This window comes from Oreochromis niloticus, linkage group LG16, assembly GCF_001858045.2.
Source record: "Oreochromis niloticus isolate F11D_XX linkage group LG16, O_niloticus_UMD_NMBU, whole genome shotgun sequence".
In the NCBI taxonomy this organism is placed as follows: Eukaryota; Metazoa; Chordata; class Actinopteri; order Cichliformes; family Cichlidae; genus Oreochromis; species Oreochromis niloticus.
Window position 1 is genome coordinate 17684036 of NC_031987.2, and position 112970 is coordinate 17797005.

The 112970-nt window shown below is 37.7% G+C and overlaps 2 protein-coding genes and 1 long non-coding RNA gene across 4 annotated transcripts; 2 read left to right on the forward strand and 1 right to left on the reverse strand.

Annotated features, from left to right (window-relative positions):
• Positions 1 to 3757: 3757 nt before the first annotated feature.
• On the forward strand, positions 3758 to 8259 carry dct (dopachrome tautomerase). The gene is made up of 8 exons (XM_003447284.4): positions 3758 to 4254; positions 4564 to 4863; positions 5243 to 5343; positions 5690 to 5856; positions 5991 to 6170; positions 6266 to 6401; positions 6501 to 6702; positions 7234 to 8259. Exons 1-8 carry the CDS (start codon positions 3969 to 3971, stop codon positions 7407 to 7409), a joined length of 1548 nt encoding a protein of 515 aa, XP_003447332.1. The 5' UTR covers positions 3758 to 3968; the 3' UTR covers positions 7410 to 8259.
• Positions 7984 to 87510, reverse strand: LOC102079339 (glypican-6). 2 transcript variants are annotated; one of them, XM_019353385.2, is made up of 10 exons: positions 87000 to 87510; positions 68777 to 68935; positions 56774 to 57165; positions 52180 to 52345; positions 36004 to 36134; positions 35197 to 35340; positions 34180 to 34209; positions 12359 to 12495; positions 11157 to 11332; positions 7984 to 10337 (listed from the first exon to the last, which is right to left on the reverse strand). In XM_019353385.2, the coding sequence occupies exons 1-10, from the start codon at positions 87148 to 87150 to the stop codon at positions 10129 to 10131; spliced, it is 1695 nt and encodes a 564-aa protein (XP_019208930.1). In that variant the 5' UTR covers positions 87151 to 87510; the 3' UTR covers positions 7984 to 10128. The 2 variants fall into 2 exon arrangements, with proteins under 2 accessions (XP_019208930.1, XP_019208931.1); XM_019353386.2 differs by lacking the exon at positions 34180 to 34209 and having other exon boundaries at positions 87000 to 87509.
• Positions 87511 to 94319: 6809 nt separating this feature from the next.
• On the forward strand, positions 94320 to 98295 carry LOC112844118 (uncharacterized). The gene is made up of 3 exons (XR_003216717.1): positions 94320 to 94435; positions 95833 to 95951; positions 98156 to 98295. It is a non-coding gene; the product is annotated as an uncharacterized LOC112844118 (long non-coding RNA).
• Positions 98296 to 112970: the final 14675 nt, after the last annotated feature.

Below are 112970 nucleotides of genomic sequence, written 5' to 3' on the forward strand. Positions count from 1 at the left end.
AATATATACTGTGACTTCAGGCTTTTAAAGCCATATGTCAACACAATTTTAAATGAATGTTTGAGGGTTTGTGGATCACCCACTGACAGGGTCCACCGAGACCAAGTTAAGTGGATGCTCACCAGCTTTGACAGAAAGGAGGATTTTGTTTAGGTCACTCTGCTTTTCCATTTTTTAAAAAGACAAAGAATCTACAAACAATCTCCAAATACAAATATTTGTAGCTGATCTTGTTACCAGAAATTAAGCAGGGTCATGCTTTTAAAACTAATTGCACAAGCTGATGAATGACCTTATTTTAGATCCAAAATATGACCTGCACAGACCTACTCGCTCAGCGTCTCCCTTATTCGTGCTGTATGTTGCCCAGTGAAGTAATTATTCTAAAACATTGTCTTTATTGTGACTCTCTTTAGCAAACATCTGTTTTCCTTTATCTGACTTTCTGTGCTTCCCACTCAATCAGCTGACCCAGGTTGTTCATGCTTACAGATAAACCAAACACATTTTGCTACAGCCTCTTCGAGCTATTCATTTCATTGGTGTCAAACTTCAAAACCGTTTCTTTCTCTGTTGCTGTCTGATCGCTGCAAACCAAATCCACATCTCCACCTCTTTCCCTGAATTGTTATCAGAAGCAGGATGCTTCAACTATGACTCATGAGAAGTCCTGCACCACACCAAATCCATCTGCAGCTATCGCTCTACATCCCTTTACCAACACCCCACCACCACCACCACCACCACCACCAGGGGATGTAAAGTCCTTCTAGAGCTCCGCTCCTTAACATTTATCTATATACTCCATTATATGGATGATGCCATGTTAGGATTTGCTTGCAAACGACTCCTCCCATAAGTTTTCCTAATTTGCACACTATGTTTAACAAATTAATTAAATACATTTAATTTACTTACTTTTTAAGGATGTTTTATTTTAGTCTTTTCTAACTAAAAGTGATTTGTTTGTGTTCATCTCTGTTTCCCCCACCTCTATAATTTTGTTTGCTTAACCATTATAACATGTTTTTCTTGTTAGTGTTTGATTGATCGTATCTTGTCTGTGATGTGATTTACATTTCTTTATTGGTTTGCGTGAGATATCATGCCATTCAGTGGCAACAGATCTCATTTAGTACACATGACAAGCCATGACTGTGATGAACCACAATCAAACGGCCTGTGAGTCTGCATCTGCACAAGTAGGTACACTTATTTACTGAAACTGACGTGAAATAATTAAAACAGAGAAATTCCAGGGAGTTCTGCTCCTTAATCCTTTTGAGTGCAGTGAACCTCACATGGCCTGTTGCATAAAGAAAGCAGTGGTCACACATGACTTTTCTCATGGAGCCGTGATTACATTTGCTTTATAAATCTTGTGTTTATTTTTACTTTACCTCTGTTAAGCTATTTTCAATTCAGTTTTCAGTTCATTTCTATTCATAGAGCACTGAATCATAACAACAGCTAAAGTTGTTAAGTTAAATATACTTTGACTTGGATACTTACTGACTTTTCTTTATGAATGTCATCCCATTATGAAAAGGGGGGAATTGTTTGACTGAGCTGCACTTAAAACAGGTTTTCTTTGTGTTCAAATTATGGCTATTTGAAATATTGTGATTTATGTTGGTAAATGTCCATTTTTTGTGTTGGTTAATGGGTTTTGAGCACAGTCTATTATATTATAATGAAAAATGCTAATGAAATAAAGCATAGTTCCACATGTTATTTTTTTGCATGTGTCACAATCATGGGCTACCACTGGTACAGACCGTGGGCCTAACAATAAAAAGCCCTGTGTTATAGCACACAGTTTTTATTAATTTCATTTACATTTTCTATTAATGATGTCTCATTTTTAACTTTCTTTGTCTTATGTTTGAGTTTTGCTATCAGTAAAGAAAGTCTTCCCCAGTAGGGGAAAACTGACTATTCATGACATTAATTAGTACATGTACATAGGCTCTCATCAGCCACATGGAAGGCCACTGCTGGAAGTAATAATATGGGTCTGTTAAATGTAAAGATTAGTGGTTTCACTCAGAAAGTAGTTCTAGTTGTTCTGCCTCTGAAAACAGGCTGGGTAAAACACATTTATTTCTTAAGGGCAGTGAGAAACAAACTGTATCAAAACTCAAACCCACAAAGAGAAAGAACTCATACTTTTCAGTCACAAGTAAAACAGCGTGTGTGGTTAATGACAAATTGAATCTGTTAGTTTATTAGTTTACTATTATTTGTTTTTCATTTGTATCCCAGATGACAGTGCGACCCATTCTTAAAACTCCAGAAATTTTGTTGCACAATGACAATAAGGGGCCATTCTATTCTATTTCATTCAGCACTGATTGCTAATTTTACAATTTGTCACATGGAAACCTAAACAGCATCATCAACACCACTTGTTAAAAGTGTTTAGGACACAGTAGAGCTATTCAGCAATTATCAGAATGACTTGTTCTGTCTTCAGAGTATAAACACTTTCAAGGAACTCTTGAAAGGAAACTTTGACCCCTACAGTTATGATCATATCTTCATCAGATTGCCATCCCTTCTGACACAGTACACATCATGTAACTTTAAAAAACAAACATTTTGCCGCGGATTACATAGAGATATGGTGATGATGGTGTGATGGTCTGGGGCTGCTTTAGTGCTTCAGGACTTGGAAGACTTGATCGAGTCTTGAAGTTTGCTCTCTATCAGAATATAATGAAGGAGAATGCTTGACCATGCAAGCCCCCCCCCCAAAATGACTGCTTTGGAGTGGCCTAGTCAAAGTCTGGACTTGAATCAGAATGAGATGTTTTGGCATGACCTTAAACAGGCCGCTCATACCCAAATAGCTTCCAGTGTGACTCAATTAAAACAATTTGGCAAAAAGGAGTGGGACAAAAGTCCCCCAGAGTGATGTGAAATATGCATTGCCAGTTATCACAAATACTTGATTGCATTTGTTACTACTAAGGGTGGCACAACCAGGTATTAAGTTTAGGCAGCAATTAATGTCCCTGCATTTTGATTGTAGGGTTTTCTGCCGTCTGTATTTAAAATATCATAGTTCTTCTGCCACTGGTTATGTGACTGATATCAAATATGCACAAATTTGCAACTCTGCAAAAGGATAAGTGGAAGTGAATGGATGGATGAATGGACAGATATCAAATATTTTCCAGTAGTTTCATACTGACATGTGCCATTATGCTCTTTATCTGTTAGGAATCACACAGACAGTGACACTGTATGGATAGTGTGTGAAAGATAAAAGAGGTCTTTGAAACAACATCGTAATACTTCTACAGCTGTTCTTCCCACAAATCACATGGATAACAAAAGACGTCAGCTGAGACCTGTGGTGAAAATGTGGAGAGCAAAAAGCTCAAAACCAACCTGTGCTAACAAGCTCCAAAACTTTCAGAAAACGTCTGGCAGGATTAAAGTGATTAGTCTCTTATTTAGATTTACTAGGCATGCAGTCGGGGAACTGATTTGAAAACTATTTTGATTTTATTTGGATAGCTGAGTATGACTCAACCACAGCTAACAAATAAAAATCACAATGGAGTCCTTTGGCACAAAGTCTCTATACATTGTCTTAATAGTTCCTTCAGGCAGTTCCTTGGTTAATTCATCCGGATCTTAGTGTGGCTCAGAGCTCTGCTGTCAGGTGATCATCACAAGACCAGTGGTTTAATCCTCCTCTACAAAAGCAAGAACAGAAATCAGAGGCTTTCTTAATGTGCATCGAGGCAACTGGAACACAACATGATTTGGCTGCAGGAGTTGTTTCTGTAGATATTAAACCTATCACTGAATCTAATTCAAAGATACACAGCAAGGAACCGTAGCAGAGTGAGATTCCACACTCTTCTGGGGTAACTAATTGAGCGTATTACAGCTGAGATTTGATCTACAAGCTGATTTGTCACTGCTGACTGAAAGAAACATACAGGTGATATATCATGATTGCTCTGGGTCTTGGTCTTCTTTGTTTACTCTTTGGCCCTCACCTGTCAGAGGCTCAGTTTCCTCGAGTGTGCTGCACAGTGGAGGGGATTTTGTCTAAGCAGTGCTGCCCTGCTCTGGGCTCAGACCCTGCCAATGTGTGTGGCTCACTGTCGGGAAGAGGAAGCTGCACTGCTGTTCGAGTCGACACCAAACCCTGGGGAGGACCGTACAGACTAAGGAATGTTGATGACAGAGAGAGGTGGCCGACCAAATTCTTCAATCAGACTTGCAGATGTACTGGTGGGTGCTGACCAGCTTATTTACATAAATAAGAAAAGTTAAATCCGTAAACGATTAAAGTAGACTTAGATTTAACTAGGTAAAGGGTTGTGTTGAACCTCGTCTGTCGTCTGCTTTTTAGTTAATAAGGCCTTCTGTTGAGATTCTTAGCAGTAGTAACTGTTTTTATCTTTTGCATTTAAAATGCATTTTTAGGTTTTATTATTTTGTTGTACAGTGTTTTGTGACTACATGTCTGTGAAAAGCACTTTATAAATAAACTTTACTTACTTGCACGATTTGACAATTAATTTGCTCTTTATGTTGCAGGTAATTTTGCAGGTTATGATTGCGGCCAGTGCAAGTTTGGCTGGACCGGACCAAACTGTGACCAGAGGAAAGCTCCCATCGTGCGGAAGAATATCCACTCCTTGACCCCTGAAGAGCTCCAAGAGTTCCTGGACACTCTGGAACTGGCCAAGAGCAGCATCCACCCAGACTACATCATCGCCACCCAGCACTGGCTCGGACTGCTCGGACCAAATGGAACCGAGCCACAGATTGCCAACATCTCCGTTTATGACTTCTTTGTCTGGCAGCATTACTACTCTGTTAGAGACACTCTTCTTGGTAAACCATCATGGTCATATTTACACAAAACCACTACAACCATTAAATGTGTGGGTTTTATTCTTCAGGAATATAATGACAATAGAAATATGTATTAGAACTGATCAAATAAGTCAAATACTATGCAGATTCTCCTTTTTTTAATGAAATTTTAATGAAGCTTGACAAATTCCAAATATAGACCTTTTTTACTGTAACTACAAACATTCTGTAACATATAAACTGATAAGAGGAATGCTTTTATTTAACTTTTTGTTTTATGTTGTCATATATTTGTTATAAAGTACATATATTTAGGCATTAGATATAGTGTTTATTAAGCTCAGAACTGTTTTGTGATACTAAAAAGGAGCTAATGAAACAATTCATTTTCCTCCAGGTCCAGGTCGTCCCTTCAAAGCCATTGATTTCTCACACAAAGGGCCAGCATTCATTACTTGGCACAGGTATCACCTCCTGAGTTTGGAAAGAGAACTCCAGGTATCTCATCAGATTTTTAAATTGCGTGCACAATTCTTGTTTAAATTCACTGATGATAATGCTCCGATTAATGCATGTTATATTCAATAAGTTTACTGATGACTAACATTTTGGTGAAAAATTGACAGACAAATCATTCTTACAATATTTCCCAAAGACGTTTTAAACTTCTCATGCATTAAAAAAAAGACATACTTAAAAAATAAAAACAATGGTATACCTAAAAATTATATATATAAAATATAAACGAGAGAGAGTTGGCCTTATAAAACATCCCTAAAGAGCCATGTTGCTGATTTAGCAATACTTTTTCATACAAACACGAGTGTTTCTTTTTCTTCTGCAGAGACTTACTGGCAATGAGAATTTTGCAATCCCATATTGGAACTTTGCCACAGGGCAGAGTGAGTGTGATGTGTGCACTGACACTCTGCTGGGAGGCAGAAACCCAGACAACCCCTTCCTCATCAGTAACCAGTCCAGGTTCTCCAGATGGGGGGTGGTGTGTAACAGGTCAGCAGAAAATACTGATTGGAGGGAAATAATTGTCAGTAATTGTATTAAAAATGTGTAACCAATTAACGAATGTTCATGGTATGTGTTGGTGAAACATTTAAATTCTTTACATGTATCTAATTTATTTCCAGTCTCGACGACTACAATCGTCTCGTGACCCTTTGTAATGGCACCAGTGAAGGTTTCATACAGAGAGGGATGATCCGGCAAGGCAACAGGACTCTGCCTACAATGACTGACGTCAGAAGCTGTCTTGGAATTCGGGACTTTGACAGCCCTCCCTATTTCACCAACTCCTCCTTTAGCTTTAGGTAAAAGTGGAGTGTTCAGCATTGTTAATGATGTTAAATTTATACCACCTCTTTCACAGAAGAAATAAATTAATGCTGTTGTTTGTACCTCACAGAAATGCTCTTGAAGGGTACGACAAACCAGATGGAGAACTGGACGAAACCGTTGACAACCTTCACAATCTTGTCCACTCACTGCTCAATGGAACCAGCTCGTTGGCTCACTCTGCAGCCAATGACCCCATCTTTCTGGTGAGAACCTAATTCAGTGGTTTCCTCTGATAAAAAATCTCTGACACACTTTGTTTTCATTTAAAAAATGAAATGAAATTTGTTATTTGTACTTCGCAGGTGCTCCATGCTTTCACTGATGCCATTTTTGATGAATGGATGAGAAGGTTTGTTCCATCCAACGCCACTTTCCCAGATGAGATGGCCCCCATTGGACACAACAGAGACTACAACATGGTTCCCTTCTTCCCTTCCATTACTAATGAGGAAGTGTATGTTCCATCTGAGCAGCTGGGATATTCTTATGCCATTTCCCTGGATGGTGAGCAAATAGTGAAAGAAGAACTTTGATCGGTGGGATAGGTGGACATTTTTGGAAAATTGATGTAATTTCTTACTGGTGTTTGAGAAAAGATTGATTGTACTCAAGTGTGTACAGTGTGCATGAAGCAAAGAGTTAGCCTGGGTTTGCATGAAGAGTAAAGAAGAGTAGAGAATTTTCTAAATCAGACAACCAACATGATCTGCACAAGACCAAAGTCTGAAAATGACAGATTATGGTTTTAATAGAGAGTTTTTGCGGCAAAATATTTCAATTATATATACCCCACAGACACGTGTGGCATTTCAGTGAGCACTAATAAAACAGGGCAACATTGCATGTTTCAAAACAAATATCAACTCACTGCTGACCACTTTCGAATCACTGGCGCTGGCTCATCGACCTAAAAAAAACCCTTTTTTGTTATGTTGGAACAAATGTCTTCTTATTTACAGATTTCATTCATATTCAATTATCCTGCTACTGCAAAGGTTTCAGCAAACATCTCCATCTCCTGTTTCATCTATACAGATGCAGATGGAGGACCGGCTGTTTTTGTGCTGGGCTCCACTCTGGGAGGAATCTTCATCGGTCTCCTGGTGCTTCTCCTTATCTTTGTGCTCTACCTGCGTCAGCGGAGAAACAGAGGCTTTGAACCTCTGATAAAAGCTGATTTCACAAATAGAAAGTACACAGAAGAAGCCTAGATTTCACCTGTTGTTCTGAAATGCGCTTGAGTGCTCAAACATACCTCATAGTAATGGAGTACCCTGTCTGCAGTCACGACTGTGAAGAAGAGCAGAATAATAATCTTGTCTTTGAATAGCATGTTGTTTTAGCTGTTACATCTAATTTCATGTTAGCAAATGATTCACACGATTGTTTTACCAAGTACCTCGCATTCTTAAATCAGTCTTTAATTAAATGCATTTCTACTTTAACCAGTTTTAGCCTGATTTACCATCTCAATCATCAATATATATAAAACATATATGATTACAAATTGTTTTTGGGTTTTTTTAAAATAAGAATTTATTCTCAAGAACAGCAATAAAACAAAAATGCAATCATCTTAATTGCACCAGAAAACAGTAAGGCATATTTGCTCAACTAGTTCTTCACACCTCAGTTTGAAATTATTTTAAAACCCCATAGAAACTTTTCCTCATTAGTTTTCAAATCATACAGCAATGCATTAATTTTGAAAAACAAACAAAGAAATAACAACATAAAAAACCCAAACTGAGCATTTTTTTGAGTCATAATTTCTCTGACCATACATCCATTTTCAATATTTTATTGCAAAAATATTAAAAGTTCAGTGATACAAAACAATAAAAAGGGCATCTTATGAGATCAAAATTTATAATAATGGATCATTTTAAATGAAACTTTGACATATTTCCTCTATATTTCTTGAAATAAATGTGGGTTAAAAAAAAGTGACTCGTATGAAATCAAGAAAAAGCTCAACAAATATTCAGTGATATGCTGCAAAGGACTTAATACAGGCTAATTCCTTGGAAATGTAAGCTTAGCAGGCCTGTTGGTTATGAACCTGTCGGGCTCTCAGAGAACAGTGGACGTACATACAGGCTGATTTTGTCCGCCCCCCTCAGCACGGCCAGGCCTCTCACATTCTCCGTAAGTACGCTCTAGTGAGGAGCTTCACTGAAGCATTCAGCTCTGTCCAGTCTCCACAGATTCTCATTTCACAGGTGACTGTGGTCGGCTTCAAGCCTGTCTGTGCTGCAGACACAACCATTCAAGCTTTCCAGATAAATTTAGAGACCCTTTCTTTACATTTCCAGTAACCACTATGTGCTGTTGCTGCTTCTTCTCCTAATATTTCCATAACCTTTTACAACTGTGCTAATATACATCTATATATATATATATATATATATATATATATAATTTTCTTTCTTTTTTAAAAATTTGTAATTTCAACTTGTTAATACTGTCACACAGTATTTTAGTTTTGCTGCTACAGCGTTCATTTACACACAGAATATGCTTTGGTTACTGAACCTTAAAAATAGAGGAAAAACAACATTTACAGTATTAATGAATCATCTCAAAACACTGTAAATATTTCTAGAGTATTTTTTGAAAATGCTAAAAGCCCCAATTACTGTAAATTAACATCGAGGTTACAGCAGCACAAGAACTGATAGTAATCGTCTTCGAGTGCAAAATGGTAAACGTCCATTTACACAGTTAAAGAACATAATCCTGCTTCTCAGTGACTTCACATGACCTCCTCTGTGCTGTGAGAAGAACACTTGTGTGCAGCACTTAAACACCTCTTTTACATTTGTATTTGATTAGCTTTAGGCACTATTCCTTTACTGAGTGGTTTGCATTTTTACATTTTAGTGGTTGCATGAGACCCATTGTGCCACCCTTAACTTACTAATTATATTATCAATCACAATATTTGACACGGTATAAATATATTTTATACCAGGACATGCACACCACAACGCTGCAGAGGCAGCATCTACCTTGACAGCATAACCCATATATTAGCGGCACCTTCTCTAAATGTGAGTAACTGCTCCATAATAAATCTGTCCAGGCTATCTACTCTTGAAGCCTAAGGATCCAGTTTGATATGAGAATATTTTTGCACATAATGAATTTGCTGCAAGGCAAATTAGTATATAAAATGTCAATCTTAACCCTAACAGTGACTTTAAGGACAAGGCAGCTGCTGAAAGGTTTTTAAGAGAATAGCTAAAAGCTGTGCAGATGCATAACCAACCCATGACATAGTTAACTACAATCTTGCCATATGACACAGTTAAAGTGATTGTGAAACACAATTTAGAAGCTGCATTTGATCTAAAAATAAACATGACAGCATTATGTTTTGATAAATACTTTTGCTTCTCATCAGAAATGAATAATTGGCACGTAAGTTCATGACAATGGAATAAGGTGTCAGTTAAAACCACATGTTCCATTCAGATCAAATCAAAGGATCCTTTGCTTTAAAAAAAATAATATGTGTATAAAATGACCACATTCTCAACATTTTTTCCAACCCACAATAAACTATTTTTTTTGCAATAAAAAAAAAATCAAAACAATCAAAGTGCGTGTTATATTTTTCCACATTAAGACCTACAATAATACCTTTATTAAAATCTCAGAAGCAGAGTTAGTAGGGGCGGCATCGCTGTTAGATGGTGAAGTGATGCCAAAACATATCAAGTCTAAGGATGGCACTGCACAATCTTTGGGAAAGTGGGAACTCATGATGCTTGACTGCTCTCTTTTTCAGAGCAGACTCCTCTTGCCTTGAAGCTGGCAGTCTGAATGCTGTCTGCTCCAATCTGCCTGAATACAAAAACTGCAAAAAAAGGGAAAAAAAAGGAAAAAAACCCCCCTGCTGTCCATGTTTAGCCTGTTCCTCTAGCATTATCTCCACTGTCGCTGAAGTGCCAAGGCTGAAAGGGCCAGCACGGTTGGCAGTGCTACAGACGGTGCACAGAGCGGGGCAGAGTTATCCACAGGCCCGCTCCGGTCGGCTCTCACCACGGGGATTTCAGTCGCAGCCGTACCGTCCATGTATGTGGGGCAGACCTCTGTGCAGCCGCTGCCACTGCCTGAGCCACTGCCTTCATCGCCTGCAATACCGTAACACAAGCCAGAATGAGCACAGCGCTGCAATAGCAGTGTAACATTGCTCAAACTCTCCAGCAGACACTGTGGAACTTTCTCATGTATAAATTAAAGGGTTTAAATATCACATGATTATCGCCCACCTGGTGGGAAATATGTCATTCTCTGTTTTCCTTTAGTCTCTTAAATTGTCTTCATTTTATGGTCAGCACGTTGTATCATAAACTCAGTGTTGTTCAAATATGCTAATAAATACACACTACACATATGCCCAACAGTACATAATAAACAGACACTGCCTGGTTAACACAGTCAAGCATTTAGCTTCAAATATATTTCTCATCAACTTATGAGAGATTTAAAACAATTCTTAAATTAGACTCAATGCTAAACTTTTATTCATTAAGTAGACATTAAGTAAAAATGTTTAAAAAAAATGTGTCTGCCTATTTCTACTGCCCCCAAGTGGCTAAAATGAACTTAGCAGTGTGTATTTACTTGTGATTCTTTACTTTTTGTTTATCAGTATAATTGTGTCATTTGTACAGTTAAACAGAACGTGATTTTGCACACTCAGTGTGACATCTCAAAATTTCATAAACCTGGCAGAAGATAAGGATTTTTTGTTGTTGTTTCTGTTTATTATTATTATTATTATTATTATTATTATTATTTTTATTATTCTACACTTTTTGTTATTTGCACCTTTAGTTCTGCTTGCAGTTTTACCGACGCTGATCACCTTTGCTTCAAGGTTAGGCAGACAGCTTATTAGTAGTGAGTTGTTCTATTTGTGTGTATGACAGAAATGGCAAATGGCTTACTTGAGTCTTGAAAGTAGATATCATTGCCATTGTAGGCATTTTTCAGCTTGTTAGTCATCACCCTCAGAGCCATGATCTGCTGACGGATGAGGGTGTCTGGACGTGTGATGTCAACACCCACTTCAGGGTTATTCACCTGGTTGGTAAGGCCATCCTTTTGGACCTCAGGAAAGTACCTTGATGGAAAAAGAAAAGAAAAAAAAAAACAGCTTTCATTGATACTGTTTTTTGCTAAACAAAGAAAACATTTACTTTGTTTAGCTGTTATAGACTGCTTTCTCTGAAATCTCATCAGAAGCATTCACTCAACAAAAACAGAGACAGGCTAAACATGGTCGAATTCCATAAATGTTTTGAGTCATGGGTCCAGCACAGCACTTGGGAATTGCTCTTTGAGGTAACAACAATGTTGGAAAAATGAACATTTGACCCAGTCGTGTAGGGTAATGTTCTGACATTCTTTTGACATATTTCTCTCGGGAAAACGTGTCAGCTGAATGCACTCCTGTTCGTGAATAAGCGGCAGGTCGTCATGTGATGGCATTCCACAGATCATCTGACACAGCAGCATTTGTTCTCCATAAGTCCAGATCATTCTGGAAAATATACACGTCTGAAATTTCGCTAAGGTGAAAGAGGCAACATTTCACTTCTTTAATTGATATTGTTGTTTCTACCACAGAAAATAGCACTGAATATCAATTAAAACGTTTAAAGAAGTTTAAAATATTCAAAATCATATAGTTGATATAATGATTAAAAGCAATAATCGATTTCTCAGTTAGATCAGTAACGGCCGGGGGATCTGGAGCCCTAATGCAAATGTTAGCTTTTTAAAATGAAACCAAAATAACAGATGGAGCTAGATGCTGGTTGAACATTTATAAACAAAAGAAGAAGAAAAAGAAGAAAAACACAATATCACAAATATGCCACCAAATTCAAAAAGCATGGAAGCAAATTATATTTTACACGAGATGAATTAAAACCACATAGAAAAGGTTTTTTTATAATGTTTAAGACAACAGCTTACTTTTAGTTCAAATCAAAACGCATGCTAAGCTCTTGCAGAGCAGGTGAAAGCACATAATCTGATTTTCAATTCTAGGCTTAGACTTCTTAATATGAAGCAGGTTGAACAGACTTTGGACTTCTAACCTTTTGTGTTAGCTGGCATTAGCTTCGGGCTCTGTTGCCCTTACCTGCCCTTGGTGTGTCCGTTCCAGCACTCCTCTTCGCTGGCATTTCCAGCGGTCACTCTGTCTTCTACACACATCGCCTCAGGCAGGTTCGACCAAAATTTCTTAAAGTCCTTTAGTTTCTCTTTTATGTCAACCACCTACACAAAGACAGGGGTCATTGTGAGATAGGAAAAAAGCCTCCTGTATAAGTACATGAAGTCTAATTTCCAATCAAGGATCATACATATCATAAATACAGTTTCAGGGATTATTGATGTTTTTATATGCTTACAATGTAACATTAATACAGAAAAATCAGTTTCACTTCAGTTCCTCACATCACAGCCCCAAATATCAAACAAAATACGTGTCCAGCAGTACCTACAAGAATAGATGGTCAGAAATATTTACTGAATTACATTTTATTGCACATTAATATGGAGTTTATTAACAGCTATAAGCTATTTATTACATTTCAAAACGGTCTTTTTGTATCTAAAAACTCTGCACAGTTAATGTAATAAAAAATAGCAGCTAAAGAGAAAATGTCTGTGAAAGCACTCAAGTAATTACACAAATTGAAGTGAATAAGACGTTATGTCTCCTAATATATGTATGACATATGAAAAAGGCAATGTGTTGTTTTTCTAAAAAGTACATGACCGTTCTCTCAAATGCTCCTATTTCTTATTTCTATAGCAACAAATCATAACAACAATTGCCTCAAGGTGGTTTATATTGTAAGGTAAAGCTCCTAAAATATTACCATTACTGACAGTGATGATTAGTCATTAAAAAGCCAAATCACACAGTGTTACTAACGACAGTATGTGCTTCTAAAATCATTTGAGAGAAAATACAAACACCAAACTAAACTAAGACATTTCTGACACACAGTGGATGAGAAATGGCAGGTTGAAATTTTGCATTTGAGTGAAATGAATAAAGCTTACTGTTACTCTGGATGCATCTCGTGTGAAAAAGGTAGAGAAGCATTTCACTTTTGCTCACTAACACACCTTAACAAGCTGATTATAAACCTCAGGAAGACATCTTTGCTCTTGAACTCGTACCAAACGATTTGGGTTTAATTTTTCCTTCTCTGTTGACTATCAAATGTTTGCATCATGGAAAGTAAGACTATGCAGGCTTGCAGCAATCATTTCAAACTGAATGCCAGACATAAATGCTCCTTTGCATCCCAGCCATGTGACAAAGTCAGATATCGTTTCCTGACTTGAGCCTGTTGAACTCCAATCTTTCATCAAACACGCAGAATTTGACATATTTCACTGAAGCTGAGGGAAAGCCTGATAGCAGCAGGTTGGCCCCATTATCTTTTTCCGTCTGACTTGCTGTTGGCTTACGTGAAATTGTAGTGAACCTGAGCAGAACATGAAAGGTGCTGTACTGACTGTGTGACGCTGCTGTAGGCCTTGACACTGCTTTTGATGTGTTAATCCTGTCACACTGATGCCAAAGCACTTGAGCAGCTCTGATACTGCCCAGAGGGTCGAGGCTACACTCAATACAAGAGATTGACTGGCAATGTTTGACTAAACCTCATACATTAAGTTAAGTCTAACAAGTGAGATTCACAGTTTTCCTCAGGATCTGCTGGCAAAAACCAGAACCTGTGGAAAAAGTGGGAACTGAACTAGGAATGACACATTTTTGATATGAAAATATTCGATTAATACCTCTATCAAGTATTGCGTGGCCATTATTTCATGTGGATGCAAGTGAAAAGGTGTTGCAAGCAGCAGCTAATTTATTATCCTATTTGAAACAGAATTTTAAAAATCTGCAAGCTTCATGAACTGAAAAAACCCCCTAAAAAGTCTGTGTTAAGTTTGCAAAAAGGGAAAGGTTTTGCAAACTTAAAACAATTAGAAACAAGCCTCTGAGAAACGTCTGCCTCTCGTCTCACTGCACGTTGCCTATGAACAAATACTACCACTCCAACAAATAACCCTCGAATGCAACCAACCGCAAAGGCCACTAGATGGCACTATGTCTTTGAGATCTGGTGAGATGAAAGTGAGTAGACGAAAAATCCAGGGAGGAAATGAAAGTGACAAAATAACCTTGCAAATTGAAACTAATTATGTTTGCTAATGAAGCTTCTTTAACATCAAAGTTCAGCTCCATGTGGCCAAACATAGATGGGAGACATGACATCCAAACAGATGTCAGCAGAAAGCCTAATGGAAGACAAAATTACACAGACAAAAAAAGCACACACGCAGACACATACACACAATAGACGTCTACGGTGTAGAAGAAACGCATGTCCCCATGGTATGTGAGGAAGCAGAGCGGAGATGTGTGATTCTTTTTATAATCTGCTACCTATTACTGACAGCACTGACATTCTCATTAAAATCACAATGAAGATCACAGACACAGCACCTCCCCGGCGCCTCACATCAGGATATTACATAGCATTTGTTTTCAGTGACATCCTAACAAATGACTATTATCATGCTATGTGATAGCTGCTCCAATTCCTAATGACACTAAAGGTGGCATTAGTGTGAGATATCTACAATCTATAATAAGGGCTGATGAGGGAGTTGATAGAAGCATTTACTCAATAGAAGTGCAAGCCGTATTCATTTTTAGATTATTATTCAGTCCCAGGACTTCAATAACTTCTAAATTTAAGGACCATATAAAAACACCGAAAACACAAGGACCTTAAGATATTAGAAGTGCCGCTAAAAAGACTTATCTTCAAACGCCGCTAACTGTACAGATGTTTTCCACTGAATGATCTCTTCTGAATAATTTCTAAATGGTTTAAATATGACAGAAACGTAGCTTTTGATTTTCATTAAAAAACATGTTTTAAATAATTATTTAAATAAACAGAGCTAAATGAGCCATTTGAAAACCCATTAAACCATCTTCTCCTGCAATGATATATTTGCTATGTATTCTATAATATAGAATATACAGTGTATATACTGTCTGCACTGAAATAAAAAGTACTATATATAGATATATAGGCATATATTTCCTATTCTTTATATGCACTATAAAGGTCTTAGAGGCTAATCCTGCAGGGATGTATGTTTCATGCATCATATCATCTATATTATATATTACTTACAGGTACAGTGCTGTATCTTTATTCACTAATCTGCCAGTGATACAGTGTGCAAATGCGTGTCTTTAAATGTTTCTTTAAGAACTGTAACAGTTTATTAATTCTAATATTGAATTAAGATAAATCCTTTAAATTTGGGGAAACAAAAGTGAACTATACAGCAGTGTTATTATGAATCTAGCAAAGCTTATTATTATATACAGGTAACAGCTGACATGGCAGCTTATATATTTGGAATATATAAATACGTTGTGTATAATACATTTAATGCATATTGCATGCATGAACGGCACAAAACCAAACAGGTGTTACTTGGTCCCTCACTCTCTCAATACTTCCCAACTTCCCAGCTGTGCATGTGGCATTTATCCTCTCCCCCGCTGGTTACTCAGGAGATGTAAACGCATGTAGTTTAACTTTTAAAAGAGGCTTATGAATTTCTTACAGCAACTGGGCCCTGGGAAGTTACAAATGTTTCCCAAGCAGGAGTTTATTTGCTGAGCACAATTTAAAGTGGCTGATTAATCCACGTTTGGTGCACGAACGGGTACTTGCGACTGCAGGATGCAGTATATATACATCCACAATAAATGGGCCCTGTTTATTGCTCTTAAGATACATGTTGCCCAGTGCAATTGTATGGTGAGGTAATATGTCTTAATTAAAATAAAAACAAACAAACAAAAAATACAATGGAGCTACATTGCACAAATGAATAAGCTAAATCAGGATTTGGCTTCAAGATCACTATTCATAACCTTTTTGTAGGTTAGGATCTTTTTATGAATTTGATGACAATAATAAAGTAAAGAGCATCACCAGGTTTATCTTTTAAACATTTTTTCCTTAGTTTAAACAAAAAAAAATATATAATTATATTTACCTTGAAGCTTAATCATGTATGCAGCACCACTGCAGCACCACTGTCAACTCTCCACTTTCCTCCTCAGACATATTTTTTTCTTCTTTTACCCCGTTGCCCTGTTTCCTGTCATGAACCATATATTTCTTCACTGCGCTGTTCTCTCTCTCTGCCTACTCGCTGTGACTCTGCAAGGTCCCCACTCTTTTTGGTCTTTTTCTGTCTTGCTTTAGTTCTAAATGTAAGTGAAAGTTTCATGGCTAGCTGACCCGTGATCTTACAACAGAGCTCCCATTCAAAGGAGATTTGTGGGTAAAGCCTCTGGTGTCTTCCGACTTTGATATACAGAATAAGCCCAGTCTTCTCTATCCTTTCTGTATTGAATCATTTTATCCAAGCTTTCATTTTAATTATTTTGAATTTTAACGAGCACTGTGTGTGTGTGTGTGTGTGTGTGTGTGTGTGTGTGTGCAATGCAGTTAGATCATGCATTTATTTAATTTTCCAGTTCTTTTTGTCTCTTTATGGCTCTTATTTCCACAAGAAAAGGTAAACAGAGATTTAGTTTAACAGCACCAAACCACAGAAAATAAATTCAGCAACAGCAATGGAAAGTAGCTTGTAATCTATTACAGCTCACACAGCTTAGCGTGCTATGATCCAAACATAACCTCACCTTTAAACTCGCCTTTTTCACCTCAAATGAAATCTGCCCAAACAGCCCGGATATGCGATACAGTGTTTACTCGCTGTAAAAAGCTGTTGGCAAGCTCACGTGGACAAACATGAGGAAATGTTTACAGAGAGTAATTATTTCCAAAAATCAGCCATATGAGCATATGAGATTCCGGCGTTAACGGGCTTAAAGTCTTTGTGTTTGCACACACTTAAAGTGTTTCTTACAATATTTATCACCCATGCTGTTTTTCTGTGCACACAGCTGAGTGTGCAGACAGGCAGATCATAAGTTCTCGTGGTTCTCTAACAGTGTGGCAGCTGTGTGCCATCTTTCAGCTCAGAACAGAAATGTGAGTGAACTATACTTTGACCAGTGGTTTTCAGACGCCCTTGCCTATTCTCAGATCAAAAGCTGACGTGTCGCTGGCTTTGAAGTTACAGTCACACTCCTAGTGACGGCACAATGTCAGGGCCCTAAGCTCTTATCTGGCCGTGGAATGATGTCTGGACGTGCCATGTGCCTTTCGGTAAAAAAGAAATATGCGGCCAGACTACATAACTTTTGCTCTCAGCACACACACTGCACTTGCAGTGCTCCCCAAGCTGACCTGTGCAGAGTGTGTCCCCTGGCTTTTCAGTCAGCTGGTACATCTCCTTTCCTCTCTCTCTCTCTGTAACAAGGACCTATCTTGCTTAATTAACAACCAGTCCTTTTTATAAGCACATATCTGGGGTTGTCGTCACTGTTTGACACGGCGCGTATCCATCTGCTGCAAGTCTGTACTAAATTAGTGCGCGTTCAATCTAATCATAGACTCGACAGCAGGTCTTCCCACTAAACCACAAGGGGCAGACAACTCCTCGATCAACTTATTTTCCCTGGCAACTGCTCCTCCTGTCTGCGTTAAAATAGTTTTTCATTTGATACGAATGCAGTATTCTTCCTGCATCTCAATTACAGAGGTCAGGGAGTCGGTTCTGCTCATACCAAGTCCTTGGCCATGCCACAAGTCTCTTTCCCTGACCAGTGACCAATTTGAGGACGGACCAAATAGTTTCTCACAAGGAGGAAGGCCACAGTAAGAATAACTTTGCGTGTTCATCACAACTGTGATCAAGTTAGATTTTTTACCCAGTCACACTGAGGAGCTAATGCAGTCTCTTGCGGTGAGGCTGTTGACAAATCAACCGTCATGGTGTCAAGTCACAGGGGACTGAATCCCTGTGGGTATAAGTCCCTAGACATGACTATTAAATCTGGTGTCCAACATGTCATAAAATCCTCCTCATCAGTTCAAGTCAACTCATAAACAGCAGATTCTCTCAACCAAGGCTTGCCATCTGGCTTTAACGTACTGTTAGCATATTATTGAAATGATTCAGTAGAAATAACAGTGGTTAGCCTAAAGCACATCAAGCAAATGACCTCTGCGATGATATTTCGAGTAGCAGTTGTCTCCACATCGTCGTGTCTGCTTTGTCCTTGTCTGGAAACATTTGCCTCAAAGGTGACTGGCAGTGTTGCTTGGAGCAGGTAACTACCAGACTGCATATAGATGTGGGCTGTTTTCATCCAATCAATATCCATCAACAGAGGGCAAAAGCAAACAATGTTTCCCCTTTGTGACTTCACAATAGATGAGACCAGAAAGACATCACTCTGCTGTTTATCTTGCAGTGCTAACACGAATGAAAATGGTACACCAAAGCAAATCATGGTTAGAAAACATCACAACCACTTACAAGCTATGTGGCTTGATATGACATTGGAGTGATGTCATATCATCACCGCACCCCCCAGACTGCTGGGCTACATGCCACATGCTCATGATAAATCAAGTTTTTTAGGATCATTCTGTGGGCTGCAGCACTTTCTTTAACTTCCTCCTCGTTTAACTTGATTACAACTGATTATGTCTGGTAGAAATCTGCTGCAGCAGGATTCCAAAACATGATTTGACATGGACAGCCCAAGAAAGCCTCAACCAGAGCAGCCCGTCTCCTGGTGACAGCGCTGTCACGCCGTTACTATGCCGCTTCCTCAGAGCGAATACACGAACCAAAGTAAAACTGTATTGTTGCACAAATCTGGCTATTATTTTGCATTCGTTTCGATTTTGCAGCCTGGCATTCACACAATAGTGTAAATGCTGTGTGATCCATTTTAATTATATACCTGACAGAAATTGTGGGGAAGATATGGGGCAATAAACAAAGCTAATGAATATTTATCACTTATTACTGCGGCCGAAACACTGATTTTAAAACGCCTGCCTTAATTCAATACTGTACATTGCACTGATGCGATCGCATAAGTGCGTCAAACCAGATTTGCTACCACGCTGTCTTACTATGTTGTAAAATTAAGTTTTGAAAGTTGAACTGAATTTATGCGCTCGCTTCTGCAGCACCCTGGAGGCATAACTTTATTTTCAACATTATACATACTTCATAAGAGTTGTAGAGGAAACAATTCATCATGCCTTTAATTTATTGTGACAGTGAATCTCTGTGTACCTTGAAAAAAAAACTGTCTCCAAAAATAAAAGTGTAAGATGCATAATTACAAACCAACATCTTTAGTCTTTTAAGGCTAAATTTATCAGATTTGATCACTTTGTAAAGTGGATTATATTAAATTGTGAATAGCAACAGAAAAAAAGGATGTCTTACAAAATGATGCTGGTATCCTTTGTGATTTTAGGGGCATTTGAAGTAAGACTTCATTAGTCATAAGTCAATAAACAGGTGGTGTTAAAGCCCAACCTTATCTAGGTTTGTTTATACTGGATTCTGCACATAAAGCACACACACACAAAGATCAAGTATTTCCCTTATAAATGACTTTATTGATGTAGCTCATGTTGTACTTACATCCTGTCACTGAACGGGACTGTCATGGCCCATTTTAAGTCTTTTTGCCTCAAACCATTTGCTCAGTCCCATGGTAACTACACAGTTAGGCAATATGGTTTATCATAGTGAGCAAAATGTATCACACAAAGATCCCGTGGTGAGGAAAAAAATGACAGAATATTGATGAAGCGGCGTTGAGTTTGTGCATGTGATTCGCCCAAGGCTACCGCAGGCGAACTTTGAAAAAGGCAGATGATTAAAGGGAAGCTATGCTCTATGGAAAACAGAGCAATCATTGGCAAGCCTGCTTTCCCCTGCTACCCCTGTTCCCCAGAGATGCAAGCAGCGTACAGTGTAATGGGGCCAGTGCGCCTCATTAATGAATTGACACATATGAAATGTAGCAGAGCCTTTATGGCACCAGCATTAGTCGATGAGGGGGAAAAAATGGACAATGTATGGAAGGAATTAAATAAAATCAGTGTTTGTGGAAAAAATACTGTTTTGGCATTATAGCGGCTGGCTGACCTTTGGTTTTAACTTAAAAAAGGGATGAACTGTAAAACAGAGTTATTGGGGCAATTTGATTATCAGCATGATAACATCCAAAAAGTATAAACCCCCCCCCCCACATGATTTTAGCTCAGTTATTATGCGCTCATTTTTATTATACTATGCATTTTCCAATATCTGCGGCTTTTACTGACTTCCCTTCCTGTGCCTCTCTTCGTTTAATAAACCATGTTTATGGTTTCGTAAATTTCATTTGCAGCTACAAAAAAAAAAATTCCACAGCAGCTGCAGTCACTGCAACATTCAGCAGAAACTCACGACATATCTATCATTGCAACTATCTTATACCCATCTGGTAGCATGAAGTATGTGATCTTTGTAAGCTAGACCACAAATGTAATGGAATTTGTACATCTCCACGCCAGAGGGTGGGTCATGTTTGGATCTTTGCCATATATAGGCCGATTTGAGACTGCAGGAAAATGGAGCATAATGTGACCTTTTAACTTGTATATACAGCATATACTTGTGGACAAGCTGTGCTTTTGCATCTGGCCAAGATCCCTAAAACAATTATCCAACTGGATTGCAGATGTAAGGGATTACATGGATCCTTTATATGCTGCTTTTGTGTATTTTCTCAGAAAACCATAATAAGGATATGTGGGATATTAAAAGCATAGTGAGATAAAACGGTCACAAAATTGACTTCATAGAAAGTCAAGCAGTTAATAATGGATTTCTGAGACCTGCAAATTATCAGGAGAATCACTTTGGATCGGTTTGGCATTTTGGATTGCAAAAATCTCAGAGGTGGTGAAAAACAAGGTTTGGAGAACTTATTGTGCCAGTATTAATTTCCTCTCTGTATCCAAGTTCAAAAATGAAGACTAATATGACAAAACAGGATCACGGTATATCATTTAAAGCTTAGTAAAATGATAAATTATTAAGTGGTCTAAATGTCTTTTTATTGATATTTATATTTTGCCTTTACTCTTAAAAGATGGATGCATCTGGGCCATCGTGGCATGACCAGCAAGCCAAACAGAGTCAGGTCCCACATTTATCAAAATGAATGACTGCACAAGAGGACAGCATGCTGTTTTAAGACGCTCAAAAGGCAAATAAAAAAAATACAATTTTGACTGGAGATTTTCTTGTCACATAAAATGTTCTCATACAACACCGCGGCACTCTGTGGCTTTGGTCAGAATAGCCAACGCAGTATCTTAATACCGTAATACCTATAATCCAGGACAGAGTATTTTTATCTCGCTAGCTGTAATTGCTGCTTTTTGTAAACTGTTTTCTCTAAATGTCCTTTTGATATTTTTTTTTAAGTATTGCATGGTAAAAAGAGGACAAACTGGACTAGCACTGATCATGTTTGCATAGTTTCTGTATAGATTTTCTTTGCTCTTCTCATTTTGTATTCTCATTTATATAGATATAAATGCCTAAAGACTTACTGCCCAAGGTTAATCTTTTCTGAACTGAGTTTGTATTTTTTGAGTTTGTTTATCAAATTATTTATTATTTATGTTTTCTCTTAAGCCGGCTCCTGAAAAACAATCTAAATGATACTTTTCTGAACTTTGATAAGCCCCGTACTCACATTATGATACACATCACAGTTTGTCCTCTTGGAAATTTAATTTGAACCACCTCAGGCTTTGGAGAAAGTAAAACAAAATAAAATATCTATACCTCTTGTCCTACACCCACAGGCACTTACGTATGCAATAAGATTGTTATGAAATTGTCTTGAAGAATAAATCCCTCTGGTGAAACGGCTTCTTCATCTTATATTTTTAGCTTAAAAGTTTTGTTCAACCCAGCTTACAGTGAGACACAGCATTGTTATTCTATCCACCCTGTTGACAACATTACTAGTGCTGCCTTGTGAATGACAACAGTAACAAATGGATGATAAGTATTCTATGGTTGTTGCACCTTTTGCCCTCATACAGCATGTGCAATGTCTCTTTTATCGCTATAGGATCAAGGTCATAAAGCATTGGATTACTGTCAGCTGCAGTTGCCTGATAGCCTGATTGAGATGTGTCACTATGGGAAATGTCTCTGTATGCTCATCTTACATATAATTTAGTCATAGGAAGTGATGGTGATGTGCTCAAAGCAGCCTCTACTTCCTACACATTTACATAAACAACTTCCTTTTTTTCTCAAAAGCTGTATTGTTTGCCCCATGCAATCAGAACCACACTCTCACTCACAACAGTGTCAGATTTTTGCTATTACGAGCAACAAACTTGTTGCTTGTTGTTAAACTTGTGATTTGTGGTTACTGGTCATCTGAAATGTGTCATCTTGACCTAAAATGTGGCATCGAGAGTGTACTATGGATGAGGAAAAACTCATTTACAACGTACCACAACCCACACAGACTGGCTTAAAAAAAACCCTTCATATAGATCCAAAAGCACTAAATGCTCTTTTCAAGGAATAAATATGTCCACAGTGGTGCCGCAAGCCAGATATCAGCAATGTGTCATTCCTCTCGGCTCTGCCTTCCCACGCAAATTTATATTGTCAGCCTAAGAATCAACCGAGTGACTGAGGGCAAACTAAGTGCTTCATCTTTAAATCAATGAAAGCGCCACAAGCTTCTTCATTATTTTTTTTCAACGTTCACAACTCCTGACAAACAAATTCACGTAATTGACAAAGAATATAAATAACGTAAACTCATCCCAGAGCTCTACTAGATGTCACTGCTTTCCCCCCCATGACATTAGCATTAAGATAATGCAGCCGAGTCTCTGAGTTGAAATCTGTTTACTTTTGTAGCCCCCTCTTTCTTTCAGAACTGCCTTCTTTGTGATATTGGTAACAACGCTCAGGTAGGCTTTGGCGTTGAAACTATGCTCAGTCGGTAGTAAGAGGCACCAAGAAAATATACCCCACATCATTCCAGCACCACCGGCCACAACCATTGAAGGCAGGATGGATCCATGCTTTCATGTTTTTTATGCCAAATTCTGACCCTACCATGTAAATGCTGCAAGAGAAGTTGAGACTCATCAGACCACGAAACATTTTCTTAATCTTCTACTCTACAATTTTGGCGAGTCCACGCAGCCTCAGTTTGTCAGCAATCCTTTGAGCAACAGCAGAAGACCACATGGCGTGGTCTGCTGTAACCCATCTGCTTCATGCTTTGATGTATTGTGCATTCAGATTTGAGTGGCTGTTGCCTTCTTCTCAAAGCAGTTTGGTTATTCTCCCCTAACTTCTAGCATCAACAAACCATTTCCACCCAGAGAACTGCTGCTCACTGGATGTTTTCTCCGTTTTGGACAAATCTCTCTGTAAACTCTAGAGGTGGGAAAATCCCAGTAGATCCGCAGTTTCTGAACAACTCAGACCAATACCACTCAATGTCAGTTTAAAATTCAGCAAGTCATCTTGTCCATGTCTCTAAACATAATGTGCTGAGCCGATGCCATGTGATTGCCTGATTAAACATTTGGTCTAAGAAGCAGTTAAACAAATGTACCTAATAAAGTGACCAGTGAGTTCAAAAACATATTGTTCTCCTTCTTCTACAGAAATGTTTTTTTTCTGGGAAAAGGGAGGAGCTTTCATTGAAAAATCACAGGATCTCATAGCAGATCCACCCAAGTTAGTCAGGTTTGGTCGGATCTGCTTTGCTTTTTTCTCCTTTGACAACATGCAAAACTAATACCAAGCTTAAAAATTTACTTTTTAGGACTGTGGTTTTACCATATAAGTAAAAAAAAAGTTTCTTAAAGCACATGCACAACATACAGTGCAACGCACATCTACCAGTGGCTCTAAAGGTTTCTGCCCATCGTAAATTTTAGAATATGTCCACGCTGTGCAACTCCACATGTTTACATATTTGTAAGCTAACCAGAGTCCCATGCTTCTAAATGAAAGTTACATCCTCTTTTAGCTTACCAACTGTAAACACAGCTGTTTCATGAAGAAAGAGTCGACTTGACATGTTGTCTGCTTTGGTTCTTTTTGGTTTGCCCTTTTGTTTTCTAAACAAACAGCCACCACCGCACAGCAACTGTCAACTGTACAGGTAGTTAGTTGGAAAAAGGAACTCGTGAACGTTTTAAGGTGGTCTTCCAAAACAGCCATCAAGAAGTCACTAATGAAGCACATTTTCACATAATGAGTGTTACAGTTTGTTAGACCAAATCTGTGTCAGGCGGTGCCGATGTGGTGACTTGGATTTACAAGCTATAGTTTTCATTTGGTGGGCTTTAATTTAAGCACTCAAACATTCATGCACGAGTGCCACCCCTCGCCTAGAAAATCGTTGCGTTTATGGTCAAACAGTGTCCTGGAGTATCATGCCACATATGCACTGCCAGACTATTTATTTTTGTGTGGTCTCGGCGAAAGTATCAGTTATGCTAGAATCTGTGGAATCTACATAATTGCATGGCTTTGGTAAGAGTCAGTAAATAAAACAACTCAGAGAAAGGAGCTGTGGATAGGCCCACTTTACTTCCATTAGGCTGTATCCAAAACAAGAATGTTTCAGTGGCTTGTCATATCCCTGGATGGCAGAAATATAATGCTAGGGTCAAGATTTTTTTAAAAGGAGTGGTTATGTTTTTTTACTTCCCTGACAAGTGACTTCACAAACCACACATGCATGTTACTCAGTGTTTTCCGCTGAACATGGTAAGGAATGCGAAGAACAAAGGTAATGCACATGAATACACGGTTTTGCTTTCCAAGTTATTCATGTGCTAACTGTGTAAATGATCATTTGTCTACATATGAAAGCAAAAAAAGCTAAATCATCATTTCCACTTCACATAAAAGAGATTTAGTATGCAAGTTGGCAGTTCAGACAAATCATCAGATTCTAGCTGAACAGCTGCCTTTTGAATTTTTTATTCAGTCATTCACATTCTTCATATGCTCCTAATTCGAATCATGCAGGGATACAGCACGTGCATTTTGCTAAATGCACGAAGAAGAGCCCAGACAGATCACTTGTCACACAGCCAACAAACAGAGACAATCACACTGTCACACCTAATAGCTATTTATTGACCTGTATGCTTTAGTGGGAGGAAATTTAAACATCTAAAGTAAACAAAATCACAAGTGCAAAACCTGCTTGCTTCTAGACAGCCATCGATCCACCGTGCTACCATCTTTTCTTTTTGGGAGACCTAACCAAGAATTTAGAAGAATTTTTAACTTGATGTCCTCCCACCTACTGTAAAGCACAGGGGACAAAAAAGAAACAAAGTAACGCTGGAGTGAGGGCAGCGTGTTGCTTACTGTCACTTCACTGGAATGTTTGACCTTCACTGTGCAGAACGATTATTTGTCATAGTTCCCTCCTCTCTTTCAGGTTTACACATGGAGGACAGGCGGGACCCGGACCTAGACCTCTTAGTGAACCATGGCATTTCTATGTTTATGGGTGCTCACCTTAAATTTAAGGTGTTAAATTTAGGTTTATTAAGACATGTATGCATGAACCGCACATGATTTTAAAAACATAGTTATTCTGAAAGGCAATCAGCATTATACAACTTTCCCAGATAAAAACTTTAAAGCCTTTCACGGACAAGAGTCATTTTATCACATCAAAGTAGCCCTTGTTGTCCTATCACTTAACACTGATCAGATAGATTGGTGTCAGTGGGTGCGTTAATCCAGAAATAACAAGAAATCCTAGTGTATAAATGCTAAACTACAACCCCAATTCCAAAAAAGTTGGGACGCTGTGTAAAACATTAATACAATGCAATGATTTGCATGTCTCATAAACACATATTTATTTCAGTATAGGCCATAGAAAAATATATCATAAACATTAAGGACTGCACTAAGACAATTCACCATTAAAAACCTGCAATTTTGAATTTGATGGTAAATGTCTAAAAGACGTTGGTACAGGGCCAATGTGGGCCACTGTGTATCATCCCCTCTTGTTTTAACAACAGTCTGTAAACATTTGGGAACTGAGGAGACAAGTGTTTGGACTTCTGGGATAGGAATGTGTCCCACTCTTGTCTAATATAGGATTCTAGCTGCTCAACAGTTCTGGGTTGTGTTTGCCATGTTTTCCCCATTTCATGGTCCACCAAATGCTTTTAAACTGGTCAAAGATCTGGACTGCAGGCAGACCAGTTCATCGCTCAGACTTTTGTAATAGATGCAGTATACAGTATGTAGTTTAGTCTTAGTTTATCTTGCTGAAATATGCAGGGTCTTCCCTAGAAAACTATATAAGAGTATATGCTGCTGTAAAACCTGTTTAAATCTTTCAGCACTGCGAATGTGGATGGCACAGTGAACGGAGTTCACAGACAGTGATTACTGGAAGTGTTCCGGAGCCCATGCTGAGATTTCCACAATAGAATTACTCCCGGTTTTAATGCAGTGCTGCCTGAGGGCCCAAAGGTCATGGCCATGATATTGATTTTCAGCCTTCCCTTTTGAACACAGAGATTTCTCCCAATTCTCTGAATCTTTTCATGATATTACACATTGTAGACGACAGAATAAGATTGTTTACTGTCATTATGCAGTCAAATAACAAAAGTCTGTGTGGTAATTAGCTTAAAACCAGACAGAATTAAAAAGACGCAGGCACAATGAACAAATATACACAATAGGGAAACAATTATAAGGTAGTGTTGTAGTTACGTGTTACAAAGTGCAGTTGTCCAGCACATGTATCGGCCTTTTAAAGCGTGAGGTGTGTATGTGTGTCTGTATGCGAGGTAGGGTGGGGTGATAGAGTTCAGAGCTCCGGGAAAGTAGCTGTCCCTCAGTCTGATGGTTCTTGTTTTTATGGTCCTATACCTTCTTCCAAAAGGCAGACAGTTTATTACTTGGGTGGGTGGAGTCTGCAGCAATGCAGCTGGCCTTCTTTTGGACACGGTCAGCATACACTGAGTCCATGTCCGTGAGAGAATTTCCCACAATCCCCTGTGCTGTTCTCACTGCCCAAGCCAAGTGCTTTCTGTCTTGTTTCGTGCAGCTGCCATACTATACTGACATACTGAGACAGAGGATGCTTTCTGCTGTGGTTCTGTAGAAGTTTGCAGCAGGCTCAAGGGGAGCCCATCTCATTTATGGCTCCTGGGGAAAATGAGCCTTTGCTGGGTCTTCTTTACCAGGTGACATGTATTCAAGCTGTGATGTGAATGCCCACGAACATAAGGTTGTTTACCTATTCTACCTCCTCCCTGTGTACAAGGAGGGGAGCATGTTATGTGTTGTCGACCCCTTGTAGTCACCCCACAATGAGCCCCCTGGTCATGCTGGTGTTCAGGACCAGGTTGTTTGGACCTCCTCTCCGTAATGAGCCTCATCATTATCTGATATGAGACCCAGTACAATGGTGTCGTCTGCAAACTTCACAAAGTTATTTGTAGAGTGGGTGGCAGTGTAGTCAATAGTGTCAAGAGGTCTGGGCTGAGTGCACAACTCTGCTGTGCACCTGTAATCAGGGCCAGTGTGGATGATGTACTGTCCCCTATTCTCACTACCTGAGGCTTGTTGGTGGGAAAGTCCTTGATCCAAGAGCACAGTGAATAGTTACCAGGCTGCGAAGCTTCAGTGCTAGTTTATCTGTGATTACTGTATTAAATACAGAGCTGAAGTCAACAAATAGCATCATAAACATCTGTTTATATGCTGCAGGTGAGACAGAGCTCCCCGTATAGGTGGACCAAAGACTGCCCAGAACAGTAGTTTAGGATGATCCTCTCAAAGCACATTATAATTACCGGGAGTCAGTCTCAACAATTTTATTTTACTGAACATTATTCTGAATTTGTTTGACAGTGTTTTTTTTGCAGATTGGTAAACTGCTTCTCTGAGATGCTCTTTTTATAACAAATCATATTAGTGACCTCCTCCAGCTGTTTTGTTTTCCTACCTTTTGCTACCTCCATCCCAGTTTTGTTAGATATGTTGCTGCCATCACTTCAAACACATGAGTTAGCAGCTTTCATGAAATAGCAAAATGCATTTTTAAATGTGGCATGTTTTCTATAATCTATTGTGAATATAATATGGGCTTGTGAGATTTCCAAATCATTGCAATCTGTTTTCACACTTTTTACATTTCACCAAACTTTTGGGGAATTTAGTTTTTAGATTTCAACTAATCACAGTGAAACCATTATACAACTTATGCTGGAGTTCTGACAAGTATATTTTCGCAGAACCAGAAGCTCACAGCTTGCGGTGTTGCTGCCCACGTGGTATGTTCCCTAACCACTCGGTCATCGGGTCACCTGCCACAGTTGATTGTTGACTTTGGCTTTCAAAAACATTTGCTCTATGCAGCGGTGGAAAAAGAGGAAAGAAAAAGAGGAGCTATAATTTATTTACAATTATAGCTTTTCCATTTGTCGTGTGCACTCATCAAGCTATTTTGTTTGTGTGCAGGGAAAAAACAAAAAAGTAATTGCTGATTTTGAATATTAAGGAATGTTGAAGAAACAAACATCTTGGTGGAGGCATGATTTTACAAGTGCCATTTGTAATGCAAAAAAGGGAGCGCTCAAGTTCAGAACAGGGTATTTTGTTCCCCCCTTTTTTCTGTCTATTGTTACTCTGCGATTTACTTTCCGTTTGTAAGATTCTTGTGGCAAAATGACCTTGTCTTATGTGAAATGAACCAACTCAAACAAATCTGAGAGTTGTGGTAAATAAACAGAGTAAATTATGTTTGTGTTTTTAAAATTCAACAAATTCCAGGATGGGGAGGAGGGGGAAGACTTCTTTTGCTAAATTATTTTCATTTATTAATAATCAGTCATTATGTGCATGGATTACATTTAATTTAATATATAAATATAATCTCTAATATTTCCAAAACATCTTCTGAAAGCTATGCAAAAAGAGGGTCCAGTACTATGTGCACAAACTCATGGATCAAAGGCTTTATTTTATTTTTTATTGTTCCCTACTGGCTCTTTCTACAGTCTAGCCTTGTTTGTGCTCTGCACTCATTGTTGTGCTATATTGCCATACATATAAATTGTGAACTGTGCATTACACAAGGGGACAAAAAAAGGACCTATAAAACTACACTAAATTGAACTGCACAAAAACTTGTTACAAATGTCAAATTAAAAGCTCCGCTTCTTATCTTTAATGCACCTCTGAGCCTGACAGTGTGTTGCGCCTTTATCCCCTCTTTTGACTTTAAAATCTCCATTTCTCTCAGAGCTTTGAGGGTGTGTGCTCTGACAGAATGTCAGGCAATTAAACAGTCATGGCTCATTGAGCTGGAGGTGGGCCTGCTCCTCCAGGCTCCTCTATAGGCAACAGAAGAAATGAACACAGGCACTCCCTGCCATCCCTTCCTCATTCTTTGACTCGCAAACTTAGCAGTGAATCTAAACAAGAAGTTCTTATCAAAGGACACTTTAAACTGCTGTCAACTTTCACTGGGCTGAGCAGTGTCACTGTCATGGGTAATTATCTCGTGCCAGAATGTAAACGAGAACAGTGTGTGGGACAACAAAGATGTGTTCTCGCAGGGTACCCAGTCATGTCCCTGCTGCGAGATGAACACACAAACGCAGCCACAGTAATGATGGCAGGAGACAGCTGCTAGCTGTACCTTTACACCACTAAGCACTAAGGTAAAAACAAGGCAGCAGTTTCTGTTTATATATACAGTACATACTGTAAAAATCTTGGAGTAAGACCAAAGTGCTTTACAACTCTACCGAGCTACAAAAGGCTGCTATCGTTTGACGTTTGTGCTTTTGTATTCCTTTTCTTTTCTTTTTTGCTTTGATGTGAAGAGAATTGTGACCAAACTTTCAGTGAGGAAAAGTTGTACTGTGATACAAATGTATTTTGGTACAGCACTGCAGCATTACAGCATCCAGTGTAGGGTAAGAGATTATTTCATAAACACTACTGGACAGTTGATTTTAACACAGCCATTTGCACTAGAACCTACTCAACTCGATGTGGTTTTTAGTGTTTTCCATTAGGTAGCAGTGCCTGGTACAAGGTACTTTTTTAGTACCTGATTGGCCAGTCATCACTCGATGAGTCATGAGAGCGACTCCTTCACAAAAATCAGACCTTTTTCTTTTCTGAAACCTGGCAACGAGGGATGGCTGCACAAAAACCAACACTGCGGTCCCCGAGAGTGACAAAAAGCCATAGCTGAACAGCAAGTTTACCGACGCCTCGACGTCCGTCATTGTTTTGTTGTATTTGTGTCACATAAAAATGACGTCACACGATTTTCTACTGTGTTGCTATAATGACCCATGATTCTCAATTGTAATGGAAAACGATAACACCGAGTAGAGTACAGTCGAGTTGAGTAAAATTGAGTCGGTATTAGTGGAAAAGAGGCTATAAAGAAGTCCTGGTAACTTAAGTTCAATGGATTGTGTTTAACTTTTTGTACTATGTTTTCAGTCAAGTTTTCATAATGAACTATTTACATATATAAATCTATTATACCTAACCTCAGCAGTGAAATGTATTTAACAAACCAGGAATACTGTAACACATACCTACAGGCTGTTTTCTCAACTGCAGAACTTTGACAGAAATACATCAGACTTCTCAGGAGGTAGAAATGTACAAATAAACAAAAACTTTGTCACAGATCCACTCATGCATTTTACGACAATTTGTTTCACATGGTCTCGCTTGCCGACATTAGATTGCTGGCTGGATGCTAACAACCAGTTTTACACAGTTAGAGGTTTGACAGCTGGAGGTAAAATGCAGGACTTCACAGTAGATGAATGAGACATCTAAAACACATTCACTCATCCAAGGTAGACCACTGTAAACTGAGTCGGGAATCAAAAGTGTATTGTGTCAATATTGTGTCATTGTCCAAAAGTATTTGGACAATGAAACAATATTTATAGTTTTGTTTATGCACACCTCCTCAGTAGATTTCAAATCCACCAATCAAGATGTCATTTAAGAGCAGACTTTCATCTTTACTACATAGGCTTTAATAAAATGACTGTTACCATTTTATACATCTCCAATTTTTAAATGCTCAAAAGTAATTGAACAAAAACAATGTTAAAGATAAGGACTGTTAGTGATACTTGAATGAAGGTCTAGAGCTCATGGACATCACAAAACACTTTCATTCCTTGAGATGCAAGGACTTTACTGCTTTTACCTTCTGTTTCTGAAAGCTGACGTTCTGGACTTCAATCAGCTCCTGATATTTAATATACAGCCAGGTAATTTTTTTTTATAACTAATAGATTTTTTTAAATTGTACTGTAAATAGATGAACTGCATTAACACACTTTGATTGTGTATGTGAATTTGCTTCCACTTGTTATTTGTCCAGCATTTCTCTTGCTTCATGTTTTCCAAATTGTCTGTCAACTTTTTTCCAAAACCAAACAGATTCACAAGACTAAAGATGGGAAAGATCACAACAGCATCAATAGGCTTCTGAGCATAAGGGTATACGGGTACAAAAGAGAGCCATTCTACTAACAACAGCAGGTGCAGTGGCTTTTTGTGCAACGCTGCATTGAAAAACTGAAGCAAGACTTCACACAAGGATCTTTCCACAGAATGTTTTAGTTTAAAATGGAACTATGTATAAATAGCTCCTCACTTCATGTCTGTGCATTTTAAGGTTTTTGCATTCTATTTTGTGACATGAAATGACACATGAAAAAACTGAAAGTTTGGATGTCACTCCTGCTGTGTAAAGACACACAAAAGGAAAAAAAAATTGCAGTGATAATTCCTAAAATGACATTTTAGGAATCTCATATTTTATGAGATCAGACTGCACAGCTGACTGCTCAATACATATGTCTGGTGTCCAAGAACAAAACAATGCCCCAGGAAGAACAGAAAACTGCAAGATGAAATAAGCCTGATGAATAATGGCATCACATTCTAGGTTGGGCAGATTAAAATACATTTCTTTGGATCAGTTTGGATCCTGGATGTTTAAAACCAGATCAGGACTACTACAGTGATGACAAAACACGGAAAAAGGAGTATACTGATATGGTGTTCTTGAGTATATACCAAATGAAGACATAATTCTCAGTCTCAAGAAGCATCACATTCCAGACATAACTCAAAATTCATCATCTATTTTAAAATGGAAACCAGACCAACACAAGTTAAAATGAATGATCTTGAATTACTTGGGTTATAGCCCACGCCTTTATAGACGGATTTTTAGTGTTTTTAGTGAAAACATTGTCTGTCTGGTCAGTATCAAGCATGAGGCAGACAAAGTCTCCTTAAACAACTGACTGAAGCAGAGACAGCTATTCCCTATTGGGAATTAGTGGAGATCTAAAATAAAGCTAAAAGGACAGGATATGCCCATCAAATTGGTTGAATTATGCAAATGTTGCTCGATATATGCTGGAAGTGTTTGTTAACAAATTCACAATAATATTGAAAATGTCAGAGTTAATTTGAGGGCTTGTTTTGGTTCCCCTCAAGTTGCCACGAAAAATCTGACCCGCATTTTATCACACAGTATGAGTCAATATAGCTCAGTAGGCATATTGCATATTATGCACATTTGAATCGGAGGATACCAACAGCAAACATATGGTAAATTGACTGGTTCATTTATATTTGTATATACATAACTTAATATAACACTTTATACAACATATCTTTTTCACCCATTCATACAAACGCTATTTTCTACATTTATGTGCTTTCTATCTAACAGTCATACACATTCATACTCCAGTGAGCGCATTGAGAGTTCAGTTTGCAGACTGGAGCAGCGAGAGATCGAACCACCAAGTTCCTGATTAGTAGATGAGCTACTCTAACTCCTGAGGTAGCGCCCCCACCTCCCCCAGCCACACATATCTGTGGGAAGTATAGTTTTGACTTTGAACTGAAACAATGGACATGAGTTGGACCAAACTAAAAGATAAGTCAAGAATCTTTCTTTATTTTTCATAAGCCAAACAACACATGGTACAGCCTATTATAGATTTGCAGCATTTTGTGGCCAGATCAGCATGGATTCTTCAGGCATGTTGATAATGGAATTTTCTGTTCATGTAAACTGGTTTAGTAATAGTATGTCAAAAAATAAGCCCTTGCCACTGAGCTCCATTTTGCGAGAAGCTCTAAGGAGGCTTATTGCCTAGTTATTCGGGAGCAGTCTGGTGCCCCCGTATCACTGTACCATTATAGCTGCTGCTGCTCGTAACACTCCCCCACCAAGTCTTCACAGCTCTCCCTTCTGTCAGCTGTGACGGAGCAGGTCATTTGCTGACTGGTTGGGATCCTTGTGGAGTTGACTCTATTAGCTACAGCAATGAGAGTTTTGGACTAGGATGTGTCTCGAATAGATGTGGCGGTTGATGAACGTTTATGTTGGATCTCGGAGAGGCATCTTGACTAGCTGAGGACACCGTGGCATGTGCTCAACAATCCCTGCGGTGTTAGCCACTCAACTGTAAAACGCTGTGCTTAACAGCTGACACTTCTGATGCCACGATATACCACATTATCAAGCTTCGAAGAGTTTTGCATTAGAGCACCTTATAAATCACAGGAAACATTTTAATGAGAGTATTTGACATTGAATCCCTTGTGAGATGAAAATGAGAGTATGACACTTAGCACACCAAGTGCTGCATACCACTGGGATTTACAAGTCCCAATGCTTGCTTGCTAGAAATCTCTAATGCTTTGAATACAGTCCTGTGCATCCCCATCCACACAATATAAAAAAACCATAATTTTTCCTTGCAGTTAATGCATAAACAGTGCTAGATAACGGTCCCAGCAAAAACATAAGTATAAAATGTTGAACCTTACACTGTGTTGCATCGCATTCCAAACAATCCTCTGGTTTGCAGCATAAAGGCAGGGAAACAGAAAGTCTTAATTAATTCAGCGTAGGTGGGAGAAATCACTGACGGACATATAAAGCTTAAAAGCCAACTGCTGTATATAAGACATCAAAAATGCATCGAGAATGAATTAGATAAAGTGCAAAAAACATAATTAGGACTGAATAAAACAAATAGCTCATTTGTTGTTGGGGGATTTCAAGAGCCAGATGGCAAAAAAAGGCTGCTTTTCAAATTATGTACCCATTAACTAAATAACCTATTATTAACCTCACACAGAGAACTAAGACATTCGATTTGGCAGGTTTTAAAAACTATGAGAAATGAGGCTGCCATTCACCAAAACAGACTGAATAATTTTCCCCTTTTCAAGGTTAAATATTACAAGCATAGCAGATACATTTTGAAAAGATTCAATGCGAAAAAGGCCAGGTATAAGAGAGGAAGGGTAAAAGGAAGTGATGCTGCAGGAGTAATACACAAGCAGAGCTGTCTCTCAGCCAAATTGGACTGCCACCCCCATGTTAACCTTTACCCCGATGCAGCATTTTAGGTCTCAAGGTTCTTTGAGATGGAAATTCATGTATCAAGACCCTATTGAACAAACATACAGATTATCTGACAGAAAATAAAGGTGCGCCTTCAAGAAGGAATTGATATGGTCAGCCTCACAAAAATCTATCCATCTCCCTTCTTCCCCTTCTCTGTTTGCCAAGTGCACGGGGATGAGAAGGGCAGTGAATGCAGTACATCACACCTTCCCATGCCGTCTTTGGGTAAAGCTGTTGATTCGTTAACAAACACAAATCGATAGAAAGGTCTGAATGGAGGACAAGTACAAAGAATTAATTTCCGGCTCCAGGGGCTTACCATGGCAAATCACCAGCTTTAATCAACAGTGTCAAGTCAAAAAGATAAATGATGTTTACACTGAAGCAGTGTCTTGTCTGAAAACAGAAAGCATTGGCTTTTGTCTCCTTACCAGTCTGTCTAGGCTTGTGCCAGCTGCAGTGGTAGGCCGCTCCTCTGGGCTGTAGGGCCTGAAGCGGGCGTTGAACACATCCGAAACACCACGAGCAGACCTAGTGATTCCTGCGGGTTTTGGCTGACCACAGCCTTGAAAGACCTGCAATTACAAGAACATGGGTACCCAACTGTCAACAGTTTAAATTACTTGGGATGCAGAAAATAGGTAAAATACACTGTTTGGATAAGGTCTTGTGAATGATTCACCCCTGACTACCGGTGTGACAGTGCTTTACGTCAAGTTGAGGTAACCATGTTGATAGGTGATCCGACTAGGAGCTGTGACCAGTGCTATTTAAGTTTGAGTTAAATTTTTACGGGCTTCTGGTAAAACACCACATATACTTAAGCCATAAACAAAACGGCATCTGCTGCATGGGAAAGGCAACTGAGCATTTAGTTTTGAATGGGAACTGGCATCTAATTCAGTGTAGGCAGAAAAATATTCTTCACAACCACCTAGACTTTTTTCTTCTTCCCCTTTCTGTCTACAATTTTGTGGGCAAAGAAAAATGCAGTAAAACACAGGAAACACATTAACTACTGTTAGTTGAACTAAGATTATCTGACCAACTTGAAACATATAATTCAAATACAAGACCTAAATTTGGACATAATTAGAACGTGTTGTAATCCACACCTTAGTCACAGCCCAGTATGACTTCCAGCAAAGCTTTTGCCTCATTTTGTGACGAAGTTGGACTTCAACAGCCTGTCTGAAGTGTTACTTTTGTTCTTAGAGAAATGTACCTAATTGACATACCCTGTAGGAGACCTGGGCACTGTTATCTTGCATATTCATGATGGCCTCTGAAATCTTGACATCAATAGGCTCCATGACAGACTCAATGTTGAAAGGTCCCTCTAGCCTCTGCGCCACCAGCAGCATGGCATCTGTTATATAAAAAAAAAAAGGTGTGGTGTTGGAGGAAGAAGAGCAAAGGTGCAAACACACAGTTGGTAAAGCGCTCACAGACAAAAATAACTGTCAGTATAGCAACTATTTAAAAAAATGACTGCACTGCAAGGTCCATCTCAGATTACATAGGCCTGTTTACATACTTGGTGAAAGTAGCAGTCCAATAATAGTAAAGAACACACTGCAAGAAAAATACTGTATGATTGACACAATGCCAAAAATTCACTGTGAAAACAGAAACCACAATCATCAAGAACAAAGAAAAGTCTCCACTCATGTCCCTGAATTCATTTACATTGCGGTGCTGCTCAATTCAGTGGTGTGCAATTGCAATGGGTCTTTATTTAGGTACCAGCTATAACCGCTCGCATTTTGTTTATGTGGGTTTGTGTTTTCCAAACGCAGTGCATAGTTTTATCTAACTGGTAAATTAAAAAAAAGGTTTTTGAATATTTTTCTCTTTATTTTGAAGCTGCTTTCAGTTGATGGTGTTTTGGGCTCTTTTGGTTTTCACAGAAGGTGAAAAACAACAGAAAAAGTAATAAAATGGTACTAATTGTACTAATGGTGCAATGTTATGCCTACCTCTAATTAATACTGAAACAATTAATTGACTGGAAAAAATATGTCAACCTCCGTAGGAATTGTTAATTCATTATTTATGAAAACACACACACACTGCCGTTCAGGTTTAAAAGTGCAGATGTGTTTCCTCTCTTTGGCTTACATCTCTGCAAATGAGCAAATAAACAAACATGACAGTATTTGCTATATTGTCGTGGAGCTTTTTCCAAAAAGGACACAAACAGTTTACAATTTGCAAACTACTGCATCCTCTTTTCTGATTGCTGCACAGTATTGTCATTTACCACCTTCCCATCTCAGTCTGCAAGCACACTTACGAAGCATGAATGCTTCTTGAGGCAAATTCAATTTTTATGTAGATCAACTCAATCAAGTCTACAAAATGCTGTTAGGCTCCATGTAGTGAATAGTGCTGATGAGTAATTGATTTAATAGAACTTTTGAAAGCCAAGCACTTATTTACATTCGCTGTGAAAAAGGTCAATGGCTCATTAATATTGTGTGGACACAAGCCAGAGGCCCTTGTTGAACATGATACACTTAACATATCCTCTGCACTTGTTTTCATCATTTTTAATGAACATATTTGCAAGCTTTTCAAAAGGATGTTGCATTCACATGATCTAATATGTACAACTCTGTATGGTTCACATTGCACAGTACCTCAGACTAATTAGGCAAACTGCTGTTGCCCTTTAAAGGCTCACTGAGTAAACTGAAACACTGCTAATGTTGATTTATATTGATGTGCTAGAGTCTGTATGCTGGCACCTCTGAGTTTGACTGCCGTGCCACAGGTAACTGGACATCACCAAACCACTCATTCATAACTAAAGGCCCATTTCTGCAGACAGTACAGAACATGCGTCTCCATCCACAAACCAGCCTTCTGGTTTGTGGATAAGTACTCCACAATTACTTTGTACCTAAATATAATAATCCTGTCATTTGGAGACTTCAGAAACAATGATGTCTCACTGTACATGCTCCACGACTCCCTTAACAGTTTATTTTATCTGTATCAAAATTCCAAAAGTAGCTTGTTGGTTTTTGAAGAATAAATTATGTATTTCTTTTGGCTTGCTACTCCAACCGCCCCACCCATCATAGGAAAATAAAATAATGTAGTCCCAAACTGTGAAGGAATAGATAACATTCCATGGGGAACAGACCAGAAATGGCGACTAAAAAGAAAACATTAACAAAAATAATTGACCTTACATAAAAAGCCAGCTGCAGACATGACAAAACATACTGTAGTGCAAATACTGTACATACCCCCCCCCCCGACACACAAAACAAACAAATGAAAAAAAGAAAATCTAAATTACACTTTAGTGCTTTGATAGCAGACCTGTCCAGCTTTTCATTCTTCTGGGACCTAAGATCACTAATGGCAGGGGAAAAAAGCTGAGAAACATTAGCTCAGCTCTGCTTCCATTTCCTTTCCAATTATGTCAAAGTCAGAGCCTTTGAAGAGCTCCTCTGTTTGTTTACTCTGTGAATTGCAAATGGCCTGTGATTCTTGCTGAGATCTTAATATACAGATTACATCAGTGCCAAATGGTTTTCTACAGCAGCACTTCAAGTGTACAACTGTGTAACCATATGGTCCAAGTGTAAAAAAACACCTGCAATGGCCAAAGAAAAATATTATTGCTGTTTGTCTAATAGCAGCTATGGCAATCATTTTTAGTAAATTATTTTTTAACAGTGTACTTCAGTTTAATTTGACTGCTTTCTTTTTGTGTCCTTATATTCCTTTAAAAAAAGAAAAAAAAATCTGAATTTAGCATTTCCATATTGTTTGTTATTTAATCTGATTATAATGTAAATTCATTCAACTGCCCCAGGTATGTCTGCACACAAAAACAAACACAGGTAAGTATATCTAAATTCGAGCTTAAAAGCTCTCAGTTGCAAATACTGAAAATTTAGGTCAGCAGCGCCAACTGGGAGCAACTTGTATTTCATCGCAGGAGAAAAGAAGAGTGCCTCCAGGATCAAAAACGATGGCAATCTTTCCCAGCAGTGGTGACTTATCTGCAACTTATCAGATGGGCTCAACAAACAGAGAGCTAGCCCGGGAACTTTGTCTTTATACACAGCTGAGGGAAAGCAGAGAGTGTCACGGGGGGAGGCAGGGAAAGAAGAAAGCCGGAGAATAAGATGTGGTTCTGGGTTGAGTGAGGCTAGGGCTATAGCTGTGTCCTATAGAGAGATGGGCTCCTGCGCTACATGTGAAAAACTCTGCCTACATGGAGAATTAATGACTCTCATTTATGAGGAGTGCAGGAAGTCCAGTCCACTGTGGCACAGCTGCCACTCTGAGCCAAATTTTCCCTGCATCACTTTTGCGCCACTGAGATAGGCTACTGGCCAGCCAGAGGAAATCTTGTTATCAACACGACACAGCCATGCAAATAGACACATCTTGTCCTATTCTGAGCTGGGGTTTTTACAGCTGTGACTTACTGGATAGAGACACAAAAATCTAAAAGACACCATGCCTCGAAACCACAGCATGAGCCAATTATTTTTTCTTCAAATTGGAGGTTAATATTTCGGTTTGTGATATGAAACATGCTTATTTGCCCCGCCTTACTCTTGCCTCTGCCTCTTTATCGAGATTGATGTCCACTTAAATTCAGGCTATGTCAGCCAGCGGCAACCTCCAGCAGACAAGGACAAATAAGGAAAGTGAACAAGCCCATCTATGGCTCTTTGCCTGTGAAGAGTTCCACAGGATGAAAAATGGCTCTAGTGTAATTTGGATTCTGTAAAGCATACCTCATCTGTGGTTCAGTCAACCAACTAATAGTGCTATGAAACGGTATAAAAATGGAAAGGAAGAAAAAAAAAAAGGCATATTGTCCCTTGGACACATAGTTGTGATCAAGAAAAGGAGTCCTTGAACATAGACATATGTGCACAGTCCAGGGTTTAATAGCCATAAAGAAAAAATAATATCAGGTATTATTATTTATTTTATTTGTTTGTTTTTTTACATCAAATGTTAAAAAGGTCTTCAACAGGCTACTTAAAAAAAACAAAAACTGACCCCTCTTTTCCCAAAAGAATAGTGTACCTTACCAACTTTTAGACGTTTTGGTTCATTAATCACTTGATAAATGACTATAAATACACACAAGGCTTTATTTAGAAAAGGTAGGGCCTAAATCTTAACCCTAAATAAAAAAAATCTTTTACTAGAGATCATCAGTTAATTAACACATGTAAACTCTTTTCAGCATGCTGAGACATGAACCAGTTCCAGTTCCTGTAGACTGGACAGGATGAATGCTAATGATTTTTTAAATATTCCTTTAAAAGATTAATTTACTTTTCCATTACCACAAATTTCAAGGTTATGGTTCAGATGGAATATCTCTGTTGTCGAAATTTGCTATTCAAGGTACAAAGGATCAGCCTTGTGACTTTGGATGAATATTTCCTCCGCTGCTAACATGAGGCAAAAAACCCCAATCTTGTACACATCTAGTGCAAGATTAGATAAGACAGTCAAGAGACTTTTTCCTTAGCATCCTTAGGAGATTGACAACTGTATGCACACAATTTGGAGTAAAATGTAGAGGATGTAAAATTTCGATGCAGGAGGCAGGCAGGATTCACGGAAAGGAAGCCTTTTAATGAGGCTGGTTGCAAAAAGTACACACAAAACAAAACAATATCCAAAAAAGGCGACACAAAATTGAAACCAGAATTACAGGCACTGAGAGAGAGACCAAAGGTAACGCAGCACTTGGGTAAACAAGAATCGGAAGCAGGAGGGTAACGAGACACAGCTGAAGACAATCAAGACAATGACACAAGTGGGGAGATGTAAGCGGGAAACAGTTACTAAAGAGGGAAACAGACACATGCATGAACTTGACATACTGAGACTGATACACGAGGAACAAAAAGCAAATGTTCTTGTACCCTTCTACTTGATTTTGTACAGTTTTTTACTCCTCAAAGGATTTAGTTTAATGATTTATTGGTGTTTTTTTGCACTATAACTAAAAAAATGTGAAATTCTTTATCTTAGCCTTAACCTTTAGCTGCACTTTGTTTATTTGGTGATTACTAAAATTTGTTTGTTAAATGCTACAGAAAAGCAGTTAGCAGGCAACACAGAGAACAGCCTTCTAATCCGCAGCATTTTTGCCATGTCATTGTGACATATGTTAGCATTTCAGTGTTAGCCCCAGTGGTGTTTTTAACTAAACGCTAACAGAGAGCCACTCAAATAGCTCAGTCTTGTACAAACCAAAGCCCTAATCATTTAGCATAATTCATGTTCAGTGATGATGGCAGCAATCGAAAACAGTAGGCAAGACTTAAAATGCAAAAGCCAAGAGCAACATTGACACTGTACTGCATGGCTAATCAAACCGAGAGGCACAATCCGATAACGAGCTATTCACAATCAGATTGTGTTACTAATGGGGCTGGAGATATCGTGAAATTTTTGTGCATGGTTTGCTGACTGGACTGTTTCTAGTATTTTGCCCACAATTATGTCAAAGCCAGCCTCTCCTGTTCTCACTTTGTAGCCTCATGTTGCAGGGTGCATCACAATGCTCAGATGTGATCTGGACAGGCCATGCAGCTCTGAGCAAAGACAATAATAGACCTTGCTGGTTATAAACACACTGGAGAGTATAATTTCTCTCTCTTAACAAAATTCCTGTCTTTCTCCAGGTTTCTAATTGCACAGGTGGGAAGAGAATATGTAATTAGATCCACTCAACCACATCTTCATGTAACTGTGAGTGATTAGACAAGCAAATAACTTTAAAACAGAATGTAAATTAATGTCCCTACAGATGCCAGTGCACACAAACCTCCAAATGTTCACCCGGTGCTGCCTTGAGAAAAGCACAGTATGTTCTACATTATTTGACTTCTGTAGACAAATGACACACAAGGGTAGTACAGGCTGTCAGTACTCGGTCAGAAGAAAGTCCTGTGTAAGGAAGTTATGTAATATAGTCTCTTCAGCTCTTAGTTTTAAAGGTTTTCTCACAGCTAGGTTTCTACATTTTACACACACACAGACACTAAAATTCACAAATGTTATTTTAGATTGATATTAAAGATAATTGCAATTTCTGGTAAGCGAAAATAAAAATCTATCTTTAGCAACTTTAAACAGGAAAGCAAAGCTATTTCTGTATTACTGACATTTAATCTGGAAACATGCAATTTTAGAGAAAAGGGTCATAAAGGTTTATTTGTTGAACTTTTTCAAGGCAACTGCTCCATAATTAATTATGTTTAATTTTTTAATCACCTTTTACATTGATAAGTCGGCAGCGGTACTCAAATAAGCCATTTTAAGTACTTTAACTCTCGGTTACATTGTTATTTCTGAAATGAAAACCTTTAACACTATTTGTTTTTAATAGCAAAAAGCAGAAATCAATAAGTTTGCTTTTTAGTAAATCTCTGCGCTAACCCTGCAATCTGTATAATCAAGAACTTATTCGATGACCTCCAAGAAAAAAGGAGACAGAAAACTACCTTTTATCCGATGTGTGCCTAATAACACATCTGACTGTGCAATCAGTGCTATTGGTGATTGAAAATCAGAATGTGAAACTCAGCCACAGGTATTTATATTTAGCTGACATTTCAGATCCCGGAGAGCTGAAGTTTAATTGAATATGTAGAGATCTCATATATAACAGGCTATCACTGTCTTCACTTTTCACAAGGCCCAATTTGTAAAAAAATAAAATTATTATCAGTGCGTCAGATGAGTGGCATGCTCTGGTGCTGTTTTTCCTTCGTCCTGTGTGGTCTTAATTTCCATCCCTGAACAGCAGTGATATAGAACTGCTGTGCCTGAAAGCCATTTACCTACACCTGTGGAGTTAAATGGATGTATAATGGCTGTCTGCTCTGTCTAATCGTTGTGGCTTGTTTTAGCACCCTTCGGCAAAAGGTTAATAAAAGCCCAAAGCTATATGATTTTTTTTTTTTCCATTTGAAAAATGCAGAATACTTAAATCTGCAACGATTATTATCACACAGAAATATTTTCAACTAAAAAGCAAAAATAACCTGATCATTTATTTAAATGCTTTTAATCACATGTTCTGTAAAGTTCCAGGAAAAGTGTAGCTGTTTGCTTTGTTTCCAGTCTTTGAGTTGATAAGCAGTTATGATTTAACAATACATTAAAACATTCGTTTTTCTTTACATATACTTTTGCATGGATGGAACCGTTCAAGTGTGGCATAAGTGGAAATACTTTTCCTCAAGTAAAGACTCCTAGTATTAAGATATTATTTCTTGGGAGATTGCAGTCACAGGTTATTTCTTGGCTGTCATGACCATTCACAGAGTTCCATTTGCAATAGTGCATCCACACATAGACAATTTTCATTACTCGAGATGAGTTTTGGCTTTTTCAGTGCAGCTCCTCTTTTACTCGCCCACTCAAACGCTCAGTTTTCTCTTCCTTTGTCACATGAGATGAAGAGTTGCTTCAATCTATTTTTAAAAAAGTAACGTCATTAAATTAAATTCCAATGAGTAACAGAAATATCGAATCACTAAAGGTGACCATGTCTAAAATGCTTTCAATGGGCAAATTCTAGGGCGAGGTCACCAAACCGGGTCGGATTTGTGTTTGACCCATTCGGTTTGGCTGCCAACTTGCATCACCCAGTTGGCCTAAAACGGAATAGCTTAATTCTAGTGAAATGGAAGCGTGTGATTTCTATCAGTGTTTCGAATTTCTGCTGGTTAGACCATAAAATTCAAATCCCTTCAGCGTCCTTGTATGTAGAAACTTTTTGTGCGGCCTGAGTTTCAGCCATGGGCTGTCCACACTCGGTGTGGACATTTTTTTCCCCCCTTTTTCTGTCAATATTTTATTTATGAGGATTTTTTTTTTAAACAAGAAGAAAGGGTTTGTTGCTGTCTTGAATTTCAATAAACAGATTGTAGCTGGATACAGTTACCAAGTGAAACAAATCACCTAATTAAAAAGAAATGAGCAGATAGAATCGATGCAGATCACTTCCAATGTGGAGACATTTCTCTCTCAGGAGGGAAAGTGAGCGAGCAACAGAAGCCAGTAAACATTGAGGCAACTAGATTAGGGAAAGAAAAAAAACAGAACACAAAACAAAAACCTGGCACTGATAACCAGTTCACTTTGGACTGACTTTAGTCCAGTGGCAAGTCTCTGTAAGTATTTCAATATGCGGGAGACAAGGTTCCATCACAGGTATAATACAATATGACAATGGCACATATTGCATGATCTAAATCACAGAGCACAATATTTATCTCCAGGGCGTGCGATTGTGTGACTGATATTTAAAACATCTGAGAAGTAGGAGACATCAATTTGTGCAGACAGCCTGATTAAAAAAATAGTTAAAAACAGCCTTATTCAAAGCATTATTCAACAAAAAGAATATCTGAAGAGTTAAAAAATGCACAAAGACAAATAAACACCGTCAAAGCAATGCTAAATAGACAATCTATGTAAAAAGCAGTATGATCTATGCATCCTAAATGCATCCAGATTGTATTCAGTGCAGTTTTTGATTGCGGTGAACAGCCTGACAGCTGTTCCTCAGTCGCTCCACGCTTCAGCTAATTCGTGTAATTAAAATCTAATCCTACCTTTAATCTCATCAAATTGCTCGCAGACCGCTTTTGAAAAAGGCGTGTTTATTATGATAAATGGTGTATAGAAAGCAACTATAAATTATTTGACAAAATAAACAGTTTTTTCATTACATTTATCATAACAATAAGGTTTTGTGTGGATACAGTAGCTGGCATCTTTCTTTCCATATTGGATGCAGTGAGCAAATCTTGTCTGTAGGAGTGGAATTGTGAGAAATCAGCAAGGATTTGTTCTCCAGTGGGAACAAACGGATTAGACACTGGCTACTCAGCAGCAGAGTCCATTTAATCTACTGAATGATTTATTCAGATTTGATTTATTCAGTGTAACATTAAAGAAGAAATAGATATCGCAGCATGGCATTAAAAACTATATTTATTAAAACCATACCTATCCATTTAGTTCCTACATGAAAAATGTTATGTTGCATTTACTGTACAAGCATGGCTGATTGATTCATATGAATGCTATTGTTCATGTTCTGTCAAGTGAAGTTCTAAGAACAGCATCTTTCCAAGTTAATGTGAAATGACAACATGATACCAACATATTTAAATCTGATATTAGCCTTTGGAGCTTGTGATAAGCTCTTGCCTCTAAATTAAGTCTCCTGGTCAGATTTTAGTTACTTGTCTAATTAATCTCTTGCTTAGGGGCAAACACAGCAAGCAGACATTCAATGCTATTTGTTTAAAGGAGTGAAAACTTCCAAGATCTCCTCACTGGCATGCATCCGCATTTTTCTGTCTCATGAACAGAAATATGAAGGAAAAATATGATTTCGGAGGGCAATTTTTCCTGTCACTTTTTTTTATACTCTAGCCTTAACAGCAAATAATTATTTTAAAACAGAACATCAAAGCAAACATCCAAAAGTGAGGAAGTTGAACCAGTTATTTTTTCTCTCTCCTGTGAAAGTGCAGTACAAAGGTAGCACTTTCTAAACATCTCACATTTCCAAGGAGCAGTGCAGCTGCTCTTCGTACACACATCTGTTTTAGTTTGCTTCTGGCGATGCCATAACAGTCACTCTCAGCCTCACACTCATATTGTAGATAAATGGAAGTAAGGCTGTGAACTGGCCTTTTTTTCCCTCTCTCTCTCTCTCAACTTCTGTCACGAGTTTGAATTTATTTAATCAGAGGGTGTTATTTCCTGCAGTGTTGTGAAGAAAATTGTCACTATCAAGGGCACAGCCTCCAGGTGTAAAGGATTTCTCACTCTTTGGTTGGATTAGTTCTCACCGCCCCAGTATCTTGAACATAAAGCTGGTCTGAATAGATGCCACAAGAATCAAGATGAATATCGCAGCTTGAAGTCCGCAACAGTATGTGATAGCAAAAGGTGATCTGAGTTCATTCAAACCAAAGCTTCTTATTTCTAACTAATAGCATAGTTGTCATCTACATGGGATTACATATTACATTAATTTGTCTGCGTGTGTAGAACATGAAATAACCTTCCTGACAATTTAACACCGAGAGACGAGTCAATACCGTTTTTTGTGGTTAGACTTCAAGCTAATTGAAAATCTTTCATCCCATAATGAGCATGAAATGTCAGAGCCAAAAGATATAGAACTGGCATTTAATCTGCACCAGGGAACAATAACCCAATTGACAAGTGCTCTAATAAAGACAGAATGAACATTGCTACAAAATTAATGGCAGAAATGTAAAATTGTGAAATTTAAGTGGAGCCATGTTAGAAATTAATTCCTTTTAGTGAAGTAAATGTAGACATTCTATTGGATTTAGGATTGCAACAGACTTGTTTGTTTTAAGAAAGCAGTCTTACTGGCAACTAACAATAGATAACATTTATGCTGTAATGTATTAGTAAAATTCGATAAACCAGACAGTGAAAATGCAACACAAACATTGGTTTTTTTTAAATTTATTATTTTTACCATTCTCCCTGTTTTTGGCTGATAAGAAATTCAGGTAAAATGAAACAGTGTCTATATTATCAGTGAGGGTGGGTATATTTATTTGTGAAATCTCTCTGTTACACTCCAAGGTTTCATTTTGGCAACTTCCATGACCCTGAACAGGATGCATGGTTTTGAAAATACCTTGATTGAGATTAACAAGAGATTGACAGCTAGGATAAATAATATATGTGGCATTCTGAAATTGTGATGCTGTTACAGCTTGTGATGGCGCACTGTTCTGTTGACTATAAAACGTGACAGATGTTTCTTACCAAACAATTTCACACGTTACTAAGCTTCAATGGCTGCAGCAACAACAGGAGCAAAGGTACCAATAGGCAACCTGCAGTGTTTAATTTTTGATCATTCAATATTGGATCCTCAGTCAAAAATCACACAAGCTGTAGATAAAAGTTATTTTTGTTGCTTGAAAATTGTGAACATTCCTCAGTAAAGTACTATTTAAGATGCAAGTCATGACTCCTAAACAATATTTTAATTTAGTTTGAACCTCAAAATAATCAGTTTTGTTATTCTGATTAAGTAAAAGCAACGAGTTTGAAATTATAAATTATTTTTCTATTAGTTGATAAACAGAATAGCCATTCCAGCAGTGCTTTCAATAACATAAATAAACTTACCGTATTTTTCAGACCATAAGGTGCACCGGATTATAAGGCACACTGTTGATTTTTGAGAAAATTAAAGGATTTTAAGTGCGATTTATGGTCCAAAATATACGGTAGTAACTTACATATAAACAGTACCCCATGTAATTTATTCTTATACATTCATCGGACACTTATTCAGGTGAACCTTGCTTGTACTGTGTCGGACCCCCTTTTGCAAAACTGCCTTAATTGTTTCAACATGGTTCCAAAAACCTTCTTTGGAGAATTTCATCCACATTTACATGATAGCATCACTCAGTTGCTCCAGATTTATAAGCTATATATCCATGATGCACATCTCCCATTCAGCTCTATTAGACTAAGATCTGGCATCTATCGAGGTCAGTGATTTTATTGTAGTGTTCAAGAAAGATGATTTTGATTAAGATGATTTTGTGTTTTTGACATTATCCAAATTTTTCGACCAAAATCATTGATTTCAATATTTTTCCAATCTCCTATTGTCTAACTTCGGTGAACCAATACAAATCGTAGTCTCAATTTCTAGCTGTAACCCATCAGCTTCAAATTTCACCCTGTTATGGAATAAGAGATAGCATTTTGCATACTTTGGGTCTAACACGTGCTCAGCCATGTAATTGGTTGATCAGATATTTGCATTTGACTGAAGAGCTGTACCCAATATCTTAGCTGGTGAATCCATGTTCATAGCATAACTGTTATATGTACACTATATTTGTAATTTATTTATACATTTATATTTTTATTTCACATAGATGCTATGATATAGCTGATTTTAATAAAGATAAATGTTTTAGTGAATATTGTATGTACACAAGCCAAGAGTGACAACACACACACAATAGTCATGACAAAAGATTAACAATTCAGTGCTTAAATTGTGATAATTAAGATACAATCAAGATATGACCAAGTATGAAATCAAGGCATATGTGTTGAATGTTTATAACTAATGTAGTTTTCAGTTCGACTGTTATGAATTCAGTTCAGTAAAGGGAAAACACTCTGGGGGCCAAATCCAGTCTGTGAAAGTAGGAAGGCTGAGGCATTTTCTCTGAGGCATTTGCCTTTTTACCAAAGGCGATAACAAGTTTCAGCATCTCCCACACCCCTGTGAAAGGTCACGGGCTTGTTTTTGTAACAAATCAAAAGTGTGGAAGATGCCCAGTCTAGAATCTTCTGCTGACAGATAGTGTAAGCTTTAAAAGATTTAAAAAATACACTAATAATTAAGTCAAAGTTGATCTAAAAAGGCTGGCAAAAGTAATGATGTTAAAAAAATCACATTACATACCCATAGGTGCAAGTGTGGATGTGATTTTATGTGGATTTGAAAGTGTTTGGATTGTTTGGTATTTGTAAAACCCACATTGGTGGACACTGCAAGGTGCAAAAAAGTCAATAAATCCAAATTTATTTATTTTTTGCACATGAATGACTGATGCCACCAATGTGCAGTTCAACAGAACATTTTTTTTCATGTGCACTGAGAGGTCCCTGATATGATTGCATCATATCAGGGACCTCTCAGTCAGAGAAATGCTTTTGTTTATACCCATGAGTGTTATGAGTGTTGCACTTATGAGTGTTGCTTCCTTGAATTACAGCTATTCTTAAACAGTTCATGCGATACTTTTGTAAAATCCATTGATTTAAAGGTTAAAGTCTGCACTTCAATCACCTCTTAAATGCTTGATTTTGAATCTACTGTGGTAATGTACAAAGATTTACAAAATAATCCTAATAATCATTGTGGAATCCTTTTGTAGATTAAGCAATTTTTCAACAACATTTAAATTACTGCTAAATTAAACTATCAATACAGTCATCTTCAATATCTACTGCTTAATATACTTTCTTGAATAAAACGACTTTCTGTAACGTAGCACTAAAGGACTTACTGTGAATCAGCACTGAAGCTTTTACTCGTGCAGCTTTCAGTCTGTTTGAGCTGCTCATTGCTTTGATATGCTGCTCCATACAGTCCCAGCAGATCTCACAAAGACTGGCAAACTTTGTGTAGATAAATCAAGGTCACAACTTAGACCAGATGGTTGTGCACTACAATGTCAGTACAATACTTCTAAGTGTCAAGATCCGAGGAGCTGCTCACAAGAACTGAAGTGAACCGGAAAAAAACAAAAACTTTTACAAGAATGACCTAAATCTTAGGGCTCAAAATCTGTGAATGGATTTATTTATTAGTGCAAAAGAAAAAAAAATATTCTCATGTTTTTTACTAAATATATTGTTCATATATCAATTCATCAATCAGCCCTATCATAAGAGGATTTGATTATTTTCATTTTTTTAAAGCAAGACAATTACCCAAACGTAAAATAAAGAGATATTTTGAGTAAAAGCAGAATGAATATTATTAGTTTTAAATATTAATCTAAGGAAATAGATAGATGTCATGTATAGCATGCACCAAGATGTAAACAGAAGACTTAATAGCTTGTACTAAAAAAAAAGGCAATACAAACTTCTTAGCAGAAACCATTAATCCATCTCCTGCTCACCACAGCCTTGTCACATTTTCGCCATCATACTGGAGCTTTTGTTCAGGCCAATGGGCTGAGCCTATCTAGCTGACAGCAGGAACCATCATGCTGGGCATTCTATCAAATACCAAAATAAATATATAAATATTATATTTCTATTTGTATTCGTTGACTCTGAGTTGAACAATTTTCTATGGAACATAACTTCACAAAACTTGGCACTTCCTGCGGAGCATGTCTGCCCCATTACAAGTCACCATTTAGCCCAGCAGGAGAGCAGAATCCCATGAATAAAATCTTTTCACACAGGAATCATGATAGAAGAATGACAAATAGAGCACTTTCTTATCCAAAGGCCCAGCGAGTGTCAATGAAAGTGATGTTGTCAAAATATGATAATGACACAGCACCAGCTGCAGCCTCTCTTAAAATAGAAAGTCCAATTCTGCAGTGCAACACAAGGATTTGTATATCCCCGCATACTGATGCAGTCGGCATTTTGACCTAAGCTGTCTTTCAATATTTTATTTATTAATTAATAATATTTGAATGAAATTATGGTGCTACCTACATCAAGAGTTTAATGCTGTGAAAGCACAGTAAAAACACCAAAACGGAAACATGTAATGTCTAATTTCATTTCAATAACTTTAACTGTGTGCAACTCTAATTCACACACAGTACTGTGCAAAAAGTTTTGAGCCATACCTCGTTTCTCTGCACTGAGCCAGACTTTGTCATTTCAAATAGTTCTACAGGCCTTCTAAACGTCTTTCAGAGTTTATCTAAAGACGCTGGTATTTTCAGTCCAGCGTGTCCACAGCTATCTGTAAAACATGGTGGAGGCTCTATGATGGTTTGGAGCTGCATTGTATCCAGCTGTGTTTAATTCCATCTAAACTGATGGAATTATTAATGCAAGAAATGCACTTTCAGATTAACCTGGCATGTAATACCATCTGGAAAGTGTCTGTTTAGCTTTATTTTTTAGCATGACAATGATAAACGCATTGCCAATGGACTAAAATCACACCTGGATAGAAAAAACACACAAGGTCAGTCTATGACGTTCAGACATAGACTGACCTCCCCAGAGCCCTGACCTGAACATTACTGAAGCAGTGTGGGATCATCTTGACAGATAATGGAAAGAAAACGCAGCCAACATCCAAAGAAATGGTAAATGGCCTGTATTTGTATAGCGCTTTACTAGTCCCGCCTAGGGACCCCAAAGCGCTTTACACATCCAGTCATCCACCCATTCACACACACATTCACACACTGGTGGAGGCAAGCTACAGTTGTAGCCACAGCTGCCCTGGGGCAGGCTGACAGAAGCGAGGCTGCCAAGAAGAGCTTTGAATGTCCTTCAAGAAGCCTCAAGAACTATTTCTGTAGACTACTTAAAGAAATTACAAGAAAGGTTGCCTCAGAGAGTTCAGACTGTGTTGAAGAATGAAGGTGGTGATACAAAGCGTTGACTTTCAAGCTATTTAAAATTGTACAAACTTAAATTTATGCGTCATATACTGTATTTTTCTGGATGTTTGCATGTTTCAATATACAGCTGCACCTATTTTCCATTTTCCTAGTTATGAAAAGAAATGATGACTGATTCAAGACTTGTGCAGTAGTGTGGGTTCAAACATTTTAGTGCTATGAATTTTGTTATATTTAAATATTCAGTGTTGGAAGTGCTCCTTAAAATGGGTCTATTATGCTTATTGCCATATTAATCCGTAGACTCTTGTGGGAAAAAAGTGTTTTGAGCACCCCTCCCTATGCCCACACTTCCTTAAAACTAACTTTCTTCTAATTGGCTGCTCCCTGAAATCAGAAGGTTTGAACAGCAGGTGGGCGGGGTTACTCTGCAGAGTAACCCTGCCATTAGTGAGATCCAGTAGCCAAAAGAGCCAAAAAACCTATGTGCAAGCAGTCTAAGCTTTTGGCTTACACTACATACATTGGCCTATACTATACACTATATATTACTTGCATATATGCTGACCTCATTATGTGAAACTTTGGCCATGTTTAATATAAGCATCCACTACCAGGCCAATTCAGATAATTCCAATTATTCCGGCCTTTTCCTCTTGCTTCCTGAACACATAGGTGTCACCGTGCCTAAAGCATCTTTGCTTTAAGATTAAGGTGTGAGCAAAACAAAGCAATATTTGTAATATTAAAATTTAATCCAGTTACTCTCTGTAATTTAAAAGGTTTACAGCTTTTGCCTACGTCACCCAAAACAACACCCCAGTGTGCAGCTTTCAGCTTACTCTTTAAACTGCTTTCAAAGCACAGTTACAGTTTGCTGGTCTACACCAGGGAGCTTAAAAGATTATTCAACTCATACTATTATCTGTCCAGCTTTAAAGCAATTCGTGTCACTTTTTGGTATGCAATTAAAATATAACCCTGTGTATAGCAGCAAAAAGGAATAGCTAAAAGTGATGGTGTAAGTGAAAATTTCAATCTGCTTTACTGTAAGTGCTCATATGATGTAACATGCTTTCTCTGCTTTTCTCCCACATCCATTAGTTCAATTCAGTCATATTATAAAACCATACGCCTAGACATGAATTTATAGCAACACATCTAATTGGTATGTTACTTTGGAAATAATAGAACAGCAGAGCCGAGGTTAAAATAAAAATGGCTGGGGAAGTGGTTGAAAAGACTCACCGATGTACTGGTTCCACTCTGGGTCCAAATCAGCTTGATTGGCCAGGCAGCCCTTCATGACATTCAGGCAGTAATTCTTACAAGGCTTTACTCCTGGCATACTCTGACAAAAGGGGCAATACAGCATCTTTGTCACTGCTCGAATACATGCTGGAGTGCTGCTAACCTGCAAGGACACAGAATGTGAGAGTGGTCATTAGTATCTAGTAGCACCTACAAAATATGTGGTAATTATAAATCTATTTTATTGAAGTAACTGTGCCAGTTAAAGGATTTTAAGCAATTTATAACAAGAAAACTGTCCAATAGAGAACTTTTGCAAAGTTTTACCATGATACTATTGTCCTATTGTCAAAAAAAGTTTCAGTTATTAATCAGCAAAGGCCCTAGAGAGAGACCGTTTTTGCTGACTGAAGACTTTTAAAGAATGTTCTTATGCAATCAGTCACTGCCGATGAACACTTCACATAGGATAATTTGGCTTGCATTTAAACCACAAGTCTTTAAATAAAGTCAAACATCTATTTCCCCCCTCACTAGAATATAATTTCTATTTTAAAATGTAAGGTTATGTCACTAATGAAAAAGTAAAAATCCAAACTAATAAAGAAGACAAAAGTGGCAAAAGTAGAAAAAAAATCTGCTTTCATAGATAAACTGATAAACTGTGTCCGTGTATGAAAACACATACAAGCATTGATAGTAATAGGCTAACAGCTGCAGGAAACAGACAATTAAACATCTCTGAAATACATTATGTTGCAGTGACTGCATGTATAGATATTGAAGATGATAAGCAGTGAAGTGAGAGATAAGATGCACCTTTGTTTGTTTCAGCTTTTCACTACAGTTTGTTTAACAGATAACCTATGCAGCACAAAAACAGGGTTATTTTAATAAGTTAATAGGATAAATTATGACATACAACTACTGACCACTTTGTTAGGTACATCTATTCAGTCGCTTATTAATGCAAATATCTAATCAGCCAGTCACGTGGCAGCAACTTTTTGGTTGTTGTTGGCAGTGTAATGGTGTGGAGGGTTCCTTAGTACAAGCTGAGAATTGTTTAAATATTATAGTTTCTCTGAGTGCTGTTCTTGATCATGTTTAACCCTTCATGACCACAGTGTGCCACAGTGCACCAGTGTATCTTCTGATAGCTGCCGCCAGCAGGATAACTCACGATACCATGGAATGGCATCATGTGTGTTTTTTCCAGACAAAACCACACATCCCTGCCAGATGAAGTGAATTCAACCCTTCATTAACACAACCTCTCATGTTCCAAATGTTAATTTGATTTGATTGTAAATTACTAATCCTTCCAAATGCCCATTGGAAGCTGCAGAAGTACCCTCTAGGGTACAAGGACCCCTGGTTGATAATTAACCTTTAGGCTACTTTGACAAACAGCGGGAAGTTAGCTACAATGAAAAATGCTCCCATTCACAAGATCATGAAGTAATACTCACAATAAAGAAACTACAGAAGACAGCTGACCATCAGCTGGATCATCAGCTGCTATATTCTATACAAGTCATTTATCAGACTGTGGGAGTACCAAAGTGCAAAATACTATTAGTGTGTCTTTTTTGAAATTATAGTGAGGAAATAGATCTGATAGCAAATACAGACTCCTCTATGCGATCTGCTAAAAAACATTTGATGGCATTATTTCTAATATGGAGCATTCAATATTCCTACTCTCAGCATGCACTTACTTGCACTCTGGAGCCCTGTTAAGATGTTTAAAATTAAATGAGCTATTTTCTCTGTTTCGTGAACTAACAAGACTCTTAAGTCTTAAACACCTTTTAGTCTGGAAAAAGTGCCTTTTTACACTACACTCTAACACTTATTATTGCCTCACTGCATTAAAAAATACAAGAAAAGCAGCTATAATGCAGCATCACAGCTCTTTTTGTTTTAAAAAAGCGATGCACAAAGACGTCTTCACCAAAATTAGCTCTTGTTTTGTGTAAAATGAGTGCACTTATTGTACATTGATTTGGACAAAACCTGTGCTAAGAACATGAAAGGATTGGGAAGTGAAGGCGTTCATACCACAACAGTACCTTATGTTTTATGTAACAAGAAGATTTGACAACATAAGCACCATGCCAGCGACAAACTGAGAATTTAGAACTACTGTACTAAAAAGTCCACGTCAAATGATTTCAAGCAAAAAGTAAGGCTTCTGAGGAACTGGCAGATCAGAGGTGTAAGAAGGACCCTGACAAAAAATATCTTAAAAATTAAGGTTTACCCATTCATTTCTTTTTTCATATATTTTTTAATATTTACTTTTTTTTGAACACGGCTAAGTGCAGTGAATCAAAAATTGGTATTTGTGGTCAGCTCTCTTGCAATTTTGCCATTTTGCCTTTAAACATTCACTCAAGCCAAGTAAGTACAAGTCAAGCCTGGACTAGACAAAAAACATGGCTGACCTTTTCAAAGTCTACAAATTAGAGAAGCTCTAATCTCAGTGATATGTCTTAACAACAGATGTGCTTCAAAGCCTGGCTTCTTTCATACCGCCTTCTTTCACAGTGCAGTGGTAAAAATCACCAAGAGAGGAAGGCACGTAAGAAAAACACGTTATACATAGACATACTTGCCCTCACTAGCAGACAACCCCCACACATCAACTCGCAGACAACTGGCGTCAAATACAAAACTTGACACTGAATATTCTAAAAATGCTTCTGCCAGCATCCGTATCACCTGACACAGGTGTAAGGCAGCAGCTCAGGGCAGTCAACAAAAGTTTCTTGTTGATCACAAGGCCGTGAGGAGAAATAATCACTGTTAGTACTGTTTGAATTAGCAGTACTTATATGTGCTCACTTATCCATTTCATTGAAAAAAACATTTTAAAAGTTATATTTTTCACAATTTCATAAAAATACAGTGGTGCCTTATTGTTCCACAAATTTAGGTTTGTAGCAATTAAGAGAAAAGGTGCATTTTCTCCTTCTCTATAACCATTAAACAATTCATGCAGAAAACTCCTCAATATTGCTTTGAAGGACAATCAAAATATTGTTGTTAATCAAATAATACATATTCAGTATGCACCCATCCTTACACTTTGCCGTGTATAAGAGTTCCAACGTGACTCCCTTTAACAATAACTAAAATATTGTGACTGATAAAAATAAAAACACAGTGATCATTTTATTTTTTTTGTTTGTTTTTTTCCAGAACAAGAGCAAATTGTTTCTGTAGAGTTTATTACTACAGAGACTGTTTTAATGGAAGTATTCTTTTTAGTTACCTGCATGACATTTCAGATATTCTAAAAACTGTCAACTAGTACAATGATTATTAAACTGTATTCACCACAAATAGCACAAGCGCATGCCGTGTCTAGCCTAAGTCTGAGCTGTGCTGATGAGATCTAGACACAAGTTTGCGCTTCCTCAAAGCTGTGAAAAGCAATAAAATGCTACATCACCTACTTTAATTCAATATATTGTATATCCCAGGAGCAATAAGCATGGATGTCACATCTTAGCAGCGCTGAGAAACAGACACCTCTGGAAGGGTGTCTGTTTTTATTATGCTTACACCCAATCTCTCGTGATGACTTTATACCCTGGGGATCAAAGGGCTGCAGTCCCAGACAGATGACCTGGATCTCAGGTCCCACTGAAATGTCAAGAGGTGAAGCTAGGACACGCTGGGCTCTAAGAACTGCAGGGTACAACTCAGTAAATGCATACTAACAACACATCTTCTGTGGCTGCTACTAAATGCTCCTCACTGCCACTACTGTTAGGGAGGGTGGGACCCCAGGGGAAAGGAAGGGAACGTGGTTAATGTTCAAGTATGGTGGGGATTAACAGACCAAATGAATGGTGGATTTATAAGAGTACAGCAGTGTCTTCTCCATTTGCCCTCTGTTTCTCATTATTCAAGGCTCCTATATTTTCATTAGCTTTTAGTTATATAGCCTACTGGGAAGTGGCTCTATAAATATTCATAATAGACATAATAATCAAACCTAGCTGATAGACTGCATTGAAAAAACAAAAAGCAAAGAAGCCAAAGAGGATGGCTGTGGATTCGCAATGTTGTGAATCAGTGCTTCTCTGAACCCAAATGACAGTGTAGAAACAACATTGTTGTTAAGCGTGACTAAATCCAAGGCTTAGCCTTTTGCTTTCCCTTTAATCTCACTTTGTACATGATCAGCCCTACATACACTCCCAGGGCAGTATGGTATTGCAGGAACTGCATACAGATTGCTTTGCATCAAACTGAATACACAGGCAACAGTGTGATTAATGACTTCTATATACTGGATGAACAAATATAAGGCAAGAGAGCAATAAACAGCGATAGCAGACATTTCTTTTCTCGCCTTTTTTGTTGTCTGGGAATTTCTCCTGAGCAAGCCACATACCTTTCAACACTGTTTTCTAGACAGCTCCATGAATGAGCCACCTTGAGGATGAAATTTTCTGAAGACATACCCTGAGAGAATCCGAATTACTCTGAAAGTATGTCAGGGATAAACTTGATCATGTGAAAACTAGGGCAAATGTGTGCTTTGTAAAGAATTTAAAGGGTTAAGAACATTTACCTTAGACACTCTCTGGGCTACCTCCCGGCCAACGGAGAGCCCCTGGACAAATGTGCGTGCAGCGATGAATGCGCGGGTAACCTGAGCCTTGAGCTTCCTGGGCACGTCTCCAAAGGGCTTCAGCTGGTCGGTGTACTTACTGATACACTCCAGATAGTCCTCAGTGATGACATACTGGGAGTTGAGCAGCGTGAACATACGCTCCAGCAGCCGTGACCAAAAGTCATTAAGCATTTCCTCTAGGTTAACATTCCCTCCAGTGTAATAGCGCTTCAGTTCAGCAAACAGGTTCTCAAAGACCTCTGCATTCTGCATGTAAGGCTTGCCGTAAGTCCTCATAAACATGTCATTCAGGGACCTCTCCGTGTTCTCCAGCAGCTCCAGGAAAAATTCTGGATTAGAAGAAAACAGAAAAAGCCTTTATTATTGTCCAATTTTATTTCATGTGTGACGATGGTGTCAGTTTATTCTGTACATGTCATACATAGACGTGCTTTGACAAGATGCACTGGGAACCTTCACTGAATTTACAATTAAACAGAAACACAGCAAAATGACATTAAATGTGTCTGATTGCAATCTAGAACGCTGCTTAAAAAGGAGGCCTGCTTGATTGCAATGCAAATATGACAACAGCCAGAAAACACTAAAATAAAAAAACCAAACAAATCAATTATAGCGTTTGATGTTGTTTTCATTTTGAACTGAGATCACAGCTCTGTTGACTTTTATTTGCAGTAAACTAGTTTTGTGATGACAAAGGGAAGTTCCCCTATATATTTCTGGAAAGCAATAAACTCTGTATTTGCTTTATTGTCCATATCACTCATGTAAACCCAAAACACCTTCCTGTACTGTTCATTGACAGAAAGGATCTACAGTTCAGATAAAACACTTTGCATATATGAATATTTCTCTATATGGTGAAAAGCATACCACTGTGGAATGCAATAAATTTTCCATCATCATGATTATGACAGCACAATGCAGTTCAACTGCAGCATTTGCAGTAGTCTGCACTCTCCTTTTTAGACTCCACTTGTTGTTTGTCTCATGACCTCTCTGACATGCCAGAAAGTGGGATTAGATGATATTTCTGACCGTCTGCTACCAATAACAATAAAGTTGGCATAGAAGGGCCACAATTAAAGTGTAAATAACCTATGCATTTAACTGCAAAGAGAGTCAAAAGAGGATTCAGCACAGACTCCAATTCAATAAAACTGAAAGCATTTTATATTCCTAAGCGAGTGGGCTTTATGGGTACAACCCAAACTCTTAAGTGTATCAACTGATATATTTTGCTCCTTGGAGGCAGCAGAAAGAGCTGTATTCACAATATTACTATATTATCACCAATTTATAACATGGCAAAATGTGAGCAAAGAGTCTTACAGACTTGGATTTCTTTGGAGACATGTGCCAGACAAAATGCATAACTCTACTGGTAGGCTGTATACTGTCTTATATGGTACTTTTGTGATTTGTCAGTGAAAGTAGCAGCTGCATCCTGCGTCTGGAGTAGGGTTGATGAGAGGACACAGACTGCATCAAAATGTTAAATAAAAACAGACAAAAAAAACAAGATTGTGTGGCTGGAAGAACCCCCCCCACCGATACACATTTATCAGTTAATTTATTGTTCATATAAAAATACTGATTAAAAGTACTTTTAGATCTTAGATTTTAGATGGTAGGAAGCGAGGTGTGCACTAAGCCAACAGCAAAACTACACAGTTGGGATACTTCAGGGTAAAGAAAGAAAATAATGTTGTCCTAATATCGTCACACCAGCTATTGATTCCAAGAAATTTTACTATTTGTGTTTTATTTTAAACAGTATTTTGGACTATTATGATCATTTAGACTACTAAATCTGTATGTTCTCGAGCTATTCATAAAAGCTAGGTTACACCTCTCCCCCCAAGCCATGCACATTAGAGTCACTTATCACAATGGCCCAGACAAAAGCGTAATGGATTTGAAGTGGTCATTAGCTCCCAGCAATGCAGGTAAAATTACAGATTACAGCAGCAGAGAAACCAAATGACCCGACTCTCCATAAAGCCACACCAAGTCACATCTGATTAGTTACATCAAGAGGTACCCGAGATGCACACTGACAGAAAGTAAAATATGAAAAACACGCCTCATTTGCAAGGTTTTTCGAAAATAAAATGTTATTTTATGATATTATAACATCATTTAAAGACTAATGTATGGCAGCTTAAAAAGGCAGGGTTTTGGTGTGTGTGACTTGAACTTGAAGAGCAAAGGTGTTTTTTTTTATCCAACATTAATGTATTCACCACAAAACTGGCTTTCATTTAGTGCATGCTTACAAAATACTTGCTTTCTTTATTCTCATCAGATTTAATTATTGTTCATTAGCACATCTTATGAGGCACCAGTGAGTGTTAACTGTCATACTCCCCCTGGGATCTGACAACATTAGCTTACTTTCACACACGTTTGGTGCCTAAGGAGATATCTTTTTTATTTACTTAACACATCTTATATTAGAACTTACAGTAGGTAGGACTCATGACGTTAGCCAAAGTCTGGTTATTTTTCAGTATACTTGAGAATATGTAATAAATGTCCACAGTTAGCAGTCATTTAAATATGGTAATCTTTAAGCATGATTTTTGCTTCAGTAATGTGTTTGTGGTAATGAGAACAGTCAGTGATGCTGAGCGATGTGCACATAGATTAATGACGGTGCCAAAACAAATTCTACTTAAAATCATGAAAATGAGGAAAACAAACCTTTATACAGCCATGTTCTGCCGAGAGACTAATTAAACATAACCAATTTAATTAAAACAGTGTTTATAATCAATATGACATTATATTTGATATAATTCTAAGCTCTCTGCAATGGAGTGATTACGATGAATAATTTCATTATGAATGGCCTTGGTATAAATCAGCAGCAGAAATATTAGGCTAAAAAAGACATCGTAATGTAATTAGTGGAAACTCTTGAGGGGATCCATATTTCATGACAGAAAATGAAAAGCATGGCGAAATGTCAAAGAGTAAAAATTACCTGGAGAATTTACATAAATCCTAAACATATATTACTAACTAAGATGTTTGTCCAAATAATCATTTGCATTAGCTGCAAACAGAGAATAATGATGCTGAAATGCTGGACAGCAGTGATTCCAATACTCCCAGCTTACACAGAGTTCATTACATTTCGCTGATAAAGCTCCGTTTGGCTCCAGCTCCTCAGTATATGCACAGAGCTGTGCAGAGGTTACACACAGCCATTCTCTTTGTGATAAAAAGAAAGCCTCTGTTTCTGTGCTTCTGCAGAAACCTACTGATGGATGGCCTCCTAGATGTCAGCAGTCTATTTCAGCAATCTTGAAACACAGCATCCCTGTTTCAGATTTCCGAACTAGATGGTGGAAAAGGCAAGTTTTGTGAATTTTATTTCTAAGCAGACCACAGCTTTTTGGAGACAACAGAGATTCTGAAGTCGACTTCATTTGGTCTTTACACATAACCAAAGGAGTTTGCTGTGGATGGGATGAAATCTACTGTGAGAACCCTCAGGGGAAGTGGCCTGCAGAATTAATTACTACAGTCTTCTGAACTGTGACCAGCCAGCTGAGGAGGAAAAAGGGGTTGGCTTTCCAAAACATTTCAGCCTTCTTCAATTGGGTACATGCAATATATTGTATTGGAGTCTACATACACAGACCAACTTTTTATTTTTTAACTGGGCCACATTCAGCGTCAGTTCATGTTATTTTGAGCACAAAGACTTTAACCAAAAGTAATTGGGATGTAACTGATATGTTAAATTATATAAACCAGTGCACATCCATGCTACACTACTGTTTGGCCTGTTTGTACTATTGGCAAAAGTAAAATAAATAAATAAATCAATAAATATCAATAATGAAAAACAGGGTTGGTAGATATTGCTTACATGCTAGAAATGGGTCATTTTAACCTGTTGCTAAGTGGTTGCTAAGCATGTATAATTCAAATTTTGTGGAAAATTAAATTAGTTATTACCATGAAATAAAAACGACATAATGCTTTTATAAGGTCTCATAGGTACAAAAAGGAATGAAAAAAGACTTATTTTGGCACATTGCTAGGTGGTTACAATGCATGGTTAATTAATTTTTTGTGGATATAAATGAGATGCTATTGTTGTAACTAAAATGATGTGGATGTTTCATAATGTGTTACAGGTGCATAAAGGCTAAAAAAGGGTAATTTTAGTCTGTTGCTAAGTGGTTGCCAGGCAATGTGATGCTGTCATAATATATAATGCACAAATCTTTTTGGAATTCAGTTAAATATTATTGGTGTGAGATAAAACAATGTGATGCTTATAGGTGTTATAGGTGCATAAATGCTGAAAAAAGTCTTTTTAGCCCATTGGTAGGTAGTTGCTAGGAAACATGACGACATGGTAACATCTGATATAGATAAGAACCTTCAGGGGCCTAAGATTTACCTGCATGGTGTACCTGCAGTATTATGGCAGAAAAGTTTAATCCTTTTTTATCCCAGTGATTCTAATTGGTTTGGTGCTTTTTGAGAATCTGGGAAGTATATCTCAAAATGTGGACTCATCTGTCATCTGTCAAAAAGAAATTAGAGATATTTGGACATAATTAGATAAAGGCATAAACAAGGTCTCAGAGTAGAGTGCAATTTAAGATTGATGTTTTTTTTGTTTTTGTTTTTTCCCCCACTCAGAATTTTGTAATTTCAACAGAAAAACCACAACCACTCACAAAAAACACTTTCTGCAGAGAACATGTGGAGCTGCTTAAAATTATATGGAAATTACAAGATTTTATAAATGCATTCACTCTGGCAAGTCAGGAATTGAATAAACACTAAACAATACAGTGGGGCATTGGCTTTCAAAGTCACATACCAATAAAAAAGAAAGCAAGAAAGAAATTAGCTACATCACTTTAGAACTGGGAATATTTTCTGATTGCCACATTACTGCAAGCAACACTTTGCCACAACTCTGTCATTTTTTAGCAAAGATACACACTATAAACTACACAAATATACACGATTCCTTGACCCTCACACAGCAGGGCAAATAGCTGTTATCTCCCACAGTTCACCTAGCATCTTTCACGGCAATATAGTTAGTCAGAGAAGGAGCCCAGTTCTCACTTTGTGATTGTTGAAACAGCATAATATAACACAAGCAGTGTGATATTCATTCTCCTCGAGCTCCAATGCCTGTACATGAAACTAGCAATTTTGCTGCATTTCAGATTCTCCACGTCTGTCAAAAGCTGGGTCATTGATCGGCCTGACAGGAAGTGCCAGTCTATAGAGAGCTGCTCTGAGTGCTATGCTGCTGTAGAGAACATGACAGGTTGATCATTTATGTCTCCATTTCTCTACGTTAATTTTTATGGCCAGTCTTTTATGGTCACCCTGTGCTCTTATCAATAAAATAAGAAAAAGGTAAATGAAAACCTGAGTCAAGACAAATATATCATCTAAGGTCTAATGTTATTAAACGTCGGGGGATTATTCTTCATTTTTTAAGTTACTGTATCAAAACCTTTAGTTAGCGTGCTAGCTCGTAGACGTTAACAGGGATTTGACAAATTGACTCTAACATAAGGTCATATAAAATGTTGCATGATTTAAATGCATTAAAGAGCAATTTCTTTTCTTTTTTTTGCATTTCTAAATTGAATAGAAACTTTGCTGAGCAGAACAGCACTTGAAGACACTTCCATGTAAAAGACTTAGTTTCTTGCCTGACAAAACAGAGACATCTGAATTCAGATGCTACAGATGCCAAAAGCAAACACCAAGGGATGACTTTACAATATGACAAAGTCAAAGGGTCTAAAGACTTATAAATCTAACAGAGGATCAGCATAGCTTTTCTCAAATATACTTACCAGCTACCCTAGGCGCAGTATTTTCTTTCAATTTTAACCTTCACCCAAAAAAAGCATTAGGTTGAAGGTTAAATTGTCTTTATTAATAGTAAACATAAGGAGTATACTTAATGCTTGATTGGGAGGGACATCACATGGGGAGTGGGGGTTGGGGAGTTGTCTAGCTGGCAAAAATGGATGATGTCATAGAAGCATCCACAACAGAATATCAGTAATAAACACATTATTGAGCAATTTCCTACAAAGACGTATCCTAAGTTTAATGTCAATACCAAAAAAGTTTGCCAGGCAGAGAATGGACTATTGATGCTTTAAAATATCAGTGTCTGGAGTAGTAGGAGCCCTGGGGTTGTGGTGTGTATTGAGTTTTTAAAGCTTAGTTAAAGGTGTGCTATAAAAAGGGCTACTAAAAAGCTGTATGGGGTTAGAATTAGAGATGGCACGATACCACTTTTTTATGTCCGATACCGATACCGATATCATAAATTTGGATATCTGCCGATACCGATATGAATCCGATATAGTGTTTTTTAATCAATAAAACTGTTTTTTTAATATCTTGCTGCGTTTTGTATAAGGTCATACTCAAGTTTAAATAAACAACAACACTAAAGCTATTCTGTTATACCTGTATGTAAAAAAATACACTGCACCCAAAATATTTCATAGTTCAGCAATACTTATCAATCTAATAAACTTAAACCTGCTCCATCCTCCCTATTCTGGTATTTTAAAGAGTACTTAGCAGAAATATTAAGCAACCTAACTAATAGGGTTGCAAACTCCCAGCAAAAAAAAAAAAAAAGGGAACCACCCCCCACCCCCCACCTCATGATGCTTAATCGACGTAATCAAATTAAATTTGATGCAGTATGAAAAAAAAAAATGCACAGAAATACATTATTTTTCAAGAATAATTAAATGGATTCAACACACTTGCTTTACTTCTCTCTGGGATAACTTCCTCGGAGATGAAATGCTGGATTGCTAGCGAGGCTACAAATACACACAGCTGCTCTATCACGTGAGCACACTGCTCCGACGTGCTACGGTTATGGGGCAAGTTACGCCGTGTCGCAAGTTTTGTGAGGTCCTTTTTTGATATTTAATGGATCGGATTACATTTTTTATTTCTCTCCGATATCCGATCCAGTAATTTAGGTCAGTATCGGACCGATACCGATACCTAAAATCGGATCGGTCCATCTCTAGTTAGAATAACAATTTTTATTTATTTATTTTTATAACCTAAAATAAGAAATACTCATCACTTAGACACCAGAAACTTTCAACCAGAGATAATACTTTCAGAAGACAGATACGTTATAACTTAAGAAGCAGACATACTGCAGTATTTTCATGTTATTTTATTTTATTTATATAGTGCCAGTTCACAGTTCATCTGTACACTCATGCCATGTCATCTATACTCTTTGTACTGTATAGGAGGACCCTACAATATTAGAGAAATGAGATCAAAAATTCCCTATGAGCAAGCATCCGGTGAGTTGGGGAGGAAAAAGAAATAAACAGAAAGAGGCCTCTGGCAGAATCTCAGGTACAGAGAAGATCTAGTCATCTAGTCACATAACCACACCTGTTTGCTGCCTACACAGTACTGTTTTATATGGTTGCCACTTTCTCAGGAGTCTTTTTGGGTTAAGTGCTTTGGTCAAGGGCACCTCAACATTGACTGCATAAAATTACAGTTTACATTTTTATATATAACGGTAAAAATTTAACAACGCTCTGACAATACAACTGATATCAATGGGTACCACACACAATGTGTGAGGTCGTTCGTATTGGATAAATTGCAGAGGATGGACCACATTAATATTCTGCTAGGATGCTCAGCACCAAGGTGTTTGTGGTCAGCAGGGCCAAGAATTGATTAACAATTACAAACCCTGACGTTGGACTTTAATGAGTGAGATAAAAAAGAATTCTCTGTGCCAGGATTTGCTTTGTCTGGTTTCTTAGACCAGTTATTTTCTCTGGTCTTATTTTATGGATTATAGTGAAAATTATAATATTATAATAATGACATTTATTACTAAATTACAGGAATTCTGCTGCACGTTTGGCACCGATGATGTTGTTTCTCTTTTAGATACAAGTGTACCGTGCCCCTGAGCTGTTGCAGACATTTCAGAGTGGATGAGTCTTGGCATAGTTGAGACTGTACCCTCTTATTGTGACACATAGGCTGTGGTGTCAGGAATGTGTGGGCTGCCCAACTACTATCTGCTACAGTAACAGTCATCACAGTCTGCATAAAATGAAAAAAATATTCAAATACACCGACTCTCTGTAGGCGGAAACCTAAAGCCAGGCTCTGAAAAGATAGAAAAAGGGCATTCAAGTGAACTAAAAGCTCTTTATTGTTTGGATCTTTAACTATATTCTTTGGTTCAGTATTTTGTTATTTAGGTAATACTGCTTCATAGTGAATAAGCGCACTTCTGGGAACACAGAGAAATTATACGATCGTTATAAAACACATTTTTTTATGTGCCTGAGCAGCTGATCTGCTAGTTAAATCATCTAGTTAAACTGATTACATAAACAAACAGTAAGGGGAAAATGTTAATTTACCAAACAATATCTCAGATTTCCTAAACGGTTTATCAGTAAAGACCCTCATCCGACACACAGTCTCCTTCAAAAACCTGCATACAGCATTTGCTTTGACTCTAATGAAATTATGGAGAGTGGCCACAAACCCCACGAGAACAAGGGGTGCCTGGAGTCATGCATCTAAGTGCTGCTGGACAAACCCCATTTCCCTTCCTCATGATATTCACCATCTTGACAGGGGATGATCAAAATAACACTTATTTATTTATGCATGCTTCCAGGAATCACATGTGGGCTCAAGAAGTGTATTCCTGGAAAATAAATAAATAAATAAACAGACATCATCCAGACATTGTGACATTGAGTTTCTGGGCACCAGTGGAATCATCTGAGAGTAGCATGCTGTAACCCAATATCATTAGTTTCATATAATATGTTGAATATTTTGAATAGAATGAAGACAGAACGACATGACATTGACTGCTGAATATTAAATTGCGCTCTTAAATCCATTGTTGACTTTGAACACATTACAATTGCAAAATATTAAAATGCATGCTTTCAATCTTTACTTGAATAAACTTTTTTAGATAATTAATCTCTCTCTTTTGAGAAATGAGGCTTTACCCATGTTGCAATTTACATGCATTTAGTGGACATTAACACATTATACAGCAAGTAATTAATAGTGATGTCAGTGACTTTAGTTTAGCATAAGACTATAAGGATGCATAGTTGTCATCTGTTAAAATGTGCGCTTATTATCAGTGTTGTGCTTAGTCTGGCCTGACTAAGCAGGCCTGACAACAAACACAAGTTGTGTAGCATCAGTTCGATGGCTGCACTTGAGGTAGTAAAATTAATACTCAGTAACAATTTTCAATTCTGAGACTAATTCTGACTTTGTGATCCCTGGAAATTCAAATTTTAAAGAGACTATTGCTTTACAGTTAAATTCATATAGTAAGACAAATACTCAAGTAGTGTTGTTGAGAGCAGATGAACGTATTTAAAAAATGCTCGACCTGAACATAAAATTCTAAATTAACTTGGAGTTATGCCATTTATGTTGAAGACCCAGGACCTGTGCATGCAGTCCTAAATGCCCGCTATTATTTGTATATATTTATTTTTTGTTATTTTTATATTATTATTTTGCACCTTTTAGTTTCTGCATTTCTTTTAAGTCTCATTTTATGCAGTTTTTACCCCTACTCCGGGGAAGTTTGGTTGTACTACTACCAAAGACACTTCCTTTACTTTAGTCAAGGTTGCCAGACGTGGTTGCAAGCAACTTTAATTATTCTTCACAGTTACAGACACAATATATTCACATCCTTAACTGCAACAACAATCATCTGGTGTTTTAGATACAGTGGTGTAAAACAAAAGTGAAACAAATGACTCAATGGAGTATCACTGGCGCACTAAGTGGTTACACTCCACATGATGAGAAGAGTTAACTGTGGATGGAAAATACTGTGGTGGTTAGATTTTTTAGTTTTATTATGTTACAATGTTGTGCAAGCTTCTGTTCTCGCTGGAAAAGAAGGATAAAAAGGTACTGCCTGCAGGCATCAGTCACATATTTTTAGTATTTATTTTCTCTGCATATCATCATAAATATCATTATTTCTTTAAATATCTTGAAATCATTTTAAGGCTATGTCGCCCACTCCTATTTGGGCATGTAGACACGATCAAGACTGCTGAATTTCAAACAAGCATCAGAATGGGGTGGAAAGGTGAATCAATTCAATTCAATTTCTCAATAGCGCTATTTATGAATAGTTCCAAATCACAACAGTTATATCGTAAGGTAAAGACCCTACAATAATACAAAGAAAACAGAGAAAACCCCAACAATCAATGACCCCCTCTGAGCGCTTTGGTGACAGTGGGAAGGAGAAACTCCCTAAACCCAAAACCATTCTCAAGGAGGGGCACCATCTGCCGCCACCAGCTGGGGTCATAGATAGCACCTTAAAGCAAATGGGGTACACCAGCAGAAGACCACACCGGGTGACAGTACTGTCAACTAAGAAAAGGACAATGAAGCTAATACCCACTAGCTCATTAAAATTGGTCAATAAAAGAAAATGCTGCCTTGTCCAATGAGTCTAGATCAGAGCATGAAGCCAATAGCATGAAAACCTGGATCCATCCTGCCCTGTATCAATGGATCAGGCTAATGGTGGTGGTGTAATAGTGTGGTTAATGCCATCTTGGTACACTTTGGGCCATTTATTACCAACTTAGCATCATTTAAACACCACAGCCTGCCTGAGTATTGTTGCTGACTATGTCTATCCCTTCTGGACCACAGTGTATCTTCTGGTGCCTACTTTCAGCAGGACAACACATCATGTCACAAAGTTCAAGATCATCTCAAACTGGTTTCTTGAGCATGACAATGAGTTCACTGTACTGTGTTGGATTGGAAGCACAACCAACAAATCTGCAACTACTGAGTGATGTTATTATGTCAATTTGAACCAAAAACTCTGAGGATCGTTTCCAGCACCTTGTTGGCAGTTCTGAAGATAAACGGAGGTCAAGCCCAGTACTGACAAAGTGTACCTAATAAAATGTTTTTGCATAAAGTGTAAGCATATACTGTATTTGCTAAGGTTTAAATACTACCAATAACCATTACAATCCAATATTCTTAGACATTCTTTAATCAACTTTTATACATGGAAAGTTTTGGCCCATCAATTCTTTGGAGATAAAAACAATTCAAAGTCTTTAATCTTTAAATATATCTATGTAATGAAAGGCATTATGTTGGATTTCTAAATAATAATAACTATTTTACTACTATTAGTATTTTGAGAATCATTATTATTATTATTATTATTTTAATGACAATGTTGACAGGTGGCTACACTTGACAGTTCTCCACCTCTTCTACCTGTCACCACTGTCCACAGTGATAAGCTGTTGCTAACCACATGGTCTTCTGAGAGTTGGACGGATTATTATTTCTCATTAAATTGTAACTAGAAGGAGCTGACCCCATAGAGAAGAACACCAACAGGGACAAGTAGAGAGGCAGAGTGAGGCTTGGTTCAGTAATGAGCACATCTCCTCCCATACAAAAACTCATTAAACGTGTAGTGGTCAAGAAAGTCACAATGGGACTATGACAAGATCACATACAGCACAAGACCACCAAACAACCTTAATAATGCAGAAGCTGGCTTTGTGCTGCTGTTGAAGCTGTCAATCTTCAGTGCAAGTAGCCATGTTTGTCTAATCCAGCAAGAGGTTTCTCCACTCCAAGGCATATTAATGAGATTTTCACATCTCGTCTCCTCTTCGGGGAGGAGAGCTAAAGAACTTGAGTAAACCCTTTCAAATTAACACGTACAGTCCCAAGCCTTTGATTTTCCTTTTCGCAGCATTTTGTTCTCTAGTGACTGACCATTAAAACAATTGTTAAAAGAAAAAAAAAGAACAGAAAAAAATAATTACCTTACAGCATTAAGCAAAGAAGACTTACCATCAAATCTTTTATGTCTCGAAACAAAGGTGCTTCTCAGTGTGTGACTCATTTCATCAACCAGATTCTCAAAGTCTTGTTTACTCTGTTGGCCAAATCTGTCCTCCATTTCTTCGGTGCAACATGTGTTTCCCTGAAGACATACACGAAGATGTGTCCCTGCAAAAAACAACACAAAAAAAGCTATATTTTTCACTCCAAACCAAAACTTAGGCGACGTATAGGCACTGTAAACCAATGTAATGACCAATGAACCATGGAATAATTGCCTGCAAATGATTATTATCATTATCATTATTATTATTTTTAATTTGTAAATATTGTTATTTTGTTTGGGTTTTTTGTAATTTATTGCTTAAAAATGTATTGTGCAATTTATTTAGTTGGGTTTTTTTGGGAGGAGGGTAAAAAAAAAATCACATTGATGCTGTAGAAGTCTGAGAAATTCAAGAAAACCCATGTACCACATATGCTAAACTAGCTGTTACTAGGTTAAATAATGTTGGAGCATTTTTTAAACTACTGTATCTTCTGATGCCATATTTTTAAGAACTCAATGACCAGAACATGATTGGCTTAGTTAAATTTTAAAATCAGGAAAACTGGGAGTCTATAGCTATTTAAGACGATATTGTTGTGATAGTGACATGAAGGTAAACAGCAGCATTTTCTGACCAGGAAAACTGAAAATTGAGAGTGCATATGGCTATGGATAGGAAGGTTCCACAGCTTTGCTCCAGTATTACCTAACTTATGTCCTCCTTTGCATGGCAAGTTCTTTGGGAAAGCCCCTTCTGCTGTTTACTTGGTCCTCACTGGCTGTTCAAGAAGATCACATTGTTTCACTATTCTCTTACAAGGTCACAAAGCCTTGAGCTCTTTCTACAGGCACAGACATCAGAAAGGCTTTAAGGACTGCCATGTCCGCTACATAAGTTCAAAGATAGTTTTTACTCAGAATCATGGTGGTTGAAACAATGTTGCACTCTAACATGTCACAGCTTACCCCTATAAATCAGACGAGGAGCTACAGGGTCTCAAATTCTCTGAAAGGCTCCCTGGACAATCTTCTATCTCCACAAACTAGCCAGGGAAGGAGTAAGGCTAAAGTGTTTCAACTTTTGAAGCAAAGCCACACGCTGGGATCAAAAATTATTAAGTAAAAAGAAGCTTTTTTGGTTACCAGAGTGACAAGTCCCATCTAATTAAAAGGACCAACAATGAGAAAAGTTCAGACTTCACATGCTCTACTGCAAAATTCCCCCTGCTTAAACATTAGTTGTTTTTTAACCTATTTAACGGATAAACCAGTACTATTGTTAGTATGTTTTTGTCATTTCTGGCGAGGTCTGACTGGTTGGTTATGGGGTTTCTCATTTGTCTGAGAGACAATAAGTGCTTTAATTGACAAGGGCTTATTAAAGATAAATCAGTTGGGGAACAGATACTCCATAGTTTTAAAATATTCCTTTGCACATTACATAATTTTTAAAATTCTGAGTTGAATATAACATTAATGACCTACATCACTTCATTTCCCCAAGCAGCCATATTAAGACAGACACAGATAATGAAAGATTCAGTCTAGAACAGACCGTGTTTCATAGAAACATTCATAACTAGGATTTTTAATACTTTTCATGCCATTAGAATACCAACAAGCATGTGCTGTGCAGTCTTTACAGCTCAAATCAGATCAAGTAACACCTGTCGAAAGGTGATGACTGGGGCTGTGCCACATTATATTGTTTGTGATAATATGATATGGCAAATATTCATATAATATAATTGTCATATCATGATGTCAAAGATATAGCAATACCATGCGTATATGTTCCCTAGTGTTCACAACAACAAGCAAAGACCAGATATGTCTGACAGGAAGAGCTTCGTCTCAGCCTCCAACGACCATTAAGTAAAAAAGGCCATTTCAGCAACTTCCAACAAAGTGCAATACTTTACAAACTATGCAGGAAAATTATTCCCATTAAAGGTGAAAACAACATTTAGCTTCACCATCATTTTACATGTTGTAGTGCCATTTTTGGGAGCATTTCAAGTTGATATACATCAATACAACCATTATAGCCCAAATTTTAATAATATGTACGCATTAAACCCGGCCAAAGATACACCATTCCAGGGATAAAATAATCCTCTGTAAATATACCGCCTCACTACTATTATGCTACAATGCTGCTATGTCGCTGCTGGTATAGGGTTGGGGTTTTAATAAATTCCCACTTCAAATTAGGAAGCATTTCAGCAATGATATTAGCTCATTGGGAAAGTCTATTCATTTTGTTTGCACTTGTATCAATACAGGGGACAGCAAGTATTCTATCTATTTTATCAGATAAACTGAAATACTTGGAGAACACTACAAACAAGAGGACAACATTAGAGACACTTAGCTTGACAGAGCTACCTCCTAATTCTGAACTTTTACCTGTGTGGCTCAGTCACATCAGTAAAATTACGACAGAAACTCCTTTCATCAAGAAGAGAAAAAAAAAGAATTGGTGGCTTCTGGTGTTTGTCCAACAATGTTGTAATCATTCACATTAAAGAATATAACAATGTAAAAGATTCATGTCATGATTCGATAATGAAACATCACGACCACAGGTTATCACAAATTTCCGTGAAAGATTGTGATATAGTTTTAAGGCCCGCTCCCACACCTAGTGAGTACAGAGTGTGACAAAGTAAGAGTCAACAAAAGCTTCATTTTTCTGGTGCTTTCACAGTGTTTCACAGCCACTATTTTTGAACGTAGATACAGTATTATTACAATGTAATTCACTGTAGCTGCTATCACAACAGAGGCAGTTTCTTTTTAAAGCATACAAATGGAGATGTAGTTACAAGCTCTAAATATTGCTACACATATGATCTCAAGGTTAAGAATAAACATCCATGCTGAAGAAACCAACATTACTTAGTTTATATGAAATAGGCACACAAGGAACAAAGTGGAATAGTGTAAAGAGAAACTATCTACAGGGTATAAGAATTCACTTGTAAGTGTTTCATCAGTTTCACCATGGGTTTGTGTTTATTTGTGGGCACGTATTTGCTAAAGCAAGGAGTAGCTTTTTAACCTCCCAGAACTCAGCTCCCACATAAAATATAACCACCACGCTGAATATTTAACTTCTATGTATTTATTATATCAGCAACTGAATTGCTCCATTTCAAGATAATTTTATTTTATGGTACTGATAAAAAAAGAACACGATGTGAACATGTTGTGAAAACAACAGAACAGAACAGATACGTGCCAGGATGTAAATATTTGAACACAGTATAATCAAACAACAGTCTAAGAGCTGCAAGGAAAGAGACTTATGCAATCTTTACTTGTGAAATTCATTCTCAGCATTGCATGCCTCACTCACTTTACTTGTTTCATTCAGTTGTCAGGCCTGTATTGACTAAATAGCAGGTGATATCGACAAACAAACAAAAACATGGATCAAAAGTCTTCATTACTACACACCATTGTTAAAAAGACCCTGCAAGATAGATGTTAATAGCATCATACAACCGTGTCCTGTGTTTTCAGTGCAGCCTTCTTATCAAGATATGTCAAGAAGAGGGAAAAAATACATCTTGACACAACAACCCTACTGTGTGCTCCAGCAGTCTCAACAGAGTGAAACATCACTTAAAAATAAACCTGTCGTACATCAACATATGGGAAGGAGCTTTCAAGGGACTTCACCACTCAGCAAAGTGCCATGACCTTCCTAGTCAAGGTTAAAACAGCCCTGTAGCTTCACAGATAATCTATCTACAGGAGCACAGACCACACACACATTAGCCACACAAAGGATGGAGACAGTTCATTTACAACAGAAAAAACCCCACTCTTGTGTGATATAAAGATGCGTTATTATTTTTTATGATACGTTGTCAACAGCATCAAAATACTTAAACCATCAGCTCGATTTCCACATTAAATTTACCAATACAGCAGTTTTTTTCCTTCCCATTCCTTCCCCAAATCAAATAAAAGGGCCTGTTAGCAGAACACAGCTATCACTGTGAACACAAACATCAGAGATTATTGTAAGAATTCAGTTCCAGTGCCTAGTGGTTAGATTTTCATTTGAGCCCATTATCGATTTTATATCTGCAAACTCAAAAAGTTTTAGGTACTGCAGCTAAAATGAGGGTGCTTTCCAAAATAACATACAAAATACTGTTTCTTTTTTTTAATTAACTTCATTCAATCTGCAGTGAACAAAACAGGATAAAAAGAAAACTTCAGCATCAAAAGAGAGCACAAGATCTTTACAAAGGAAAGATGTCCCCTTCACATGGTTGACATTGTAATTGGATTTCACTATGCTCTGCTGCACTTTTAGAATCTGTGTTTAAAGAAAAAAAGGTGTTAACTTAATATCTTGTTAGATTCCAGCAGATGTGTTGGTCTCTGGTTAGAAAAATCCAATCCTGTCCTCAGCTGACATCATTACAGTAGATGTGAGTTGACAGTTCTGTCTTTCAGACGATGGCATGTACAGTAAACTTGCTGCAATATTACTTTGAATGGTAATTTGCATTAATCTGTGAAAAATCACTCAGCTTTTTTCAAATAGCTGAGCTCCTCTTGCAGTCACAGACATTTCCACAAAACACACTACAAATGAATAAATGTTACAAAGTAACTGTTATTGGGAAGTTATTTTTTTCTTTGTCAGCCATCAAAATCAGATCAGTCAGAAACTTATATCATGCAACATAATCCACTTCTCTCCCAATGACTCTTATGCCGTGTGTTATAGATGAGGCGTGTGCTGGTCTGCAGTCTGCTGCGAGACATTAATTGACTAAATGAAGCAAATTTTATCCAGTTGAAATGTAAATGGGAAATTACATTGTATTGCATTTTATATTAGCCTTTCTATTCACATTATGATAACAGAACTTGATGTTATATTTACTGCATTACAGGAATTGAAATTTGAAACCTTTATATTTTATTCTCTTCTGAGCTTTCTGTGCCAACCTTTGTCCCGTGTTTCTGTTACACTGTGTACAACTGCGTCATTTACTTTCTGCTACAAACATAACAGACTCTTGAGTTTTATGGTACTACTTGCCGTCATTTCAGTTTCATTTATAAATGCATTGTAAGGCATACTTTCCTTATTTCACTTTAGGTGACACAAAATAACCTACCTAAAACTGCCTGTATTAACCATGAATTATATTAAATTAATTATTTATAAAAACCTCTATTAACACGTTTACACAATTAAGCATAATTTAACGAATACATATTTATAAATGTAAAATAGTGTCATTAAACATGTTCTATGTAAACTTATAAATCAAGACTGAAACATTCTTATCTACGTTTATGAATTAGATGCTAATGTCTATTAATATAGGATTTATCCTTTATAAGTGATGAATTAACACTTTACTAATGCAAATGTTTACTAATATTATATGGTGTTACTAGTATGAGGTGGTGAGGTGGAAGCCACTCACTGACTTTGTATTGTTATATTTTGTGTAAAATCTATGGTTCTCCGAGTCCCTCACACACATATACAGAAACATGCAGAAACTTGCCATTAAATTCATTTTTGTAGCGTGGCTGTCCTTCAGATTTAGATGTGTGCTATAATGGAGTTTCACATTTTTTGTCCGCTTTTCTATCAATCCCTGTCCCTTATTTCACATAGAAAAATAGAGTATTATTGTGACCCATGAGGGCCGTTTTTGGAAACATTTGTGAAAACGAAAATGTTCTTCCAGTAACTATGTTAGCAAAGCTTCGGGACAGCCTTACACTGAGCCAAATCTTATGCAGATGGGGGGGGGTTGTTTACTTTTGGCTGGTAAGGTAACAAGTATGAATTCCAAATAAAGCTGTCTACAATCTTGAAGAAGCCATACTTCAGCAGCTGAGGGAGAATTATTTCCCTCTAATAGCCAAAGCTGGTCTTTGGCAAGTCATTTAGTATTAAGTGGACAGGGTGGGTGAACCAAAGAGACTTGTCCCTGACTAACCTCGCTGTACAAGCTCAACACCTATCCTCTGTTTTTCTAGGGCTAACGGGAGGATGCAGCACTTCACTTTGCATATAGCTATGGGACCAGACTGTATTTAACATGCAGACAAGAAGAACAATTGTTGCTAATTAACAAGAAGCAGATCCTAATCACACGGACATAAGAACAGCAGAAAATACAAGACATACATATAGTGCCATGAAAAAGTATTTCCCCATTCCTGATTTCTCACTTCTATGCATATTTATTTTAGTTTAAGACTCCAGTGAACCATGGTGAGAGCCATTATACAGAAATGGAGAAAATTTGGAACAGTTGTGGCTCGCCTACAGAAATCACTCCAATTAATACAAGAGTGCAATTGCAACTCATCCAGGAGATAACAAAAGAACTCAAACACCACCCAAGGAAATGCAAGCTTCACTTATCTTACTTAAGGTCAACCCCCCCCAACCCTCCCCCAAACGGCTCATCTCACATTTCCCAAAAAACATCTCCAAGACTTTTGGAGAAATATTCCAACACTAATGAGACAAATGACAAAGGTTGAACTTTTTGGAAGGTTTGAGTCTCGTTACACCATAAAAAAGGCATAAAAACTAACACAGTATTTCATTAAAAGAACATCACACCAGCAGTCGAACATGTTGGTGGTAGTGTGATGGTCTGGGGCTGCTTTGGTGTTTCGAGACCTGGACGACTGGCCCTAATTGATAAAACCATGAATTCGGCTTTCCAACAGAAAATCCTGTAGGAGAATGTCCCACCATCAATTTCTACCCTGAAGCTCAAACACACTCTAGCTATGTGGCAGGACAATGACTGAACATGGCAGTAAGTCCACCTCTGAATGGCTAAATAAATAAATAAAATAAAATAATAATTTAAGTTTTTGGAGTGGACTAGTCAAAGTCCAGACTCAAACAAGATTGTGTTGCTTTGGTATAACCTTAAAAAGGCTGTTTATACTCAAAAACCCTTCAATATGACAAAGATAGTGCAGCAAAATTCCTCCACACTGATGTGAAAGACTCATTGTCAGCTATTGCAAATGCTTGATTGCACTTCTTACTGCCAAGGGCGGCCCAACCAGGTATTAGGTTTAGAGGAAGAGTACTGAATTCACACAGGTAAGTTTGAATTGTTTTTTTATCCTTAATAAATGTAATCATCAAAAATGGCATTTTGTATTTATTCAGGTTATCTTTGTCTAATATTAAAATCTGCTCGATGATCTGAAACATTTAAGATGAACAAATACTGAAAAAGTAAGTTATCAGAAAGGGGGCAAATCCTTTTCACAGCACTGTACATGGCTGTCAGTTGTGCTGCGCCACGCATCAACCCTGGTAAAAATATACAGTTGAGTTATAATGAGATAGGTTTATTCATGCACAGAGATTTATTAACACGTACTCAAGCTGTCATCATAAGTCATAATTATATCATGTCACTCAGTGTCTGTAATCAAACGGGGTGTCAGTCAATTTAGCTACCTTATTATCAGTGCTAATGAAGCTCTATGAAGATATTCAAATTCTGCATTCGTCCTGCTGAGATGGGTTCCCATTTTACAAAACTTCTCCGCCAGGCACGTACAACATGTTTATGATACATTTTGCAGTCTTTAGCAGGTTTAATGTGTGATAAGCCTTCATGACAGAAGTGCAGCTATTTATCTAAATCTGTTTTACATATTTGCACGTTGTATGCTTACTTACTTTCTACTGGTAAGCAAAGCGATACCTTAAGGCACCTGTTGTCCTTGTTTACTGTTCAGAACACCTCCACAGGTGCCTGTCAAAACCCATCATTGCTGCTCAAGTCACACCTACATAAGCTCTATGTCACTGATAAAGACCAATTTTATGTAGTGTTCAGATCAAAAGTCCAAAATGATTCCCCATGCAATGACTAGTGATGCAGCAAATTATCATTTTAATACATTACTCTTCATACTTAAGGTCTGTTTCAACTCACTTCAACCTTGTACCAAATATAGCTCACTAGCATCTCACACAATTAAACTTTGCCTGCAAATATTTAGTTTTTTTCCTTGTAAAAACATATACAATGATATTGTTTACTTCCTATATGACTTATCTAAAAAGGGCACAGTCAAGAGAAGCTATAAAAAAGATGCAATTATCACACAATTACACTTTGACGTGGCTTTAAGCAAAACAAGAGCATGATTTTAGAAATGTTAGACATCACAAGCTGAAATGCCACAATTCAACGTATGACTCATGTTGTTTTAAAGTGTCTAAGTTCCCGTTATACAAGCAAAGGTAGGCCAACTCTCTGAAGTATTCCTCAGTGTACCTGGCCAAAGAGACCCAGAGCATATGTGCTCTGCCATCTGCTGTGTCCCATGGTTCCCCCTGACAAACTTTTAATGGATTCACACTCAAAGACACGCTCAGCCCTAATGAGATCAGGAATGCTTGTGCCACTGCAACTTCTTCTTCTTTGTCAAATCAAAACATCCAACAGGAACTAAGAGTTAAAACAAGTTTGAATTTCTGGCAAGTTATCTGGCCATGCACTAAAATAATCAAAATAAACTGCTTCTTCACACCTTCGCGCCTAAGCAATTCTGTTTTATCTGACATATCTTTTTGCAAATTTAGACCCAAGATTTTGACTGCCTATGTGGTCATTTTTTATTACAATCATGTTAAGTGCAAAGTACAAACTCTGCAAATTAATAACCCTGATTACTGTGATGTCTCGGGAGGTATGCATCAACAGTGAGTAAAAAAAAAAGCATAAAAAGAAAAATATATAATTTATTTTAACTGCAAGTAAGTGAGTGAGTGGCTAACATATGAATAAATGAATGTGATATATTATCTTCTTGTCTCATGAGCATCATATATGGAAGAGATATGTTGTAAGGGGCTCATTAGATGTGATCCCAACCAAATCTAGTTAGCTCACTTGTTTCACCTTCTTATTCAAAGTAAATCAATAGGTTAGACTTAAAGGTTGCTGTAAATCACCATTCTAACAATGAAGCAGAAACCAAATGCCTGTTACACTCAAACTATGTATGTTAAGTGCCTTGGATGTCTGAAAGAATAGGACATTAGCTAAATGTCAGCAAATGTTAGCTGATGGCCTATGCTTCTCGACACCCAAGGCATGCATACTGGTAATTTCAATGTAATATGCATTCTGCTTCATCCTGCTTTCTCTACAGCACACCCAAACAGGCCCCCTTAACCAATGGGTAATCAGACTTTGACAAGACAAGATCATATCGTCAGGAACTATATAACAAGAGATATTCATTGAATATGAACATCATCATGGATCTTTAAATCTCTGTATTCCACACACCTTCACACTTTTAATAACGTCTCTAGAGGGTTTTGTGTACAGAATAGCCAAGTTTCTTGCTCAAGTTGGAACTTGCATCAATCAAAAATTGAATGAAATTATTCCTATCACATTTTGGGTCATGTCAGAAGTTATTATGAAAGGCATGTTCATGTTTTAAATAACTGGGGGATGCTGATACAGAGGGGTATATGTCCTTGGGTGAATGAGGACAGGTTCAAGAGGAAATGAATTCTCACTGACATAAAACAGTCTACAATAAAAGCAGCACAGTACAATGGTATGATGGTATTCTTCATCCTCAGGAGAGTCAGCGTGAAGGGAAAAAGGACAGGAATAAAGATGTTGGAGCGGTTTCATACTCCTAGCAAATGTGTCAGTATATATATATATATAATTTTTTTTGAATATGTCAAACTATTCCTCTGCAACATGCCATGTGCAAGGCTGCGTGCATGATAAAACAGCCAAACGTTGACTCAAAGGTATAGCTTTTCATATTGAAATGTTTTTAAATGTAGTATAAAAAATGTTTTTCAGGAAAGAAATATAAATACATAAGAGGAGTGGAGAAAAAAACAACCTGTTTTTTTAAAGGCTTTGAAAAACTTGTGAAGCGATGGGATTTCCACATTTATATAAATAATTTTTTCTAACGGATTGTTTGTGAAACTGGGCTTTAACCTAACATTTTAACATAAAACTCCTGCTCATCTGGTTTCTGGGAAGACTGGAGATGACTACAGTTTCAGATTAACAATTGAACTGTTGCCTACTAGATTTTTTTTCAGTAAATTTTAGTGAATGAAGCAAAAATGCCTCCAGCTTTTTAGACCTGAGAATTTCTCAAATATAATTCAAAACTGTACCCACTTTTCAGTGGGGGAATGTAGTGTGCATTTTTTAACCACTTTATGACTTTATGACAAAATAATAATGATTTTAAAAAACAAAAAAAAACACACGCATTATTAAGGAAATTCAATACTAGTGAATCATGACAAGGACTGGACTCATCCTTACAAAAATCTTTGACAAGAATACATATATTACTATACATCTGCAATAAAAAAGAAAATATGTTTGACCTTGAGGGTAATAGCTTGGGGATATTTATGTACCATATACCCTTCAGCAAAGTACACCAATATCATTACAGTAAAGATTAATGTATGGATTTCCTTAATACCATGTACGGCACATTTAGGAATGACAAGTGCAGCATAATCAGCATATGTAGCACTACGTCTAGCTTTGACATTTATTGAGGAGTGCATAATAAAAAGCCTAGTGGAGGCCTGAGGAATCCAGTGTGGATATTCGATCTATGTGTGATGCATGCCTAGAAGCCCCTGAGAATGAGAAGTGAGGAGGCAAGCCTCTCTCGTCTGCATCAGTTTGCTAAGTGGAGCATGGCACACAAACACACTACAGGTAGCAGCTGGTGGCTGTTTAGAGACCCTCAAGGCCCTGAGACCTGCACTGATCGTTACCTTTCACTCAGTTTATAGTTTAGAATACAGGCACCGGTCATTATACCTTGTTACAGTGTAAGTGTCCTCTAGCCAGTGGCCCCGGTTACCTGAGAGGGAAAGGATACAGCTCTGCTGCACAAATACATAGCTTCCATTGGTGGCTTTTGGTGGCTTGCTACACACCACACTGAACTATCCTCAAGAGCAGCGTAAAGGCAAGCATAGACTCCAGTTACGCATCATGTCTAGTCAGACGCTGTCAACAAGACAGAAGCGACAGAAGATGCTAAAGATAGATCCAACAGCAGCAACAAGGCATTCGAGTTAGCGTTGTTTCATGATGGCTAAGTTTTGACAGATGTGATGTTGGGAAAAAGTACTGGCTATACGCCACAGTCCAAAGCCAGAATTTTGATACTAATGTCAGTGAAAAACAGACTGATCCAGAGGATTGTTTTCAGAAAGTGATCTGTGAATGTCTTAAAAAAAGAGACAATGAAATATTGTCAACTACAGGAAACAGTGTAAACAGACCTCCAAAATAGTAGTCTATACTGGTCAAACAGAGAAAAAAAAAAACCGGCATGAGTGACGCGCAAAAATGTGTTTATGCCAGTTTCTTTAAACAGAAATGAAAAGGCTCTTTCATTGTGGCTCCAGGTTAGAATTTAATTGGACAGTTGTTGACAGGAACTAATAGATCAAAATAACATCCATTCATTTTCTTGCAGGAGCACTCATTCGTCCACATTTCAAATGATTCTGAAACCATTAAACGATGATTGCAATGCCATTTCACGGGAATCTGTGTATTGTTTTTCACATATTTATTTCAAATAAATTTAGAAAATGTTAATTCCCCGAGGCAGCAGCATATTCCTTTAGTAATGTATACGACAACAGCTGTGTGTCAGCAATATAAACCAGGCATGCCAGCCGTACAGCATTTGGACAAGCTTCAATAACCCAGTACATTTTACTAAAACTACATTTTTGAAGAAAAAAAAAAACCACAAATGGAAAAAAAATGAAAAGGTTTCTGCTACATAGTAATAAAAACTGACATTTACCTGGAAATATTTCAGTCATTTACTTATTCACATAATATGCACTGTGAATTAGTCAAACAAACAGCATTGTTAATAACTGCCAACTGGAACCTCGTTTGGTTTTTGAATGTGTAGAGTGTATTAAAATTTCAACAACTGGAGTTATGAGCAGCAGAAAGTTGGACATAAACCCTGCTGGAGGCCACAAACAAAATAAACAGAAAGTTTGGGTCACAAACAGGATTAGGGTTTAGAAATATTATCCAAAGAGTACTTCTGGTGTTAAAAAAAATATCAGTAACCCTGAAGACATGAGTTCCCCTCCTTCCTGAAGAAACACAAACACATCAAAATTCATCAAAATCTGAGAGGAGTGCATTGTTGCATAAACTGTAGGTTCCAGACTGGCAGAATAAAATAACTTGGTCTTGGGCTGCTGGTCAGATACAATAAACTCAGTGCATGGCTTTATGAGGGTGATTGTGCAAGCAGCCCTCTTGAATAGTGCATATGAAGAAAAAAAATGGCTTGCACACAACTAAACAAATATTGTGTATATCAAATGATGATGATGCAAAAACAAAGACTGTATGCATGAAAACAAAACTGTTCAATAAAACATGCAGTAACAATTTAAATCCAAATAGTTCCATTTAAATAAGCAATACACAAATAGATAAACCACACAAGCACACACAAACAATCCTTATCAATTTTACAAGACATAAGCTACAAGAACACTCAACAAAAGCATATACAGAAATGTGCTATAAATACTCACAAGGCAAGCAAACAGAGAAACATATGACAAGAAGCACAGACACCAAAGGGTTTTTTTTCAATGGGACACCTGGTTGGGACTTGCTTGTGCACATGGAAGAAACAAGCCTTTCTGCCAGAAGTTCCGTCTCTCATATCTGACTGAAATGATTTATGTAATGTAGGCAAACCTGTGAAAGTATCTGTTTAACTAATAAAATAGTATTGCCCTAAATTCAACTAAGTTAGCTCTTGGAGAATAAAATTGAGAACAAAAATCAGTCCATGGAGTTCCTTAGTACAAATGCATTGGGGGGATGCATCAGGAAGGACATCCAGTGTAAAAATCTGCCAAATCAAATATGCAGAGCTGCCCAGTGTGGCAACCCCTTGTGAATAAGGGAGCAGCTGAAAGTAGCTTCTTAATGGCTTATCCAAATTAATGTTGTGGAGGGGCTGAAACTTATCCCAGCTGTCATGGGACAAGAGACAGTATGCAACCTGGACAGCACACAAGTCTAGTCCATGACAGTAAACTAAAACAACCAAGTTTAAAATCGACAGGTCAGCGCTGATTTATGAGTGATCATTCCAGGTTAGGTTGGGGCCTCATCATGGAGAGACTCCACCTGTCAGTCAGCTTGGAAACAACTTGGTGTGTCTCTGGAAGAGCTGAAGAAAGTGGCTGAAAGTGACTCTGTTTAGGGTACTGCTCTCACAGTCTGGACCCAAATAAGCAATAGAAATGGATGGATGGATGGATGGATGGATGGATGGATGGATGGATGGATGGGGACACAAACCCTTTTAAATAAAAGTCCTTTTTTGACCCGTGCATCCACAGCAACCTCAGCCTCATAACTGGAATGGTCATCTGACATTTCTGAGTATTTCTCCTAGAAATCTTTTCCGGCAGAAAATGTTGAAGTAATTTTTTGCTTTATGCATTTTGAAGTTGCTGTGGAAAATGAGCAGAAACATTTTTAGTCTACTGCAACATTGCTCGTCACTTTTTTTGTCTCCCCTGATGAGCGATTCATTGCCATCTCTGTATCTTTCAGCACATTTGTGTAACCAATTAAGTTGCACTTGGAGCATGTTTTGTCTATTTTAAGTGTTAAGCTTAAGTTATTTATAAGGCTAACACTCAAAAAACAAATAAAAAAAACTGTGTGTTAATCCACCTCAGGGCCTTGAAAGCAAGGCATACTGTTAGCAGCACATTGTGTCTGAGTTCGTACTTTTGTGCATTCTGCATAAAAAACTTTTTGAAATTTCCCTTTCTTAAATTTATTTTGATGTACTTTGATTCTGGTGGTGTTATCCTTTTAGTGCTGCAACCCTAAAAGACTTGCAGGACACAGTGTTTCCTGCAGCTCTCACAGGAAACACCCGCAGAGAGAGCCCATCATGAGGCCATTTTGGCATCCATAAGTATGATTGATGACATAGGGATGCAGACAGCAAGAATTCCCCTCTGCCACGAGAAAAATGATGATTGTTTGGATTTTTTTTCATTTTTTTTTGCCTGTTAGTGCCCCCCTCTGCTTCTCAGTGGGACACATTTACATTACATTAGCAACATATACACTCAAAGACTGGGGCTACCATATACAAACAAAACAACTCCCGTGGATCTCAAAAGTCCATTTATCCACAATTTTTATCACAAATACTTTGATGTTTGTAGAGTAAAATGTAAAAAAGGTAAAACATGCCATCGGAAGCCATTATCCCTTTCAGGACCTCACCCCGAGATCTATTTCAACATGTGTGACTGGCAGGAAGGTCACAATAATTTCACAATACATCACAGCAACAGTGAAGTGTGCTGCAGGGGCTAACAAAGTCACCTGGCCATTCCCTTTGCAGGCACTCCCATTTAGCCCTTTTTAATCCCCTCCATCCCATTACATGACAGTAGAAGACCTGTGCACATTACATGCTTCAGTAGAGATCATTTGCCTCGCGCAGGCAGCCAAAGATCACATAAAATATTACCACTCGTTATTTCTGTCCCACCTCCATCTCCTGACTGGCAGTAAACAGAGCTGGACGTCAAATGATAGCATAGAATATGACAACCTAAGAAGTTCCATTGAATCCCGCAGTCTGCCATATGACTCACTCTCCACGTCTCAGACACTGGGTAATCGACTGAGTGGAAACTGAGACAGCAGATAAGACTGAGTGCAGGTCTTAACTTTAACAAGCAATAAAGAAGTGGATTTCAGAGGCAAAATATAATTAATTTGCTTACAATTAAATTAAATAGATATAATTAAAGTCTTCTGAGAGGGTGATTCATATTTTAAGATGTGCAAACACTCCAAAGACTTTTAGAGCAATCCATAAGTTCATCCCTATTTTAAATGTGTTCACAGTAAACCAGCTTCCGGCCCGGTCTGGTCAGCAGAAAGAATCATCGGTTAAGTCTTGTGGAATTACTGTACTCGCTGAGCCTTCAGGCTTTGGATCATAACAACATTTTTGTCAATAACACCATCTCCAGTGCTGTCATTCCCCCTGACCTGGTTCCTCTATTGAGCCCAAACACAAACACACACACACAAAAACACACACACAGAAAATCTGGGGTACTAAGCTTTTCATTTCTAACTCCAGGAGAAGATGTGATAGTTATTTCAACATTTTAAGTAGTGCAGAAATACTCTCACAATAGCACCCTGATGTTTCACGGTTATTATTATCGCTCTATTATATTTGCAATCGTTGCAGTGAATTACTCATATTGGCCAATCTTATAGAAAAAGTTTGGGTAATATAAAAAAGTAATAGATATATATTTCTATAGTATTCTAATTTGATTAATTTAAATGTAAGTAAAATCGAATTTAATAAAAACATAACTTTACAAATACAGTGTTTTTCAGATATGTTTTCCAGTCTCTAACGGCATCACATCAAAGCAGTAAAACCACAAACACATCCATCTGTCACAGACTTCAAGAAATCAAACCGCAAAGTGAGACCATTTAACAAAAAATGCACAGCAGGCAGCAGCAGTGAAAGCACCATTTGTGGAGGTGGACCAGTAATATGAAGTTTGAGATTCCCCCTAAATCATCAGTGGTTTTAATAGAGTGTGAAGGCAGTTGTGAGACTGGCACAAACAGCAAAACAAGAAGCTTTTGAAGCTCTAAAGTAACTTAAACTTTTTTGTGACTTTAATGATCAAGCCGTCCGTCCTAAAAAGCTCTTCAAGTCATCACAAACTACATGAAAAAAGTGTTTAAGTTTGCATTAATCTGTGAATTGGTGTTAATGTCATTTGCAATCTGTCTGTAAACTCCACAAATCATAAAAAGTGAACAGTAACGTGCCCTTGACACACTCATTGACTACACCACTACCTCTACATCATGTGTGTAATATAAATGAATGATATTTCAGTGAAAAAACTAAATAACTAAAAAGGGCCGAAGCTAAAAGCAGATAAAGCTGCATTATTAACAACATCTGCCAAGTGAATTTCATAAAAATATATCCATCCATCCATTTTCTTAACCCCAGGGAAGCTGGGATCTATCCCAGCTGTCATTAGAGCAAAAGGAGGGGTACACCCTGGACAGATCGCTAGTCTGTCGTGAGGCTGACACGCAGGGAGACAGAAAACCATTAATGCTCATATTCATGGAGTGCGGGAGGAAGCCGGAGTTCCCGGAGACAGCCCATACATAGGCAGGGAGAACATGCAACCTTCCCAAAGAAAAGTCTCAGCCAGCTTGTGGATTCAAACCCAGTACACCCTCGCTGTGAGGCAACAGTGCACAGCGACACAGAACTGTCTATAATGTTAAAAAAATACACATATTTTAATAAGCTATATTACTCAATTATAGTCCAAATGATCTAATTTACCCCCCAAATCAGCTATTATACCAAAGGCTCTATTTTCAGGAGATTAAGTAAAATAGTGCAAACAAGTCGTGTGCCAGCCACGAGATTAAATTTTAAATCAGTTCAGACTAATATAAACCTACATAGCGAAAAAGAAAACTCTCTGCATTTACTACATTTCTGCTAAGAAGCAACTTGAATGTTTTTTCATTTATTTATTTATTGATAGGACAATGTTACGATTTTAATCAACTTTTAATCAAAAGGAATTTGCAAATTTATTTTAGATCTGGCTTAGCTTGAAAGTTGTTTGCATGAGTAAGAGGCAATGAGCTGTAAGCCCAGAGGACATGTCTATCACGGTGCGAATTTGCTGAGTTGTTGATAAAGCGTCTCTCCCGAAGACATGTAAGGTTGTGACTCATTCAAAGAGAAGATCAAAAGACTTTTATTCAGGGTGACATCATTCAGGGAAGAGACAGATTGGATTTTTTCCACTCATTCCAGAGATTAGTTGTGATGTCAGAGACACGGATCCAAAGGATTTAATCAGTTAGTTATTCAACCCGTCTCTGAACAGGTGTGCCTGTTATCAAATATGCAGCCTTTTACTTGTGCCAGATTCCTTGATTTATAGAAAGAATAATTGGCCTTGAAGCATAACAATGACGACCTGGAGAGATAATTCAATGAAAGAGGCGGAAAGGGGAGACTGCCTCTCATCCATACCCCTGTTCTGATGACATAATGATATTTATACCCAAACTATTCTTGAAAAACAGATTGATTTAATTTAAGTATCGCGGCAGTGAAACACTGACACTGTAACCTTAAGTCATTTTTTTAAAGCATGTGCAAGACTCACATAATGTGTAATCAAGGCCAGGAAAACCAACAGAGATTTCAACAAAACATCATAAAATCTGCAGTTTTACATGCCAATAGGGGTGCATCAGGCCTGCCTTATTTCGCACAAGGTATATTTAAGATAATTACTCATTAGGGTTGTGGCAGAAACCATGCAATACCAAATGAAGCGAGTAACAGTTGTGGTCTACTGCTTGAGCATTGCATGAGCTTCATTTTATCTAATCACCCAATTTTCACAGGACAGGAGTTAATCTGCGCAGCTGTCCACTCACTGGGCCCCCTCTACTTGGTTTTCACCGTCAGAGACCTCTACTGGAGACATGCAGACACATTTCACACTCGGCACTGATAGGGCAGGATAGCCGGTATGACATATATATAACTAAATAAGCCTGTAGTTGTGCGTTCAGGCAGTTTACATGCGTGGGTTCCCGATTAGAGCAGATCTCTCTAAACAGCTGTGGGAAGCTCACTACCCCCAGGTAGTCAGTCAGGAGCGTTTTGGAAATCATTTATATAAAGTTAACTTCAGTGAGTGAAAATCAGAGCAGGTACTTTGTGAGTGACAGGTGGTTGAAAAGCTGGAACCGATTAGTTGGATGTGGTGCAGTCGCAGTAGCGTACCCCTGCAGCATTAAAACGATTTAGCATCTTAAATTAGTTGCAATAGGACTGCTGAGTATTTTTAACTTTTCCTCTCAGATATAAACACTTAACACAGACGCGTTTACTATTATTATTATTTTATTTTGTAAAAGTCGCTGCATATTCCCGATCATTTCGGATGCTGTAACCGGCAGGTCGTGAGCCAGTAACTCAGTCCACCCTTACCTGGGATCTCCTGATGGGGAACATGTGAGAAGCCGAAGCCTTTCGCGATGCAAGCCTCCCTCACCTCGCTGCAATTCCTCGCTTTAAATTCGGCTCTTGCCGCAACAGACAGCACAGAAAAAGTGCAAATGATGGTCTCCAGTCTGAGCATCGTTCACTTCTGTACAGATCCCTCACTGTTTAGGTACTCTGCAGTGTCCCGCTTGCTGGCAAAAGTCCCCCCTCCTGCAGCAGATTCGCAGGTAGACTACTTAATGACTGGTCGTTTTTAGTGGTTGGAACTCAACTATAGTCTAGTAACACATCCCCCAAAGCACAACGGGTTTGTATCGCCACCGAGTTCAGTTGAAAGTCCCTCGGCGCAGTAGAAAAGAAAGCTGTGAGCGTAAAGGTGCCACATGAATCCAAGGAGCGCGTTTCCCGGCTTGTTGACTCAACTTCGCTCAGCAAAGAAAGCCCATTGTAGCTGCGTTGAAGTGGAAATGCTCTGTGGAGGAGAGCGCTGTGTGTTCAGATGCACCGGCAGGGCAAAAGCGGGACACAAAACGTGGAGTGGAATCGAGCCTCATCCAGTGTAGCAGGTCGGCAAGTGCATTTGAGATACAACCTGGTAGAAAGTAACAAATACATAAAACATCCTGTAGGTGCTATTGGATTAAAAATCGGTCGTTATACATCACACATGGTCATACTACTATTGCAATAAATCCTGAAACCCTTACAGGAATACTTGGGAAGCTACGGAGCCGACTTTAAAATTGAATCGCTGCCATAAATGCCTGTGGGTATATCCCATTGTTTTTCGTGGGTGTGAATTATAAAATGCAGTCTGTTACACTTGGATTTTTTTTTTTTCTAATATCTGTAACTTAACTAACCTTTACTTGGCCTGCACGTTTATGCTCCACTGGGAGGGTGGCGATTCTGCTGAGCTTAGAAAATGCAAATGTTGATATTTTTTCACTACATTCATCTGATACAGAAGCAAATTATCAGATTCTGTAGTATCAAACTGTATAAGTCACGGATGTAAAGGATTTGATTAAGACCAGAAGACAAGCTTTCACAGCTTTATTGATTTTGGAACAGCTTGATCCCTGGGTAGATCAACGGTGGATTAACATGGCTCCCATCACTATGCAAAGGATTCCAGTGGGATGGGTTACCACATTTTGAAAGTTCTTTAAAAGTGACACCGGCTTGTTTCAGATGGTAGCACTGGAAGATTTTCAATTAAATATCCAAATCCAAGGGGTTCAGGTTTAAGGGCAACACTGAGCCATGTTCTGCTTTACTGATTAAAGTGCCTGTACTCTGGCCACATTCAGTTCCCTACATGAAAGACGGTCATTATTTATAGAATTCTTAATGTATGTTCATGTCGATCATATCCTTTGAGAGGTTCGGAGAAGTCGCATAATGAAAACACTGCTAATCACAGCACCAAAATACACTTATACTCCCTTTTATGTTTGCAACTGGTCAAACACTATTCCCCAAAAACAAATGTAGTCCCCCTGTTTTGACATTCAGTAAAGGGATGATAGAATTAGTCGTTAGTCTCTTCATCCTTTAGTGGTTCCTTTCATGAATTCTCTGCTCTACTTTTATAGTGAGACATTTTGACCTGGACATGTCACACTTTAATGTATCCAGCTTTGAAATCCAGGGAATGATTTCATCCAGATGAATAATTTTAATACAATAAAGAATTAATCACAGCCAAGATGGCTTTCAAGTTTCCTAACTACATATGCTGCTCTAACTTACCACAGTTATTCTGGGATTTCAAGGCATTCCCAAACCAGCCAGTGATGTAGAATAGTAAACATGATGTCAGAGAAGGATTAAAATGTGGCCCCAAACCTTGGACATGGGACAAGGCAGACCGTAAGTGACAAGTGAGCCATTTATTCTGGCTAATCGGAGTTCATAAGTAAAAACAAAACTGAAACACAGTCTGGGGAAATCCATTAATGAAAGCAAACAGAAAAGTACTACAACACGACATGAAGTTAGCCAAAGTTCTGCTTTAAATAGAAACATGAGGTAATCCAGGATATGGGAAACACCCAGGTACAGAGCTGAAACTAATCAGACATTATCAAGACAAGGGAAACAGAAGTAAATACAATGCACATGGGACAAGAGCTACCAAAACAAACAGGAAGTAACAACACAGAAAAACGCCTACCACAGAGACCAAGACTTGATAACAGGAAACGGAGACACGGGAGAGGTCAAATAAACTGAAAACTCATGGACATGGACTCATGGAAAAAAATACCCAAAAGATAACCTAAAATACAAAATTCAAAGATATATAAACTTTAAAAAACTCCGAACACTAGGTCAGAGACCCAAGAACATGAAGTGCAGTAACATTTAACTTTATTATCTTGTCAAAATCACAGAACCTACTTGTCGAAACAATAAACACTTCAGCCGTCAAGGTGACAAAAGTATAACTTTGGCATACTGTCGCACTAACGGTTCAGAACAAAGCAAACAGAACTTAATAGAAGAGAAACACTGAGTGCTGTGACACCGACAGTGCTTATTATGAGAACATTAGAAGGTGAAGAAAGGCACAGTAACAACCTCTTAAGTCTCGCAACCAAGAGAGAAAAACACACATCGCACATACACGGATGAGTTCAGTGTTTGAACTGCAGCTAAGATATTGTCTCATAAGCTGCTGCTAATAAGTAACACTAACACCTGGTGCAAGCTAAAGTGAGAGGCTTAGACATTTTCTCTGCCACTGACAGCTGCATGTACAGCACCTTGGAGAGCACCACATATTCACCTCTTACCTTGGCCATCACATCTCTTTTCCTTTTAATATGGCGATTACACAACATTATTACAGGACTTTTCAACATGTCCTACATCCCACCTCCAAATTAAAGCTTTTATTTAAAAGCATTAACTTTTATTTATTTATTTTAAGGCAGCGTTCATAAACAATTAACTAACAAATGAAGAGATTGTGCACCTGTCTCCATCTGTTCCACCAGTACACACTGATTCTAACCTGCACAGTGTGAATCAACTGATGATCAATCTTTCAGTTAAAAATGGTAAGTAATAAAGATGCTCTTGTAACCAGTGGGGACTGGCTGGGATGATGATGGTTTATGTGAGTTTGTGTATTGTTTAATTATGTTTTGTGCATTTTTCTGTTCACTTTATGGTAGCTGGGATAGTATTGTTAAGACCTGTGAATTTACTTTTTATTTTCATTTGCTACAATCTTTAATTAGCTCTGTCAATACTGCACAGTTTCTAAGATAAGAAAACTGAAATAAATCAACACCATTGGGTGAAGAAGATAAGCTAAGGTAAGATTGGAACAAAAAGGGGCTGACTGTAATAAAAGTCTAGAAACTGACAAGTGATTTTTTCCCCCCTAGAGAAACACGGAGGGGTTTATGTTTTTGAATGGAAATTGATATGGAGAATGTGGATAAACTATCAAATGCACATAATATTTGACCTACCTGCAAGTCATGACAACAAATAAATATGTATTTTAATATGAGTCAAATTGTTCTACCTGCCCTACATCCTAACGCACTCTGATTTCTCTCCAATATCGACTCAGGCTCTGTTCACATTCCTCATACAGATGAGAAAATCCACGTTTATCCTGTGTTAAAAAAACAACAACAAAAAAAACCAAGGCGGCACGATAAGAAGTGCGGGGATCTCAGAGCTGACGCCTTGAATCAAAACAGCCTGACTGTTGTTTTTGGCTGTGTCCACCAATTTTCACAAACGTGAAAGGGGGTAACGAACAGCTTATATGGATTTGATATCAAATATGTGGCAAGCACAGCGAATGTTTCACTTAATCTCAGGAAGATGAATGCAGATTTCTGTCAATGTGTCGGACTAAATGACTCATTGGCACGACCACAATATACAAGCTAGATGTACATCTTCTCCAAATCCTCAATACACGAGGAAAAGCAACAATATCTCTATGATCCCTCAATTATTCTAGTTGGATAAAAACACTGCAGAAATTTGCTGTCGCTTCCAAGGTTCAATCAATATAAATCTTCTTTTATGCACGTTTAGTGTAGGCTTTCTTGATAGGCTGTGTAGTGTAATTCAGAAACCTTTTTTTTATTCTGGCAATGTAAAGACTTTGTTCCAAAATCATCTCAAAACACGGCAAAGAAATATGTTAATTGCAACATCCCTAAAATCTCTGGTTCAGGATTTTGTGTCATAAATAAATGTGATTATGTTTTAAAATTCTGGGACAAATATCCACAAATTACATAATAGCAAGAAGTCACTTCACAACATAATGCAATCAGGAAATATGAAATGTATGTTCAAGGATTTCAGAACTATTTACCATCCTTCTGTTCGATGTGAACAAGCTTACAATCAGTTTCTGTAGAAGACCTAAAAATATGGCCTCACATTTGAATCAAACACAAAGTAGATAACTACCAGACAAAGCTTTTAAAAATACAACCGTGTGTATAATCATCAGATTCTCAAGCGCTGTCTCATCTGTCCTTATTCTGAAAAGAGTATACTCAAACATTTGTTTAAATTATGTAATTTAAATTTCCATCAGTGGTAGAAAGCCTAAAAATAGTTAAGACATTAAGGTACAGGGCCATGATTCAGTTGTCTGAAGTTGTAGAAGCACTTTTAGCTTCACTAACAAGAAGCAATCGTTTTCTGTATGACTCTATTAATCTCTCAGCTTTACAATGTTGCTTCAGTTTGTGCACATTCATTTATGCACAGCACTCCTTAGGTCTTGCCACAGCATTTCAATTGGATTGAGGTCTGGACTTGGTCATGTGGACCATTCAGGTGTGAGTTAACACAGTGCCATAATCTTCCGATCAGAGGGCATCCCAGCAAATTCACCTCAAGGTCAGAACATGCGGTGCTGAGAGAAACTGCAAAAACCACCAAGAGCTACATCTCAGACTATACAGGCCTCAGTTAGCATGTTAAATGTTTAAGTTCATGACATTCTGAAACAATGCTCACTGGAAAGATCTTTGGCAATAATGCAGAGTGCCTTGTTTGAGTTGGGCTTTTGGACTGGGCTACTTCGACACCTTAATTCTTTGCTTTTTTAATCATTCTCTTGCTGAATTGCAGGGGTGCTTGGGATCATTGTCACGATGTAGCTCTTAGGTTTCTTGCAGTCTCTTTGAGGACTGCATGTTCTCACCTTGAAGTGAAATTGCTGGGATGTCCTCTGATTGGAATATTGTGGCACTGTGTTAACATATACCTGAATACTCCAGATGACAAAACTGCAAAACCTCCACCACCTGATGATCAGTTAATGATGTGCATTTGATTAGCAGCATGTGGCTGCTACTTTTTCACATGCCTTTATAGTTAGGTCACATTTTCCACAATTTTGTGTACAAGAAGTGTATTTCAAACTTCAAAAAAATGCACAGTGGCTAAAATGAATATTTTCTCTCTTTCTTTCAGGACCACTGTTGATTTGAACACGAACTGAATTAAAATAGTAAGCATTACACAGGTGACAATTTGCCACAAGCCATTTTCTATGAAAATTTAAAAGAAAGACCAGAAATTGGTATTTAAATAATAAGGCTGTCATAGGTTAATACCAAATAGGGAACTAATTATACTCTTTTCTACATGTCATTTAGCCAGAGAAAAAACATCATCAGAAACAGTAGTCAAAGCAAACTCCCGATGTTTGTACAGGTTACATAAACGACTGTTCATGCTATAATGCACAGCATGGTTAATGGCTGACAACTCTCATTCACATTTCAAACTCAGAGTTTCTGTTCAGCATTCAGTTTAATATAATCATACTGCCATGTGGCTGCTATAGCATATAATCATCTTGTAGCTAATACCGTGCAAATATTGAGATAAATTGCTCTTATCATACACAACAGACAATAGAGCATAAACAGAGATGGTTTCCAGAGAAATATTTACAGCTTGGTTGCGTAGCCAAGACACGAAGCTTAATTGTAGCCTATAATAACTAAAAACAAGCAAACAAACAAGCAAACAAACAAAAAAACCCAACGAAGGAAAAAAAAATACCAGTATAATTTTTTTGGTACATTTCTGATTAGCAGACACTAGTAGCACAATATGTCCTGCAGTAATACTGAAATAAAGGGCTGTTTTTCATTGCTGAATTTCAACCTTTTGACATTTTATTAGTGAATCACAATAGCATTGTGAAATCGCTATTACTTTAAAAGTTTGTTTAATATTGATTTATCACACTGACGTTCCTGCTATTCATTAATTCTCTTTTTTTTTTTGTATATTGAAGGTCGTATACTCATTGATGTCATTTTAACTCATTAAGTGAATTGACCTCTCACACAATGGTGTGAAAAGGATGGCTTATGAATTCTTTTCTTTAAAAAAAACTCTCTTGCACATTCTTTTACTCCATTTCCTGGCATTTTTCATACCAGACTAAATTCTGAACTGAAAAATGGACTTTCACACAATGGATCCATCCGTGGTCTAACATAGATAAGATAATTCTCTTTTCTTAATGCTCTCATCATATCAAGAATTCAAAAAGCCTACCTTTTCAGACTCGTATGATAAACGCAATTATTACAAATATGTGGTTTCTTGAGATGAAGACATAATGTAGCTAATGAGACATTTTCATCACTGAGAGATGATTCTTGAGTGACAACAAAGCAACGCAACTGTCAGAATGACGTGTTAAAAACTGTCATTCTTTATCTTACAATAAACTTTATATGCTCTTTTGGAGGACAGTAAACAGTAAATTTCAAAATCTACTTTTTTCTACACAGTGACAGAAAAAAATCACAAGCTAAACCCAATTCACTTCAAACTAAGTGCCTCTGAAGAGTCAGTTATAAACCACCTTCTTTCAAGTATTTCCTGCAGTGAACTTCTCAACCTTCCAAACCACTCCATACTCCTTACTGGGACAACCTACAGGGAAATAAGTGCATATGAGAAAGCAAAGTGTTTTGGGCATTTCCCCTTGTGTCTATCTCCCAGCTGCATGTTTTTTTAAACACTGAAAATGTGGAATGTTTTATAGGACAAGCAGTTTGGAAATCTCTCTGTGCCTTCAACCATTGTGTCCCTATTCATATTTGTCAGAGATGTGAATATGGTCTCTTGCATGAATTGTCTGGAGCTATGGGGAGACATGGCATCTCCTGCTGCACTGAACAGATGCTCAGAAGACAGAAACTTTTAATCCACTCCCAGTGAAACAAGCTGCCGTGTTTGGGTAAGTGGGGTTGCTAGGACACCCGCTGAGAGAAAGATAAACAAATGCTGGCTGCTTCACAGCTAAATTAGCATTTGAAATAATTAGACAGTTCATCTAGGTCTACCTATTCAGCACATGACTCTCGATTCTCCGCTGGAATCGGGCACAATTCCAGGTGAGATTGATTCAGTTTTATCACTCACAGAGCTCTTTGTAAATTCACTGAAGAACACTCTGGGCAGTCTTATTGGGACATAAAGCTCGGGGTTACTGAGATTTAGGAATAACTTACAAATTGTTAAAAATTTAATAACTAAGATAAATATCTGAATTGCCTAATTAAGCTACTAAGCTAGTATATGTATTTGAATTCTTTGTTTTTATTACTATTTGATTGAACAATTAAATCTCCTACAGGTTTCCATATATTTCCTCGGGTGTGTCACTGGAGATTAGCCTGAAAAAATGCAACGCAGCAAAATAAAAGTTGTGTTCTATGATAACACTGCACATCCAAAAAAAACAGTTTGTATAACTAATATTTTCATTAGATTCAAGCTAATATTTAATTAATTTCCTATTTTTAAAACAAATTCTTGTTGCATTTATGTTTAACTGACAAACAGAGGTCACATGTAGTTTATGATTTTGTTCATTTTCCAATTTGTGGAAAATGTTTGAAGAAAATTAAAATACATGATCTTAGATGTCTTTCTTACTAACTCTAGCAGATCACACTGACTTTTCTTCTGCTTGGATTATGTAACTCCTTTACATACAACTTGGTAGTTAGATGAGAAGATAAGTAGCTATAGTTATACATTTACTCTCCAACAGTGGAAGCTATTGAAGTCAACTTAACCATCCACCATAATAAAGCTACAATTTCAGGTATAATGTACAATGAAGGGAAAGTGTGTGTGTGTGTCAAAAAATTCTAACCCACTTGTGAGTTTAATCAGAAAAATGCAGAGTCATCTGTGCAACTCACAGCTCCTGACATTTTACAGTGGACACATAAAACATATGAAATCATATGACAGCTTAAGGTACAGTCAAAATACAGATCCTAAATAAAGCTCAGCAAGCAGCTGAAATGATGTGATGAAAGGAGTTTCACTGTAAGCACTGAATCAAGGTGAAGTGTGTAAGTGAAGCATTTATCTTGTCAATTGAAAAGTAAGAGATGAAAGCAGCAGCACTTTAAAAATACATGTAAGTGATACGTAAAGAACATTAAGTCTCTGCAGAAGAATGAAAAGCAGTTCAAGTGCAACTGACATTTAAGATGTAAATGCGGCGTAAGTGTCAGACAAATAAATCAAAGAATAAATCTAAGCTCCTGATTTTTATTTAAAATGAAAGTTACATAAACAGTTAAATGTTACTAAGCAGGAAATATTCAGCTGGAAATGCATTAAACCAAAGGGCAGAACAATGTGTCCTAATGGGAGACAATGGTAGATAGAAACTATTTAGTCGTCATTCAGGCCACACTCATCAAACACCATCTGCATTTTGATCCAACTGCAACTGAGACTGATGTTTATGAAAGGTATCGTGTTTTTACAGTAACCTCTCTTGTAGTACTTGCTGAAGAAGGTTATCTCCAGGACCACATTTTGCTATGATGACACTCATGCAGACAGACAGAATCGCCTGGGGAAATAATGACAGTCACACTAATAACAGTAAGCACGCTGTCACAACTGATAACAAAGTTAGAAATACCTACAAATCTCACAAATACTGTGAAATTGAGAAAATTGCTGTATATTTTCACCTGTTGTGGATTTGTAGAACCAGAAAACACAACCTAGAAACTAACTACTAAATGCTGTAGCATGGCTGGAATGACATTTCATAAGATCCTCCTTTTCTACCTATTTAATATTTCTAAAGGTACATGTAAGTATTAATATTATTATATATTTTTATTATTATTATGTATATATTTTACATTATTCATTATATGAAGACATCCTTGACTGTGGTGGCTTGCAACTGATTCTACATACTTGTACATTGTATTTGCATATTTGCATCTACAACTAAGGATTCCTATGTAAAGTTTATGTCCACAGATGCCCTGTGTATTTTTTTAACAAGCCTGGGGCACAGAAAGACTCAAACCACAAGCAAATTTTCATCATTCATTCTTGTTCACCTTGCCATTGTTCATTGCAGTAGAAACAAAGATGTCTCTGGGCCATGTGCTTTGTTGACTATGAGAAATGAATCCATTATATAACGAAGAATTATCAACAGTTAAAGTACAAAAAACCCCAGCAGAAAACAAATCTTTTGTCTGCTACAACTGACAACAGTATAACTATGTACCCAATGTGGTATACTATGAAAACCTCTTAAGCAAAAATGCTAACATTTTTAAATTATCATCAATTACAAAATCCTGTCCAGTTCTGTAAAAAGAGCAAATGACTTTGGCCTTGGGGCTGCAGAAAATTAATTGACATTCTTGTATCACTGGATTGCAGTCTAATCTTTATCTGGACTGCCACCTTACAGAACCTGAAAACACTAGCAGACAGCATGAGTAAAGCAATCAAGCTGCGTAGTTTGCACATATATAGGTGCACAGTCTAGGGCTGACTATTTTAATGAGTTGTCTTTACATGATCACCTTGGATGCTCTAGCCATTGCATAGCTGACCTCTTAGAAGGACTGTGGTTGGATTCAAGTAAAAACACATGTGGCCACGCTTAACAACACTGCTGTGTTGTTGCACATATGAGAAATATCAAAAGATTCATTACTAACACATGTGCTAATATTTAAATTTAATGATGTGTAACTAATTTTGTTATGCTCAAACTGAATTGGGGACTGCAGAGAGACAAGGACAGGTGTGTCATAAAACTGCACATAGTAAGTTACAGTGCATTAACTTGTTTTTTATCTTCTGTGTCACTGCCAGGAATGTATTCTACCATTTATTTCCCAGGTTTACATGGAACTTAAACACCATTGTTTTCAGCGGTGATTTTATATCTGCATTTTGAACTTCATGTGATATCTTCATTCTATTGAGGTTCACCAAGATAAATTTAATATGCTGTACAATCCTTCAAGCTTTGCCCCGTCCTGCTCCATGGGTATTTAATGCAGCATAATGAAAGAGTAGCAGATACTCTTCGATGAAGGCTGTGTCAGCCTCAATGGTATGGCTCTACCATTTTAACAAATAATCCAAAGTGTGTAGCACATTTATGTAATTTAAGTTTTCCTGGAGTGAATGTCTTAGAAATTTTGAAGACATGCACCGTGCTGACTTATCTAATGAAAAAATCTCAGAGCAACTAAAAGAAATGTCCAATAAAAATTGGGGTTGTACAACTCTGTAGCTGTGCACCAATGTCAGAATAATACAGCAGCAAACCAACCAACTTTTGCAAAAGATCAAATATAAAGTGCTGTCTGTTAAAATTAATACACTTGGTTATGTTAATGTTCCCTTAGATAGAACTCTTTAATCTTCTCATCAATCATTTCAATCTTTTACAAATAGATTTGTATTTCAGAGGCAAGTAGAAAAAAAAAATCTGCTAGGAATAAATATTTGTCAGACTTGGCAATATAACAAATATTTACATCCTCCCCCCACATTTTTATTTAAATTACTGTTATAGCTATTAGAAAATGTTTCTTGGAAATGTGGTAACATAATTTTAATAATTAACCTTTTTCTTCTGATGCAAGGCACATTTCTCAAGAACATTCATAGAAGAATAGCTTAAGATTTATTTTACAACAACAAGACTGATATGGACCCCAGAGAAGTTTGAAACCTTGCAACAAGTTTTACAGAAAACTTTAAAGCAGACTGGTAATGATGTCTTTTCTGCCACTTATGTTTGATTCTTCTCTGTCTAGAACCTGGCACCGCACATCACCCAGACAACCCAGCTGAACTCAAAGCTGGTTAGTCCAGTTTTTCATTCAGTACAGCAGACTGACATTCATCATGACTGTGCCATCATGGGCAGGCGCTGGATGGATCAATACAACCCAATTAGCAGCACAGTATCTCTAAGATCAAAGGCTCACTCTGATCTTAGGAATCTGACTACTAGACAATACGTTAATAAAGAACCCTGTTGTTCTAGTGACAGCAGTAGCCCAATCCTCTGACACTCTTCCACTGCTACTGCCAGAATACCAAAGGCTTTTCATTGTTATAGCCCTTATGCAATCAATTTCAATCTAAGGCTAGTGGTCAATCATTCTCCAAAGGCGGACACGTTGAGCCTGCAGATGAGTATGAGGGAGACAGGCTTGACAAAACTCCTGGACACCAACACCTCTCTGATGTCTGTTGGGCTGTCTTTAAGTAGACTATAGCACAGGAGGTTGTAAACAACGCAGCTGGGACAAACAAACCAAATCCCGACACTCCTTGGCTCCTCTCTGGTTTAATCCTTTGTTAGCTCTGTATCTGCCAGAAACCATAATGATTTGGCCTATTCTGGGTGCCTGGAAAATGTTCTGAAAATGTACTGAGAGTCCAATTACTTGTGGGAATTTGTAGGGCACAACACACCTGATGGCTTAGACTTTCAGATAAGACAAGATGATTGAAACCTAAGAAAGACCAAGATCCAAACCGTGATCATAAAATGTCCAACTTAGCACACTGATTGCGTGTGCTTTATTTGAATTGTGACAAAGACAAGAACAAGTAGAAAACAGCATGTGGGCTTGTAAATAAAAAATAAAAAAGTGGGTGGGATTGTTTTTGCCTCCAAGGTTTCAAGAAGCAAAATCCAAAAAAGAAGAAAAAGAATCGCTGCACTTAAAAATCATGTATTTTACACTAAAGCTGCCCAGCAATCAATGTCAGCCTGACACAGCTTTTTTTTCTACTGCTGTTATTGCAGCCTGGTCTCACACAAAGTCATGAAACCAGGAGGATATGTGATCTATTTTTACTGTGCATGGACTTAAAATGTCTTTTTTTTCTTTCTTTTTTTTGGTGACAGTCGGCAGGACTTTGAAACTAATGTATTTTAATTGGAAGTACGTTTCATGCCGGCACCATGTTTTTTGGGGGTGTTTTTTTTCCATCACCCAGGCAACCTAAAAAGATGAGCTTTAAAGTAATAGCAGTATTTTTACCCAAATCATGATCCTTTTCCTAACCTAACCAAGTGGTGCCTGCCCCTAACCAAGAAGTGTGTGAAAAAAGTAAGGAAACAGCAAATGAGCAAAAATAACACCAAAGAAAAGTGTGTCAAACGTTTGTCTCTGACGTGAATGAGCAGTGCACATTGAATGGATAGGTTTCTTGCATGAACAAGAAACACATTTGGAGAATTTGTGCCAATGAGCATAAATATATAACTGAACTATATGAAAAATTGCTGTGAGACTGTGTTTTTTTTCCATTAATTTATTTATTGTCCCTCCTGGGAAACTTGATTAACAGACAGGTTCTCAAGAATTTATCCACATAAAAAACAATAGACAATTATTAGGCATAGTGCTCCACAGAAAAAAAATCACTAAAATGTGTAAAAACACTGCAATTGTACAAGCTGATGTACAAATATCACATTAACTGATTTAAGAACGCTACTGCATGGTTAGTGTCATTGGGTTTCTGTAATCCAGACCTGACAGTAACCAACGTGGTCTCTGGAAAAAGCAAAACAAAACAAAACAACAACTACAAAATCAACCAAAAATAAACCTTGACATTAATTATTATCAATTTATCTTCGGCTTTATCCACTTTAGAGTTGATGCAGTTGATACTAGGCAGACCCTAGAAGACCCTGAAGATGTTGCCAGTCTGTCACATGGTGAACAAAGAGAGACGAGCAGTCATCCATGCACATATATTAACAACTACAGCTGGAATCACCTAATAGCCTAACTTGAATGTCTTTGGACTCTAGGCAGAATCCAGAAAAACCTACAGGGAGAACAACCTCGACACAGGAGGGCCCCAAACTGGCCAGCAGGTTCAAACCTTGAAACTTTTTGTGGTGATGTGACAGTTCTAAACGCTGCACCACCCTCCTTGAAGACAAGGATGGAGCAGCACAGCAAGGGTATTACAGAATAAACTGTAAAGCTTGTGCCTAGTATTTGCTTCTGGTCAAATTCAATAATTCATTCCAATCAGCCTGTTCTGTACTTTGCTTTTAGTGCCAAAGTGCAAACTGTCATTGTGATCATGTTATCATCATGTTTGGGTTTTTTGTGTTTTTGCTTTTTAACTTTGATGTTGAATCATGTGATTTAATATCAGAGGAAAATTCACTTGCTAAAATGTGTTTACTCTTTTGAATCTTTCTCCCTAGCAGTATTTGCACTGTATGACCATGTCCCTTTTCATTGAATGAGGTCAGAAAAGGAAAAACAGCAACATATAATTGTCTGGCTTTTCTGTTTCATCAAAGACCAGCTCAGAAGACTTGGTGACACATGCTGCAAATGCACTAAAAAGACATTTTAGCTTCCAATCCAGGCAATGGCCCGAATTTTTCTGAAACTTTTTTTAATTACAAACAAAATTTAAACTAAACATTTCCAGTCATCTGTGTGCTAGTATTTGGTGTTGCCAAATATGTCCATAAAAATGATTCTGCATTAACTGTGTTATCAGACCTTTATTATTATGTCAGACACTGATTGTGCACATCTGCCTTTAAATCATATTTCCTTTTTTTAATTCTCCCTTTTTTTAAATCATAGTTAGGCATTTCTGTTATAAAGTTGGTGCATGTTGCATCAAAATATGTCTACGTCACTTTTGGGCCTATCAGCTCCATCTTTTGGTTTGTTTGATTTTTCATTAATAAACGTTTCTTTGGCCTGCCTGAGATTACTGACTGGTCAGATATGTTTCTCATTTATACATTTCTTAGTTTCAAGTAAAAAAAAAAGCTTTCTGGCATGCCCTGAAAACAAATCTAAAAGCTGTGAACAAGTCCAGTGGGGCTGTGAATCTTCTTCTGATTAAAGTGAATTTCCATCAAGGAAGTGACACGCTCAGAGAATTCAACACTGCCAGAATGCAAGGGTCCAGGCACCTTAGGGACTCCAAGTCTAATTTGCTTCAAACCTAAAAGGCAGATAATAGTGCTGATCTGACAGCCAGCCAATTCCCAGCTTCCCTCATCAAGAATACATTCAATTTCAAACATCAAACTGCTTGCAACAAAAATGAAAAACCCTTTCAATGAATGAAAGTTGAATGGGTGAGGGTTTGGGTGGGGGTGGGGGGGTGGGGGTGATCCTTGATACACTTGACAAGTTTGAAGCACTATCAGTCTCAGTGTTATGAGTTTTAGTGTGGTCCAAAATTTAACCAAATTATAGCTTATGCTAGAGACACAAACGTATTCTTAATTTAAATGCAAGACAAATAACTTTGGATAATGATCTTCTTTATGCCGTCATAATCACTGCACTTACAGGAAACATGGGTATACCCTTAAATAAACAGCTTTAAACTTGCAACCGGGTAAATGAGTATGTTGCTGTGTGTGACATTTGCTTTTATAAATAAACTAAACTGTAATTTTCTTCTAGCTGTTTTGTTTTAGTTTTACTTTTTTCAGAGAGCGATACTGTAGTGCCAGTAATCATAGTAACATTCGCTTAAGTTTATTCATTCATTTAGGGAAAAAAATGCTTAAAAAATAAACAGACAAAGAGGGTTCAATCCTCCCATGCTGAGTGGATCTCTGAATCTGTGGTCGCTATATTCAAGTTCCTGGTATTTTCTGGTGATTCTTGTATCTATAGTGGTAGTAGTCTTGAGTATTAGTTTTTGTATTTGTAGTTACTGTTAGGTATTTATCCAGTTCTGGGGGCAACTCTGACTCAGGTGGTAGGGTGGATTGTCTACCAATAAGAAGGTCGATAGATTGATCCTGGCTCTTCCAGTCCACGTGTCAAAGTGTCCTTGGGCAAGATACTGAACCAGTAGTTAGCTCTGATGCAGCCATCATCAATGTGTGTGAGTGAATGTCAGAAAAAGTGCTATATGGGTGAATAAGACTTAGCAGAAAGTGCTTTGAGTGCTCAAACTGAGTAGAAAGCTGCTACATGAGTACCAATCCATTTCCTGATATTCCATAGTGAATTTGACCCTCTGCATTTTTTTGAATCTTTGGTTTCTACTTGATTCCAGACTATTGAAGACTTTCAGTTATTTACTACCTTGAGTTCTGCTTTTTGTTTTGAATTAACCATTCTAGTGTGCCCTGGTTTCCTTTGCATCAAGTTAAAGTGTGTTTCCGTGCGTCTGCAATTAGTTGTTTTTCTTGGTATTTCTTGTTTTTCTCTGTTAGTTGGTGCTCCTTGTGTCATGTTTTGAGTTTTACTTAGTATCTGTTGATTGTCTTGATTGTGTTTAGCTTCGTCCTATAGCCACCCAGTGTCTTATGTTAAATTTTCTGCCCTGTGGAATTCAGTTTTTAAACCACTATTCCTTTTTGATATTTTTGATGCTCTGTTGGATTTTATGTTTGATTGCCTTTCGGGCTTTGTTTGGGATTTTATTTTAGTTTGTGGATTTTGAATCAGCCAAAATTAAATGGCCCACATTTTCTTTTAAGTTTTACTTCCTGTATCTTGCACTTTGTGGATTGTGGAGTAAATGTAAACCAAAGGCTAGATCATGAAAAAATGAAATCTATGTTTGTGTGTTCAAAGAAAAGAATGTAACTCAGTGAGAGGAAAATAATAGAATTAAGACGTAAAACATCCATTAATTGACTTCCATTTGTAGCTAAGATTGGGTATTATCAATATTTCTGGAAGTTTGTTGTTGACAGTAATTGAAATGAATAAGCCAGTTAGTAAACTGGATAATTAAGGAAACAAATCAATGCATCTGAGCAGACATCTACTGAGGAAGTCGTGTACATCCTAATGAAAATTTCTTACCATATTATGCTTGGTAGTGTTTTAAAGTGAGGTTTAAAGCAATATGGTAGATATTATTGCTTATTAAGATCATTTTGGGTTACGAGGCAGAGATAATCTTAACTTTAATCTATTACTTTGAGATTGTAAATGGAGCTGTTGTATAAAATAGAGGGTTCTCAAAAGCATGGCATAGAAATAAAAATATATGGTAACTTAAATCCTCACTTAGACAAACAAACAAATGACTGTGAATTTTAAAGCAGTACTGTAATATGAACTAAGTTATCATTATTTGTAAATTTCGGGCTCGCTGATAGTATTACTATTTTTTATTACATTAATAATTGATTTTGTTACCACTGTAAAAAACAAACCTTTAAAATAAAGCAGAAGTATTCAATCAATACAGTGAAACGATGGAATGCATGTAATGCAGAGGCTTCTTGTAGCTTTATGTGCCAATGTATTACAAACTGATCTGGTTTCTTTGGTTTTTTGCTTTGTTACACTGAGATAATGTGAAAGCTCTCTGTCCACACTCCATTACCAAGATGACACTGCTGTAGTTGTTCCAGCTCATTAATCCAAAGCCAGTTTAACCTATACTGGGATGCTGGAGGCTGAGATAGGGACTCTTTATTTGCAGAACTTCAGAAAAAAAAGATATATTTTTTTCAAATGTGAAAAAAAATATTGATATTGGTATTTGTGATTGTACACTAATGTGATGCTCATCTGTTGAATGGGCAGCTATTATTAGGGCCAAAAATCCTCCTTAATAGTAATAACATGTTTTGTTTTTAATTTGAACACAGCCACCCAAAACAGATAATTGTTGAGGCACTGCTGGTTTAGATATGCCTGCAATCCACCCACTAATTCACCAATAGTACCTCCATATCTCTGTTTTTGTGTAATCCCACACACTCCTTTTTGATTTCCTCTGTTCTTTCATTACAATGAAATGCATGAGACAAATTCAATTATTTACAGTGATGCATCATTACAGGGTAGAGGTCTTTGTATAACAATGTACTGCATTTTCATATGTTGTGCAAAGAGCATTGTGCCACTAAGGCAAGACGCGATCAACTTTCCTAAAATCGCAATTTCTGTGTAAATGAATTTTGATGGTTATCTCAGTAGTGATAAATCCTCTCAGAATTCAGTCTGGCAACATTGCCAGTTTCTTATTAAAACTGTCAAGAAGCTCTAAATCTCTTACACACTCTTTGTAGAACATTAGCGAGAAGACTGGTTCTTACATCTAGGACAAAGGGCATGCCAGTACCCTGGTTGTCCTCCTGCGCACCACAGCAGGTCTTTCATACCTAGCATAGATTCAGCACTGCCTTGCAGCAAATATGAAATGTAGTGGAGCAGGGAGCTTTTGCTGAAAGGAAATATTAGTTTATTTCTGACAAATGGAACATCTTTAGCAGTAGTCAGTGATGTGTGTCATCCTGAGTTAGCCCCAGCTGTCTCATTTGACATTGCCTGCAGGAGTACGAGTGTCAAGTGTGATTTTTGTACAAGCAGGGTCAAACAGTCAATTCTCCTGACTGAAGATGGTGACAGATAATTGCTTGCAGCTTTACTTTGTAAACTTTCAGACGATAGAAGTGAAATATTATGCAAATTCAGACTGAGTAATTAGGAGACGTAGTAATCTAATACTAGCTCAGAGGGGAATCACTCAGTGATGACAAATTATATGATTCATTGGCCACAGCGGAACTGTAAATGTATCTTTTCAGTGCAAGTGAAGTGGGAGGATTACTGGAAATGATCAAACCTGTCTTCAGCAATATGCATTTACATGTAGAAATCACATCAGTGACAGTTTTAGGTTACATTTAAATGACTGTAAGTTACTGTTGTTTACACGATGAGATGAACCAGTGTACAGTTAGAAGTATACCGCGTAATACCAAATATAGAAATTCACTTTTTTGATCACTTCTATAAAAGACTGGAAATAAACTAAAAATCCATTATCATTATAGTAAAACGAATACTAATAGAACTAATAGCAAACACTTTGTTCTTTATCTATGGTCCTGGCAAGAGTACAAGATGAAATGTTACCATTTCTCCTTCTGCTATCGACCACTTCTCATCCTCCTTGACATCACTTGTTAATTAATCAGACACTGCTAAGAAGACAGAGGAAGGAAAAAAAAGCAATATGTCTTCTGAGCCGCCAAAAAAAAAACCCTAACAACAACCAAAAAACAAGACACTTCTTAGACCAAAAGGTTGTATTTCCTAGATATCGCTGTATCAAAGATTTTATATAGCATGCATAAACACAAAGAAAAATGTCAGTAGATAAGACATCATGGCAAATCAACATGCAGAACACACAAGATTGGGGCATATGTGTCAAAGAGCTTTAAAGAACAAATGGTTGTGTACCTTAATCGAGACGCTGCGTTTCATGTCTTTGTTATACAAGATAGCAACGGGCTGAAATGACTTAACTGCATCCTTTTAATATTCTTTGACTGAAAATAGATTTTAATAAATAAATAAAAATGTATGTTTCTAGGCACAGTTGTCTGAGCCACCAGGTGTTCTGCCTTTTATATCAGTGCTGTTGGCCAAAAGTAGTGGTGTAGATTAGAACAAATAGTATGCTAAAATATTATAAATCCACGAGACACCCTGCACAAGGATGTGCAAGCCTAGTGTTAGTTGTCTCTAAAAGTGGAATATGCTTTTGGCTCATGCAGTAAACAGAAAACAGAACAGAAAATGTGATTTACTGTGGTAATCCTGTGCTAATAAATCTAATGTTTCAAACACAAAATAAACATGTGACAATGTTTTAGGTTGCTTCAATCTCATCAGTGGAATAGAGTAATAAATGTAAAACTGCATTTGCCATTAAATAATTTTGTTTTCGTTATAATTAGTTTTTACTTCAGAGTTCATAGAAGGAAAAACACTGAATGGATTTCTCTGTTAGCTTTCACTTGATGCACCATATGCCATTGAGAAACCTTCCAAAAACAATTGCTGTGTTTGTTCGGGAAAACAGTCTGCTTCCTGTTTCGTGTCATACAATCATTCACCACACAAAACCCAGTCTGTTGACAAAATACTATAAAAATCTTGAACCAGGCTGTCTAAATGTCACTGTAAGGGCTCCGATCTGTAACTGCTAAACCACCACCGGTCTTCCTTTTCTTGCTCTCTTGTGGAAAATGAAATTTCAGGACTACTTATAATAACTACCTACAGTGTAGGAAAGTATTCACAGCACTTCACTTGTTCCATATTTTCTCATGTTATAGCCTTATCCCAAAATGGACTAAATTCATTTTTCAACTCAAAATTCTACATATACTCCATAATGACAAAGTGAAAAAAGTTTGCTTGCAAATTTATATATGTATAAATTTATACATTTATGGATGATACGTTTACGGATGGCGGAGGCCACTGTGCTCATTGGGATCTTCATTACTGCGGACATTTTTATATACATCCCCAGATCTGTGCCTCAATACAATACAGTCTCAGATATCTACAGACTATTTCCTGGACTTTGCTGACATGTACTGTCAACTATGGGACCTTATATAGACAGGTGTGTGCCTGTAAAAATCATGTCCAATCAAATGAAGTTACCACAGGTGGACTCCACTAATGTGTAAGCTTTAGCTAAATAAATACATAAAAAATTAGAAAATACCAAACACCTATCTGCTATAGGAATACATAAAGTTCTTAGTGAAGTCAAACAGTATTTGTATGTGGATATTTCCTACCAAACTCTGTGGTTCTCCTTAATTCAGTACTATCTTCTAGTGTTGCTTAGTCCAGTGTCTTAGCTTTACAACCCACAGTGTTACTGTTAAGTCTCACAGCTCTCATCAGTCTTTTTCCAAACGCAGTAAGCAGTTGTTTAGAATGAAAAAAGCTCCAGCCTGCGAAAAACAAAACTGCTAATAGTCTTTGTGAACACAAAAATTAAAGTTTTCTACTAATAAATAACACTGAACATCAGACAGATGGTACAGATGGACTATTTGGGACCGACCACACCATTTCTCCCTTTACGACCAAAATCCAAGCTTCACTTTATTTGCTCTTTAGTTTAGTTTAGCCTCTTTAAATACATAATAATAAAATAATCCTGACAAGATAAAGCTCCCACACTGCATGGACACCATTTTTTGGATTTTCATTTGTATTCATAAACACATAAAAACATTACATCATTTCATGTAGTTTCAGATTTTGTGTGTCCACGGAGATGTACATATGAAATACAGTAAAACAGACTACCGCTGTCACTTCACTAATAACCCTGAAATTGCCTCTCACACTTCGGGGCCAGAAAACTGTGGAGCAGTTGGTGTTTTAACATCTGCAGCACTCAAACCTCTGCCAGTTCATCTTACTGGCTGACCTACTGGAAATTAGTTGGGCAGATGAAAAAAGATTGGAGAGGCTTTCAAGCCAAAGGGAACTTTGACTCCCTAAGGACAGGAAATGAGAGACAGGTGACAGCAAGAGTGAGTGAAAATAGGTCAGAGATTGGTAGCAGGAAAGCAGTTTGGTTAAAGACATTTTGTGTGCTTTAGCAATTCACCGAATAACCACAGTTATGCTCTCTCCTGCACACACTGCCTTCTGTGCCCTCTACTTTACACAGCTTCCCATATTCATCCTTAAACCGGCCTGTATGTGTTCTTGAATTAAATAAAACCCATATGTTTCAAATCATTTTCATTGCTCCAAATATTCATGATTGGTCATAAAAGGACAATTAAAGTAAAACATAATATTAACTTTATATTAAAAGTTTTTATGATATGTCTTTACTTTTAAACACAAAGCAATAGACAAAACAGTGTCTGTAAAACACAATACTGTTGGAACTACATCTGCTTGTTTTCAGCACTCAAATAACATCTATAATATGGCCATAAATAAGCTAAGATTGTGTCAGGTCTAAAAATAAACAGTACAGTATATCAAGCATGCTAGATATTGTTTTGCAATCTTAAAAAGACGCTGAATTCAGTCGATGTCTCACTTCACAAGCCACATAGTCAGCAAGTGTTCCAGCACTAAAGATTGTGATCAAGCTCCTTGTGAACACTCCTCCTCAACCTGCTCAGAAAATTAATTGTTTTTCATGGCTGATTCAAAAGCGCATTAGCATAAATTGACAGCTGTGGTGTGCAATATGCATGCGTAAAATTGGAGTTCATACTCCGGTCGGGCATGATCCCTGAGATAGAGCCATAGTTAACACGCAGAGGTCAGCTGAAGGAACAGACCCCGACTGGAGTGAATGTCAGCAGTGAACTGCAGCCTCAGCAGCATGGCTCACACTGGCTTTTTTGTGTCTGTTAGCAGAATTAAACAATCCCCGGAGACATAACATCAACACACACACAGGGTCCCTTCTGAATATTCAATTAGCCCTATAGGTACTAAGAGGAGCCAGCTAGGTTTCTCTAAAATAATTCAGACTGATAACCATGAAAGCAGTACCTCTACAGACCTGTTTAGGTTAGGATTTAGACATAAATCACTTTGGTATCTGCTAAATTGTGGCCTTCATGAGAGCCACACATGGCTCCGGGTTAGGAACTGCTATCAGGACAAGAGTTTGTGCTCAGGATAGTGAGCTGGGGGGTATTAAACATTGATAAAAAAAATAAATAAATAAAAAAAAGAGGGGAAAAAAACCAACCTCCATGAAAAATGACTCATTCTCAAGTGCTCACATCCTCTTTGTCTGTTATCCTTGACAAATTTACTACAATAATTTCACCAGTGAACTAAAATAATTTAAGTGGGTACAAAAAGGCTCCCTTCCCATTTTGACCCTCAAGGAAGCATGGCATATTGAATTTTTAATTATTATTATTATTATTGTTTTTTGCCTTGTCTTCAATTTAATTTGTCATTCAAGCACAAGGAGGGCACAATGGAAGAGTGAATGAATGTCTTCCTGAGTATTGTGTTCTGTATCATCTCCACTCATGCAGCGGACAGTGAGGGCAAGACTGTTCACAATAAAATGCAATAAACCCGGACTGAAAAATACCTCTTTAATGGGTTAAGGGGCTAGTAAAAAATTCTATCATTTCTTTCCATAAATGAGGCGATAGGGAAAGAAAGAGGGGCTGAACTCTGAATACAGATTAAGAAGGTCTACAAGATGAACAACGCAATCAAGCAAGAAGACAAAAAGCCTGGTATATCCAGGAGAGAGAGCTTTTGTACTGCGGGGATTAGGTGCAAACTGCAAAGCGACGTGTTAATTTCCCATTGCTATATTTCACAAACAGCAGGTATTCACTCATTTCCCATTCTAATAGTAACAACATTTGATAACTTGAATGCCATCCTTGAATAATCAAATCATGCTATTGCCATACTATAACTATGTCATACTATATTAAAATCACATTTGCATTTGTAGAAATAATAAGGAAACTTCCTTTCCAGGCACAATGCAAATTAGCAGAAGTCCTTTGGAATCACAGTTTTACAATTAAGTTAAAAAATGCTTATTAATGGTTACCAAAGAAAACCACAAGTGCCATTTTTCATCCAATATAGTTTCTGACAAGTTGTGCAAATGTTAAAGTAATAAAACCTGTGATGGCATTCAAAAGAAGAGTCAAAACCCACCAAGATCACGAGATTCATCCTCTGGAAACGGCTACTGTCAAAATTTATTAACATCTAGTAATTTTTAGGCTAGATATTTCAGTCTGTACAAGGAACAAGCCAACATGCTTGTATGGCAAAAAGAAAAAAAAAACAGTTATACGACTTTAATGCGAGTACTCTTTCTGGTTATTAATTTTTATTTCCATAGCTATAGTTGGATCTCAAACTCTGGACAAAAACTTAAATGCACTGGTTGCTTTTTACCCGACAGTCCACAGTCACGCAGCATTCTGTGTCTAATAAAGGCATAGGATTTTCTCGACATCAACTTAAATAGAGGTTGCTAGAGCAATCTGCACGGACTGACAAGCAGAAATGCATCTTTGAGTTCATGTCCTCTCTGGATGCTTCCCATTTATCTTGTCTGTCAAGTAGAGAGGACATGATAATGAAAGATGAACACTCCAGTGAATGGCTCCCTCTGCCAGCCTACCATACAATGCCAAATAATGGAAACTCTGCTCAATGACCAGAAGTCTGCTAGATCTTGGAACCATAGGACAGGTACAGCGCTCACTCACTTGATATCAGTTAACACAGTACTTATTTATAGCAATGGGGTTTAGGTAAAAAGAAAAAAAAAAAAAACAGTGCAGAACAAGACACCAAAAAATAAATAAAACCCAATATTGTCTTAATTTTGTGAGAACTAAGAACATTAAGGGACACATGCTTCTGCAGATTTGGAGTCATTAAGTTGCATGTGTCCAGTTTAAATGTGTTAAATTTGTATACTACTGTGTTCCATTTGTACAGTACAGGGCCACTTACACTGACCAGCAAACACTTAAATGCACAGCTACCTCCCTCTGCTGGAGGATGGTAAAATTGCAAACTCTACTTGAACTCCCCCGAATAAGAAAAATACACCAAATATCAAAATTCAAAACACTATGAAGGCAGACAACTTCCATGTTAAGACTCGCAGTAAAACGAGGAACATTATTTAAAAGTTGTAATATTTGTCTCTTAGTGTCAAATTTTTATTAAAGAGGTTACTGGTTTCATCTAGTTTCCATCTATCCATCCATGGCAGGAGATTTTAACCACGCAAACCTGAAATCTGTCCTGCCTGGATTCTTTAAAAACGCCAATCTCTGGTTAAAGGCATAAAAGAAGCCAAGTGCAAATACAAACAGCGCATCGAGGAACACTTTAACACAAAGAACTCCAGAAACATGTGGCAGGGGATCAAGACACTCACTGGCTACAAAGACAGTTGCACACAAACCAACTCCCCAGACATCACTTTACCTGACACCCTAAACCATTTCTTCGCCCGCTTTGACCAAGAAAACAGGGACACCATCACCCATCCTGCCATTACAGAGAGGGACGACGCTCCCATCCAGCTGGAGCAGCACCAGGTCAGAGCCACACTGCGCAGAGTCAACGCGAGGAAAGCAGCTGGTCCGGACGGTGTAGCCGGTAGAGTGCTTAAAGCATGTGCAGACCAACTAGCAGAGGTTTTCACCACCATCTTCAACCTCTCACTGCTACAATCTGTAATACCATCCTGCCTTAAGTCAGCCACCATCGTTCCAGTGCCCAAGAAGAACACAGTGAGCTGCTTGAATGACTATCGTCCAGTTGCTTTAACACCCATAATTGCCAAATGTTTTGAACAACTCATCATGTCACACATTAAAGCTGCCATCCCTGCAAACCTCGATCCACACCAGTTTGCATACGGGGCAAACAGGTCGACAGAGGATGCCATAATAACAGCTCTTCACACAGCCCTCACACACCTGGACTGTAGTAACACCTTTGTGAGAATGCTGTTTGTGGACTTCAGCTCTGCCTTCAATACAGTTCAACCCCACAAACTGGTTAATAAACTAAGCAACTTAGGACTCAGCAGCTCACTGTGCAGCTGGATACTGGACTTCCTGAGCAACAGACCCCAGAACGTAAGAATGGGAGAGCACACCTCCTCCACCCTCATTCTGAATGTGGGTGTCCCACAGGTGTGTGTCCTCAGTCCCCTCTTATACTCACTTTTCACCCATGACTGTTCACCAATCCACACCAGTAACACCATTATAAAATTTGCTGATGACACCACTGTCATAGGACTGATCGACAACAACGATGATTCAGCCTACAGAGAGGAGGTTCAGCAACAACCTGCATCTGAACACAGCCAAGACCAAGGAGATGGTAATCGACTTCAGAAGAACAAAGCGATCTGAGCACTCTACCCTCTACATTGATGGGGAGGAGGTAGAAAGGGTAGAAAGCTTTAAGTTGCTCGGAGTCCACATCTCGGCTGACCTTACCTGGTCCACAAACATCTCCCACCAGGTAGGGAAAGCACAACAAAGGCTGTACTTCCTCAGGAAACTACGTCAGGCCCAATTACCCCAAAGACTGCTAGTAAACTTCTACCGCTCCACCATTGAGAGCCTTCTGACTTACTGCTGCACTGCAGAGGACAAGAGGAAACTGCAGCGGGTGGTGAGGGCAGCAGAGCGGGCAATCGGCACTTCACTAACCCCCCTCAGAGACATCTATACTGGCAGACTTCAGCAGAAAGCCAGCATCATCATCAAAGACCCCTCGCACCCTGGACACTCACTTTTTTCCCCCCTTCCCTCTGGTAAACGCTACAGGTCCATCAGGTCGAAGACAAACAGACTCAACAGAAGTTTTTACCCACAGGCTGTCAAACATGCCCCACCTCCACCCTGATTGGAGGATAACTGCACTGCCAACACTCATGGACATTACACCTTATTTATAAATCGTATTTCTGTTTATACTTCAATGCAACCAACACCCTTACCTCTTTAAACTGTAACATTATTTCGTATAGTTCCAACAGCACCCCCCCCTCCTCAATGTGCAATATCATCCCCCCCCCATACACTCAATGTGCAATATCACTGATCACACTGCACCTCTCAATGCACCTGCTAGTTAGATGGCATTTATGTGTATGTATATAGATGTAAGCGTGTATATGGAAATGTGTGTATGCATGTACGGATACAAATATGTATATATACACATATACATATATGTATGTATGTGCGTGTATGTATAACTTGTACATATCTTTCTTGTGTAAATGTAAATTTGTCTGTTATTGTGTAAC

Coding starts and splice junctions, on each gene's coding strand:
- LOC102079339 (XM_019353385.2), bottom strand. CDS start 87,150: ATGCTCAGACTGGAGACCATCATTTGCACTTTTTCTGTGCTGTCTGTT. Junction 34,210..35,196: donor GCACAAGCCTAGACAGACTG/GTAAGGAGACAA, acceptor GCTGCAAACCAG/AGGATTGTTTGGAATGCGAT. Junction 12,496..34,179: donor GGAATGCGATGCAACACAGT/GTAAGGTTCAAC, acceptor GTCTTTGTGTAG/GTGGTTGACATAAAAGAGAA.
- dct (XM_003447284.4), top strand. CDS start 3,969: ATGATTGCTCTGGGTCTTGGTCTTCTTTGTTTACTCTTTGGCCCTCAC. Junction 5,857..5,990: donor TGGGGGGTGGTGTGTAACAG/GTCAGCAGAAAA, acceptor ATTTATTTCCAG/TCTCGACGACTACAATCGTC. Junction 6,703..7,233: donor TTATGCCATTTCCCTGGATG/GTGAGCAAATAG, acceptor TCATCTATACAG/ATGCAGATGGAGGACCGGCT.